At 43.5% G+C, this 144179-nt stretch overlaps 1 protein-coding gene across 1 annotated transcript; it reads left to right on the top strand.

Moving 5' to 3' along the window:
- The first annotated feature begins 35459 nt into the window (after positions 1–35459).
- zap70 (zeta chain of T cell receptor associated protein kinase 70) lies at positions 35460–127662 on the top strand. The gene is made up of 13 exons (XM_080212573.1): positions 35460–35695; positions 63261–63724; positions 95190–95350; positions 100480–100618; positions 101269–101350; positions 106842–106873; positions 107540–107600; positions 110523–110694; positions 111120–111326; positions 114201–114393; positions 116857–116997; positions 118722–118834; positions 127047–127662. The coding sequence occupies exons 2-13, from the start codon at positions 63323–63325 to the stop codon at positions 127141–127143; spliced, it is 1800 nt and encodes a 599-aa protein (XP_080068699.1). The 5' UTR covers positions 35460–35695; positions 63261–63322; the 3' UTR covers positions 127144–127662.
- Positions 127663–144179: the final 16517 nt, after the last annotated feature.

The following is a 144179-nucleotide window of genomic DNA, read 5'->3' as shown; positions in this document are numbered from 1 at the left end:
AATAGACTGTGGACACAGTGGTAGCACCTCTTATAAATGCTTTAATTGCTGTGAATAATAAACACAAACATTCTGGTCATTTTCAACTGATTGACGAAGGTGAATTGCTAAAAGCAAATAAATGGCCACTGTTCCACGGTCACACAGAGATATCCTCCAGCAATGACCATTCATCACAAACCACAAGGACAGCTAAGTGGAACTCATGTCAGTCACAGTTTGCTTCTAACATATGGTTCTGTCCTAGCATTGAACCTCCAATGTCAATATGGGACAAAACAGACCACTAAAATATTTATTGAGCTTGATTTTCTGAGTCTCCAATCACTACCAGGACTTGATTGTTTGATTTATAAGGAGAGATAGATAGACTGGGACTTTTTTCTCTGGAGTGTAGGAGGCTTAGGGGTGATCTTATAGAGGTCTATAAAATAATGTGGGGCATAGATCAGCGAGATAGTCAATATCTTTTCCCAAACATAAGGGGGTCTAAAACTTGAGAGCATAGGTTTAAGGTAAGAGGGGAAAAATACAAAAGGGTCCAAAGGGGGAATTTTTTAACTCAGAGGCAGGTGACTATCTGGAACGAGCTGCCAGAGGTAATAGTAGAGGCAGATACAATTTTGTCTTTTAAAAAGCTTTTAGACAGTTACATGGGTAGGATGGCTAAAACGGGATATGGGCCAAATGCGGGCAATTGGGACTGGCTCAGTGGTTAGATAAAAGGGACTGCATGAACAAGTCGGTCTGAGGGGACTGTTTCCATACTGTAAACCTCTATGACTCTAGTACCACTACAGCAACAGGAGTGGATTCTGTATACAACACGCTCGCATGTACAAACACCATTAGAGTGGACAAGTTAAATATGCATGTATAGCATATCAAATACACAGACTCCCATTGTTGTTCAAGTGAATAAAACTAATTCAGCTAGGATTTTTTCATCGTCCAGAACAAAATAATTCCTTGCTTATTAGGCAAAGATAACAGTGACATTATGCTATGATTGGTGACTTGATCAGCTAATAGTGACATTAAAGTCGAGGGTACCTTCACTGGCACATTACAGATTGCTAACTGTACCTGCAGTTCTTTGTCGACCAAGCCACACATTTCAGTCATAGAAATACAGAATTCCCTACAGTGCAGAAGAGGCTGTTTGGCCCATTGACTCTTCACCAACTCTCTAATAGAGGAACTCTACACCACTCTATCCCCATAGCCCCATACATTTTCCAGGGCTAGTCCATCTAACCTAAACATCTTGGACACTAAGGGGCAGTTTAGCATGGCCAGTTCACCTAACCTGCACATCTTTGGACGGGTGGAAGGAAACAGCAGCACCCCAGAGGAAACCCACACAGACGCCGGAAGAATGTGCAAACCCCACATAGTCACCCACAGTCGAAACTGAACCCAGGTCCCTGGTGCTATGAAGCAGCAGTGTTAACCACTGTGCCACCATGCTGCCCTATAATAGCCATATTCTCTCTTGTCAAGCTGAATCTGAACCTTAGCCCCAAGCCCAGCTATCTGACACTGTTGTGCTAAGTCTTCTACTGAAGGAAATGCCTGCTGCATGTCTGGCATCCTCCGTTCTCCCAGGTCTTTTTCTCCTTCCACTTTGCTATAAGTCAAAGGTCACTGCACTCATGGATTCTGATATTAAAAAAAAACCTTTTCTGAGTGCTGGTCACTTAAGTTACTGCTATGTTATTGCTACAAATTCTATTCCCTTGCTGAACTCATTAATTACAGTTCTGATGTGAGTGTTTTTTATTTGGCTGCAGTTTCCAGAATGCTGCTTACGTTCATAATTCTTGGTCCTGTGGACAAAATCTGCTTTGCCTCTCACTTATTTTTTTGCTAATATTCATTAGCCCATTCTTGGAGGAGTCGGAAGTCCCAGAGCAGCACCAAACATGCAGGAACAGTCCAATTGAGCTTTTTTCCCTCCCCCCAACCAAAGTTACATGCCATTTTACTCACGTCTTCTCTTGATAAAGTTGACAAATTATAGCCCTGCTATCTTCAAACTCAAGCTAATTACATCTGGGGGAAACGAACGAGCTTGCATTTACATGGGACAAGGAATTTTGTGTAGACTTAAAATCATTTCTTCATCCAAGAAATCTGGCAGATAGATATAATTCATAGAAATCAAATACTCCACAATGAAATCCAAATGATGTGCCATATCCAACATTCTAAAACACACTTCATTGTGGGCAAGCTTAAAACTACGTTTGTGAAGAATTAATCTTCACCATTAAGTGAGCAATTAAAGGGTAAACCTTTGCAGTGGTGATGATCTGGACAAAGGTTTAAAGATCGCTTAACGTGACCCAAGCTAATTGAATATTCCCTTTTCAAGTGGAATTGTGGACGTACTGTAGTGTATTTAGACTTGGCTGCATTTGAAGACTGACACCTTGAGTAACCTTTTGTTATGAGCATTTTTCCACAAAGTCAGAAGCATAGACCCCCCCTGGACATCTCCTTTCCAGAACTGCTGGTAACTGTTACAGGCCGTCAAAGATGAACTTGCCATTGCTAATGTATCTCATCTCCATAAAAACAAGCTTTCAAAAAAAAAGAATTTAGTCAAGCGTATTCCTGAATTATATTCAGAAATCGTGTTTATGTAGCTGAAAAGAGAGAGAAAAAAGAAAGCAGACGTTGAAAGGACCTGAAGAAAAATTATCATAATGGTAAATAACTTGAAACAACACATTTACAGACACAACTGTGTTAAGTCTCAGCTGGTGGCTGGCAGCCAGCTATATCTGAAGGTAATGGGGAGCAGATGGAGAAATAATTTGTCTGAAAAGTCAAGTTCCAAGAGGCCTCCTAGAGAATGAAGTGGAAATTGGGCATTTTTTTTAGTATTTTTATAAAGATGTGCAGTGATTTTCATATATAATAAATTGCTTTAACATTCAGTCTTGAATACATAGCTCCCCATTATGTTATAAAAGTCAACTAAAAGATATTTATTTGTGAAATCTGTTGCATTTTCATTCTTTGTTTTTTTTACATTTATTGGAATTATATATAAATATTTGTAAATATTGGATAGAGAAAGCATTCAATAATTGAAACACTATGCTTTATGTATACCTAAACACAATCTCAATAAAAAAAATTACACTAATGGGGTTGACTAAATTTGGGATTAAGGTTTGTAAATCATCACTAATTCGATCCAATACAACTCCAGGACAGTAAGTCAAAAGTCTAAATTGTAACACCAGCACCTGAGGAATGTTTCGGTAGTTGTTTCAGGTTATAATGTATATAGAATAAAATAAAAAAGTACTCTCCAACCTATTCCCAGACAGAAGTTTGAAACGTTTGGCACAAGTTAAACGTGACCCAGACTACCTGGCCTTCTGCCACTGCAGTACTTGCCGGTTCCCTGAACGCATTTGCAGAATTACAAACAAAAAGTGAATACTGGTCTATTTAGTTTTTTTGCTCTCTCTCCCTTTCCCTCTTTCTCAAGAGCTTAACGAGCTCCGATTGACTTTTGAGAATTCGTGAAAAGAACTATTGTACAATGCTGGCCATAAACGCAATAGGTACAATCAGCAGGAACAGGCAGATGTGCCACAAAATCTTCAGTATTAAAATTCACCTGAATTCCTCCTTTGGAAGAGAAATTATTCTCTATTTACCTGGCAGCATCTCATCTTCACACACACATATATAAATAATGTGCAAAACTACAGAAATTAAGTGTCCGACGCCCAGTTTCGCAGGAATAGCGAAGTTAACTGCAGTTCACAGAAAGGTATGAACTGACACTGTAATATTCTGACAGGAATATATGTTTAAGAGGGTTTAATTGGATAGCGCGACATACTCCACCTTTTTGGCCTCTCTTGCTTCTTCCAGTCCAAGTATTGTCTGAGGTTTCTGCACAGGTTTGTCAAGTTTCAAAAGGTTGAGCCGGTCTCACTGCTGAAGCACTCACTCTGCTAGGAGGCTAGCATGGAACACGCCACTTGAAGCAGTCAGCAGCAATGAAGGGGTCCGCCTAGTGTGGAAATGCTTCACTCACATCCCTATCCTGACAACTTTAAATAAACCACATTTAACGTCATGACATCACCAGACCAACACTCAAATCCTCCATAGGCGACTTTTTTCTTCTGCCCCCTTGATGGTTGACTGTTCCAAGCTGGGAATATCTTACCAATAACTTCAACAGTTTCACTGATACCTGACGTAGGTGAGACATTTAGTGGAACCCAGGATGTTCCTTAAATATTAAGTCTTCCTCAGCATGGCCTCTAGTATAATGTAGGAAATCTGACACCCAATTTGTGCACAGCAAGATCCCAGGGAGCAGCACTGATATCATGACCAGACATTCTGGCTGGGATTTTACCAGCACGGAGAATTTTACAGAATCGTAGAACAGCATTCTCCGTTGGTGGCGTGCGGGATCTTATGAACCTTGGGCGGGCGAAGCAGTAAAATTCTGTTATCTGTTTTGGTTTTAGGATAAGTGTGGGGGAGGAGATGGGGGGACTGTGGTGGTGGTGGGGGGGAGGTGGATTGACAGGACATTCTGGTGTTAACCTGCCCTCAAAATTGTCCAGTGGGATTTTTCATATCCACCTAAAATGCCAGAAATAGGACAAAATAAGGTGTTGATGGCAATCTGTCCTTTTCAGTCCAGTAAACCTGTAGCAGGAGTTTTAAAATGTTGTATTAGTGTCACAAATAGGCTTATATTAACACTGCAATGAAGTATCTGTGAAAATCCCCTAGTCACAGCACTCTGGCGTTTGTTCGGGAACACTGAGGGAGAATTTAGCATGGCCAACGCACCTTACCAGCATGTCTTTCAAACTGTGGGAGGAAACTGGAGCTCCCGGAGGAAACCCAGGCAGACACATGGGGAGAATGTGCAGACTCCACAAGGACAATGACCCATGCTGGGTCCCTGATACTGTGAGACAGCTGTGCTAACTAATGTTCCATCACTGGATGACACGGTGGCACAGTGATTAGCACTTCTGCCTCACAGTGCCAGGGACCCTGTATCGATTCCCAGCTTGGGTCGCTGTCTGTTTAGAGTTTGCACCTTCTCCCCATGTCTGCGTGGGTTTCCTCTGAGTGCTCCGGTTTCCTCAGACAGCCCAAAGATGTGCGGGTTAGGTGGATTGGCCATGCTAAATTGCCCCTAGTGTCAGGGGCACTCTCAAGGATAAAACATAGGGTTATGGGGATGAGGCCTGGGTGGGGTTTGGTTGACGCAGTAAAAAGTCTGACAACACCAGGTTTTAGTCCAACCGATTTAGTCCAAGTTCCACACACATGAGGACGGTCTTGGTGCAGACTTGATGGGTCGAATGGGCTCTTTCTGCATTGTAGAATCTATGATTCTAAGGGGAATACCTGACATAGAGTAATCTTTCAGACTGCCCCTGTGTAAGAGCTTTGGTAACCTTTTTGGATAAATCAAATGAACTAAATTAAACAAACTCAAGGACAAAGCAAGAAGGGAACCACCTGAAACAAAAGACAAAGTGGAAAGGAAACTCAAAACATCAAATCAAAATGTGATTAAGGGGGTTGATAAGACACCCCAGTCTGGGGGTGGGGTGGGGGTGGTGGGGCGCGAGGGTAGGTGGCGGGTGCTAAAGGGCATGGAAAACATCAAATTCCTCTGAAGCATGGCCATCGTTGTATGGCAGGTAATGTGGAGACTAATTAGCCCACAGCAAGATCCCAAAGAGCAATACCGATATCATGACCAATCTGTGTTAGTTACCTTGGTAAAGGAAGATTGACAGGACACCCTGGTTGCCCTCAAAATTGTCCCATGGGATTTTTCACATCCACCTCGGGGGCCAAATGAGGCAGAGCAAGGTGTTGACGGCAATCTGTACTTTTCAGTCCAGTTAGCCTGTAGCAGGAATTTTACAATGTTTATACTTTTCATAAGCATTATATTGAATGAAGAAAGAGACAATAATTTATCATTTTGGGCTCTTCCCATTTTTAACAAAATCTTTGCACCTAGCATAGAATTCCTACAGTGCAGAAGGAATTTGGCCCATCGAGTCTGTGCCAACAAAATCCCACCCAAGCCCTATTCCTGTAACCCACCATATTTATCCTGCAACTGCCCCCCCCACCCTGCACCGACACCAGGGTTAATTTAGCATGGCTAATCAACCTAACCCGCATATCTTTGGACTGTGGGGGAAACTGGAGCACCCAGAGGAAATCCAAGCAGACATGGAGAGAATGTGCAAACTCCACACAGACAGTGAGCTGGTCCCTGCCTGAACTCTGGTCCCTGGCGCTGTGAGGCAGCAGTGTTAACCACTGTTTCAGCATGCCACCCCATGTTTAATATGCATAGAAATGCTGAAAATAGAAGCAGGAGTAGGCCATTCAGCCCTTCAAGGCTGCTCTGCCATTCATTTTGATAATGGCTGATAGTCAGATTCAATATCCTGATCCCACCTTCCCCCCATATCTATTGAGCCCTTTAGCTGCAAGAGCAATATCTAAACTATCGTACATGCTCCATTAGAACTTTGTAATGATTGCCTGTAAGAATTACAGTGTCAATGCCAGTTATTTGCTCCATTTCCTTGATGGTGATTGAGTGGGTCTGCCAGTATTAATCTGACCTGTAATGGTTCACAGTAGTACCACCACATGGTACTGTATTAGCCAATTAATTACTCAAAATGTTTCCTCTGTCATTTTTCTCAGTAACTGAAATTGCTTACCTCCAAAGTAAGGTTTCAAACAGAATTAGAGATTTACATAGTTCAGCATTGCACAATTTGAGTGTATTAATTGGATAGGTTTTTGCACCATTTAATCCTTCAGCAATATTTTTACCTGAAAAGCTCAACCGGTCCCTAAAGCTTGGATACAACTGGATTTTTGTTTTGCCCTGGAATAATTATTTTGTTCTGGAACAGTTGAAGATGGTTTTTGTTGTGACAATACTGTGCCTTTAAGAAATGTATTTGTGTCATGTTTCTTGTGAAGGATTTTGTTTATAAGCCTATTTACCTGGTGCCACTTTGTCTGGAACAAGCTGACCACACGCAGAAGCATTATTGATCCTAATTGTTGGATTGTGTATCTTAAGCTGGGCTAATGCAGTTTTGTTATTTTAATGTTTTCCCCTGGGTTTTTCAGAGTATAGTCTGACAGGAAAATCATCGGACTGGAGGAGTTTGGCTTACAGAGAGAAACAAGCAGCCTTTCTAACTTTTCCCCATAAGACCTGAACAATAATTTCTTCAAAAGCTACCTCAAGTACGCTCTCCTATCCAACTGCCCAACTTCAGCTTGAATAGGTTAAGGTATAACTGGCGCATGATATGAGATTACTGATGGCCTGAGCTACAGGGTATTTTAGAGTATGTGTGATTGTCTTACGAAGAAGGGGGAGTCTACAACTAGGGGTCATAGTTTGAGAATAAAGGGTAAACCTTTGAGGTAGAGAGAATAGTGAATCTGTGGAACTTACTGCAACAGAAAGTACTTGAGGACAAAATGTGTGATTTCAAGAAGAAACTAGATATAGCTTTGGGGCTATAAAGAGATCAAGGGGTATGGGGGGAAGGTGGGAGCAGCATATTGAGTTCGCTGATCAGCCATGGCCAAAATGAATGGTGGAGCAAGCTTGAAGGGCTGAATGCCAACTCCTGCTTCTAGTTGCTATGTTTATGTAAATAATTAATCACAGAAGATGACTTTTGTCAACACAACCTCTGCTGATTGAAGGCTGTTTGAAACACTCATCAGGCTCAGATTGTTGCATTACACTTGCTCTGCTTGGTCTGGGTGGCTGGTGACTATTAGTAGTTTAATTAAATTGCAGATAGAATGGACAACACAGGTCTCCACCATGAGCGCTGTGCCTTCCATTAGTGAGGTCATTGAGTGGGATCTTGAAATCTGCATTGTCTCAGAGAACTCATTCAAGGCATATACATTCAATTAATTAACTAAATCTGGGATAAAAAGAAACATTAGCATCATTATTGATGGCCATAAAACTACTGGATTGCTGCAAAAACACATTTGGTTGTCTAATATTCTTTAGCAAAGGCATTCTGCCGTCCTTACCAGACTTGGTCAGTATGTAATTCCAGATATACAGCAATGTGGCTGACTCTTAACTGCCCTCTGAAATTACCTCTCAGGTTATATAGAAATGACAGTGAATATTGGCTTTCGAATGATACAGTTTTGCAGCAAAAAAGGTCCTTGACCCATTGTGTCTGCATTGGCCATCAAGCACCTATCTATTCTAATCCCATTTCCCAGCACTTGGTCTGTGCCATCAAATTTCAAGCAGCATATACTTGATTACATCACTGGCATGATTTCCGTGCAAGCTATGGCACTTCAAGTGCTGATCTAAATACTTTTAAGGGTACCCGCCTCTACCACCCTTTTGCTTTGTCAATTATGTCTGCATCCCATGAATGAATGAAAAAAAACACATTTGATATTGTTGTGGGCTTTGCACGATTTGTCCTATAAAAATGATGGAAGACAGAGTGATAGCCTCCAGAGGAAAAGACAACTTATTTCCTGGACTGGTGCAGTCGGTATTACTTTGAAATGAATCAGGAGCAGCCAGTGTTTGTCCCAGTTGTGGCCTTGGTACAAAATATAATTTTGATATGAACAACTTTGGGAGACATGTCAACATGGTGTGACTTGAGTCCTCTGTAGTGAAGACTGATGCAAAATGCCTGTTCAATTAGTCTGTCTTTTCTCTTTGTTGCGTGTGGTCTATCTGTTGCACGGCACATTCCCTTTAAGATTGTTGTGTGGCTGATTTAAAATGCATACATCCGAAAGGGAATGGTGGTTGCATGCAGTCTGTTTGTTCCCTGTGTTTATTTATTTACTAGTGTCACAAGAAGGCTTACACGAAGTTACCGTGAAAATCCCCCAGTCCGGTGCCTGTTCGGGTACACTGAGGGAGAACTTAGAATGGCCAATGCACCTAACCAGCACGTCTTTTGGACCATGGGAGGAAACCGGACTATCCAAAGGAAACCCATGCAGTCATGGGGAGAATGTGCAGACTCTACACGGACAGTGACCCCAACTGGGAATCGAACCTAGGTCCCAGGAATTGTGAGGCAGAAGTGCTAACCACTGAGCCACTGAGCTGTATGTGGGATATGCTGGACCGTGGAGTGCATGCGCACCTACACTGTTCAGGGAAATCTTGAAAGTCAATTCCCATTTCACTCCGGTTTCTCTTTGCGTTGCGGGTGTACACTGTGGTTCATATGCAGATCCTTTTGTGTTCCTGATACTGATCCTTTGGTGGTGGATTGGGTCCTTGGGTATTGGTGCTTGTAGTGACCTCTTAATTGTTTGATGGCCTTGAGAAAGTGAGTGGTAATATAGCTTGAAGTCATAGGGTGTATCTTGTGTGATTTTCCCCTTCCTAAGTGAGGGCAGGCCACACCTAGCTCGAGGGTTGGCTTCGATTTGGTTATTTAGAAGGGAATAGCTTGCACCAGGAGTCTAAAAGTTGTCCATTTGCTGTGAGTATTTTCAGTTTGACAGGACAAAAATGCTAGTGTCAATCTTTAGTTTCAAAAGGACTTTCAGATAAAAGCAAATTACTACTGATGCTGGAATCTGAAACCAAAATAAAAAATGCTGGAAAATCTCAGCAGGCCTGACAGCATCTGTGGAGAGAGAATAGAGCCAATGTTTCGAGTCTCGTTGACCCTTCATTAGAACGAAAGAATATAGCTCTGGTGGAGAATCACCCAGATTCGAAATGCTATCCCTATTCTCTCTACACAGGTGCTGTCAGACTTGCTGAGATTTTCCAGCATTTCCTTCTTTAGTTTCAAAAGAATCTTGTTCTCTGGGAGTGAGAAAAGGAAAGTCTGCAAAAAAGTCTTGGGACGCAGGTATCATTTGGTATGTTATCGTCTCCTTCAACTGGAAGTAAGGGATATATATCATAAAGGAATCATGTGAGAATGTGCACAGAGGATCCAGTGGGTGGAATTTTCCAGTCCTGACAGCAGCAGGTTCTGTGACGGGAGGGAGTGGAAAACCTGGAGAGAGGGCAAAAATCAGATTCCTCTTGGCAGGAAATCAAGTTGGAATTTTCCCCTCAGCAGTTTCATTGCGGGATGATGGCAGGTGGGGTTTCCCGCTGATCCATGCAGGGAATGCGATTTGCATGCATTACCATGTCATGAATATTCATTAAACCACCACTCGCTGGATTTACATTCCCCATCACAATCTTAGATTTTGTGAGCAGGAATTTGGACTAGTCTAAATCACTTTCAGAAATGAGGGGCATGCAGCTGTTGGTCCTCACCCTGCTTGTGATTAAAGTTTAAAGTTTATTTATTAGTGTCACAAGTAGGCTTACCTTAACACAGCAATGAAGTTACTGTGAAAACGTCCTAGTCATCAGACTCTGGCACCTGTTTGGGTACACTGATGGAGAATTTAGCATGGCCAATGCAGCTAACCAGCATGACTTTCAGAGTGTGGGAGGAAACAGGAACACCCAGCTGAAACTTACACAGAGACGAGGAGAATTTGCAGACTCGGCACATATCGTGACCCAAACCGGGAATCGAACCCATGACCCTGGTGCTGTGAGGCAGCAATGCTAACCACTATGCCACCGTGAGTGTGACGTTCGAAGGGGACCTGCAGTAGCAGCCCTCCAGGTTCTTGTCTATGCCAGCGAAACCATCCCCTGGTGAGGGTGAAAGATTGGTTTGCTTACACGCTGCCTCCAGTCTCCAGGAGGGTTTCTTCTATATTGTGACTGAGGGAGGGGAAGGCAGGAGGAAGGACACCTAGCGAACAATGGGTGATGGTGGGGTTGGAGATGGAGAAGACAACACAGGCAGGGAGGAGACCAAGGGTGGGGAAGTTGGAACCCAAATAGAATGTGGACACAGAGGAGAGTGGATGGGAATCGAACTGTATGGACATTCAAATAATTTTGTAGCTTTGTCAGTGCCCGTTGAGCGTTGACACAGCTCAAAGCTTGTGAAACTGTGGGCAGAATTTTCTGGCCCTGGTATGGTGGTGGACAGGGGTGTAAAACTTGGAGAGAGACCAGAAATCAGATATGTGTAAACATACTCCAGAATACAAGGGGGTGATTATGTTAGTGTGGCACAAGGAGAATGAGTTGCACAGAGTCTCATGGGAGGGCGGGCGTGGGTGGTGCTGGGGGGGGGATACTGTGCTGTCATCAGTAAAGGACGAATGGGAGAACTCATTGAAAGACAGTTGTAGTCCCTTGTTGGGGACCAAGAGATGAGGGTGAGAGGTTAAAGGCAGCACTGGAGTTTTTTGAGGACCATGTCACAAGGCTACGCATGGCACGAACATCCTACATCCACTGCAAGGACAGAATCATAGAATTTCTACACTGCACAAAGAGGCCATTCAGCCCATCAAGCCGGCACTGATAACAATTCCACACAGGCCTTATCCCTGTAACCTCATGTATTTATCCTGCTAATTCCCCTGACACTAAGTATCAATTTATCATGGCCAATCCACGTATCCCATATATCTTTGGAGTGTGGGGGGAAACGGAGCATCTGGAGGAAAGTGACGCAGGTGAGCAAGACCTGTGTGCTGAATTGGAATAAAGCACAGCTTGTTTTGGTCATTGTCTTACATTCAGTGGTCATGGACTTGTCTGGCTTGCAGACTGGGATGGGCATGGTTATGTTTAAAGTTTACTCATTAGTCACAAGTCGGTTCACGTCAAGACTGCAATGAAGTTACTGTGAAAGTCCCCTAGTCGCCACAGACTGGCGCCTGCTTGGGTACACTGAGGGAGAATTTAGTATGGCCAGTGTACCGAACCTGCATGTCTTTCGGACTGTGGGAGGAAACCGAAGGAAACCCACGCAGGCACAGGGAGAACATGCAGACTCCACACAGACAGTGACCCAAGCTGGGAATTGAACCCATGTCCCTGGCACTGCAGTGCTACCCACTGTGCCACCAAGCTGCCTGAGACACGTACAGCCTGCAAATGGGATAAACATAATAAAGAGTCGGAGGGTATTGAAAACTCTTCTTGGCGGGGGGGAGGGGGGGGACAATGGGGGGGTTTCCTCTGTATGTAGCTGTGCACAAAATGTCAAGGTGGGGAGGGGAGAGGCCTACAGTGGGCATGGAGACAACAACAGTGACTGGTTCAGGTGGGAGGGTTGGAATGTTCACTACGTGAATGATGGGATCCAGGAATATTGAGGGAGGGTACAGAATAAGCAGAAGGAGCTCCATTTGCATATGGTGAGGTTTTAGAAAGAGATGAGGGACTGAAACACTGGCAGTGGGAGGACCGAAGCTGATCTCAAAATGAAAATGCCCAAACTCATCTTCAAAGCCCAAAGTTGTTGCACAGTTGGAATATAACTGGAAAGGAATCTGCATGGAGTGGTCTGAGTCAGTGTGTGAGGAGTCAGGGCTAAACTCAGGAGATACCCTCTAGCTGGTTGGAGTCTCAACATTGAAATGGAGTCAGAGCTGAGCAAAAAGACAAATGGCGCGATCTTACCTGCATTCATGCCACGCTCCCGCTGCAGTGAGCTTGGACAATTAGGCGGCCAGCCAAACCTCCGTTCCCTGCAGCGGGATGGGAAAATCCAGCGTGAATGGTAATAAGATTCTGGCCTAAGCCTTCCTTGAGAAGATGCAGTTAGAACCTTTGCCTTTTGGTGTGCTTTAACAAGAGACTGCAGGAATCAATACAGTTGTTCCATCTGAGCTTTGACAGGGAGGATGTGAGAATGCAAAATGCAGGCAACAAATAAGGAGACATAGCTGCTGCATATCTGCCAGATCATTAATGATTTGATTTGATTTATTATTGTTGCATGTATTAACATGCAGTAAAAAGTATTGTTTCTTACATCTATACAAAATGCTGCTCGTAGTGTACGTAGGGGAGAAGGAAAGGAGAGGTTGTAGAATGTCATGTTACAGTCATAGCTAGGGTGTAGCGAAAGGTCAACTTAATATAAGGTAGATCCATTCAAAAGTCTGATGGCAGCAGGGAAGAAGTTGTTCTTGAGTCGGTTGGTACGTGACCTCGGGCCTTTGCATCTTTTCTCTGTCAGAAGAAGGTGGAAGAAAGTATGTCCAGGGTGCGTAGGCTCCTTGATTATGCTGGATGCCTTGCCGAGGCAGCAGGCAGTGTAGACCGAGATATTGGACGGGAGGCTGGTTTGAGTGATGAACTCGGCTTCATTTGCAACCCTTTGTAGTTTCTTGCGGTCTTGGGCAGAGCAGGAGCCAAACCAAGCTGTGAAACAAGATGCTTTCTATGATGCATCTGTAAACATTGGTGAGAGTTATAGCTGGCATGCCAAATTTCCTTAGCCTCTGAGAAAGTAAAGGTGTTGGTGAGATTTCTTAACTATCACGCGATGTGGAGGGAGCAGGACAGGTTGTCTGGTCACCTAAAAACCTGAAGCTCTCGACCATTTCTACTTCATCGCCGTTGATGTAGACAGGAGCATTTCCTCCACTATGCTTCCTGAAGTCGATGACTATCTCCTTCGTTTTACTGACTTTGTTTTAATGAAGTCTCTATGTGCTTTCCCCATTGGACGTTGATCATAGGTCAAAAGGTATCCAACCACTGTTGAACTGAAGCTGGGCTTGATCAGCACACAGAATCATAGATTGCAGGGGTGCCTTTGATAAGGTAACACATTTCATCAATGTGTTCAAACTTCCCCTGACCTCTTTGGGATTCAGATCTTAAGTATCAGGGTTGGCATTGTGGTCACTTAGGTCTGTGAGCATCTGCCTCAGCTGCAAGGCTACATCAGTGAAATGTTAGTAGCACAGACACAATTCAAGGGCTTTCTGAGTGGGAGGTCTACTATATTTTCCTGGTGTTCATTAATCAGTTGCATCTATTAGTCCCCAGGGAGAAGGAGGATTGAATATTGGAACCTGTCTCAATTCTACCATACTGGTTGCAATGATCCAACTGAAGAGGAGAAAGATTCGGCCCTGTCTAGCCCAGCTTCAAGAGGAGGCCTGGTCTGAGGTACATGGTCCAAGGGCGACCCAGCAAGACCCAGAGGATGAGGAACTTAGACCCATCCCACAGACACAACTTGCACGAGCACAGGTCTACTGAAGAAGACTTTACTGTCTGGAGATGAGTGACAGACAATGCCTGGAATTCTCTGGCTGTTCATAACCTGCTACCCCTGTCAGCCAAATCTCCATTCGCGGCAGCAGGTTGGGAGAATCCTGCTGGTGTGAACGGCTGGAGAATGCCACCCAATGTTGCGCATGTATATCCTTATCATGAGATGTGATGGCTCATGCCTGCTACATTCTGCGGCAGAATCTAACTCCCCAAGGACTGCAAAGGCTTCCCTAGAAAATGTCCCTGAGGTCAGGATTGCACTCAATTTATTTGTCTGTAGATCATTTCAGGAACCCACAGGAGACCTATATGACATCTCACAGTCTCTGTCACAAAGGGTACCTGGACTTGAAACGTTGGTTCTATGTTCTATGTTCACCAGGGACTTGGGTTCGATTCCCATCTTGGGTCACAGTCTATACGGAGTCCGCACATTCCCTCCTTGTCCGCATGGGTTTTCTCTGGGTGCTCCAGTTCCCTCCCACAAAGATGTGCTGGTTCGGTGCATTGGGCATGCTAAATTCTCTCTCAGTGTACCCGAACAGGCACTGGAGTGTGGTGACTAGGGGCTTTTCACAGTAACTTCATTACAGTGTTACTGTATGTCTATTTGTGGCACGAATGAATCAACTTTATAAACACTGGAGTCTGTTTCCCAGGCAGACGAGTTGTCCTTCTTTGCAACCACCTCCCAAGTCGGTGAGATGTGGCTGGAGGTGGGGAGGGTGGTGCGGCTTCTGTTGGAGCCATTCATTGGGGTTGTAGACAGCTTGGTGCTGGCGGTCTCCACAGATGGGGGCCCTCAAGGAAGACATTGCTGAACCTTTGTGCAACATTCATCCTGGAAGCAGCCATGTTGAGACATTTCTCTCCCTTCCTCCCAGAACTGGACCGAAGAGAGTGAATGTGTGTGTTCGGGTGGTGGTTGAGTACGGTGCTCAGACTTTCAAAACAATTGAGTAATGGTGGGGCAGGGGAGGGCAGGTAGGGGAGAGGGGAGGGGGGAGGGGAGGGAGTAAGGGGAGGGGAGGGAGTAGGGGAGGGGAGGAGGGAGGGGAGGGGATAGAGGGGAGGGGAGGGGGAAGGGGGAGGGAGGGGGAGAGGACAGAGTAGGGGAGGGGGAGGGGTTGAGAGGGGCAGTGGGAGGAGGGGTGAGGGTAGGTGAGGGGAAGGGAGGAGAAGGGGAGGGGGAGGAGAGAGAGGAGGGAAGGGGAGGGGAGGGGGAGATGAGATAGAGGGGGGAGTTCTGTGGATTTCCTCCAGGTGTTCTGATTTTTCTCCTATAGCTCAAAGATATATGGGTTAGGTTGATTGGCTATGCTAAATTACCCCTTAGCGTCAGGGGGACTAGCAGGATAAATTTATGGGGTTACGGAAATAGGGCCTGGGTGGGATTGTTGTTGGCGCAGGCCCAATGGGCTGAATGGCCTCTTTCCGCGCTGTAGGGATTCTATGATTCCTTTGGGATTCGAAGATTTGTCGCAGTACAGTTTTCTTTATATCTGTATTAAACCAAGAGTGAGATTGATTGAAGTAATATCAATTTGCCATAAACAGTCTTTGTTTTCTTTTCTAACGTTTGGTGAAGACTCCATGATGCCAGCTGTTGCTGTTCCTGCTGTTTGTCATACTACTACAGCTGTTGCTGCTGTTAGGTGGCTTGTTTTTTGTGAAAAGGTCACAGAAGAGCATGATGATAATATCTTTACATAAATGTCATCACTCCTCTGACAGTTTTGAGACTTGAACTGACTCCCCCCTCCCCCACTATGCCCCCAACCCCCTCAAAGTCTTCTGAAAAACAAAATGAAGAAAATCTCAAATTCTCACAGGATGAGGTGACCCACCCTGCTCCCTTTCAACTCCTGGTGATGACCAGTTTACACACTGCCAGATTTTCTAGACAGCACGGGCTCAGATTGCACAGATATGGTTGATAAGTCTCTCTGAAATGTTGTGAGTGAAGAAAATCTGACCCAAGCTCTGGAGACAGCCCGAGCCCTCGAAATATAAACTTAACTTGAAGGCTGAAATAATTCCAGGAGTCGGCTGTAAAGGAATAGAGCTTTATTGCACAAAAGAAAGCAAAGCAAAACCACAACCTACGGCGAACACAAATAGGACCCAACTGGAACAATAATGGACCCACTCAAGGGCTTGCTTTATACAGGGTTCGGTATACCAGCTCCACCTGGTGAGTTAATTACCAATCCCCAGGGAGCTCATATTCTACAAGTCTTACCCAGAGATCAATCAGTGATTCCCCATGCAAGTCGTATCACAAAGACGTTAAAAGACATATTCAACAGATAAACAATCGTGTTTTTGTGATATAACGGCAAATTGCTTGAAGTGCTTAACCCTGACAATACTGAGAAAATGGTGGTGTAAAATGTTCAGAAAGCATTTGGAACAATTTGTGGAGGAAAGAAGAGTATGGGGACTCGAATCAGTTTTTCACTATTAGTGACAAGTTTGGCATGGCATATTGTTGAGTAATGTTGGAAAGGCTTTTGCATGCCATCTACTGGCAGCAAGAGGAATGGTTACAGGTGTCAGCAGCAAACAGCTGTTGAGATTTTGAACGAGTATATGCAGAGGGATAGGTTGATTGAAAGGCACCACAAAGGTACTAATTCTAATATGATATAGATATGAGTTAACCTCCCTCGACATTAAAGCCCAGAAATTTGTTGGTACTGCATCTGTTTTTTGTTTCCCTCCAACATAGCGGGCAAAACTTATTCTGCTCATTACAAGCCATTTTAATTTCCAGAGTCCACATGCTCGAGACAATATGTAAACAAAGAGCTCAAGATGTCTTTGGGGCCTACTCTGTTTGACTCATCTGTCTGATACATAGCCAGTGCTTCCACCAAAGGCATTCGCTGAAACATCTGACCTTAAAAGTAGTCTGCTACATATTGCCATTAGAAAAACGATGCTTGAAGCTGAATATGGATGGAATAACAAATATACACCCCACTGACTTTACTCCTCATTGATTTCATTTAAATCGCCTGTCGAACCCTAACCCTACACCATTATTTTTGAGGTTAAAATTGGGCAACATGCAGGAATCTTATGGCATTTTGCAATCATTACCTGGAAACACCTTTATGTTCATGATTTGAATGATGTTATGCTAGCTGATCATTTGAGAAGAATTACAGTATGATTTCAAACACTTTATATTTCTGGTATCACTCCCCACCCCCATCCTAACAGCACACCCTGTCTCTCTTCCCACCAAAATAAGTCTTCAGAGGCAGAAGTTCCTTCACCAGTTATAATTTACAATTCCAATAGCAGTACACAGAATACTATCTGTCAGCAGGCTACCTTCACGAGTACCAGAGAAACTGCAACTCCCAGTTAAATACAAGGAAAAGATTCCCTGATTGGACCATCAGTTGATTCCTTAATCAGGGAGTTTATATTCCAATAGGTCAACCTCAATAGCTTGACTGAAGTCATTAAACCCACCTCACAGAACAAACCATTCAACTTAAGAGCAAACCCCTCTCCCTTCAGCTACAGTTGTAGCAATGGCCTTTCAGGCACATAAATCCCACACTCAGGAATTCCCCCTAAACCACTGTGCTTGTCTACCTTGTTCTTCACCTTTCTTTACCCCCTTTAAATATCCATGAAGAAAGCCAATTGCTTTTCCATTATCTTTACAGATAAACATTAAACACAAAAATACATCTTTTACAATGTACAATTTTTACTGTCAAAGCCTCAACATTCAGTGTGGCAGCATTAGTTTATAAATACAAATCTAACAGATATTAACAATATAGCACACGTTGAACAGAAAATTAAATCATTTACTAACATCATTAGACTTTGAGAAATCCTGTAAAACTTTGCTTATTGATGGTGATAATTAAATGGTTAGAAGCATTGACCTTTAGGCAATTAATATTGGTTAGTGTTGCTTTGTATTGTCCCTAGTAAATGATTAATCTAATCTTCAGCCCTATAATTTGGGATATAATATATAGGAACAAATGTGTCAGGAAACTGGATGTTTCCATTCCTGTACCTGTCTCGCATTGAATTATTCAGAAACATAAAGTGATCTTTAAATGTCACAAAAATATTAGACTTCATCAACAAGTTTGCCTTAAGTGTGTATTTAAATTTAAGTATTAGAATAAATCAAAGAAGCAAATCACGTGTAACGTTGTGAAACAGAACACAATTTGATATTCAGTATTCAAATAGTTGTGTCTTAAAGTTAAACATTCAAATAAATAAACTTTTTCACTGAAAATATATTTTCTTAAACCTCCTGGCACTAATGGCCCTGGAATTTTATGATGCAGTTGCTTAAATGATTTAGAAATATGAAATTATTAAAATCATTTTTAAACATTTCTTCGTTGTTATTTTTGACCTTGTCATCAAGTTCCACAATATAAGACTCTTTGCCTTATTCTGAGCCGTGCTTCTCAAGATTGATGTCTTGTATGAATTTGTTTTTTTCACCGAAGTAGTTTGATTAAATATAAAACTCCATGTACTTACCAAAAGGTTCTCTGATAATTTAAACACTCTCTGAAAGTGGAATTAGATGTTATTCTTGCCAAATCTTTTTTAATTAGCAGAAAATAAAATGGCACAAAAATGTGAAAAGATTATTTTTGAAGCAATAATTAGCTGCAGAATCTGTTATGATCGATTTGTATCCTAATAATTCTTTTTTTATATAAATGTGAGGCTTTAACCTCACAAAAAGAGGGTGTAGATCATCTCACAGAATGGCCCAAGTTTCGTCAATTGCCGTCACCTCTCCTTAGAGTGAATAGGAGAATTGGATATACGCTCAAAATGTATTTGCTCTAATCTGCCGGTTACGGGAAAGTAAATGTATAACATTTTATATCAACATAAAACAACTGATATTAGAAAACATAAAAATCTGACCATTGTTCCTTATTTGAAGAAAATGGTAAAAAATGTAGGAGTGAAATCTAATGACCCTATTTACCATTACTACAGATCGTTATGATAACTTTCAACAAATTAATGCCCCAAATCTAAGTGAGAAATTAGCAATGGAAATATGGTATTGCCGTGTTAATCTTTCATGTTGTAACGTTATCAATAGCACTTTCTGCGGCAAAGAATGATTTTAGATAGCAGCTTGATCCTGGATTCAAATGAAAGTGCTACACTTGCCGAGTACATTTTTAGAAATAAGTTGAAATTTGATATCTGATAAAGGACATGGGTGAACTGCCTAAGGAACATAATGAAAATAAATACATTTATACTCCTAACGTCGGATAATGAGAAAACCCTCAACTCACTTAGAATCTAAATAAATAGAGGAATATAATTCAAAAGCAAAGGGAAAAATTAATGAAACTAAAACATAACTAGTATGGGTGCATTAAGTGTGCGCTTAAAAACTGTGCAATATCCAAAATAAATGATAGAAGTCTGAATTTCATACCGTCAAAGTGTTTGTATTATAAATCTATGATTGACCCAGAAATATTCAAATAAAACATTAGTCTTTTTTTGAGTTGAGAAAATAGTTTTATTTTGTAGTGGCGTCAGGTCATTTTAAAAATGCTATTACCTCCTTGAAGGAAGTAAGAACTATATTCATGTAAAGTATTATACTTACATAGCCAATAGACCGCTGAAGCAACAGACAGAAAAATGTCAAATAGGACTGAATTCTTGTGATCCTAATCACCATTTATTACGCTATTGCTAAGTTGTTCACGTAGCTGAGTTTTACTTTAACAGCATTTTATAACACCGTAGCTAATTCTTAAGATTTTCAAGCAAGAGTCTATCAATAAATAATTATCCATTGTAAAAAATTTAGAACTAATGCACCGAATGAAATTACACTTGAGTAATGGCAGTTCTTGTAGACAACATTATTTAACTGCTTCCTTTTTGGATGCTTCTAACTGACATTTTTTTCAAGATGACATCTACTGATTGCTGCCAGTTTGTGCATATTTGTACATTTTGTTTATGCCACAGTTCCTCTGAAGTTGCAGTTAAGTTGATAAAACCACAGTGCATGTAATATGGTAAAAATGGTGGGAAGTGTCAAGATGTATCTTCATGGTTAAGGAGGCGCTTAAAGTCAGAGAATGTAACTGACTCATCTCAAATACTGCCACTAAGGGATTTTATTTTGGCAAAATCATCTTCTTTTAACTTACTTTGCCCACTATTATGTGTACAACTGTCAATACAATTTCATTCAGTGGTAACAAGTGATTTTCACCATGGTTTTAATATTTTCGGAATCTGGAATGAAGTTAAGCTTGGTATATGCTTTTAAAATTACCCTTGCCACAGAAACATGAAATTGTATGTAAGATATTTGCTTCATAGAAGGGCATGTGTGGGAAAACCACCGACATTTTAGGAGCACACATTCATCTTACAAAATAGCAGAGAATCTGAGTGAATCCGTGACATTTTTCTTTCGATGTCAAATCGTCGCTTAAGCGATGAAATTGATGGTGGGGTGTCAGCTGAGCTGTTGAAAGAAAAAATAATTTGAAGGAAAACTGTGGATCCTGTTGTTCCAATAATTAATTTGAGTTAAATGAATGTATTTGTCGACTTTGCCAATTTTGATTTTTTTTTTGTTGTCAGTTTTGTGGCAGTAGTATTGTGACTTGTGTGACCTTTAATATGATACTGAATGGTTGGCTAAGTTCTGATTTAAATGAAACATCACTCCCGCCCTGAGTTGTGTTGTTTCAAGGGTGCCTTTATTTTAATGTTGCACCTATTCCATTTAAGGAAAGTAATATTTTTTCCTGTAATGCGCAGTAGAGAACTTTAGTCGATTCTTTTATCTATTCCAAAAGACATCTTTATATAAAGACTCAAATTTTCCATTTATTTGACCTACTCAGAAACAAGGCAGTGACAGAATGTTTTAGTCATTAATTAGTGGTTGAGTTCTCATATTTAGGAAACATGATTTTCACTGCAAAATATATAAATTGCAAATGTGTGAAAGTTACTGTGCCGAGGGGAAGAATGAGTAACGGCTCTTGCTGTGCTAGTTTGGCAAAAAAAAATGCTTTCATTTAATGGAGATTTGCAACTTAGTGAAGATTGATTAGAACAACTTTGCTGTCTAGTCCAGTTCACTTGTGTGATGCCTTACAGTGGCACAGTGGTTAGCACTGCTCACAGTGCCAGGGGCTGGAGCTCAATTCCCAGCTTGGGTCATTGTCAGTGTGGAGTTTGCACATTCTCCCTGTGCTTGCCTGGGTTTCCTCTGGGTGCTCCGGTTTCCTCCCACACTCCAAAGACATGCTGTTAGGCGCATTGGTCATGCTAAATTCTCCCTCAGTGTACCCGAACAGGTGCCAGAAAGTGGCAACTAGGGAATTTTCACAGTAACTTCATTGCAGTGCGAATGTAAGCCTACTTGTGACTAATAAATAAATTGCAACTTTTTTCAATGTTTTTGTAAAGTCCATCACTTCAACATTACAGTAACTGAATTTTAAAATGTGCAAATTAGTCAATTTTGAAGAATGACCTCCACGGGAAATGTTAAAAACCTTTTCTCTCTCCAAATGCCGATGGGCCTGTACTCTCAGTTATTGTTTCAACATCTGGCAGTTCTTATATGCCAATGAATTAATGCAATGGTGGTGATTAGAAAAAGAAACTTCCTAATTTGAATTACAGAGCAGCGGTTTGCTAAATAATAACTCGAGAAATTGATTTTGTTTAAACATCTATTTCTTAATAGATGTTTTAAAATTTTATGTAAAAATGGGCAAGAACCTGAGCAGCATGGAAAATTATTCATAGTTCTTCAAGTCTGGTGTAGTCTGAGCTGTGTTCCATCTGCATTTGTCAACAAGCCATTAAAAAATCTTAACCAGCTGTGATTTTTAATGAAGAAGTTTACGATTTTGGATCCTCACTAAATGTTATGTTGTATTTAAAAAAGAAATAGCTAATTGGCGCATATGATCCACGGTAGTCAGGAAAAGATCATTTTGTTCTTTTGGAACACCATAACATTCAAGGATATGGGATAAGTGCAGGAAAATGGGATTAGCGCACCTTTAGTGGTAGTTATTGTCAGTACAGACTCGACGGACTGAAGGCCCTTTTCTGTGCTGAATGACTCTATAGAACATAGAACAGTACAGCACAGTACAGGCCCTTCGGCCCTCGATGTTGTGCTGAGCTTTGTCCGAAACCAAGATCAAGCTATCCCATTCCCTATCATTCTGGTGTGCTCCATGTGCCTATCCAATAACCGCTTGAAAATCCCTAAAGTGTCCGACTCCAGTTTCACAGCAGGCAGTGCATTCCACACCCTAACCACTCTCTGAGTAAAGACCACTCTCTGAGTAAAGACTCTATGGGGGCAAACTATGGAAAGATCCATTGGCCTCGGGTGGGATTTTCCGGTTTCGGGATGAGTACAGCTGGAAAATCCTGCCCAAGATTCTATGACTATGACCCTCTCACCAGTTCAATGTATTGTGATACCTTATCCACCACAATATACATACTCCTTTCCTACCCAAAACCATGTAATCGCTTAAGAGAGGTGAAAACCCAAGAAATTTGGGGAAGAAAATTGGAAAGCGTCTCTCCCATCACCTTAGATGATCAAAACTAGTCCAGCTAATCATTCAGACCCTGATAATGCTATGTCCCACCTGCTTTTGGTATGAGATGAATACTGCCTCAACCAGGTCCAGTTCCCACTTGAAGGAATTTGGTGAATTATTCTTGGATCGGTACGTTTCAGTTGAGATTCGTTGGTGTAGTGTAGCTTGGCAAAATGATACAAAGCTGCGGGTTCAGGACTTTATTTGCACAAAACACAGGAAAGGAATATATATGCAAGCTCGTTTGCTGCGTTTCTGGCAAATGGTTTCAATAAAACATCAAGAATTTTTAAAACCATGTTTAAGCAATTGCAATTAATTTTTCACTTTGGCACATGATTGTGGTCGATGGAAATGTATACCAAATCTTAGAATTGGGTACACACACGTGTACCAAAGATGTGTTCCAGAGTTCAGTTCATGTGTCATGCATGTCAATCGTCTTATAAACAGTGTCGCTGCCGAATGCCTCGCATTTCTGACTGTCTGCGAATTGCAGATGTGGCATTCTGACAGCATATAATGAATGATGTATATAATAGTGCCAGTTGGCTAATATGTGTAACTTGCTAGAAATTGATATGAAGAGATTCTCAGGCCAAAGCAAGAGGGGTAAGTGTTTTAATGCTTTGGAAGATGCATTTATAGAGGCTGCTTAGCTTGTCCACTCTGGATAAATGTAAGCTTCGCGACAGTGTAAAATGTCAATCAGGAATCAAGAACCTGTAAAGATCCAAACATCAAGGCTGATATAAAAATAGGAGGCTTTTCTCAATGAAATAATGAGAAAAATATATATATATATTTGCAGCAAGAATCTAAACAAATTATTTAAGTGCTCTTGTGGTCATGTATGACTCAATTATACTGTAACTTCAGTAGCATTGCTAAGTGGTTTCTGCTTTGCCTTGGAACTAAAGTGATAACATTTCTCCAGGTTTTGGGTAGGAGTCTTCTGTTTTGTCTGTTGTGAGCGAGAGCCAAGAATTTGGCATTCCAGCCTGAACTCCATTCACCTTCAGCGGCACCGAAAACTCCCAACCGTGAATGAGGATGAGAGATTTAGGACCTGGATCCTTGACCTGAGGTGGATGGGGAGAGATGGGAGGTCCACTTGACATGTCAATTTCACATCACTGGGGATTGACATTACCTGAAATATAACCATAGTGCAACACTAAATCCAATTAGCAAAGTGCTAAGAGGCTCCACTGGGCCTCCTGGACACTTAATAAGCTAACATGGAATGGATTTGAATATATATATTGAAGAAAAAGTAAAACACTGCAATTGCCAGAAATTTTAAACAAAAACACAAAATTCTGGAAGTTTTGATGGGCCGAATGGTCTAATTCTGCTCCCATCTTATGTCTTATGAAAATATGCTGGACCAGCCTGTATTTGCGGAGAGAGAACGCCAGGTTAAAGTCCAACAGTTTATTTCGAATCACAAGCTTTCAGAGCACTGTTTCCTCAGGCTCACCTGGTGAAGGAGAAGGGCTCCGAAAGCTCGTGATTCCAGATAAACCTGTTGAACTTTAAGCTGGTGCTGTGAGACTTCTTACTGTGTCCACCCCAGTCCAATGCCAGCATCTGTACATTGCTCCTTTTCAATGTACGCTATGCTTTGTCTGTATAGCTCAGAAGAAACAATACTTTTCACTGTATACATTCTGCAACATATTCAGACCACAGTAATGCATTGCAAAAATTAAGTGAATATTTTAAAATTGGATTGCAGTAAAGCCACAATGATGACCATGTCATAAACCCTTAACACCTTTTACAGTCAAATATTGCTGAAGCAAATCTAAAACTGACCAAAAGAGGGGAAACAAAAGTTGCCTTAGGGCAGAATTGGAATCATTGAATCAATCATAGAATTCCTCCAGCTCAGAAGAGGCTATTTGGCCCATCAAATCGACACCGACTCTCTGGCAGAATCTTATCCAGCCCCTCATCCCCATCCCATCGCTGTAACTATGCACATTTCCCATGGCTAATCCATCTATGCTACACATCTTTGGGCACTAAGGGGCAATTCAGTGTGGCCAATCCACTGACGTGCGCATCTTTGGGCTGTGGGAGGGAACTGGAGCATCCGGGTGAAACCCATACAGACAAAGGGAGAAAATGTATACTTTGCATACAGAGCAAGCTGGAATTGAGCCCAGGTCACTGACACTGTGAGGCAGCAGTGCTAACCACTGTGCTACCGTGCCACCTAAATGAAAGGGATTACTTCGCAGGGTCAAAGTGGTCAGCGTGGTGTTACTGTTTATAATGTGCACAAATCACATGATCCTGAGAAATAAACAAAAACGTCTCCAAGGTTACAAATAACAGCAACACCGAGAGATTGTCAACAGGATGCAGGTTTATCAGTCACAGTAAAACTAGTTGCAAAGCTGATGTGATTTAATGCAGACAAATACAAAGTTGTGAGACTGGGAAAGCATAATGGATATTGGGAAAATCAGGGAAATATGACTCCACAGAACACTACAGAGGAGAGGGTTACTGGCTGATGGGTCATTGAAGCCACAGTGTCTGGCTGCTGCAAAAGTGTCATGAGGAGTGGAGGTCAAAGGTGAGGAAATGGGGGCAGAAACTTTTCCATGGGAGGATAATGAGGAAAGTGCAATTGGAATAAGGTCAGAGGCAGTGCTCGGGAAAGCAGGAAACTGACCAGACATTGCTTTTCCTGTGTTTATAATTTTAGATATAGAGAGAGACCACAAAAGAATATAGGATTAGAGAGGAGGCCAATGATATGATATTTGAGTCTAATCTGATTTCTAGGTGTTTTGGAGAATTCTCACTGAAGCTAGTGAGTGTATGTTCAAATAACTTATGGGCCCATAATGTCATAGAGACGTAGAAAATAGAAACAGGAGTAGGCCATTTGGCCCTTCGAGTCTGTTCCACCATTCATTACGATCATGGCTGAGGATCTATTTCAATATCCTGATTCTGTCTTCCTCCATATCCCCTGATCCCTTTAATTTCAAGAGCTGCTGAATATTGCTGAGATATATGTAAACAGGATGCGGTGACACAAAATATATAGTAATGTGGATTTCACACTAACTAAAAGAATAATTTACCGAATTATAGTGTCATTAATGTAAAAACATCCTGAGCCAGTGAGGCTGAAGGAAAACAAATGAAAAGGAAAAGAGATATTCTGGAGGAGTGGCCAAAAGGTTGGCTAAAGATTTGAAGGTATTCAATGGATCAGAAAGATGGAGGCAAAGTGGTTTTGAGAAATAATACCAGAGATTAGATCCAAGCAATACAATTTACTAACTGTACCGACTGAGTTTTATGCATTGAGGGATGGGGAATCAGTGGAGGTCCCTGAGAAATGGGATGATGGCAGAATCGGGCTGAACGTGCAATAGTATATATGCATCCAAGTTTGGACATGTTTAAGTTAATAGTCTAGGAAAAGAGGCCAGCAGAAACATTGTTAAAGTTGCCGACTTGGAGGATGAAAATGGCAGGAAAGGAAGGTATTTCCGTAGCTAAGCTTGAGCTCAGCAGAGATATATTCTAGTAATGTTCTAGTGGTGGGCAATGCTCTATAGGAGAGCAATGTTTTATAGGTGAGTGATATTCTAGAAGTGGACAGTGTTTTAGAGAGAGCAATACTCTAGAGGTGAGCAATGTTTTAGAGGCAGACAATGTTCTAGAGATGAACAATGTTCTAGAGGTGAACAATGCTCTAGAGGTGAGCAATGTTCTACAGGTGAGCAATGTTCTACAGGTGAGCAATGTTCTAGAGGTGAACAATGCTCTAGAGGTGAGCAGTGTTCTAGAGGTGAGCAATGCTCTAGAGGTGAGCAGTGTTCTAGAGGTGAGCAGTGTTCTAGGGGTGAGCAATGCTCTGGAGGTGAGCAGTGTTCTAGAGGTGAGCGATGCTCTAAAGGTGAGCGATGCTCTGGAGGTAAACCATGTTCTAAAGGTGAGCTATGTTCTAGAGGTGAAACAATGTACTGGAGGTGAACAATGCTCTAGAGGTGAACAATGTTCTAGAGGTGAGCAGTGGTCTAAAGGTGAGCAATGTTCTGGAGGTAAACAATGTTCTAAAGGTGAGCAATGTTCCAGAAGTGAGCAATGTTCTAGAGGTGAGACATGCTCTAGAGGTGAGCAATGTTCTAGAGGTGGGCAAAGGTCTAGAGGTGAGCAATGTTTTAGAGGTGAACAATGTTCTAGAGATGAACAATGTCCAGAGCTGAGAAATGCTCTAGACGTGAACAATGTTCTAGAGGTGAACAATGTTCTAGAGGTGGACAATTTTCTAGAGGATAACAAAGTTCTAGAGATTAGCAATGTTCTAGAGATGAACAATGTTCTAGAGATGAGCAATATTCTAGAGGTGGACAATGTTCTTGAGGTGGACAATGTTATGAAAAATGGGCAATGTTCTATAGGTGAGCAATGTTCTACAGGTGAGCAAGGTTCTAGAGATGGACAATGTTCTAGAGATGAGCAATGTTCTGGAGGTGAGCAATGTTCTAGAGGTGACAAATGTTCTAGAAGTGGGCAATGTTCTAGAGATGAATAATGTTCTAGAGGTGAGCAATGCTCTGGAGGTGGGCAATATTCTAGAGGTGAGCAATTTCTACAGGTGAGCAATGTTCTACAGGTGAACAATTTTCTTGAGGTGAGCAATGTTCTAGAGGTGAACAATGCTCTAGAGGTGAACAATCTTTTAGAGATGAGCAATGTTCTAGAGGTGAGCAATGTTCGAGAGATGAGCAATGCTCTAGAGGTGAACAATGTTTTAGAGATGAACAATGTTCTAGAGGTGAGCAATGGTCTGGAGGTGAACAATGTTCTCGAGGTGAACAATGTTCTAGAGATGGGAAATGTTCTAGAAGTGATTAATATTCTAGAGGTGAGCAATGTTCTACAGGTGAACAATGCTCTAGAGGTGAACAATATTCTAGGGGTGAGCAATGTTCCAGAGGTGTACAATGTTCTAGAGGTGGACAATGTCCTAGAGGTGATCAATGTTCTTGAGGTGGGCATGTTCTAGAGGTGAACAATGATCTAGAGATGAACAATGTTCTAGAGGTGAGCAATGTTGTAGAGGTGAGCAATGCTCTAGAGGTGAACAATGCTCTAGAGGATACAGTCTTCTAGAGGTGAACAATGTTCTAGAGATGAGCAATGTACTAGAAGTGAGCAATGTTCTACAGGTGAACAATGTTCTAGAGGTGATCAATGTTCTTGAGGTGGGCAATGTTCTGGAGGTGGGCATGTTCTAGAGGTGAACAATGATCTAGAGATGAACAATGTTCTAGAGGTGAGCAATGTTCTAGAGGTGAGCAATGCTCTAGAGGTGAACAATGCTCTAGAGGATACAGTCTTCTAGAGGTGAACAATGTTCTAGGGATGAGCAATGTACTAGAAGTGAGCAATGTTCTACAGGTGAACAATGTTCTAGAGATAAACAAATTTTTAGAGGTGAACAACATTCTAGAGGTGAGCAATGTTCTAGAGATGAACAATGTTCTAGAGGCAAGCAATGTTCTAGAGGCGAACAAAGTTCTAGAGGTGAACAATGTTCTAGAGGTGGGCAATTTTCTAGAGGTGAGCAATGTTCTAGAGGTGAATAATGTTCTAGATTTGACCAATGTTCTAGAGGTGGGCATTGTTCTGCTGGTGTGTCATCTCAACCTGTACAGTTAAAGCTCCTTCATTTACATTCTTCTATGCCTGAAACATTTTATCTGTCAGGGTTAAATACTTCATAATTTAATCTTTCAGCAGACCGTACACTATCTGAAAATGCTGGAAACAGTCAGCAACTCTGGTAGCATCATAGGAATGGGAGAAACAGAATTAATGGATGGGATTTTCCTTCCGTGCTTGCCCTAAAACCTGAAAATCCCACTCCCCCTGAGGTCATTGAATATTTGCATGGTCCGCCCGCCAGTTGCTGGCTACAATTCCTGCGGCTGGCAGGCTGAGAACGTTCCCTACCCGCCCCCTGCCCCTCCGATATTTTAGGCTCAGGACCTTTCTTTAGAACTGGAGGCGGAGGAGAGAAATGAAATTGGCCTTACAGTGCAAACGATCTGCTTTTGACTTGTCTGTCTGATAAAGTCAATTTTCTTTCCTTTACTCATATCAAAATAATATGAGATGTCTGACTGGAAAGATTGATGTTCAATGCGATCAGGGACATCTATTTACCAATTCTGCGTTTCCAAGTTTCAGACAATTGCAGCGCTGGCACTACCTTATTTGATAATGACCTCCTGACATCACTGACTTCTGACCAGTATGCAAATTCGATGGGCCAAATGGCATTCTTCTGCACTGTAGGGATTCTATGATTCAGTTCTCTTCATTACAGCAGCAAAATACCGTAGATGCTTGAAATCTGAAGGTAAAGCAAAAAATGTAAGAAATTCTCAGCCGTTCATGCAGCATCCGTGGAGAGAAATAACTGCTTAAGTTGAAGACGTTCAGAGAATAGAATCCCTATGGTGCAGAAGGAGGCCATTCGACCCATCGGATCTGCACTGACTCTCCAACAGAGCATCCTATCCAGACCCTATTCTCATAAACCCACACATTTCCCATGGCTAATCCACCTACTCTACACATCTATGGAGAATGGGAGGAAGCAGGAGCCCCCAGAGACAACCCACGCAGGCACAGAGAGAATGTGCAAACTCCACACAGACAATCACTCAAGGCTGGAATCGAACCCAAGTTTCTGGCGCTGTGAGGCAGCAGTGCTAACCACTGTGCCACCGTGCCACCCATTGAAGGATCATCAACCTTTCCTTCTCCAGCAATGCTATCTGACCTGCTGAGTATTTCCAGCGTTTTCTGTTTTCATTTCTTTTTTCTGTCTTAACATATCAACAGATGTTTTTAGGTTCAAATTAACCATGGATGGTATGAAGTTACTGATGTTTTCAAGGATACAGTTAAGGCTATGGACTCTCTTCACATCCCAGCAACAGTATTGAAGGCTCATGCTCCAGGTTTAGCCATGCCAGCTGAGCTCTTTGAATAAAGCTACAACACAAATATCTCACTCCCCAACACTATAGAAAATTTCCCAGGTATATCCTGTGTGTAAAAAGCATGACAACTCCAAGCCAGACAATTACTGCCCATTAGTTTACTCTCAATCATCAGCAAAGGTGTTGTTCAGCAGCGCTATTGAACAGCAGTTACTCAGCAACAAACTGTTCACAAATGTTGAGTTTGTGTTCTGCCAGAGCTCCTCAGCTCCAGACTTCATTCCAGGCCTGGTCTAAACATGGAGAAGAATTGTCTTCCAGAGTTGAAGTGAGAGTGATTGCTCTTGACTTCATGGCAGTATCTGACCGAGTGTGGTATCAAGGAATTCTAGGAAAATTGAAGTCAATAGGAATCAGAGAGAAAGCTTTCCACTGGTTGGAGTCATACCTAACATAAAAGGAAATGGTTGTGGTTGTTAGAGGTTTCAGCCCCTGGATAGGCATCTTCAGTTAGTGTCTGTCACAGGGAGTTTAGAATAACTTGAAACTAAAAAAGACTAACAATCAGAATGAATATAGTGACGAGAAGTCACAAAATACCTGGAATATATTTTACAAAGTTACTCTTTGCATAGAGACACATGTAACCACTGTTAGAGAATTTAAACATGTATTTTGAAGACATATTATATTGAAGCATACACCTTGGCTATATGCACCTTATGGGTACAGAACATTTATGCTCTTCCATTACTTAATCAAAGATGCAAATTCATTGTTATTTATTTGCCATAACAATCACTGCATCAGATATTTCAGCCAAGAGGTCATTAGTAATAAACTTGGACCATAACTTCTGAGCACCCTGGTGTCAGATTAGTGGTGGGTATCCCAAAGGTGCACTGGGAAATACTTCTCAGAACTTCACAGATAAGCTGTCCTTTCTAAAATATAGCTACTGTAGCTCAGAACTGAAAATGAAACGGTTCCTGTCACCTAACCGGCAGTCATTCTTCCTCCTGACAATGCAGTCATAAACATCCCAGTAAAAGTGAGAAATCTGCGTTTAGCAGCACTAAAAGAGCGTTTCCAGACAAGCCAACAACCATAACATCAGAGGAAGCCGTGAGCATGATTTGAAAGCACATCTCTTAAAGATACACTAATGTCACACATCGTAATTACCCTTACTTGAATAAGTTCACGTTGCCTCCCTTCAATGATTGGTTGCCCAGGCCGTACATTCTCCCATGGCAGGTCTTTATGGTGATGTACTTCCTTGGAGCTTATCACAACAGCAAGCCCATGGCCTAGCCACCAGTTGGCAACAGGATAAGTGGATGGCATTCCATTCTCTGTTGTGCCCCTTTGTTAAATGTTGAAAGTAGACTCAAATTCCTTAAGGTCTGGCCTTCTAGCATCTCAGTGACATCACTGTACACACTTCCATAGGTTTTCAATGAATATGGAGTTGAGTCAATAATAAGAGAGGGCCAATCTTTCCATTTGTGAAACTATAAGGTTTCCTGAAGAGATAGGGACTCCCTTAGCCCCGCGCAGTACAGTATTAATCATACCCTTTCAATTGAGGTATTGTGGACGATTGACATTTCATCAAGTGTTTCTTGTTCTGTTGGAAATTCCGGTAAGGAAGATTTTGGGGGTTAAATTGGTCAGCCCCTGAAAATGAATGCTGAGATTGCAATTAACTCGTGTCTGTTCAGTGGAATGCTGACATCATGCCAACTTTGTGTTACCTACTCATTATAGATTGCCAATTTCACTGTTTGTTGGTTACACGCGGGTGTTTCCATCTTAGCACTATTCATAATTAATCAGCATGACCTTAAAGCTAGCCTGCATTTCTTTTGGCTGCTAGAAGTGCTGAGATCATTGGAAATAATGTGATGCAACAATAAACAGCAGTCGACCATACAGGAGAGTGGGCATCAAGGTTTTCAGGCATGACATTGCCGTGTTGTGGAGCAGATGGGTGCAGAAGTGATATTTTGTCCCTTCAGGGTTGAATGGATAGAGGGGGAGTTGGGGGGAGGGCAGGGGTGCAGGAAATGGAGGGGCAGAAACCTAGCAGGTATGTATTCAGAAGGCAGTGGCAAGAGATAATGGAAGAATGGGGGATGTTAGTGGCAGGAACATACTCCAAGAACCTGGATGCATTGTAGGAGGTTTAATGATGTTACATAAATGTGTTTTCAAATGCCATATTGTACCAAGCTCGCCACTAGTTTCACACATTACTCAAATCATTGCAGCTCCAGCACTCAGGTGTCAACAGTCTCCAATCAGGACTCATACTTAAGGTTCTTAGCCTCACTTTGCCCTCACAGGCCTCTTAACATTACCTCAAGCTTCATATTGATATCTCACAGCTTGAGTACACTATTCAACCATGACAGACACATCACCCAGCCAGCTTGCACCACGTTCCCTGAAACACCAGTTCTGTCCCTTTCAGAACAAGATGGTGCAAAACCAAAGGGAACGGGAACTGACTGGAAGGGAAGAGATTAGCTCACATGTTCTAAACCCCACTATAGTGCTGGACATTACAGGAAAGGAATTGAAGCAAAATACCGCAGATGCTGGAAATCTGAAATTAAAAGAGAAGAGGCTGAAAAATCTCAGCATGTCCAGCAGCATCCATGCGCAGAGAATAGAAAAGGAGGAAATCTTGAGCCCACTCTCTCCGTACATGGGAACGACAGCACTGGTACAAAATACAGCAAGTTTGGGAAAACGTGATTCTCACCAGCGAAATCGCATTTTCCAATTTTGAACCCAAATTTAACATTTCAATTCATACGGACTCAAAACCTTAACTTTGTTTTCTCCCCACACGGATGCTGCCAGGCCTGCTGAGATTTTCTGCATTTCCCTTTTTATTATGGGAAAGGATATTGCTGAGGTCGTAGCCATCAAAGGGCCTGAAGCCACTGAAGATGAAGACATCCACATACCCAATCTTCCTTCTCTCATTCCAATTTTCCCTCATTCCACAATCTCTTCTAACAGAGAAACTGCTGATGGCATAAGCACACACTATTTACTTTCTCCCCTTCCTTCGTCATCACCCAACCGGTGCCCATGTTTCCTTCCACATGTCTAAGGAGTGCAACCTGTTCAGGCAGTGGAGGAAGAGCAAGAGGACAGTGAAGATGAAGACTCAATTCCCCACTGGCAGCGTCTACCTCAGATATCGGCACGGCATGTAATTTAAAGGATAGCACAGAGGCAGAATCTGCATGTGAAGAGACACTAGGCAAAGGAACACTGCAGTCACGGCAGAGGGAAAGGACAGTGCAGGGACCAACTCACCAGAGGACAAGATCACATACTGGTTCTGCTACAGAGGACTCAAACAATAACATTGATGGGCCAGGCTACAGAAGAAGGTTGATGGTTCACACATCCAAATACTTGATGCATTGGAAGACATGCCCTCAACATCAAACAACATGGAGGAAGGCAGGACCAACTTGACACAAAGTTTCGCACAGAACCCGAGGCCGATTCTTGTGAACAAGAAATGGTTGGGCACCTCCGTCAATGCATGTATCAAGTCAACCACAATGTGACATCTCAACTTTCATTACAGCACTGCAGCATCCAGTGGGAGTTCAGATTGCCACCATCAATGGCTCTGAATACCAGAGTGCTCAGAGATTTCCAGGCATCACAGCACACCAGCAATTTATTCTCGATAAATCAAGGCCTCATCATTCACCGAGAAATTACATGAAGTCATTGGCCGTTGGATACATGCAGGAGCTCAGATCTTCAGAGCTCACCTCAGCTTTTACTCGACCTCAGTAAAAGCCTTTAGTTCTAGGCCTGACACCCCTTTTCCTCTTCCCCCTTCTGGAAAGGCATAATCTTTAATGAATGGGGCAACACGGTGACACAGTGGTTAGCACTGCTGCCTCACAACGCTAGGGACCCGGGTTCAATTCCAGCCTCGGGTCACTGCCTGTGTGGAGTTTGCACATCCTCCCCATGTCTGTGTGGCTTTCCTCCAGGTGCTCCGGTTTCCTCCCACATTTCAAAGATGTGCGAGTTAGGTTGAATGACCACGCTAAATTGCCCCTTAGTGTCAAGGGACTAGTAAGATAAATACATGAGGTTACAGGATAGGGCTCGAGTGAGATTGTTGTCAGCGCCTTGGTGTCAGGGGACTAGCTAGGGTAAATATGTGGAGTTATGGGAATAGAGCCTGGGTGGGATTGTGTTCGATGTGGACTCGATGTGCCAAATGGCCTCCTTTTGCACTGTATGATTCTATGAATTGTAATCATTGATTTACATCAACAGCAAATAAAAAATAAACTAGAAGCCTTTAGGTAGTTGATGATCCCTTTAACGAGCACTGCATCTCATAATGCCAAGGGATCAAGCACCACTGAACCCAAGTTTGTGACCAGAGAATTTATAGTAATTTAGAATGAATGGATTGTAGTATACACTACATATGAATGGATTGTGGTCTGATCACTGAATTATTAACCTAGAGACCCGGGTAATGCTCCAAGGATGTGGGTATGAATCCCATCACGGCAGATAGTGAAGTTTGAACTCAATAAAAATCTGGAATTACAAGTCTAATGGTGACCATGAAACTATTAATTGTCGTAAAAACCCATCTAGTTCACTAATGTCCTTTAGGGAAGGAAATCTGTTGTCCTTGCCCAGAGTAGGCTACACGTGACTCCAGACCCACAGCAATGTGGTTGACTCTGAAATTGAGGGCAATGAGGAATGTGCAATAAATGCTGGTGGTGACAGCGATGCCCACATCCCATGATTGAATAAAAAAGAACACAAGGGTAGCATTTACAGCAATAAAATTGTATAGAGTATATACAAAATATACATCAATAATACAAATTGGACAGCATGATGGCACAGTGTTTAGCACTGCTGCTGCACAGCACTGGTGACCCGGGTTCAATTCTGGTCCTGACTGTCTGTCTGCATTCTTCCTGTGGGTTTCCTTCGGGTGCTCCAGTTTCCTCCCACAGTTCAAACATTTGCAGGTTAGATTGATTGGCCATGCTAAATTGCCCCTTAGTGTGAGGGGGATCAGCAGGATAAATATGTGGGATTAAAGGGATAGCACCTGGGGTGATTGCTGTTGGTGCAGGCCTGATGGGCCAAATGGCCTCCTTCTGCACTGTGGGGATTCTATGATTCTATGAAATTATACAGATCTGCAGTAGGAATGTTAAAATTGGACACTTATGGAGCATTCACAGTATAACTGTTATGTAATTATGTTAATGTATTCTGAATCCACACTCAAGATTCAATGTGGCTCTGAGCAAAGGAGAGAGATTCAGTAGGAGGGTCTCACTTTTTCTCATTTGAAGTTATGTTTTAACATCTGTTTTACACTAATGGTGCAAAACTGAAATGATTTCGCACTGGTATTAAATTTGTAGTGTAAATGCACTCTCAGCCAAGAAAAGTGCATATTGTTGATAATATGCAAATAAAATTGTGATATTTTGAAATCTTACATAATAAAGAAAATGCTTAGCACACTTGGCACAACTACCATAAGGAAGTAGGTCACAGTTCCGAGAAATTGATACTCCTTGAATCTGCCTACAAGTTCCGTCTTCTAACTTCTACGCTTGCATATTACAAACAGATTTTACTGATTATGTCTGAATAAAGCTACTTTAGTCAATGAGTGCTCTTTCTCATCACAGCTGAAGGACTATTTTGTTGTAATATTTATCAGTTTTGGAAAGATTATCATTTCTTTGACTAAGAAACAAAGTGGGCAACATTCGGAGAAGATATTTTTACTTCATAAATGACGTAGGATCTAAACGATACAGGAGGTAAGCTTTATTGTATGTTCATTAATGGCGTGCATTTATATGAACAGCACTTGTGATGATAAAAAAGTTACTTATATCATTTCACATTATACTGTGCTGTATAATGACAGAAAAGACTCTGTGTGCCTGTTGTGAAAACACGATTTTTAAATATTTCTGGAGTTTTAGCAGATGCAGGTCAACAATTTTAAAACACAATGTGAGATTATTGTAGCATTCAACTACTTTGAGTATGTGTTTTAAGACATGAACAGTTAGAAAAGTTCATAAGATTTAGTCCCATTAAGAGTGATTTAATTGTGGGCAAAAATGCAATCTATAAATTAAATTAGTTTGATTTTACAATTGGAAGAATTGCCAATGTTATGGTGAAATCATAAAATTCACACATGCAAGATCTGAAAACCTTCAAAAAGATTGATTTTACTCAATAAAAAACAATCAATTTTGTGGGCGGGATGACCACACATTATGTATCAGGTCCATTTGATCATCTTTTAACATATCTCAGAGAGTTCTTCACCTACCACCTCAGTTATTTGGGTTTCTTCCCGCTTCATTACACTGCAATTGTGGATCATTGTTTGACTAGATTTCTAGAATAATCCCGTGTAATTTTATCAGTTAAACTAAGGTGACGATTGCTCAAGTTATGTATGAAGAATCCCTTTTTCTTAATCAAAGGTGGTTGGAAGTTTATCAGATAAATTAACGGTGCTTGTAAGGTGACAGATAAATTGGAAAGGAAATAGAACAAAGAAAAAGAACAAAGAAAAATACAGCACAGGAACAGGCCCTTCGGCCCTCCAAGCCCGCACCGACGATGTTGCCTGACTTAACTAAAACCCTCTACTCTTCTGGGGACCATATCGCCCTATTCCCATTCTATTCATGTACTTGTCAAGACACCCCTTAAAAGTCACTACCATATTCGCTTCCACAACCTCCCCAGACAACGAGTGCTAGGCACCCACTACTCTCTGTATAAAAAATCTGCCTCGTACATCTCCTTTAAACCTTGCCCCTCGCAACTCAAACCTATGTCTATGCGTTACCTATGTGTGACACATTTTGTTGAAAACGCAAGTGTAATTTCAAGTTGCCTTTTCCGTGAGTATTTAATGTGAAGTAAAGGGCCCAAATGGATTTGCAAACTGTAACAGACAGCATGGCTTTAATATTATGGACCTTCACACCAGACTCCACTTTTGCATTACGCATTGTTTGGCACCTGCAAAAACTGTCTTACTGCTGTACATGAATATGAGAACAAGAGAAATAACAATCTCGGGATATTAATTTACTTGCTTTTGAACGTACTGATGACGAAACTATCTCACTTCCTACAGTAATTAGTGCAACTGTATAGCAACAGTCTGTGATGGTATAATTCCAGTCTAGTCTGGAGCCAATTTTAAATAAGTGCCAAGATAATTTTAAGAATTCCTGACTAATGGATATGCGTGCCTTTTCAATGTTGGAAGCCAGTTAAACTTTCCCATGTGCTCTCTCAAAATGTTTCAAAATGGTCTAGCACTAGCTGGAAGGTAAAGAACTGTTTGGACCAATGCTGGTGTTTGTGAACCTTCCTCTCCATTCACCTGATGAAGGAACAGCGCTCCGAAAGCTCGTGATTCTAAATAAACCTGTTAGACTTTAACCTGGTGCTGTGAGACCTCTTACTGTGCCCACCCCAGTCCAATGCTGACACTGCCACATCATTTTAAAGTATACGTGACCAGTTGAGGCTAGTATTCTTATTTCCCCATTTCACTGGTGTCCCATTTTAAAGTATACGTGACCAGTTGAGAGCTTGGTTGAAAATTTCTTGCCTTGCCCACTGTGGGAATTGTAGTGGGCGAGACAAAAAATTTGGCAGACCATTGAGAGGTGTGTTGAGCTCGGGTGGGAATTTCTGGTCTTGGGCTGTGCACAGTCAGAAAATCCCACCCCAGTATCCTCATTTCCCTGTTTTTTTTTCCTCCTGGGAAGGCTTCATGTAGATCCTTGTGATCGACAATCTAGTTTGGGCTCCTGGCTCTGCGTCACGGATTCCAGTATCTGTGATGGAGCTTATTGGCCCTGAAACTTTACACCAGTTGTCCCGATTTCCTTGTGCAGCTTTGATGGGGGGGGGGGTGCAGAGCGGTCAGCTGAGGCCCTGGAGAACCATCAGAAACAGCCCTTTCAAACATTGACACCAGCTTTCCAGGGATTCCATTGATGCTGTATCAAAGTTACAGGGAAAATCTGGGAAATCCCCAGTGGTAGTTATAATTGCAATTAGTTCCAAGTGATGAGTTACAGTTGGTTGACTGCTTGCTACTTCTTAACCTTTTAAATGTTCTTCAGTAAAATTGTGTACCGCACTTGGAACAGTGACAAAATAAAATCTGAAATAGAGACAACAAATTCTGGAAATGCTCAGCAGTTCTGGAAGGATTTTTGGGGAGAGATTTAAATTTAAAATTCAACTAACATCAATTTATAGGTTATATTTTTGGGTACATTTCAGCATCCACAGTATCTTGCTTCTGTTAAACTATAATCTGACTTGGCACTGACTAGTGTTAACAGTTTGAATACATTTACTAAACTTGTCTGCAACTATTTTTATATATACATGAGGCATAGGTCTTTAGGTACTGACTCAATACTCGATAGGTATCAGCCATGATCTGACTGAATGGCAGAGCATGCTTGAATGGTTAAATTGCCTACTTCTGTCCCCAGTGCCTCTGTACTCACTGTGACCATCTTTTGAAACTGCAAAGCAGAGAAGTATCCATGTTAGAAATAGAAAGAATTGGTGTACATTCATATTGCAGCATTCCTGGCACAGTGGCACAGTGGTTAGCACTGCTGCCTCCCAGCACCAGGGACCTGGGTTCAAATCCAGCCTCGGGTGACTATGTGGAGTTTGCATGTTCTCCCCGTGTCTGCATGGGTTTCCTCCGGGTGCTCCGGTTTCCTCCTACAGTCTGAAGATATGCAAGTTAGATGGATTGGCCATTCTAAATTGCCCCATAGTGTCAGAGGGAGTAGCAAGCTAAATACTTGGGGGTTAATGGAATAGAGCCTGTGTGAGCTTATTGTCAGTGCAGGCTTGATGGGCCAAATGGCCTCCTTCTGCGGTTGGAGTTTCTATGATTCCAGGATATCCCAACATTGCTAATAGCCAAAGACTTATTTTTTAAGAGCAGGGTCTGTTCTTTGTGGGCACACTTGGCAGACAATAAACATTCAGCAAATTGTTGGTCAGGATTCTAGGAGAAATCTTATTTTAATAGTTCCATGGATTAAATTCAGAAGATAGCCTGAGCTTGGCCTGATTTCCCAGAAGCTAGCATTCCCTCTGTGGTGCAGTGAAGTATTAGCCTAGATTATGGACCTGACTTTCATTCTAGCAATGAATGAGCTTTCAGTGAGTTAAAATTTCACCCAATATCTTTAAGTGTTCATAGATCATAGAATCCTACTGTGCAGAAGGAGGCTATTTGGCCTCAATCCCACCCAAGCCTTATCCCCATAACCCCATATATTTACCCTAGCTACTCCCCCGACACTAAGGGGCAATTTAGTATTGCCAATCCACCTAACCTCATACATCTTTGGACTATAGGAGGAAACCGGAGCACCCGGAAGAAACCCATGCAGATATCAGAAGAATGTGCAGACTCCGCACAGACAGGGAATCGAACCCGGGTCCCTGGCGCTGTGAAGCAGCAGTGCTAATCACTGTACCACCGTGCCACCCAATTTTTACCCTGTGTTCTCAGGGCCAAAATTGATCTTTACTATTAATTAAATTAGATTAATACAGGCATTACTTAACTGTTAGTTTTCTTGTAATCTTATTTTATCTGAGTGGCAATCAGTTGCTGTTCTTAAATCGTAATTAATTTACGCAACCTGACAAATCCATTTCAGTTCCACACAGTGTCACAGAGTCAATAATATTTTAGTTGATAAAGGGAGCGGGGAGAAGAAAATTAGATGCTTTTTATGAACATTAAAGAAGATGAGAAAATAATTTTGCTCTAATCTGCTATTTGTATAAGTTTGCACCGATAGATTTTGAAGTGGGTTCATTTTTGGTCTCAGGTTTGGGCCGGAATTTTTTGTCTGTCACTCAGAGGGCTGGAAGCGAGAGCAAAATATGATTTTGGCCGTGGTTGGCGCTGGAATATGATTTCACCCTCGCTGGTGAATTAACCAGCAGCCAGGACGAAACATGCACTGGGAAAAGCTCACTGCTGCCAGGGAGGACAGGTAAAGAGTGGGCGCAGAGAAAAGGGATGCTGCAAGCTGGCACTCCTAATGGGCTCCCTCAGCGAGATTGCCACTATGGAGCTGTCTCAGGGAGCTGCAGATCTGTGAAAAATAAATAGCAATGGAAAAACTCTGCAAAACGTGTCGACGCAGCACGTTCAAACACAAGCGTTAGTCCCCAGACACATTTGTGAATTTTATTTCAGCCCTGACACATCATCCTGTCCTGGATCGAGGTTGAAACTAAAATGTTAAGGCTACCTGGCCAATCGGGCCAATCTGTGCCAAATAAAATTGCATTCAATTGTCACCTTAGTGGGCAAAATTGCCTGCTTGATTGTTGGCGGTGTGCTTCTGACTCTCACACGCCCGCCGACCAAAATATTGTGGTGACATTCAGATGCATGCCTGATGTTTATTCACACAATTTTAAGTATTAATGTTTCAAGTAGGCTTACATTAACACTGCAATGAAGTTACTGTGAAAATCCCCCAGTCGCCACACTCTGGCACCTGTTCGGGTACACTGAAGGAGAATTTAGCACTACCAATGCTCGTAACCAGCATGTTTTTCAGACTGTGGGAGAAAACTGGGGCACCCGGAAGAAACCACGCAGACACTAGGAGAACGTGCAAACTCCGTACAGGCAGTGACCCAAGCTGGGAACCCAGGACTCTGGCACGATGTGACAGCAGCGCTAACCATGATTTCATGTGTTTCCAGGTTGGGCAAATGCTGGCCCGAGCAACATGAAATCCTGGCTTTGGAGTTGTGCAGCGTATGCACAGACCAAACCCAGAGATCTGCACCAGTAATTGGTCTTCATTTTTCTGATGAGCTACTGGCAAATGTTGCAACTCCAGAGTTAATTTGCCCCATGTAAAAAATGAATTTAGGACAATGTTCCAGGCTGGCAGTGGCCCTCAGGTATTGGGAGCTAGTGGCTGAAGCAGGCAGCAGGAATCAATGATTTCCAGGGTTATTGATGAGGGGGGAGCTCTCCTGATCTTGGAGCTTCACATAAAAGTTGCGTCTTCACAAAAGAACAAATTACGTCTTCGCCCTTGGTGCTTGAAGGGGGTCACTGAAACCATGCAAGTGAGGTAGGCCTGAAGTCTGCCCCAATAATTGGCTCAAATTTTATGCAGGTATCCTCCAGTGTGTTTTAGGCCATTATTGAAACTTCAGGGCCTGATAATTGCTTTATGCATACGCTCTGGAAATCTATGAAACAGACCAAGAGACTGTGCACCCTCTCCCATTTTGCTTCTGGACAATACACACCAATGTTTATCCTGCTGCCTTTTTACTTGTCACCTCATCAAGCACTGGACAGACAAAGATATAAAAGTAAGGCAGAATGGAGAAACTATAATAGGCGGGATTTTCCGGCTGCGCTCGCTCCAAATCTGGAAAATTCTATCCGAGGTCAACGGACCTTTGCATGGGCAGTGTCCCGTCCATTATGATTCCTGCGGCAAGTGGGATGGGAAAACCTCACTCCATATCACTGCAGCTGAAAACAATATCAACTTCTGGTGACACCATCAGAGGGCTTAATGACAGTACGCTCGGACCCATTATCGATGTTCCAGTAATAAACATGTCAGGCAGGTAAGGGAAATAGAGACAGAACCAGGGGGCAAGCAAGTCAGAAGATTACAGAAGAAAAGGGTAAGAGGAAGGCCACAAATGTCTGAGAAATCCATGATGACTGAAAAACAAAAGGAAGGAAAAGGTGAGGAGCAGGAGGGAGATACAGTAGGAATGTACTGAAAGGTGGTAATTCATTTTTGTTAAGCAGTCGTTCCAGCTGATATTTGATCCAGGCCACTTTCCAAAGATGACCATTGAATAAGATAAATTGAAGCAGAAAATCTATCGAGTTTAGATTCAGATTATTATTAGATCACGTAAGACAAGGCTGCTGAATTATGCTAGTTGCTGAAATAATATTACACCAAGACAAAGGACAGTCATCTGAATGTGATGAATGAAGGGAAAGCTACAGAAGGGTGAATTTTCCCACTCCACAGGCAAGGGATAAACCATGGAAAGGTCTGTTAACCTCAGACAGCATTTTCTGGTTCTGGGGCAAGCATGGCCAGAAAATCCCACCCAAAGTTGATTATCCTTGCTTTTAAAAAGTAATGGGGTGGCACGGTGGCACAGTAGTTAGCACTACTCTCTCACAGTGCCAGGGACCCGGGTTCAGTTCCCAGCTTGGGTCACTGTGTGTGCAGAGTTTGCACATTTTTCCCTTGTGGGTTTCCTCCAAGTGCTCTGGTTTCCTCCCACAGTCTAAAGATGTGTAGGTTAGGCAGAATGGACATGATAAACTGCCCCTTAGCCTTTAAATATGCGTAGGTTGGGTGGATTAGCCATGGTAAATGTGCAGGGTTGTGGGGATAGGGCAGAGAGGGCGGCCTGGCTGGGATTTTATTTCGGAGAGTTGGTAGAGACTCAATGGGCCACATGGCCCTGTCGGGATTCAGTGGATTCTATGGTTCTACCAATTCAGAATAAATCCAGAAGAAATCAAATCCGGCCAATTACTTCCTCATTGGTTGACTTGCCATCAGCAAAGAGATGGCAAGTGTCATTGACAGTGCTATTAAATGGTACTTACTCAGCAATAACCTGCTCGCTGATGTTCAGTTTGTGTTCTGAGAGGGCCACTGGCTTCGACCTCATTATAATCTTGTTCAAACATGGACAAAAAAGCTGAATTCCGGAGGTAAGGTGAGACTGACTGCCCTTGACATCAAGGCAGCATCTGACTGGGTGTGGTATCAAGACACTGCTAGTAAAATTGAATGGAAATCAGTGGCAAAACTCTCCATTGACTAGAGTCATGCCTAGCACCAAAGACGATGGTTATGATTAATGGAAGCCGACCATCCCAGCCCTTGGACCTTGCCGCAGGAGTTCCTAAGAGTAGTGTCCTAGGCTCAACAACCTTTAGCTGCTTCATTGTAAGGTCAGAGTGGAGATGTTCACTGGTGATCGCTCAGTGTTCAATACCATTCAGAATACCACAGATACTGAAGCAGTCTGTGCCCCCATGTAGCAAGGGCTGGACAATGTCCAAGCCTCTGGGCCATCAGGGATAAGTAACTTTCACACCACACTGCTATCAGCCAACAACCATCTCCAACAAGGGAGAATCTAACATGGCCCTTGATTGATGGCATTATGATCCTAGAAACTGAACAGGGCCAACCATATTTTCCACACCGTCCACACTGGGTTTCGTGGTGGTGAAGGCAGCCTGCTATTGGCTGGCAGTGGGATCTTCTGGTCCTGCCGCTGTCAGGTGGAAATCCATAGAGAGGTTCACCGTTGGTAGGCTTGGAAGATCCCACCAGCAGGAATGGCAGAAATTTCCAGTCAACGTGGTTACAAGAGCAGATCAGAGGCTGGGAATTCATTGGTAAGTAACTTGCCTTCTGACTCCCCAATGCCTGTCCACCATCTACAAGGCACAAGTCAGGATTGTGATGGAATACTCTTTATTGTTTGGATGAGTGCAGATTCAAGCAACACCCATGAAGCTGGCCCCTGTCCAGGAGAAAGCAGCCTGCTTCACTGGCGCCCCAACCTTAAACGTTGGCGCTCTCCACCACCAATGTAGATTGGCAGCAGTCTGTACCATACACAAGTTGCACTGCAGCAAGTCTCCAAGGCTTCTTTGACAACACCTTCCATACTTGTGACCACTGTTTCCTAGCAGGAGAAGAGCAGCAGGTGAATAGAAACACCCCATCCGCATGTTCCCCTCCAAGTCGCTCACCATCCTGAACCGTATTTCCGTATTTTCTCTCAGCAAGTCAAAATCCTGGAACTCCCTCACTAACAACACTGTGGGTGAAGCTGCAGGTGAATTATTTCACAATATACAGCAGTCTCTCAACTGTGCTACTTATACTTTGTACTTTTTGTATACAGTGTACCCAAGTAAATGCACAGTCTGCAGGAAATGACTTCTCAGTCAGGCCTCAGAACACTCTGCTTAATTACTTTTGAACCTTAAAGTAAAGAATACGGCGATGCATGCCATTCTTAGCTCACCAGAGAATATGGGACTGAAACACTGAATATTGTATATGCTGCAGGCAAAGTAGCTGAATAATAATGCGGGTTAGGTGCATTGGCCATGCTAAATTACCCCTTAGTATCCCGGGATGCGTAGGTTAGAAGGGTTAGCGGGGTAAATATATGGGGTTGTGAGGATAGGGTCTGGGTGGGATTGTTGTTGGTGCAGACTCAATGGGCCAAATGGCCTCCTTTTGCACTGTAGGGATTCTATGATTCTATGAAAGCATCAACACATAATTGTGAAACTTAAATTGAAAATAACTATTTCAAAATGGGTGTAAAATGAAAATACAAGACTACTAATCTCAAACAGGCTATGTTATTGGTGTATGATACAAACTATCATTGTTAATGACCATTTTCATGTTACCGAAATATTGGGAACTCGTGTTTGACTTCCCATCAATTTGATACAGCAAGTAAGTGTCCTGATAGTTGTGATCACAATCTAGATATCTTTTCATTAGAAATTTCAGCTTATTGCATAAAAATTTGCTGGTTTTATAAAACAATTATGAACTAATCCTTTCAGGCTGAAACACCCAAATGTTTAATCACCGTGTGGTCACGGTAAACATATTGCAACCTAAGTATCAAGTAAAATAACGGATGAAGTGCCTGCAATTTATTCCCTCGAGATGTTCAAATGTGTTAAAGAAATGATTTTTTTAAACATTATTTACGATTTTAATTTCCATCCATGCAGGGCATCCTTTTCTCATTTCGAACAGGGAGTATGTAGCATGAGTCATAGTTTGGATATCTTAATTCATATTGCTATGCTTTATAGTTTATAGGTCGGAGTATATGTCTTAAAATTCTTTAAGAAAGTTTTAGCCTTAAACAGGTGCCATGGCCTAGACTATCACTATTACGGTTGGGGAAAAACATTTTCCATTCAACAACATCCTACTTGTGACCACAAACTATCATAAGTAGGTATCTGCACACCAGATTCATAAGAGTTTGTGACATTTGCCTCCAAGTATGCAATTGCAGATTATTTATTCAGCATGTGATTGCCAGGTTTATTCTTAGTATTTAGGTTGTCAGTTTAACCAGTAAATTCTACATTTCTTTGTGGCTTCCTACTCTACTTTGTTTTAATTCATTCATAGGATATGGGTGTCACTAGTTGCCAGCATTTATTGCCCATCTCTAGTCGCTATTGGAGGGCAGTTGTGGATCAACCACATTGCTGTGGCTCTGGAGTCACATGTAGACCAGACTGCGTAAAAATGGCAGATTTCCTTCCCTAAAGGACATTAGCAAACCAGATGGTTTTTCCGAAATCGACAATGGGTCATCATTAGAATCTTAATTCCATATATTTTTTATTGAATTCAAATTTCACCATCTGCTGTGGTGGGATTTGATCCCGGGTCCCCAGAATATTAGCTGAGTTGCTGGCTTAATAGTCCAGCGATAACACCACTTGACTATCACCTCCCCCTTAATCCTCATAACACCAGTCACTTGCACTTCACACTTTGGTACTTGTCTAAAAGCATTTGGACCAAAGGCATTTAAGGGTAACTTGATTGAGCAAATTCTTTGAAAGTATACAGGCAGATTTCCTCTACTGTTCTTCTCTTCATCCTCTCCTTGATCTTCTGATATTTCTTTGGGTCAGCAAGTGGGTATTCACAAAATGAACCAGATAGCGACTTCCACCTTGATTTTCTTTCCTTTATTACGGTGGCGCGGTCAAATCATTATTCATCAGACGTAAAAGTACTCAACTTTCAGTCGGAAACTTTCGCTGAATGTTATAATTGCGTGGGCTCTCAAAGAATAAATGTTACAGAACGGGAAGATTAAATTAATCACTTGCTTTGAATGTGCCGTTCTAAATTTTCCTCAAGAAAAATATTAAATGTCACTCAAGGTGTCCCTAAAGGCAGCCCACTTGCAATTAATTTTCATAATTCCACTCACCAGACTGTGTAGATTCTTGTTGATAAGGAAAGCTGAATTTCCGGATCCTTTCAAGGGCGGGAACAGAGGCCGACAAGGCCTACATGTACCAACATGCCAATTTCCTGACCCCTTGCCTGACCCTGACTATTTTGGGCAGGCTGGACTTGGATTTGGAAAGTAATTAGATTTGTTAAGAGCCTGTTAAGCACACTGAAATGAGGCCAACTGGGCTTTTACAATTGGCTTCCACTCTCCCGACCTGACAGCGTTTAATCATCTGCAGGCAGACATCTCACGTCAGGCCAGGTGTTGCAGGCAGGCTACAGGCCCTCTCTGCCTGCTTAGGGTGTGGGTGCAGCTAAAAGATTGGAGAGCGGGTGTCTGTTGTTTTCGTTTATTTAAACTTTTAATAAAAGGGGACAGGAGATTGTTTTGGCAGATAAAGCAAAGGAGAATCCAAAGAGCTCCTTCAAATACATAAAGGTAAATACATAAATACATAACGAGTAACAAGGGAGAGAGTAGGGCCTCTTAAGGATCAACACGGTCATCTATGTGGGGGTCCACAAGAGATGGAGTGAGACCTTAAATGAATATTTCTCATCAGTATTTACTATTGAAGAAAGCATGGACGTTAGGGAACTTGAAGAATTAAATAGTGATGTGTTGAGGAGTATACACATTACAGAGAAGGGGGTGCTGGAAGTCTTAAAGTGCATCAAGATAGAGAAATCCCTGGGACCTGATGAAGTGTATCCCAGGACATTGTGGAAGGCTAGGGAGGAAATTGTGGGTCCCCTAACTGAGATATTTGAATAACTGATAGCCACGAGTGAGGTGCCTGAAGATTGGAGAGTGGCAAATGTTGTGCCTTTGTTTAAAAAGGGCTGCAGGGAAAAGCCTGGGAACTACAGGCCAGTGAGCCTTACATTTGTGGTGGGTAAGTTGTTGGAAGGTATTTTGAGAGACAGGATCTGTAGGCATTTAGAAACATAAGGACTGACTAGGAACAGTCAGCATGGCTTTGTGAGTGAAAAGTCATGACTCATAAATTTGACTGAGTGTTTTGAAGGGGTAACCAAGAAGGTAGATGAGGGCAGCTCAGTTGATGTTGTCTTATGGACTTTAGCAAGGCCTTTGACAAGGTATGGCATGGTTGGTTGTTGCATAAGGTTAAATCTCACTGGATCCAGGATGAGGTATTTATATGGATACAAAATTGGTTTCTTGACAGAAGCCAGAGGGTGGTTGTAGAGAGTTGTTTTTCAAACTGGAGGCCTGTGACCAGCAGTGTGTCTCAAGGATCAGAGCTGGATCCACTGTTATTTGGCATTTATATTAATGATTTGGATGAGAATATAGGAGGTATGGTTAAAAGTTTGCAGATGACCCCAGGATTGGTGGCATAGTGGACAGTGAAAAAAGTTATCTCCAATTGCAACGGGATCTTAGTCAATTGGGTCATGGGGCTGACAAATGGCAGATAGAATTTAGTTTAGACAAATGCGAGGTGATGCATTTTGTTAGATTGAACCAAGGCAGGACTTACTTAATGGTAGGGCATTGGGGAGAATTACAAAACAAAGAGATTTAGAGGTATATGTTCATAGCTCCTTGAAAGTGGAGTCACAGGTGGACAGAATGGTGAAGAAGGCATTTGGCGTGCTTGGTTTCATTGGTCAGAACATTGAACACAGGGAGTTGGAATGTCTTGTTGAAGTTGTACAAGACATTGGTAAGGCCACACTTGGAATACTGTGTGCAATTCTCCTTCCCCAATTATAGAAAGGATGCTATTAAACTCAAAAGAGTGCAGAAAAGATTTACTAGGATGCTACCAGAACATGATGGATTGAGTTATAAGGAGAGGCTGGATAGACTGGGACTTCTTTCTCTGAAGCATAGGAGGCTGAGAGGTAATCTTATAGAGGTCTATAAAATAATCAGGGGCACAGATCAGCTAGATAGTCAATATCTTTTCCCAAAGGTAGGGGAATCTAAAACTAGATGGTGTAGATTTAAGGTGGGAGGGGAGAGATACAAAAGTGTCCAGAGGGGCAATTTTTTTCATGCAGAAGGTGATGAGTGTCTGGAACAAGCTGCCAGAGGCGGGTACAATCTCATCTTTTAAAAAGCAGTTAAATAGTTACATGGGTATGATGGTTACAGAGGGTTATGGGCCAAATGCGAGCAGTTGGGACTGGTTTAGGGGTGTAAAAAAAAGGGCGGTATACACAAGTTGGGCCGAAGGGCCTGATTCCACGATGTAAACATCTATGACTCAACGACCGCTATGACTCTAAATGTTGGTGTGATGGCACCTCTGTGTTGAAGCACCCTCTCAGTTACTTATCCTGCACTGCAACTATTGCTTCTCTACAGCTGGAAGGGCTTTGACTGACCCTGCAGCTTCACAACCCTGCCTGCCATCTTTATTTAGACGGGGAAGCTTTCACCATTCCAATTAAAGGGATTCTCATGTCAAATTCTGAAAGGGTGACTTTCTCCCTGGGACGGGCTGGGGGGCTCAGCATCTGGGAAACAGCCCTGACTGCGCTTCCCACTCCGATGTGCAAATTCAGTCCCCATAATTCTAATTAAAGTTAAAGTTTATTTATTAGTGTCACAAGTAGGCTTGCATTAATGCTTCAATTCAGTTGCTGTGAAAATCCTCTAGTTGCCACACTCTGGCGCCTATTTGGGTGTACTGGGGGAGAATTTAGCGCGGCCAATGCCTCTAACCAGCACGTTGTTTAGACTGTGGGAGGAAACTGGAGCATCCGGAGGAAACCCACACAGACGTGAGGAGAATATATAGACTCCGCACAGACAGTGACCCAAGCCGAGAATTGGATCTTGATCCAGATGCAATGAGGCAGCAGTGCTAACCACTATGCCCCCAAGACGTGTAATACAGCATTAGCATCAATCTTAGAAACAGACAGAACAATCCACATTAAATCTAGTTGTTAATATAAATTAAACAATTGACAGTCTGTAATATTTTCACCGTTACTCATTCTGCAAAATTAAGTAATAAACCCAAATAAGTATGAATAGAGTATTCTAGAGTTTTGCTTTGTTTGTGGAATTGAATCAAAATTACTCTGAGTTGTTAACTTGGGTGCTCATATTTTTACTACTTGTCATTCCTGTAGTGACACTTAAGTGTTATCCATCTGTTCAAGGCATGAGGGCTGGATTGCATCATTGTCCACTCTATCCAGTGATAAGCAACCTTGGCTAGTGAGTGAGCTGCATGAGTGTCTCTCCTCCAAGACTGAAGTCAGCGTTATTCACTAACCATGACCCCATGAATAAGATTAAATCCGTTTAATACATGACAAATATTTAATGACAGGTTATAGAAAATGCTTAATCGTTTATATATTAATAGAACTATCAACCACATGGTAAGAACAAAATAAGTATTTATGCTTTGGATGCAGAGGGAGCTTTCACAGTCAATGTTGTGTGCAATCAGCACGCACCTCACTTCACTTACCCGTGTTTAATGTGCGCATCACTGCAGTCATGCAGGTAGGAAAAGAAACTACACAGATGGAAATCAGCGGAATGGGGCAATGGCCAACAAAATTACCTGTGGGCCATACTCAGATGGTCGCATGTAGCCCCTGAGCCACATGTTTACCATTATGTCTCTATCCCATTGTGGTCAAGTGATAAACAAAGGACAGAATTCTTAAGAAGCAAACATGACCAGGAGGCAGACTTTGATTCAGTACAGTGTTGTAAGACATATTTAATTACAAAGGGAATCTCTGTCAAGTTGTACTGATATCAGGTGGTTTTTGGGACACCTTGCAGCTACAGGATGACAGACACATTCGGTGCTGCTGCTTTTGGTTATGCATCTCCTTGACCCTCAAGGGAAAGGAAGTTTATCAGTAAAGATGGTGCAATGGAGTTTGGGTCTTATGCTTGTCATGGTTGAGTAGCTGGAAGTACAGGCTGAGTGATGTGGCATTGAGATTGTGTTATCTGTAAGAGATTGAGGTAGAGCTGTGAATGTAAATATTGGTGTGCTGGTAGAGGTTGTTGGTCGGTGAACGATGGCTGTGTGGTGAATGGAGCTGGGTATGAGGCTCGTGGTTCATTTGTATGAGGTCATTAAACTTCTTCCGGCATTGTATCTAGGTCAGTGTAGCTGGGCTTCATACACTGAAGCGATGGCTGGCTGCTTCCACTGCCTCCCCATTGTTTGTCTGGAATAATCTGGTACCCTGTCAGTAAGGATGTTTTTCCCCTATCCACCTTCAGTACAAGGCCTCCAGAACTATGTCAGGGAATGTTTCCCATTTTCACTCTTCTTCCTTCCCTGGGATTCTTTCCCAGCCAGTTCCAGCCTCTGGTGCAATCAGAATGCATGTCCCCCTTAAGACAAACAGACTGGCTTTAAGTGGGTTTAGCATCACATGAACTTAACCCTTGCTGAGGCATAGAGCCACTCAGCAGTGTGTTTAACACACCAATGTTATTTAAAATATGCAGCCAACACAAACAAAGGTGTACAGGTTAATGTGAATCATAATCTCCCTGTCCGTTTATGGATCTTATCCAATTTTCTCCTCCTCCCTTCCCCATGGTTTAGAATTGTCTTCAAGTCTGAAGTAGTTGGAAATAAATAGCAATGAGTTTTCTTACCCACGTACTGGGACTGGGCATAATAAAACAAAATGATTTGCACGTTGTGCTGCACAACTTTGGAGAAAACCCTTTTAATATGTGCAAATGTTGGTCCTTTTCAATTTCAGATGAAATTCCAAAGGCAAAGCTGGAGAATTCTGATTAGTTGTAAATGATAATCACATTATGTCACTGAGCTGCCGTAGATACTGACATAGCAATGACCTTTGCAGCTTTAAGTTTAGCAATGTCACAATGGTTAGCACTGCTGCCTCATAGCTCTACTGATCTGGGTTAAATTCTGGCCTCAGGTCACTGTCTGAATGGAATTTGTACATTCTCCCTGTGTCTATGTGGGTTTCCCCAGATACTCCGGTTTCCTTCCACACTCCAAAAATGTGAAGGTTATGTAGATTGGCCATGCTAAAGTGACAATTAATGGGGTTGCAGGGATAGGGCCTAGGTGGGATTGTTGTCGGTGCAGGCTCAATGGGCCGAATGGCCTCGTTGTGCACTGTGGGGATTCTATGATTCTAAGCGAAACTTATTAAACATTTGAAGGCAAATTAGATGAAGGGTTAAGATTTAAAAAAGCAAGGCACTGGGTTTGGGTTTCAGATGTTAGAGGCAATCCACTCTGTAAAGTTCTGTAATGCTAAGCCATGATGTGTTTTAGATGCAAATAGATAAGAATGCTCTTTTTTTGACACTAATCTTAAGCTTGTGACTCCTTCAGCCTTAGTATTTGTGTGCGCCAAATTCAAATGAAAGTTAATTTGCTCTTGCCACTTTGACCCTAAGTTTGGATTCAAGGTTTTAAACTTTCCTGTACTGAGCTTGAATTGGAAATTTTGAAAAATAAAATATATCATTGAGTCGGCGTTTTATTTTGTGAACATGGAACATTTAACTGATCTCGCACATGGAAGTCTCTAGAATCTCTAACAGGTAGATTGCAACAGACTGATGTTCAGGGATAAATTGTAAAGATACAAATTTCAGCTCACCAAACCCTTGTACTGAGTTCTCACATTTGAAAAATAGTAGAGTGGTTTGGTCTACTAATATTGTCACCACATGTTTCTGGCAGTAAAACCAAAAACTCTAGATCGTAAAAGCACACAGGAAGCTCAGATGAGGGCAATTATTTGGGTCTAATGTTATTTAAAATAACATTGATGGTTTGAGTTATAAGGAGATGCTGAATAGGCTGGGACATTTTGCTTTGGACCGTAGAAGGCTGAGGGGAGATCCTACAGTGGTCTATAAAATAAGGAGGGGCATAGATCAGCTAGACAGTCAATATTTTTTCCCAGCGGCAGAGGAGTCTAAAACTAGACGGCATAGGTTTAAGGTGAGATGGGAGAGATACAAAGGGTCCAGAGGGACAATTTTTTCACATAGAGGGTGGTGAGTGTCTGGAACGAGCTGCCAGAGGTAGTAGTAGACGCGGGTACAATTTTGTCTTTTAAAAAGCGTTTAGATAGTTACATGGGTAAGATGGGTATAGAGGGATATGGGCCAAATGCAGACAATTGGGACTAGTTTAGGGGTTTAAAAAAAAGACAAATTGGGCCAAAGGGCCTGTTCCATGCTGTAAACTCCTATGACTCTATGACTCTAATTTGGCTTGTCCATTGGGGAAAGACAATTTCCTACCACATTGTCGCCTTATATTTGACATATAAGTCAAAGGTTTTGTTCCCAGCTAGTTTCTCCAGGATTAAGATTAAAGTGGTGAATGGATAATCTAGAAGCATTATCAGGAAGAAGGTCTATTCATCAAATGTGACCAACAGTTCCTCATACTGATTGTTGAATTTGTCTTCCACATACATCAGTCCCAAGTTGTCCTTTTGTTAGTTTTGGTGTAATCCTTCTTATTCTATTGAGTGGGAAAAGCTCCCTATGCCACATTCTCTGGAATTGCATCCATTGGGATCTTTCTTACAATGTTAATAGGAAGATTTAAAAAGCTGTAACAAAAACAAAAAGTGCTGGGAAATCTCAACAGTTCTGACAGTAGCTGTGGAGAGAGAATGGGGCTAATGTTTTGAGTCTGGATGACCCTTTATCAGAGCTCTATCTAGTTCAGGAAGTGCACGTGGAAAATGAAATTGTTGAAACTCAAGTTCTTGTTACTTTCAGTAATGAAACTCGACTGCCACAGCTATTTCAATACTGCAATGGAATCTTGTCACAAGCAAAGAAGCATTAAGTGAGCGATACAGTGAGAAGGTGTTGTTGATTCTTGAATAAAGGGCATACTTACTGGTCGGGCTTCCTACTGGTGTGCCCATGAAGTATTTCATTAAATTTTATAAGTATTTAAACATACTGCTTTGGAAAACATAATCGTTTGCTAAGCACATATGAAGAAAAAGTAAGCAACATGCTTAAAAAGATTTGTCTTTAAGATCACAGAACACAGATAGGGCATGCATCCCATCTTGTCCTCCTGGCTTCTTGTTGACTCCAAACTTAATCTCACTGTCTTGGTTTTCCTCTAGCCTTGTAACTTTTATGGCTTTGAATATTTATAGAATAGAAAAGGATCACATCAGTCCAGAAGGAGGCATTTTGGCCCATCAAATTTGCACCAACTCTCTGAAACAGCATCTTACCCAGGCCCTCCCCCTGTAACCCTATGTCGTTACACTGATAATCCCCCTAACCTGCACACATTGGGACACTAAGAGGCAATTTACCCTGGCCAATCCATCTAACCTGCACATCTTTGGATTGTGGGAGGAAACCAGAGCACCCAGAGTAAACCCACGCAGACATGGGGTGAATGTGCAAATGCCACACGGTTACCCATGGTCGGAATCAAATCCAGGTCCCTGGTGCTGTGAGGCAGCAGTGCTAATCATTGTGCCACTGTACCTTTCCTTAATCGATGCAATTTAAATCCAGGTCTTCTTCCACAACCTCTATTGATCCACGCTCCCATTCCTTAAGGCCAGTCTTGACTCAAAGATTTTGGCAGTATTGGAGGGCTGGAAGAAGCCTACTGGCCTCCAGAGCTTCAGTAGATTCATTACCCTATTAGTACTAATCATGGAGGTCACGTAGCTCAGTAGGTAATGTCCAGCTTCTGTGTCAGAAGTGCTGTGTTCAAATCCCAGTCCAGGACTTGGTCATGGAAGAAACATTCCTGAAATGATTCTGCAAGTTGTTAGTTAACCCTGAGCATTTCTTGCATCCACAGTATTGGTCACAAATCAGAACATTTGTTGTTTGATTAAAGTGGGAGTTTTTGTGCTATGTGGAACAAAGGTTATTAATTTACTATGAAGGCATGTGAAATAAAACTTTTATTAGATAACATTTTGTGCATTTTCTTGGTGCTTTGGGTATGCATTTTTTCCCTTTTTCATTCTTAAAGCTGGGGTACATGTAACAAAATGATGTGCAAGTTGCCCTGATTGGAAATACAGGTTAAAATGGCTCACCGGTGTAAATGTGTCAGATCAGAATTACAATCTTTAAATCATTGCCCTTGCATTTCTGCCTTGATTAGAACTTGGTTGTTTCAGCTTGCTCTGCCCCATTACCTTTGTCTGATCTGGATTGACTCTCATTGTATGCGTATCGCTGTTTGCTGTGAAGATGGATACAAGGCGCAAATTTTGCTCTTGGCCTGAACTGTGCTTGGCTGGACGGACTGAGGCAAGTGCCTGTGTTCACTCACAAAGAGATAAAATATGGCCCTTTTATTTCATTAATCTCGTCGAGATGATGTTCCTTTCTGGGTTTAATGAGTAGTTAACGGAGGATTAATTATTTCATGACAATCCTTTTCAATGTGACTGTCAATGTTAATGGACATGTGTCAGAAAATATGGATATTGAATTTTGATTCGTTCTGAGAGTTGTTTACCTTTGATCTTGTTTGGGGTGGCACAGTGGCACAGTGGTTAGCACTGCTGCCTCACAGCGCCAGGGCTCCGGTTTCAATTCCGGCCACGGGACACTGTCTGTGTGGAGTTTGCACATTCTTGCCGTGTCTGCGTGGATTTCCTTCTGATGCTCTGGTTTCCTCCTACAGTCCAAAGGTATGTGGGGTAAGATGGATTGGCCATGCTAAGTTAACCCTAGTCTCAGGAGGATTAGTAGGGTAAATATGAGGGGTTATGGGAATTGGGCCTGGGTTGGATTGTGGTCGGTGCAGACTCGATGGGCTGAATGGCTTCCTCCTGCACCGTAGGAATTCTATGTGTCTCAATAATCTATGATAATAATTCAATTATTATTGTCACTGCATTATGATGCAGTGAAAAGAATTGTATCTTGTGCGCTATACAGACCAAACCTATCATTTGTAGAGTACGTAGCAGAGAAGGGAAGGAGAGAGTGCAGAATATAGTGTTGTAGAGAAAGATTAACTCAACACAATGTTCGATGACATCAGGGAAGAAGCTGTTCTTGAATCAGTTGGTAGGAACAGACTTTTGAATCTTTTTCCTCTTTGTATTTCAATATGTTTAAATGTAGCTCAAACCCTGAATCTTGTGGTTCTGGTGTATTTCCAGTAGCTATTTCTGTCGGTTGCTTAATCAAGTCCCAAATAAAATATCTTTGTAAACTTCCAGCCGAGGGATGAAAAATCTTTGATATGTAAGATACCAAATGTTACCAGCAATTTTCAGCAGTGTGGTGAGTGACGGAGTTTCTTCTCCTCTAGATTTTTCATGCAGTTGATCATCTCAAAGAAATATTGTTAGCCATTCAGTTTTCCACAGTCACGTACCAGAGTTCAGTGTGTCTGTTAGGTTATACACTGCCCTCCCTAAACCCCTGTGCCTCCTCACCTTTGATAGCTCATGAAACCCCTTTATAACAAAACCATTGATTGCCACCCAAATCCCTGCATGGCTCTTCTGCCCTTTTTCCATTTATAAGGCGTCTTGTAGTTTTTATACTAAAGGCTCCATATAAATGAAAGTCCTTAAAACCTTGAGTATTTGGAAAGACCAATCCATCATAGTCAGTGTGGTTTTATGAAGAGTGGGTCATGCTTGCTTGAGTTCTTTGAGGACATAACCAGCAAGGTGGATAATAGGGAACTCCGTGGATGTGGTATATATCTTGACTTCCAGAAGACGACTAACATGGTGCTGCATAAAAGACTGATCCAGAAGGTGAGATCGCAGGGGACTCGGGGTAGAGTGCCAGATTAGATTGAGGATTGGCTGACTGACAGGAATCAAAAGCTCAGGATAAATGCGTCCTTCCCTGGCTGGCAAAGTATAACTAGCAGGGTGCCGCAGGGGTCACTCCTCGGACCTCAACTGTTTAAAGTCTATATAAATGATCTGAAAGCTGGGACGGTGTGTAACATAGCAACAATTACCGATGATACTAAAATAGTGAGAAAGCAGGAAGTGAAGAGGAGATAAAGATTTTACAGACGAATATAGGTAGACTAGGAGAACGGGCCAAAATTTGGCAGATGAAATTTAATGTAGTTAAGTGTGCAGATATCCATTTTGGCTGAAAAAAATAGAAAGGCAAATTATTATGTAAATGGAAAGCAGATTCAAAATGTGCCAGGGCAGAGGGAACGGGGTGTAAATGTTCATGAATCAAAGAAAGTTGGTATGCAGGTGCAGCATGTAATAAAAAAGGCAAATGGAATGTTCGCATTTATTGTAAAAGGATTGGAATATGAAAGTCAAGAAGTGTTGTTGCAATTGTATAGGGTGTTGATGAGACCACATCAGGAGTATTGTGTCCAGTTTTGATCTCCTTATTTAAGGAAGGATGTGATGGCATTGGAGGAATTTCAGATGAAGTTGACTAGATTGATTGTGGGGATGAAGGGGTTTACGTATGAGGAGAGATTAAACAGTTTGGGCTTATACTTGCTGGAGTTTAGAAGGATGAGAGGGGATCTGATCAAGGTACATAAACTACTAAAAGGGATTGATAAGATAAACATAGACCAATGTTTTCCCTGGTGGGGCGATCTAGAACAAAAGGTCACAGGTCCAGAGGTGGTAGATTTAAAATTGAAATGAGGAGCAACCACCTCTCGCAGAGGGTGGTGAATTTTTAAAACTCGCTGTCCCGTAGCACGGTGGAGTCTGAATCATTGAATGGTTTCAAGAAGGAGATAGAAATATTTCTGATTTTTAAAATGGGTTAAAGGGATATGGGGAACAAGTGGGGAGATGGATGTGAAACCGAGGAGAGATCAGCCATGATCTGATTGAATGGCGGAGCCGGCGCGAAGGGTTAAATTGCCTACTTCTGCTCCTAATTCCTATGTTCCTGTGTTGAATGTACCTCATTTGACCCTGATAAAAGGAACATTTTTGACAATGTATTTAATTATGGTACTTTAAAACAATATTTTAATTAGTTGAAGCCACGTGATCGGAATATTTTCATAATCTGGTTTCTAATAAAGCCAGTGGCAAAAAATCTGCATCACCTCTCACACTATGAAAATATGTTTATCTTCATTCATTGCTTGCAGTATGAGCCCATATCACCCATTAAGTTCACACAATTTTAACAGCACTGAATTCACTCAGTCGGAGTAAATAAGTTCGGTCTGGCCACTGTTATTCAGGTGAATAAATGTGGAATTCAGCCCTTTGACTTTGGTTTGAGTCTCCGTTGAAATTCAGAAGAATTAAGATGCAAACCAAAGGCAAAGGGTGTGAATGAAGAGTGATGTAGCGTTTCTGTTCCTTAAAGCCAAGAAATAGCAGGATTATCATTGCAATGTGATATGCCCTGTCAAAACACGAGATGTTGCTGCATGTATAATCACTGGATTATGTTAAGGTTGTTAGTGGTTCAAACATCTTTTATTTGTATTTATCTCTCTTCAGCACTTTCAAAGACGTACAATCCTGAGATAGCACTTTTCCTTTAAATAGGAAATAGCACCTAACAATTCCATGAATGGGGATCAAGTTTCAAATGGAAACTTTGCTGTACTTTTTTGGGACAGGTTATTTGTTACTAGTTACTGAGAAACATAGGAGAAAATTAAATTTTAAAAAATTGTCCTGGAGCTAATTTCTTCTATGCAGTTGATTGTGTTGATGTCAAATAGTTTGCATTCCATTGATGGGAGGTCTGGGATGGTGGTATTGTCACTGGGCTAGCAAATCCAGAGACCCAGGATAATGCTCTGGGGACCAGGGTTCGAATCCCAACCCAGCAGATTGGTAAAATCTGAATCTGGAGAAACCTGGAATTAATAATCTAATGATGACCATGAAACCATTATTGATTGTCGTAAAAGCCCATCTGGTTCATTAATGTTCTTGAGGCAAGGGGATCTGCCATTCTGATCTGGCCCACATGTGACCCCATGGTCTTAAAAAATTCTCTCTGAAATGTGCTAACAAGCCACTCAGTACGAGGAAATTGGGGATGGGCTACAAATGCCCAGATCCCACAAATGAATAAAAAAGAGGCAATTTGGATGTGAAGCCACCCGACTTGCAGTTAGACATGAAAGAGCGCAGGAGTTTGTTGCTGTGAATGTGGGATTTAAAATATTCTTTTATGAGTTTGTTAGGACTTGGGTTACTTCTTCCCTTTCGGTGGGCCTCACATTTCACACACTAGTTGTGGCAGAGTAGGTAGATGGGTGACCTACTTTTAGTGTTTGTTGGTACATCTGTGAACTGCCCATTTGGAGTTGTGCAATAGATTGTTGGAAATAATTTTCTTGCATGTTTCTGATTGATTAGATATACTGACAGTTGTAGGTACCTCTCAACTTGCTCCATGATGCCACAGAGCAGAGGACTGGTGGTGCTGTGTTATCAATTTTAATTTTAACAGTGCTGATATTGCTTTTGTTTGAGAATCATCTACAGAAAGTTAAAGGAAAACAGAAAATAATCACAGAGCACTGACTGTAGCTTAACAATCTCCGGGGTTAGAGATGGTGAAGTCAGATTTGCCCTTGGAGAGGCAGGGATATATCTGCCCCCTCCCCGTCATCCCATCCCAAACTCCCTCTCCCATGTCCGGTCCCTGCAAGAACTTAGCCGTTGGACTATTTACGATCCAAACAAGAGTTATTAATTGCAAAAGGAATCATTTAAATTCCAGCCAAGGGTATAATTCCTCTCTGAGACTGATTACTTTAATCAGGTAAAGATTTGGAGCCTTTCTGGACATCTCAAAGGGAGTCAGACCCGCTGCAAATTGGTGTGGGTTACATTCATGTCTTTCAAGAACGTAAAGAGCGGAATTCCCTTGGGAAACCTGGAAACTCCTTTGACATTGGCTCTCGGTAAAAGAGATCGGCGTAATATCACCCTTCTTTTTCATTCTTCAGTCATATTCTTCTTTCAAAGTATTTTTCTTTAGAATAGAGGTTGATATCCTCACCTGTCACACAGGAGACTGGGATTCATTTCTCCGACAGGGAGAAACTTACTTTGGGGCAGCATGGTGACACAGTGGTTAGGGCTGCTGCCTCATAACGCCAAGGTTATGGGTTGCCGAATTGGGTCACTGAATGTACAGAGCCTGCATCTTCTCCCTGTGTCTGCGTGGATTTCCTCCTCCGCAGTCCAAAAGACGCTCTGGTTAGGCATATTGGCCATGATGAATTCTCCCTCAGTGTACCTGAACAGGCATCAGACTGTGGCGACTAGGGGATTTTCAGAATAACTTCATTGCAGTGTTAATGTAAGCCTACTTGTGACACTAATAAATAAGCTTTAAATTTTAAACTCTCAGTAGAATTTAAAGCATCCAGGTGGACTCTGTGAAAGAAGAAGTCAGCTTTTCTGTCCACTTCAACCTCCACAAGCTGTATCTCCATTGCTCTCTCTCAACAAGAATCTGGAACTCAAACAAGCACAAGATTGAAACCCAAGCTGCAATTGATAAAAGTTGGCGTTGGGCTACAACCTTATTAAAACTACCTTTCAAGAAGTGTATTGAATTAACTGGGGGCACATAAATTGGCCACAATGATTCTGCCAAAGAAACCTCTCAACTATAACGTATGGTCTTTGGTATCTCATTATGAATGGGAAAGGTTTAATGATGTTGAGGTGCTCATTTCCCTGAATTAAACAGAGGCTAATGTGTTATAGCATATCCAAAATGTACAAAACTTTAATTTGGGTGAATAGATCGAAGCTGTAACTCGTGCTAAGATCAAGGAAGTTGACCTCTAAGGGATTTTCACAGTAACTTCATTGCAATGTTAATTGTGACATTAACCAATAAGCCTAAGAATGTATAAATAAAGTCAAAATTGCTCAAAATTATTAGATTGTGTGCAAAGAAAAATTCAAGTGCATTTGGTAGTGGAGCATGTGATGTTAGGTAAACAACCAGCCTTTTAGCAATCTGCAGGAAACCAAAATGCAGGAAGTGACAAGAGGCTTCCCTGCCTCGTTCACATGTGGTTGATCTAACATGGTATATGAGATGCAGGTGCAGGACAAGTAGTTATGTTTTTAACAGAAGCTTTCACATGCAAGCAAATGTTCACATATTGTAATAAAACTTTGAAAGAACTTGGTTTTAAGGCAAGTTTCGATGTTTTAATATTTATTAGGAACCAAAAGGGATAATATTTCAATTGCCTTTGAAATTGTGTGCAAGAATCGCAATGGGAGACTAACGAAACCATGACTGTTCAAAAAGACCTTCATGCAACCTGCTAATTATAATGATAGGAATGTACTGAATGTGTTGTTCCGTGGCTATGTCTTAACTTGGGACCTAGGTTTGTGTGTAGCTACCCCAAATAAAACAACCTTGCACTATTTAGAGTCAGCTTGCACTTACAGGGGATGTGGCTGTAGAAATTAGAAGTGATGAAAGAGGGGATGATTCACAGGAAGAAGTCTCAAGAATGGTACAAAGGCCAGAAACTCTACACCAAGCTTCTCCAATTAGCACTGGAGGCCTTGGTGCAGGACATGTACCAGAATCCAAGAAAACAATACTTTTCACTGTCTCCCAATACACGTGACAATAACAAGTTAAATCAAAGAAAGGGGGAGGCCCATTTCCTTCACGGGGTCAGGAAGTCTGCCAGGCAGATACTGAGAAGGCATTGACTGCAGGTGGCCCTCATGGTCAGTGTCAACAGTCTAATTACAAGGATGCAGAGCCAGAAGGAGGTCAATGATTTCACAGGACTGGCCAAAATGAGTCAAGGTACTGTCAAATACCGCACTAACTGCTCCACTGGTCTCCCATGTAGCTCCATTTATCATGCATCCTTCTCTCACCTACCCAAAACCTCTATTAAGCACCACTCATACCTTACATTTATACCCTCACACTTAGCATGACTGCTAGCCATGCACTCACACCTCACCGCTTGCACTCTCGCTGCTATACATCATCCATATACTATCACACTCATTGACACACTTGCCTGTCTCATGTCAGACATGGTGATCTATAATTTGAAGCAGCATCACTTGCCTGACAGGGCAAGGTAAGGCTGCATATCCTCATTCTCCTGGAAGCACTGCCGGCTGCCATTATTAAGGTCAAAGTGAAGCCTGAGCTCTTGGCAGGGCTGAAACCACTGGAAATGGTTTGTTCTCACATCCAAACTTCACCCTCATTCTGCAACCTGTTATGATTTACAAGATGCAGAAGCTGTGGCCATGCACCTTGTTCTTCCTCCATCTACCCTCACCTCAATTTTCTGAGTGCACTCAGATCCCAAGAATTGCAAAGGAGTGGTGTGGGAGTCTCCAGCATTAGAGGAATAAGAAATTAATGAATAAGAAAGACCATCAACGAGTGAACCCGATGCTTGCAGCCTGTAGCTCAGAAATTGTGTGAACATTAGAGTGTAGCACGGAAGCTAGAAATAGAAAGATCATAGAAACCCTACAGTAACAGAAAGAGGCCATTTGGCCCATTGCGTCTGCACCGACCACAATCCCATCCACGCTCTAACCCCATATCTCTACATATTTACTTACTAATCCCTCTAACCTGCACATCTCAAGACACTAAAGGGCAATTTTTTAGCATGTCCAATTAACCTAACCCGCACATCTTTGGACTGTGGGAGGAAACCAGAGCACCTGGAGGAAACCCATGCAGACATGAGGAGAATGTGCAAACTCCACACAGACAGTGACCCAAGCCAGGAATTGAACCCAGGTCCCTGGAGCTATGAAGCAGCAGTGCTAACAACTGTGCTAGCATGCCGCCCTGACTTAGTGAGTCACCAGTGAGTGCATGGCTAGCTCTTCACCTAGTGAGTCACTAGGTATGGAACACTATAAGCAGGAAGGAGGAAAGGGTAGTGCTGGTGCCAGCTCTCCAGAGAGTGAGATTGCACACAGTTTTGCTGCAGAGGACTCAGATGAGGATATTGATTGAGTGGCTTCAGAAAAAAGCTGGTGGGCATGGACATACTTGCAGAAATACTTGGTGCATTGGTAGACTTACCAGAAAGTCTGCTGTCAATTTCAAGTGGTATGCAAAAGCCCAACTCCAACTTGACACATGGATTGATGCAGAGTTTGGTGGCCAACTTCATGTGGGTAACCCTGGATCCAACCACGCTGCAACATCCTATGGCCAATATCTCAGCTTCATGCACAGCAAGGATAAGTCACTCAATGTCTGACTGCTGCCATGGAAGTGAAAGCTGCCTGTCATCACGGGCATTCAGCCTCTGATCTTCGGGTAAGCGTTCTCCAAGGTGGCCTTCATGACACACGACAGTACAGAGTCGCTGAGCGGAGACTGATAGCCAAGTTCCGCACACATGAGGACGGCCTCAACGGCATCTTGGGTTCATGTCACACTTTCTGCAACTCCCATGACTTGCCTGGGCATGCAAAATCTCACTAACTGTCCTGACTGGAGACAGTACATATCTCTTTAACATGTGTTTAGCCCTCTTTCCACTCACATTTTTTGTACCTTTAAGACTTGATTACCTGCAAAGACTCACAGTCCAACCATTATTTTGTAAATTGAGTTTGTGTTTTTATAGCGCCTGTTTGTGAACAGAACACCCACTTACCTGATGAAGGGGCAGCGCTCCAAAAGCTAGTGGTTTGTGCTACCAAATAAACCTGTTGGACTTTAACCTGGTGTTGTGAGACTTCTTATTCTCATAGAATGACAGTATTTGTCCTTTCACCAGTGGCACTCTGCCAGTCTCCTTGCTCATGCCTGGCAGTAATCCAGCCCAGACTGCTGCCATTAGCACCAAGGCGGTGTTGTCCGAAGACAGGCCATCTACCCCCAGATCAGCTCAAGGGTATCATGCAAGTTTATTGACAGTCTGGTGTCCCTCACTGAACTTCATCAGCCTCCCATAGTCAATTAACAGTCCCTGGGATGAGGCACTAGGCGAGGCAAAAGCAGCAGACATCAGGAGAATGCACAAGGGGGATGAGTTGAGTTTTGTAAGGGAGAGAAAAGAAATCAGTCCTTTAATTGTATTATATATAAGCGTCCAATGGCAATGCATTAACCACTTTTGACAACTTTTCATGTCTGCTTTTGCCTTCTCATTACTTGAAAATTATTCTTGTTGTCCAACTATTTATAATATGATACAATGCAATGTCAAAAGCTTTCAAATGGAAATCCTACTTGTGTTTACTTGCTCTGTATATTGATCCTTCTGTTTTTTTTTAGATACAAGAGGACCATAAACAATTCCAAAGTGACGATCTAAAGCAGGAAAACTTCAAGTCACCATGCGTGATGTTGCTTACAACTTGCCATTTTTTTATGGCAGCATATCCCGTTCTGAAGCCGATGAATTCCTAAAGCTGGGAGGATTGTCAAATGGTCTCTTCCTGTTGCGCCTATGTCTGCGTAACCTCGGGGGTTACGTTCTATCAGTTGTCCATGACCTGAAGATCTATCATTACCCTATTGAACGTCAGCTGAATGGAACTTATGCCATCGCCGGTGGCAAGCCTCACTGTGGCCCCGAAGAGCTCTGTGAATATTACTCTCGAGATCCTGACGGATTGTGCTGTGTACTTGTGAAACCCTGCCTTCGACCATCTGGTATCGAACCCAAACCTGGAGTGTTTGACAGCATTAGGGAACACATGTTACGAGAGTATGCTCGCCAGACGTGGAACCTTGAGGTAATTGTTAATTACGAATCACTACGCAGCTTAATGAAGTCACTCCAACCACAATTAGACTTGAGCTGTTCTTCATCTCAGGGTGAAAACTGATCAGTGACAGAAATGTGTAATGTAATAAATAATTTAAATACTCCAGAGGAAAGCGCCAAAAGTTAGTCTGTGAAAATTCACAAATTAATCGAAATGACAATTGGATTCTGGTAGTGGATTTCAGCTATGATTAATATCAAAATTCTCAGTAAAACATTCATAGAATCGTAGAATCCGTATAGTACAGAAGGAGGCCATTAGGCCCATTGAGCCTGCACCAACAGCAATCCCACCCAGATCCTATCCCTGTAACCCTACACACTTAACTTCCTAATTCTCCTGACACTAAGGAGCAATTTAGCATGGCCAACCCACCTAATCAGCACGTATTTAGAGTGTGGGAGGAAACCAGAGCACCCAGAAGAATCCCACGCAGACACGGGAGAATGTGCAAACTCCACACAGACAATGACCTGGAGGCCGGAATTGAACCCACATCCCTGGTGCTGTGAGGCAGCAGTGCCACCCCGTGCCACCCCCATTCATAGTATTTCTGAAATTTCAACAAATGGAGTTTAAAAAGTGTGTGGAAATTCAGTTTTAATTCCCTATTTTAACAGTGCATGGGTGGGATTCTCTGGTCTCATCCGTGGCAGGACCCATTGCGATCAAAAACAATTTGGCATTCATGCCAAAACTCCATTCACTCTCAGCAGCACTAGAAAATCCCAGCCACAGTGGGTGGCACAGTGGTTAGCACTGCTGCCTCACAGCGCCAGGGACCTGGGTTTAATTCTGGCCTTGGGTGACTGTGTGGAGTTGGCATTTTCTCCCCAAGTGTACATGAGTCTCCTCTGGGTTTCCTTTCACATGCCAAAGATGTGTAGGTTAGGTGGATTCGCCTTGCTGAATTGTCCCTTGGTGTCCAAAGATGTGTAGATTAGAGAGATTAGACATGGTAAGTATGTGTGGTCATGTGGGTGGGGAGAAAATCTGGGTCAGGAAGTCGGTGCAGACTTGATGGGCCAAATGGCCTCCTTCTGCACTGTATGGATTCTATGATATGATACGAATGAGGACAGAAGATTTTGGCCTATGAGTGCACCAAGGAAGGTGGTGGGAGTAGCATTAAATTCTCACAACTGCATAAAAGTGATTACAATACCTCAGGACTGACTCCTGCCAGGAGGAATTGACAGGAAGGCCAGTTGACAAATGGGAGTTGGAGGTTTCCAGCATTCAGACAAGTGAATTCATAAAGGACAAGGTGAGGATCCCCAGCTATTTGTAGTTTAAGGGGGAGTGGGAGCTTTAATCTCACAGTCAGGAGAGAGAGGAGAAGGCGAGGCAAGGTAGGTTCCAAAATTTGCCAGCGGTTCCAGGAAGTTGCCTGCTGCTCCTGGCTAAGAAGGTAAAAAAGTCAATTTATTGATCCTCTCAGACTTCTTCTGGGCCCCGTCCTGCAGGTTACCCGGGCAAAGCCAACGTGGCTGTGTGAGGTTTTCGCATATTAATTAGTCTCTTTCCTTCAAGGCCTTGTACACTGGCCAAAATTCACCTGTAGAAAATGATGAATAGTGTGCTGTTCAAAAGGTAACATTATGATGCTCCAATTTTAACCCCCCTCATGCCCTATTCTGCTTTGGTGAGGGTTATTAAAATCAGGCCTTCAACAATTATCACACTTCCAAAACTTATTAACCATACTTCTTAAATATTCATCTGTGAGTGGTTTCTTTGCAATCATTATCCATTTTCTCAGTCTCTGCAAAGAAGAATGTGAAATACCGCAAACTATTTTTTTCACGGTTTAATGTGTACTCGTAAGCTGCTCTGCCGAGTGTTGCATAGTGTTTAACTTTTTGCGTTATTGCAGCAACTGCAGATTTATGTGTCTACTGTTGCACGCAAACACACAGCCTTTTAAACCAAGGATCAAGGTGAAAAAGGAAGACAACTCATGGCGGGGTGGGGGTAAGAGGGGGAGAAGATGATTATCCTTTCATTCCCTCATTGCAGTGTAAGTCCAGCACTGCAGCTGTCACTCACTCAGTTTCATCCCAAGTAAATGGGGATAGCTTTCAGGATTCAGCTATTTGTTGTAATTATTGAATGAATCCCAGCCAGAATAAGCATGTATTTTAAATGAGAAAGGGAGAGAAGCAGCACGCTGCTGTGAAGAAAATATAACACTTTTCATGAGCTCAAAAGGCTTTATGGCCAATGAGTATCCTGCGGTAAATTGTCAGAAATACAATGGCCAGAACTCTACCATCTCGCCTGCCCAGATTCAGAGCGGGCGAAAGCGCAACAACAGAAATCTCCATTCACCTCCGGCAGGAATCTCCGGTCTCGCCTGTCCCAATGGGTGGGACTCTCCAGTCACACTGGGCCCCAAAACCTGAGAATCCTGCCTAAGGCCAGTGGAGCTTTGTGTGGTCTCCCCCCCTCCCACCCACTGCAATGGGCAGGACAGGAGAATTCCCCTCAATATGATAACCAGAAAATCTGTTTCTTGTGATGCTGATTGAGGGACTACTATCGATCAGGACACTGAGGATAATTCCTCTGCTCGTCCACAAAATAACAGCATGGAATCTTTTTCCATCCGCCCAATGATGACAGACGGGCTCAGATTAACAACTCCTCTGAAACACAGCGCCTCTGACAGTGCAGTACTCTCTCAGTACTGTATGGGAGTGTAGGCCATGATTTCTCGTTCAAGTCCTGATGTTAGACTAAAACCCAAAGCATTTTGATGCAGAGGCAAGGCCTAAGAGGGTATCACTCAGCCAGAGTGATCGCAATGATTTGGAAGGCCCTTCACTAATGATGGGAGCTCAGGCAGGATGAAGGGGAAATCAAGAGCTATTGTAGACGGGTGAGGTTGAGAGAATTGGGTGTAACCAAAGGCAGGTCAAAGGTGATAGGGAGAGGATGACATACGTCAGCTCCATGGTGATTCACTTCTCGGCCTTTTGGCTAAGATCAAGTGTCAGATCAGGCACAAGATGGAGCGCAATGCCTCATCTTGTCAGCTTGGATCTTGTTTGTCTCTCTATTGGGGACATTGAATTGGATTTAATTGGAATTTGAATTTGGTTTTGGAGCTAGCATGGAATAGATTTGGATTAACCCAATGTACCCTGAGCATTGGCTTTGTAAATTTAAGAATGGAGTAAAAAAATGTAAAAAATAAGATGCAGAGACAAGGGTGCTAGCCACTGAACTATGGCTAACACAACATATTAAGTAAGGCTTTAAATGCCTGGTAACAATGGAAATTTAGGCCTTAGTAACAGACAGAAGCTAAAGTCTTCCAATGCATCTCACAATGTGGTCCTGCTGAGAGAATACTTCGACGTTCCGACCAAGGGTTCATGACTCAACACGAACTGTGTTTCTCTCCTGATAGATGCTGAGTTTGTCCAGGTCCTCTGTTCTTGTGACTACAATGTACTTACCTGACCTGACATTTCACATTCCTCCCTCCTCCAAAATGTTGACTTTTAAAACTGAATTTAATTGACCAAAGTAAATATATTATACCCAAATCTTAATTAAAATACAGGTTCCAACAGAGCAAGTAACACAAGTAGGATTTCCAATTGAAAGTTTTTGATATGATATTGTATCACGTTATAAATAGTAGAAAAGCAATAATAATTTTCAGATAATCAAAAAGCAAAAGCTGGCATGAAAAATTGTCACAAGTGGTTAATGCGTTGCCATTGCAGGCTTATATATAATACAATTAAAGGACTGATTTCTTTTCTCTCCCTTACAAAACTCAACTCATCACCTTTGCGCATTCCCTTGATGTCTGGTGCTTTTGCCTGGCCTAGTGGCCCCCCTCCCCAACCAAATGTTGTGAGCCAGTCAACCAGCACCATGGTTCCGTGTGAAGGGTGTAGCCTCATCCTTTTCCTTGAGTTACATTTCCAGCATTTATGGCCAGAATTCTCCCACTTCACCCGCGGCTGGGATTTTCCAGTCCCGCTGCTGTGAATGGAGATTTGGCTGAGCACCACATTTTCCATTCTCGCTGGCAGCGCGAGTGAAATTGGAGAATCCTGGCCTATATTTGTTATTTCAGACTTCCAGCTTCTGCTGGTCTCAGCTATCGTGAACCATAGGCAGGCAACGTTTGAGCCTATTGTACATTAATGAATGCTTTCTTGACATCAAGTGCTTGATTGAGGGAGGTGCTTAAGATATGTATTTATTTATTAGTGACACATATAGGCTTACATTAACACTGCAATGAAGTTACTGTGAAAATCCCCTAGTTGTCACACTCCAGTGCTTGTTTGGGTACACTGAGGGAGAATTTAGCCTGGCCAATGCACCTAACTAGTACATCTTTCGGACTATGGGAGGAAACCAGAGTACCCAGAGGAAACCCACACAGATGCAGGGAGAACGTGCAAACTCTGCACGTTACCCAAGCCGGGATTCAAACCTGGATCTCTGGCACTGTGAGGCAGCAGTGCTAACCACTGTGCCACCATGCCACCCGCGTGATAGTAGATAATATTGGAGAAAGCATTGAAATGGTGATAAAGCTGTTCAATATTAATAGAATATTTGAATTGAGTTCCTCCATACTGACAGCAGTGAAGTGGAATTTTAATCTGTAATACACGAGGTAAGATTGAATCTATGTCAGAAACATTCAGGAAGATTTTGAACTCATTAAGAACATAAGAACATAAGAAATAGGAGCAGGAGTAGGCCATCTAGCCCTTCGAGCCTGCCCTGCCATTCAATAAGATCATGGCTGATCTGAAGTGGATCAGTTCCACTTTCCCACTTTCTCCCCATAACCCTTAATTTCCTTGTCTGTCAAAAACCTATCTACCCGTGATTTAAATATATTTAGCGAAGTAGCCTCCACCACTTCAACAGGCAGAGAATTCCAGAGATTCACCACCCTTTGAGTGAAGAAGTTCCTCCTCAACTCCGTTCTAAACTGTTCCCCTCCCTTATCTTGAGGCTGTGCCCTCTAGTCCTGCTGTCCTTTCTGAGCGGGAAGAATCTCTCTACCTCTACCTTATCCATCCCCTTCATTATCTTATACGTCTCTATAAGATCCCCCCTCATCCTTCTAAACTCCAACAAGTACAGACCCAGTCTACCCAACAAGTACAGACCCAATCTATTCAGTCTCTCTTCATAGTCCAACCCCCTCATTTCCGGTATCAGCCTAGTGAACCTCCTCTGCACTCCCTCCAAGGCCAAAATATCCTTGCGCAAGTGCAGTGACCAAAACTGCGCACAGTACTCCAGTCGCGGCCTCACCAGTGCCCTGTACAGTTGCAGCAAGACCTCCCTGCTTTTATATTCTATCCCCCTCGCTATAAAGGTCAGCATCCCATTTGCCTTCTTGATCACCTGCTGCACCTGCAGACTGGGTTTTTGCGACTCATGCACAAGGACCTCCAGGTCCCTCTGCACCGTAGCATGTTTCAGCTTTTCGCCCTTTAAATAGTAATCCCTCCTACCATTATTTCTGCCAAAGTGGATAACCTCACACTTGCTAACATTATACTCCATCTGCCAGGTCCTCACCCACTCGTTCAGCCTATCCAGATCCCTCTGCAGACTTTCCACACCCTCCGCACAATTTGCTTTTCCACTCATCTTTGTGTCATCAGCAAATTTCGTTACCCTACACTCAGCCCCCTCCTCCAGATCATCTATATAAACTGTAAATAGCTGAGGCCCCAGCACCGATCCCTGCGTCACTCCACTCGTCACCGTCCGCCAATCAGAATAGTACCCATTGATACCAACTCTCTGCCTCCTATTAGACAACCAATCCTCTACCCATGCTAACGCCTCACCCCCAACTCCATGCCCCCTAACCTTCTGAAGCAACCTTTTGTGCGGCACCTTACCAAACGCCTTTTGAAAATCGAGAAACACCACATCCACCGGTTCCCCTCTGTCTACCGCTGTTGTTGTCATGATGTGGAAATGCTGGTGTTGGACTTGGGTGGGCACTGTAAGGAGTCTCACAACACCAGATTAAAGTCCAACAGATTTGTTTGGTATCACGAGCTTTCCAAGCACTGCTCCTTCATCAGGTGACTCACGTAATGAAAGAGCAGTGCCCTGAAATCTCTTGATACTAAACAAACCTGTTGGACTTTAACCTGGTGTTATGAGGCTTCTTATTCATCTCATGGCTATTTGTTTTTCATCTGAAGCAGCAGCTGGAACCCTCAGCCATTGGAATGGTATTCAGGACTCATTTGATGCATATTTAGAAGTTGCCAATCACGATCATTCCCTCATTGCTGTGGATTAGCATCTTCTTGTGCATCATTCACACGAGCAGCCTCTGTGCTTTCTTTCCCTCTTCATTAGTGGGATCCCTTCGGGCGCTCTGGTTTCCTCCCACACTCCAAAGATGTGTGGGTTAGATGGATTGACCATGCTAAATTGCCCCTTAGTTTTAGGGGGACTAGCTAGGGTAAACGCATGGGGTTATGGGCTTGGGTGGGATTGTGATCAGTGTGCACTTGATGGGCCGAATGGCTGCCTTCTGCACTGTGGGTTTCAATGATTCTATGAACAATTCACCCCTAATATTGAATTTGTCGTCACTGCCCTGACAAAAATAATTTAATTCAGCTGGCTCATTTTAATTGATATGCTATTATTGCTGAAGATATATTTTTAAGAGCCCCTTTTGCTCTCTGTTACTTTTCATTTTGTTCTTATAAACTCACAAATTATTCCTGAGCAGCATTTTGTTGACTGATTTAGCCATTGAGATCTAAAGGTAAAGTTGCCAGAGTCTCCGAAGGTTGGCGGGTTAGGTAGATTGTGGCCATGCTAAATTGCCCCTTAGAGTAGAGGGATTTGCAGAGGGTAAATATGGGGATAGGACCTGGGGGGCTCTGCTGTCAGTACAGGCTCGATGGGCCAAATGGGATTCTATAGTCCCAAATGGCCATAAACTGATCTCCCCTTTGAGGGAGAGTGCTGACTGATGGTGATTTAACCTGAGGATCACCACATCTCAGGCAAGGGGAAAGGTTGAGGAGGTAGGGCCTTAATGAATTGAACCTGCACTGTTCAGGTCACTCCGGATCACAAACCGGCTGTCTGAACTTAACCAACCCCGACGCTGAAAACTACCATGAAGAAGGCAGGATCTTTTAATTATCTTACATTGGGGCGCCCCCTGGAGAATTACACTTGAAACAATTTCAAAATAAAAGACATGGCAGAACAAAGCTTACTCAAGGAATCTTAGCTGCTTTAACAGTTATGGTGCTGTTCTTCAAAGCTTAACAAAGGAGCCAAGCCACATTGAAATAAATACAGAGAGAATTATTTGCACAGTAAGTGTGAGGCCTGGAGGTATTTTTTACTTTTTCAAATTTGACAGGCTGTGAAAGCAGTTAAGGTTTATTTAAATGGGTTCCGTAGGTTAAATCTTCAGGTTAAGTAAGATGAAATCTTCACAAAGAGTTGTTAGTCTAGTTAGCTCCAATCAGCGGGAAGAGGCTGTATGAATAAAAGAGTACACCAAGTATGCTGGTTGTGACTACATACTATTTTAATTTGATCTTGGATACCTTTTTCAAGTTTGTTTGTGGGTTCTGGGTAAGATTGGCAAGTCTGCTCCTGACAGTGGTGAGTCCTGACCGTGAATCATTGCTGACCAGTAGTGATGCTATTCAATACCATCAATGTCCAGCAATTTCCTATCCAGAGGTAGGAGATTCCTGGATATTGATCAATGACAATTGCTATGGACAGAATTTATCTGGCCCCTTCCAGTCTGTAACCAGGATGTTTGGTGTACGCAATTCTTTACCCTCAGAGTGATATTTCTTCACTTAAAGTAAATTCCAGCTACAGACCTTTTGGTGATTTTAAAAGGAAAGAAAGTTATTTATTATCACACAAGCTGGCTCAGATGTTTAAGCCACAACGTCTCAATAAGACGGCTCACTCACACGATCACACACGTAGATTTGTTAGGGATGAAGTTAACGCCATAATTATAAACAAAATCATAGAATTACAAATACAATTTATAATTCAGCCTGCTGTCTTCTTAGTTGAGTTCATACTTTAGTTGGAGTGAAGATCTTTTTGAAACAAAGAGTTCTCATAAATCTGCAATGCCTCTTGGAGATGAATAGCCCAGAGACTGGTTCTCAGCAGACTTGGAAGCTGGAACAATCCAGTCATTTGGCTGTAGTAAAAGACGTTCTGCTGTGATGGTGCAGATGTTTCTGACATTTTGGATGTTTCTCTGTTGAAGTTAGAAGTGGTTTTATTTCTTCTAACTCTTTCAGAGTATCTATGAGGGTAAAACTGGCAGAATTATCTGGAGCGAAGCAATTTGAGTCACTTTGTCAGATTGTTGGCCGCCCAACGCAATTGTCCAGGGGAATGTTAGAGTTGCTGGACAATTGCCAGCTAAATTCTTACATAGGGGTTCCCCAGCTCACCTTTGGGGCCCTCCCAGAATCTGATGCAGGACAGCCCGGAGGCTGTGATTCAGCTGTGGAATTTGATGCATGATATCTAGTGTTAGGGTACCTGAGCAGAAACCCCAATTTTTTTTTTATTTTGACATTAATGTTGGGATAAGATGTTTCACTCCAGGTTTCAGTCACATGACAGCAGGATCAACAGCTCTGGGATCTTGACTACCATGATATAATGGCAGTTGATAATGGCCATTCACTTCTTATATTTGCCCCAACTTGAGCTCAATTATTCTCCCTTATTCAATATGATGCTATAGTCTAGAGATTTCGTATACCTCAAACGGTGATTCAAACTTAAACAATGCAATGTGTAATATATGAGCAGGAGTCGACCATTCAACCCTTTGAGACTGTTCCACCATTCGTTGTGATCTTAATTCCACTTTCCTCTCTGTTTCCCATAACTCTTGACTCTAAATCATGTTGCTTTTTCAGTGGGAGTTCAGAGAACAATCTCCCCCAGTCTGTGCACTATAGAGGCCAGCAGCGTAAATATCATTAAATTTCAGGGACGGGGTCTGTTCCCGCTGGAGAGGCTGAAATCAGCGGGCCTCTGGGCATGTGCAGTAGCCCCGAACTGTCAGCCGCCCTGTTTGCTGGTCAGCTTAATCACTGGCCAACCTGGAACCCTCGCGGCACTGCCCCTCCCATGGCTTGACCCATTTCCAGGCCAGCCTTGACCCCTCTCCCCTCAGTCCCAGACAGCCCCGATCTCCAGCACCACTTCCCCCAGAAGTGATGACCCCCCCAGCCCCTTCCTCCAGCAGACCCCATTCCCAGCAGGCACGCCACCCTCTCCAGCCTACCCCAATCTCCAGCCTCCCTAAAACAGATAAACTCCCCCCTCACAGTCCCTTCTCTCCAGCCCGTCCTGATCGCTGGTCTCACTCCTGCCCTCATCGATACCCTTGCAGACCAAGAGCTTTCACAATACCCATGCAGAGTGGCAGCTGGACTCCCCGCTCCCACTCCGAAGCTTTGCCCCCACCCAAGCCCTGCCCCCTATAGGCCCCACCCCCTTGGCACTTTTGAGGCTCGGTGGGCAGTGCCAAGGTGAAGCCTGGGCATGGGCACTTTGCCCCTTGGGTAGTGCCAGAGGGCACAGACTGGCATTGCCAGTGTGCACCAACCTCCTGGCACCCAATCCCCTGCAGGGCCTCAATTGCCCTCCCTTTTGCTACAGCAGCGATAGGCAGCTAGCTCCTTGAAAGTGGGGAGCTAGTCTGAACCCCGCTGGAGTGAAATACTCTTGGTGCGTGGGAGATCACGTTAAAATAACATTAAAATTAAAATAAATTAAAATAAGATGAGAAGTACTTACCTGGTATTCCTGTCGATTTCTAGCACAAATCAAAAGATGCTGGAAATCCAGCACTGGGAGATGCCAGCACAGTGGGAATGCATGTGTGAATCCCACGCATGCCTGGACGCGCGATTCTCCCACCACATTGTGCTAGAAAACTAGTGCGACGGGGTGGGAGAATCATCCCCCACATTGCTCCTCATCTCTGTCATTTAAGGGAAGCCCCATATTCTTAAACTGTGTCTCGTGTTTCTAATCTCTCCCACAAATAGAAACATCTGCCCTATCGATTCACATCTGGGAACTTACAAAATAAAGGCAAATTGTTCAGGATCGGAGATGTTTCAATAACATCATCTCCCATTCCTCTAAAGCCCAATCATTAAAGGCCTCTGAGTTGAGTGACCCTTCTCTGTATTGTTTTTAACACATATTATTTCCAAGGGACACCAAATCTGTAAACAGTATTCCAGATGTTGTCTCACCAATGCCCTGCACAGCTGCAGTCAAACATCTGTACTTTTATATTCCATTCCCTTGCAATAAACGCTAACATTCCATTTGCCTTCCTAATCACTTGCTGTAACTACAAACCAGCTTTTCCCGATTCATGTACTAAGACACCCAGATTCCTCTGTACCACTTATTTTGACAATCTCACTATATGTAAATAGTATACTGCTTTTTCATTCTTCCTGCCAAAGTAGACAAGTTCACATTTTCCAAAATATACTCCATCTGCCAAATCTGTGCCCATCCTACGAGAGGCATAGATAAGGGTGGATAGTCAGACGCCTTTTCCCAGTGTGGAAAGGTCAACTACAAGAGGGCACAGGTTTAAAGTGAGGGGGGAAAGTTTAAGGAAGATGTGTGGGGAAAATGTTTCACATAGAGGGAACATGCTGCTAGAGGAGGTGGTTGAAGCTGGCATGTTAGCAACATTCAAGATGTATCTTGATAGACTCATGAATAGGAGGCAAATAGAGGGATAGAAACTGCATATCAGCGCAGGCTTGCCGTATTGCTCTTTGTTTTCTTTGTTCATTTAACCCATCCATGTCCACATCCTTTTGACAATTTACTTTGCCACCTATCTTGGTATCATTGGCAAATTTAGTTACCATTCTTTCAGTCCCCACATCCAAATCATTGATGTAGACTGTAAATACTGGAGACCTCAGCGCTAATCCCTGTGGCACTTGTTCTGACCATGTGAGCAGGGGTAAAAAAATGAATCCCCTAATTTACAACTCCACATCTGGCTGTAAATAAGGCTTTGTGAAAGATTTCGAAGAGTTCCCAATATCTGTGTTTAACCATTTATGTATAGATTGCAAGAAAATAAGTCGGGCAGTTTTTCTTGGAAATGTTAAAACAAGAGGGGTTTTTATTGAGTTAAAAACCCATCCAGGTATAAAAAGCAAAATATATTTTTAAATAAGGTAAACTCACCGCACTTCTCAAACTTTTACGACCTACATTCACACATACATAAGCATGCAAAAGTTTACAAGTTATACTGGAGATCGTTACTTTCTTAGATGAATTCAAAGTTCAGTATTAAAACATAGAAGAGAGTTCACAGTTTGAGCTCTTTTCTGTAGCAGAGATTTTTCTTTCTTCCTTTAAATATCAGAAGTTGAGGTGAAGTCCATGTAATGGCAATTGCCGGAGGAGATTTCCTTCTTATCTATTATTTGTCTTCTCCATAAATTGATGAGTTTTTCTCCTGAGTTTGCTTTTGATGGAAATTCATTATCTCTGGGCTGGATTTTAAAACTGTAAGAAATAGGGCTTTAACTCGAGGAATATGGGAGAAGAGAACTTCTTTACTGTTCCATTTGCAGTTTCTACAGGCTACTATTTGCTCCTGTGTTTAGTAGCTGCATTAAAGAGAATTCAAAAATGGTTACTGATCACGCGACCTTCTTGCCCCACAATAATTTTAGAAAGGGTTTGTTTATCTGATGTCTGCATTGGCTTTTGTTCTATGGCTTATAATGCCCCAGTCATTACCTTCTGAGGGATTCATTATCCATTTTGATGATCCCTTTCCAGGTAGATATTGTACGGTAGATTTTCAGTCTCCATTGGTATAGTGTCTTGTAAAGGTACAAATGCGATGTCCCTTTGCTTTCAATGGCTGATTTTTCAAGTGGATCTTTACACCTTTGTTTGTGAAATTCTATAAACAACATGTCAGGCCCTGCCAGCAATGTAATCCATGAAAAACTTTTCAGAAAAGTGATCAATTTACAATATCAGACATTAGGTGACTTGTGGTAGCCATCGTTAGCCAATGTGTTTTATTGTTTTCTAAAAAGTACCAGTTAAACTGTTCAGTATATCTTTTCTTAGCTGGTGAAATTACAGGTTGATATTGCTCAGTCGCAATTTATGTCATCATAATACAATCCACATTTTGCCAACCTGGAAAAAAACAATTTAACCCTACTCTCCATTAGCTGTTAGCTAATCAATCCTTTATCCATGCTAATATCTTCTCCTTTCTTTTGTAGTAAGCTTTGATGTGACACCTTATCAAGTGCCTGTAGCTTAGCAGCCCCAGACACTTAGCTACAAAGATCAAAGTTACTGCTCTCACCAACCCCTAATTACGTCAATGGCCGGATCAGACAGCTAAAGTTCTCATGTTTGAGACGAACTGCCTTATCAGGGCAACCTGAACAGCCCTATTCCTAAAGTGGCTTTGGGAACCATATTGTTTGGAACTTTTGCTGATAAGACTATGCACATTCTGTGTATTCATTGTTCTGAAGATTGTGGCTTGTCTCAAACTGCCTTTATCCCATCATGCTGTTGGGCAGCTTGCTTTTGGCTAAAGTGAACACTGTTTTAAAAATACATCTGAAATACATTTTAAAACCCAAACTACATGCTTAAATCAGAAATAGTCATTCAAATCTCACGCTTATTAAAGCCTCTTACTGTGGGTATGTGTGTTTTTGTACAGGCAATACCTCTGTTAGTCTATTAAGTCTAATCTAAGTCAATTCTCTTGGTGCTGTTGCTTTATTAGTGTCTTAAATCCCTGATTGTTTGAAATTTCTCTCACCTATTAGGAATTTCTCCAACAGCCACCTTCTGCACTGAAGGGATTCAATGGGTGTGATCTGACCTGCCAGTCACACCACACTCCCACTGGAGCCAAGGCTGAGAGTTTGGCACCAAGCCAAATCTCTGTTTGCTTCAATGGGATGGGAAAATCCTGCCAACATGAACAGTCAGAAAATTCCGGCCTATGACTCTATGATTAGTATCAATGTGTCTGCAACAACTGGATCCTCCCCCTTCCATAATAAATTACACTCCAGACCTGATCAGGTAACTTGATACTGGCAGGGTCACCTAGACTCACACTCTCAGCTACAGAGATTTGTGACAATCCCCTTGACTATAATCTCCCCTACTATCACAATATTCCTATTAATTCACCTACTTGAATAGCTTCCACGGTGCCATAGTCAGTTTACTCATCCCATCCTGCAGCCCCCCCCACTTTCATCTCTACAACCTTTTGTAGTTCCTTGTGGTCTTGGGCAGAGCAGGAGCTATACCAAGATTTGATACAACCAGAAAGAATGACTGCTGCATGGGTGAATGTGTTCATTGATTGGCAATGGCAGTTACAATTTTCAGTACTTGCTTCCAACATCAGAAGTGAACTGTTGGAAGAATACTCATTAACGTTTGCACATTCTTCCCGTATCTGTGTGGGTTTCCTCTCGGTGCTCTGGTTTCCTCCCACAATCCGAAAGATGTGCTGGTTGGGTGCATTGGCCATGCTAAATTCTCCCTCAGCGTACCCGAACAGGCGCCAGAGTGTGTCGAATACGGGATTTTCACAGTAACTTCATTGTAGTGTGTCATGTACGTGTGTCACATCAAGGCTTACTACAAGAGATGAGAAAAGATATTAACATGGATAAAGCTTAGAGCCCCACCAATGACGTTAATGAGTATTTTTCCAACAGTTCACTTCTGATGTTGGAAGCAAGTATTGAAAATTGTAAGTGCCATTGCCAATAAATGAACACATTCACCCATGCAGCAGTTATTTCTACTGTTTTTTCTACTGTTAAATAAAATTAAACAGATACTTACGCTAAGGTGCTTAGGTAAAGTTATTTTAATAGGGTGAATAGAAGCGACAATTTCCTTTAGCTAAGCAATCAGTAATAATGCTTCATGAATAAAAAAAAGGCAATAAATGTGGTTCAGCAATTTTCTTTTGAATATTTAGCCACACGGCTAATTGAGGTGGAAACCATTGGGTCTTTTAAGAGAAAACTGAATAAACTCTTGAAGCTGAGGAAGATACAGAGCTACGAGAAGAGTGTGGGCCAATGGATTAGGTTTGGATTGCTGTAGGAAATAATGGGTAGATTTACAAAGAACTGCACTAGTTCTTTCTGAGCTAATTGTATCACCTTAACCATCTCAATTTCCAACCATTAGAGGGAGACATTGTTTTTTCTGAGAGTTTGTAGGAAGTCACTTTTAATAAGGTGGAGCCTTTATTATTTCTGTATTGAACCCCATGGGGGTGTTCTCAATCCAGAAAGAAAGACATTCCTGAAAGAGAAAAGTAAAGCCTAATGGGCAGGATTTTACAGCCTAGCTTGTCCCGAAACTGTAAAATCCCATCTGAGGTCAACGGACCGTTCCATGGTCCAGCCTTCACACGCAGATGGGGTGATAAAATTCCGGCAATGTCTGTTTTGAGCCACAGATCTAAAAACAGTAGTGGTAAATGTTAATTGAATCAATTTCCTGTGAAGGTAAAAGATAAAGTCACCGTAGTCACAGATGACCATAGGCTGCTTTCCTCTTCAGGGGGAGAGCTGACTGGCGGTGACTTAACTTGACAGTCACAGCACCTCAGACAAGATGAGCGACATAGTGGCACAGTGATTAGCACTGCTGCCTCACAGCGCCAGGGGCCTGGTTCGATTCCAAGCTTGGGTCACTGTCTGTGCGAAGTCTGCACGTTCTCCCCATGTCTGTATGGGTTTCCTCCGGGTGCTCTGGTTTCCTCCCACGGTCCGAAAGATGTGCGGGTTAGGTGCATTGGTCATGCTAAATTCTCCCTCAGTGTCCCCGAACAGGCGTCGGAGTGTGACAACTATGTGATTTTCTCAGTAACTTCATTGCAGTGTTAATGTAAGCCTGTGTGTGACACTAATAAATAAACTTAAAAAAAACTGAAGGCGGGGTCTTCATGAGTAACCTCAGCTGGTATGGAAATTGAACGCGTGCTGTTGGCATCACTCTGCATCACCAACCAACTCTCCAGCTAACTGATGTTCAAAGGTAGCGACTGTAGGATTAAATAGGCTGTTATGTTCAAAGGTGCTTATTTCACACTCTATTCCCCATGTTGATTTCTTACAATTGTTCGGTTTGAAATTTTGTTGTATAACTATTCAAATCCATACAGAAAATTTGCAATGGGTATCACAGAATCAGAGAAACGTTTGGTTCCAAATGGAATATCAATGAACACACTTGGAGATATCCTGTTCTCAACAGGTTATGGTGCCCAGTGTGAGGTTATTTGGTGCACACCAGTTCCCTCTTGACTTGCAGAAAATAAAATAAATCTTCCAGCTTTCAGTCCCACGTCTTGTAGTCAGCCTCCTAGTTTGTCTGTATCCTAGCCCTTGAAAAATCTCTGGGTGCTCTGGTTTCCTCCCACACTCCAAAGATGTGAGGATTAGGTCGATTAGCCCTGTCAAATTGCCCCTTAGTGTCAGGGGGACTAACTAGTGTAAGTGTATGGGGTGATGGGGATAGGGCCTGGGTGGGATTGTGGTCGGTGCAGACTCGATGGGCCAAATGTCCTCCTTCTGCACTGTAGACTTCTGTGATCTATGATCTAACTAGGAAATAATTTACCTATTGCCCAAGCTTAGTAGCCCTAGTTTGACATTTGAACAACTGACTGACAGAACGTGTTAGTTGGTTGACTATTTCAGTGATAACAGCCCCCATGATTCTGAAGCCCCAGCCTTATTTAAGCCTGTTGTGTGGGGCTGCAAGAGGAACCAAATAGATTTTCCAATCCAGCTTCTTAAAATTGGGTTTGTAAAATCACTCATGAGGGGGACTATGGGGTCCACCGGTACCAACTTAAAGACCATTACTATGTTGTTAGCACCTGACAAAGACAATTAGAATCAACCTGCTTATTCTTTCTGGGTTGGCAGGGATTTCCCACACAGGAAACTAAAAGAAGATGTGCGATACAACGGGCGATATTTTATCATTTCTTGTCTAAGTGCTGGGTGGACACAAAACTGGGAGAGTTTCAGATCCTTCTTTTGGGCATGGTTTTAGGCCCCCACCCCATAAACACTCTGCCTGCAAAATTCTGAGTGAGCCTGTTGTTCACGGCAGAAACCTGTGGCTGGGGCTTAAAGCACCCAAAAGCCTGCAGAGGGAGGTAGTGTGCACGTGTGGGCCTCTGATGTTGCACATGCGCATTAGCGGTAACAGGGGTCTGACAGACAAAGAGAGAGCTGTCAGGCCCTCGCTCATGCAAGCAGTCTGAAGCAGGTCCCCCCTTGTAGTCGCGGGGGCCCGCGGCTATAGATGCAGCCCTGCCAACCACCCCCCCATCCAGATTGATCGCGGCTCCCCTTCCCCCATCGATCGCGGTCCCGCTGCCCTCCCCCCACCGATGACTGCAGAGTGGCAGTGGACTCCCTCCCCACTATTCGTCCTGGACAATTGAACGCCGGGTTCGCTAACGACATGTAAATGCTCCTTTAAATAAATTTCAATAAATTAACCTGCCTCTCGCCCATTTCCAGTGAGAGGCTGACCGCGCTGGAAATCTGGCATTCGTAAAATGGCACCAGTCACCACTTCACGACTGCGTTGCGTCCGAAAACGGGCGCAATGCAATGGTAAAATCCCGGCGAACAAGTTTGCAACAGATCAAAACATCAGAGCTGGTTTGTCGGCTGTCGACTTGCAATCTTTTCTCCAATCCATCCTTTAACGTGTTAAAGATATAGCAGAACAAATTCGCCAATAGCAGAATTACTGCTGCCGCTCGATTTAAAGAAATGGGGAATCTTTGGTGTTTAAAAAAAAAATTCGAGGTAATCTAATCGGAATCATCTAATTTGACCAAGCTTTCTATAAATCAGGGTGTACAGTAAACCCTGAAAGCAGAAGCACATTAGGTTATTCTGTGGTCGGACAGAAATTTTCCATTAGTTTCCAATAATGTCAGCTTTTGAATTTCCACTTCTAGCTTCACCATGTGGTTGATCCCATCATTGTTGCAGACCTCAGTTCCATCAACTTGCTTATTTACCTAAACTAGTTCTTGCTCTGAAGTAAATTGCTGCCGTTTTGAAGTATCTATAAGTGAAGAATGTTGGTAGGAGGTTGAAAATTGCAGCTATGAGGAGAGACTGGATAAGCTAAGATTGTTTTACTCAAACAGAGGAGGCTAAGAGGTGGCCTAACTGACGTGTACTAAATTCCGAAAGACCTAGAGAGGGTAGACAGGAAAGATGCCTCCCCTTAGCTGAAGGGATAATTACCAGAGGACATAGACTTAAGGTGATTAGTGGAAGGATTAGAGGGAACATGAGGAAAAGCTTTATCATCCAGAGGGTGGTGGGCATCTGGAATTCACTGGCTATGTTGGTGATTGAGGCTGAAATGTTCAACTTGTTTAAAAGGTATCTGGATCTGTATCTGAAAGGTTGTAACCTGCAAAGTTATGGACCAAATGCTGGACAGTGGGATCAAAATGAATGGCAAGCTTATTTTTTCCTTTACTGGCTGGTGCAGATTCCGGAGTTGAGAGGGTTAGCTAACAGGGGGAGATTGAATAGCCTGGGACTATACTCACTGGAATTCAGAGCAAAGAGGAGAGATCTTATAGAAACATGTAAGATTATGAAGGGAATAGATAAGATAGAAGCAGAGAGGTTGTTTTCAATGGCAGGTGAAACTAGAACTAGGGGGACGTAGCCTCAAAATAAGGGGGAGCAGATTTAGGACTGCGTTGAGGAGGAACTTCTTTACCCAAAGGATTGTGACTCTGTGGAAATCCCTGCCCAGTGAACAGTTCAGGCTACCTCACTGAATGTCTTTAAGGCAAGGATAAATACATTTTTGAACAGTAAAGGAATTAAGGGTTATGGTGAGCGGGCGGATAAGTAGAGCTGAGGCCACAAAAAGATCAGCCATGATCTTATTGAACGGTGGAGCAGGCTCGGGGGTGGGGGGTGGAGGGGTGGTGGGGCAGATGGCCTACTCCTGCTCCTAGTTCTCAATGTTCTCATGTTCTTAGACACGATGAGCTGAATACCTCTTTCTGCACTGTGATCTTTCTACGGTTCTACGGATCAAAGAAGTCTATCAAGCAGAATTAATGCTCTGTGTCTGGTGGGAGCATCTGCAGATAATTTGCTGCACAAGGAAGTGGTAAAGAGGAAGATGGTGATTCCCCTGTTCAAACCAGTCCTGTGGGCTGGATTGAGCATAGGAGAAATTTATGGGGAAATCTCAAGAGGTGGTCAATTGTGTCTTAAACTAAGACAATTCAAAACTCGCAAGGCAATTATCCCTGTGCAAAAGATGTAACAAATTTATTTAACATAAAATATAAGACAACACAATATAAACGTATTGGAATCTCTGGATTGAGAAACAGAACCTCTCCAAAAGAACTAGATTACAGAGTCAAATGCAGATCAATTATACTTTTTTCTAGTGAATAATTCTGCTTTTCATTAGTTTAAAATCAATTCCACTGAACAGCTATACAGCAAGACAAATCTCTGCCAAGTACCTCAGCCAATCATTAGATACTCAATAGCATGGTGATATTTTATTCGCCAACTGATTCCGGACGCAGTCTCCCCTCTCAGCACTATCTATCTCCCTGTTACCTGGTAATGGCAGATTGGAATAATCAAAATGGATGTTCCCACCAGCTCATTGCCAATTTAAATAGACATGTGTTCCTGTGTCCAGGTTTATATCTATCCTGTGTCTGGGCAATGAATGCATCTATTTATTAATGTTGCGTAATACTTAGGAATGCCACTTGATAAGACTTGCTGACTAACCTGTTTCCAGACCTTTGGCTTTAAACTACTGACTTCATTTGCCAGGCCTTTCGGTAACTTTGTTTGACTAAAGCATACAATACATTGCAATACATTAAAAATAACAGCAGATATGTTTAAATCATTATTACTTGTTTTGATTCACTTACTGCATTCACAAACACGCAAACGGTCTGTGTTAGCTTGCCCAATAATCATTTAACTCTTTACTGATTTCTTGTCCTCTAAAAGACTGCATTCTGCCTTTACATCTTATGGGTTGGTTAGAGATCCTCTTCCACAAGAGAATACAATACTAGTTCATGGGTAAGATACTAGGATTTAAAGCTTAGAGCAGCATTAGCACAAAAGCAAACTACTGCGACTGCTGGAAATCTGAAGTAAAAACAGAAAATGCTGCAAACACTTGGGTGGGTCAGGCAGCATCTGAGAGAAACAGTTAATTTCAGTTCTGATGAAAGGTAATTGATCTGAAACTTTGCCCTGCACCCTCCCCGCTCCAGCTACAGTGTGTTTTCCATTGGTCGCCACTGCGACCTTCAGTCTCACAAAAGTCAATGCTATTTGCATTGCTCGCTTACCCTGCCACCAGGGGAACCACCATGGGGGCTGCTTTTGGCAGGGCTGGAACATCCCACCGGAAAGTTCGGTCTGTTAACTCTGTTTCTTTCTCCACTGGTGCCGCCTGAGCAGCTGGGTATTTCCAACATTGTTTATGTTTAAGATTATAAATGTTACTTGCATGTCCCTTGATTTAGAAGGCAATGGGGAATTCATGGTATAATGGGATTCGATAGATTGGGTTCAGTTCCTCTCCTGGGGGAATCCAGAACAAGTAGACATGATCTAAAATTTTAGAATCAAAATCAGGAAATATGGCCAGGATTTTCCAGTCTCGCACGCCCCACTGCCACTGCCAGCCAGATGAGAGAATTAAGCGCTCTGCCAATTCTCCGTTCATAGCAACAGGACTGGAGGATCCTAGCTGTGGGCAACATTGGAGAATTCCAGCCCACATTTTCACACACAGTGTAGTGGAAACATGGAACTTTCTCCCTCAAAAGGTTGTGGATATTGGCTGAACTTTTAAGACATGGAGGCTCTCTTTTCCAATATAACTTCTAGTCCGCAGAGGAACATTGCCCCTCTATTCACTTCTATTTGCAGATGCACTCTCTCACCTTACAATTCACAGAAGCCATCTACTACCCAGTTGAGAGGTACTTTTGTTCTATCTCATAGCTTACTCAGAGCAGACTTCAGCCGAAATTTGCTCAGTTGTTCCACTGGCATCTCATTAAAACTCCTCAAGGTGTCTAGCTTAAAGCTCAGACCGTACGCTGGTCGGGTTATAGAATCCCAGATAATGCAGAAGAGGTTGTTGGACCCATCGAGTCTGCACCGACTCTCCAACAGAATATCTCACCCAGGCTTTCTTCCCCACTCTATCTCCGTAACTTTGCACATTTCCCATAGCCAATCTGTCTAACCTACACATCTTTGGACCGTGGGAGGATACTGGACCACTCGCAGGAAACCCATGGAAACATGGGGAGAACGTGCAAACTCCTCACAGGCAGTGACCCAAGGCTGGAATTGAACCGGGTCCCTGGAACTGCGAGGCAGCAGTGCTAATCACCGTGCCACCGTTCTGCCCAATTGATCATTGGTCTGACTCAGGGAATTCCCAGTTAGCTACAACCTGGATGTTTATTGGTTGTCTACATTCATATATTTTAAGCTTTAGCATCAGCTTCATTACACAAGAAGTTGAATGGGGTTGTAAATGGCTGCGAGGGGTAACGTGTGGACCTTACTGCAGTTTGGGAGTGGTGGATGTCCAAATGTGCCTGTCAGCATCATGTTCATTCCTTACCCTGTCCATCTGGTGGGAACAATAATGACCCACTACTGGGATTGTGACTCATGAACTTTCAGTTCACAGATGTTTTGCAGTGAACTTATTTTTGGCTTTATGAAACACCATGCATCTTTCACCACCAAACACAGAGATTCTCTAGGATTCTACATTTTGGTAACACTCAGAAAAACACATCTTTAATCGATAATGAAATCGGTTTCAAGGATTTTAATAAAGGAAGTGGGGCTAACCATTTTATTCAGCACAGAGGTGATACACTGTAACAATTAAAATATTAGGAGTTATATTTAAGGTGCGGCACGGTGGCGTCGTGGTTAACACCGCTACCTCACAGTACCAGGAAGCCGGGTTCAATTCTAATCTTGGGGTGGCTCTCTATGTGGAGTTCTCCCAGTACATGCGTGGGTTTTCTGTGGGTGCTCTGGTCTCCTCTCACACTCCAAAGATGCATGGATTAGGTCGATTGGCCATGGTAAATTGACCCTTAGTGTCAGCAGGATTAGCAGGGTGAATACGTGGAGTTACAGGGATAGGGCCTGGTTGGGATTGTTGTTGGAGCAGGCTCGATGGGCTGAATGGCCTCCTTCTGCACTATAGGGATTGTATGTACATATGATTTGATTAAATCCCATGTTACCTTTGCTTGTTTAATCCTAACATAGGCTCCAATTTTAACTGAGGGCAAGTTTTATTTTGTGAGGTTTGATGTCTGATTCGAACTCACCTCTGCAGCATTAATGGGGCAGAGTTTTTCTAAATTCCTGTGCCTCAGTTAAATGTCACCGCAGTCAAACTGCCCACCTGCTCAGGGCAGGGAGCCATTGGAAGTGATGTGAATTCACGTAACCCGAGTTCACCCACAAAGGATGGGTAAGTCAGAAGGTGCTGCTGACTTCATAGAATCATAGAATCCTGCAGTGCAGATTGAGGCCATTCATCCCATCGAATCTGCATTGACCACAATCCTACCCAGGCCCTATCCCCATATACCCATGCATTTACCCTAGCTAGTCCCCCTGATACTACTGTGCAATTTAGCATGGCCAATTCAGCTACCCCGTACATCTTTGGAGCGTGGGAGGAAACCCACACAAACATGGGGAGAACGTACAGACTCCTCACAGACAGTGATCCAAGCCAGGGATCGAACCTGAGTCCCTCGCACAGTGAGGCAGCAGTGCCAACCACTATGCCACCGTGCCACCCCATTCAGCTCACTTAAGCTTAAATTCAGTCACTGAGCCGCAGTGTGTTCTTGGTGCCAGTGTTATTGATCCATTGGTGAAGGTTTAATGCAGTGACAATTGCTGGCACTCAGAGTGTGGACGAGTTGTAGGATCAGTTGGTATACAGCATAAAAATAACCAGAATAGATGCCTGAAGCCTCAGTCATCAAACAGAGCTTGAGAATGGTGGTGGTGGGTGGGGAAGAGAGGGAAGTGTTTGGGAGCTGTGGTCAGCATTGGGAGGAGAGTAGAGTGAGTGTGGACAGAGGGGAGTCAATGGAATGGATAGGGTGGCCAGCAAGCTGCCCGTTCATAAGTTGATTGCAGAGTAGCTAATTATTGTCTCCTGGTCGCTGTTAGTTGCCAGGAGGAAATGACTTCAGGAAGAAATGCAAAAAACTAAATGAATCTTTTGGGATAAAATTACTGTGGATGCTGGAAATCTGAAATAAAAACAAAAAATGGTGGAAAAACTCAGCTGGCCTGGCGACACCTCTGCAGAAAAACACAAAGTTGATGTTTTGAGTCTGTATACTCCTTCAGCGTTAACAACAGGAAGAGGCAATAGCTAAAAACAAATTGCTGCAGATGCTGAAATCTGAAACCAAAAGGGAAAATGCTGGAGAATCTCAGCAGGTCTGGCAGCATCTGTAAGGAGGGAAAAGAACTGACTTTCAAGTCTAGGTTACTCTTTGTGACCCTTTGGTCAGAAGCAATGGCTTAATGGCATTGTCACTAGACTATTAATCCAGAAACTCAGCTACTGTTCTGGGGACCCAGGTTCGAATGTTGCCCTGGCAGATGGTGGAATTATTTTTCAAAACAAAATCTGGAATTAAGGACTTACTGATGACCACGAAACCATTGTGGATACTCGTAAACACCCATCTGGTTCACTAATGTCCTTTAAGGAAGGAAATCTGCTGTCCTTACCCAGTCTGGCCTATATGTGGATCCAGTGCCACAGCAATGTGGTTGACTCTCAACTGCCCTCCAAGGGCAGTTGGGAAGGGCAATAAATGCTGGCCAGCCAGCGAATGAATGAAAAAAATAGATGTGTTGAATGGTTACACTCTGTAAGAATGGGTGGGGGAAAGTGGAAGGTCTAGGGTAGGTGTGAACTATGAGAGTTTGGAAAAAAGAAAGGGTTAAGGACCAAAAAGGGCACTGATAGTGGCATAAAGTAAATCTAGCTGAATTTGTATAGCAGAGCAAAGATCGCTGCTCTACGAAAGCAGAAGGGTGACTGATAGTTTTGTGCTGTGTAATTTTGGGCCCATTCCGGTTTCTGTGTTGACGGGTCTGATGGGACTTTTAACTGTTACTTTCTCAATTCTGGCTGCTGGATTAAATGGCGATAATATTTTCAGAAACCAACATGCAAAGCCAGCAGTGGGTCCAGGGCAAGAACGTGAACTGGAGGATTTTAATTGCCTACCTGCAAGTAAAGGGGTGAATGCCTTCTAGTGCAGGTTCGATGGGCTGAATGGTCTCCTTCTGCAGTGTAGGTATTCTTCTGCAATAAATGAATTCTAAAGTCGCAGATTATCATGATTGTGATCTACAGCTGATCAAATGTGAAGCTTTAATGTTTCACTACACCTATCTTTCTTATCTTTACTCAATTCTGCCACTACTTATCTTAAAATTAATCACACGATTGTACAAATCACTCCCATGAAAGAACTCTAATCAAGAACAAACACATGGCTTGTACAGAAGATTTTACGTTATTATCATTGAATTCTTGAACTTACATTTAACAAAAAAACTCATTATTTCATAGGTGACTGTTATTTTATTTCTTGAGTACATCCATCACTTGTAAAGTTAATATCCTGGACTTATCCTTTAAGTCAGGGTAGACTAAAATCGGGATTTATACCTTTCTGGTTAAAGTAAGCTTTACGCTTGAGTGCCACACTCTGCCTTTTCAACACAGTTTTAACCCAGAGACGAGTTTGGGCCAGAGTTGCTGGTAGAGAGTTGTGACTGTTGCGAAATTGGAAAACCAGGAAAAATGTGTTCCTGAAATATTTTTAATGGTAGCAGTTCTTTAAAAAAAGTATAAAGTAAAAGTTGTAAAGTTTATTTATTAATTACAAGTAGGCTTACATTAAGACTGCCCATCGAGCCCCTAGTTGCCACACTCCGGCGCCTGTTTGGGTACGCTGTGGGGTAATTTAGCACGGCCAATTCACCTAACCAGCACATCTTTCTGATCACAATCGTATTGTTACAGAAAATGGTGTGCTGGCGTTAGGAGAATTCATATCAGTTCATGGAAATGGCTGAGAGAGATTGCCACTATAGTTTGTGCAGGTAACTCATCCCAATTGTGTATAATGGTGAGAGGAAATCGGAGTAATCAGAGGAAACTTGCACAGATACAGGGAGAATGTGCAGACTCCGTACAGACAGTGGCCCAAACAGGGAATCGAACCTGGGACCAGCGCTGTGACTAAGACTAGCTTTCAATTCCAGATTTATTTCCCACTTTTTATTAATTGATCTTAAATTCCACCAACTGCCATGGTGGGATTTGAACTTGCATCCCAAGAACATTAGCCTGAGACTCTAGATTATAATTCCAGTGACATTACCACGATGCCACCGACTCCCACTCACAGCAAGGAATGTGGCAGAGAGGGGTGGAGAAGGAGGATTCATGGAACCTCTGCAGAAGGAGGCCATTCAGCCTATTGAGCCTGCTCTAACTCTCTTACAGAGCATCTTACCTAGGCTCTATTCCTGTAACTGCACGTATTTACTTGCTAATCCCCTTTCTACACATCCTGGGATACCAAGGGACAATTTAGCAGAGCCAATCCACCTAACTTGCACATCTTTGTACTGTGGGAGGAAACCAGAGCACCCGAAGGAAACTCATACAGATACAGGGAGAACGCGCAAACTCCATACAGACAGTCACTCAAGGCTGGAATTAAAGCTGGGCCCCTGGCCCTGTAAGGCAGCGGTGCTAAGCACTGTGCCACCGATTGACCTGATGGGAAGAGGATTGAAAGGTAATGCCACTGGTGGTGGGTTCATCAGATAGTGGATGGGGCAAAGGCCCCAACCTTGTGAGGAAAGGAATTGTGAGTTGGTGGGGAAATGATGGTGATTGAGAAGGGTGGCCCCAGTGGTGGTCAGGCATGGTGGTGTGTATTAGATAGCATCATAGAATTACTACAGTGCAGAAGGAGGCCAATTGGTCCATCGAGCCTGCAGTGACAACAATCCCACCCAGGCCCCATATCTGCAATCCCATGCATTTACTCTGCCAGTCACCCTGACACTAAGGAACAATTTAGCATGGCCAGTCAACCTAACTCACACACCTTTGGACTGTGAGAGGAATCCAGAGGAAACCCATGCAGACACGTGCAAACTCCACAGAGACAGTGACCCGAAGCCAGAATTGAACGCAGGTCCCCGGTGCTTTGAGGCAGCAGTGCTAACCACCGTGCCATCATGCTGCCCCAATGATGGTTGGGAGTTTGAATGGTGGCCATGGGGATTTACTGGGCAGCCTGCTTGGAGGAGGAAACAACCCTACTCTTCTTGTCCCACAAGCTGTGCTATAATGGCACAGTTTTCAAATTTTACATATGTGCCTGGCTTGTCCCAAAACCCCTGTGAGGCTCCAGTGGAACCCTGCATTAAGTGGTAATGTAAGTACAAATTAAAATTAGCTCGCCCACAGATTAAGTATTGGGTTCCCATTTTAATTCTCAGTACAAATGTAAATCACCTCGTGTAAACACCTCGTTTAATGTGTGAGTGAGCCATACATTTTAGAGTATCACCAAAATATCTTCTTTAAATAGCAGTGAATAATAAACTTCAATGAAAAGTCCCAGTGTGTTCGATCAGAGATCAACTGATTTTGTTTTCTGACAAAAGTTTTATCCGTTTACCTCATCACTTCCACTTTTCACAGCGCCGACTGAAAAACATTCTTCCCTGAGTCAAAATTTAACTGCGTCTTGACAAATACGTGAATAGGATGGGAATGGAGAGGTATGATCCCCGGAAGGGTACAGCGGGGGTGGTGAGAGGTTTAGTTCAGTCGGTCGGTGCAGACTTGGAGGGCCGTTGCTGTTCTTGTGGTATAACTTTTATTGTTCTTTGAAAAGTTTGATACCTGGAGAAGTTTACAATTACACCACTTCAGTTTATTTTCAGAAAGCTTCCCTGCTAATGTGAAAAACTGCATATTCTTCCAAAACTACCGATACTCCCACTTATTTTGCACTCATTTGGGACAGAGGCTTGTGGGAGGGGAAATCACAGGTATAATGAGACTGTGCAAGTAACTATTTGGAGGGTAAATAAAAGACAGTCTCAAATTACATGGTGCTTAAGAATAGACCAATTTTGATAAAAACTTAGTGGGGAATTTTAATATTTCAAGGTGGGTGAGATTATGTGGAGGTGTCAGGTTAAAACAGCTAAAACTGAGAGCATGTTGGGAAGCATGCATGTATACAATGTATCATTATACATCAGGGTTTCCAGAGTGATAGTTCTCAATTGAAGCTTGCACAACTACCGTCGGAAGCTACACCCCTTATTTCTGAAAACATGGCCTTTCAACTTTCAACTGACTGGAAATTTTGCAGTTTGAAATGAGACAGGACAAAGAGCTTAAAAATACAAGGCCACCTTCTGAGGTGTAGGTGGAAAAACAAACAAGACTTCCTTAGGGGAATTTGAAGAGAGGGACGTTTCCTGTGATTCAAAGACCCATCAAAACCCATTGCGGTCTAAGGAAGAGACATTAAAATGCAAAGTGCTGAATATTGAAATAATTGCTGCCACAGACAGAATCACTCAAAACCTGGTAGAAAACATACAATGCAGAGAGATTGCAAGTGGCACAGTGAGTGTCAAGGAATTTTTTCAGCCAAGGAAACAGGTAAAGCTGCTATCTCTCTTTCTCTCTCTCTCTTGGAACAAGTGTATTAGTTGGTTCAGAAGTCAATTTTATGAGAAATTTATCTGCGAACTTAGATTTCCATGAAACCAATTAATCCAAATTGCTGTAGCGTTTAAAATCTACACCTCAAGAACAACCAAAGGACATTTAACCATATATTGGCTGTGACTTTCTGGCTACATTGAGCCGGGCACAGATCCTGCTAATCCAGGAAAATTGCACATGGGCCCAAAGATGGGTTTTGTGCCTGGTGCCAAACAGTTTGTGATCTTCCCGATTCCTTCTGTTGTCACAAACTGGATCTCACCCAGAAAGGGCACGAGGCTGATTAGCATGAGATTGAGTTGATTTCAGTCTCATTCGCGAGTTTGGCACGCGATCATCACCCCCTCCCGGAATGTTCCCACCTCCCCAGTGGGATGTCCCACAGGTACAAATCCTTACTCATCCCTTGAAATGTGGTTCTGGTGTCATGGATTGTGAGGGCGAGTGAGGAGGTGAGCACCTCTTAGCACTAACCACTCGGGTGAAAAAGGGCAAGTCAGCCGTTGCCACGGCGTGGGGCGGGTGGGGTGTCTTCGAGAGTGCAGGGGCTTGGGATAGCTTGACGGGGCTGGAGGTCCACAGGTCAGGGCCCACCGCTGAGTTGAGGTTCCTGTTGTGGGTATTCTCACTGGTTGCTGAGAGGCCCTTGAGGAACTGCCTATGATGCCAATTGTAATGCCCACTTATGTTGCACTGGTTACCCTGCTTGAATGGCTCTGCGGTTTATTTTTGACATTCCAGCACAGGCCCCGCTAACAGTTACAAAGAGCAGGTCTGGCAGCTGTTGTCTCAGTCAAGGGAGCTTGTCAGATATTGAGAAAGGGCTTCACACTTTAATGTCTAATTGCTTGCAAGTTAGGAGGATTTTCTCTTCTGTCTGAACTGCAGGCCATTCCTGGAAGCTCGCTTGCACCAGACGTCCAGGCGGCTACACCCAGAAATCATACTGCAAGCATTCCCCAGTGAGGGCTTTCTCACAGCCACCCTGATTGTCTACATGAGTGCCACAGCGTTCAGCCCAATCTGCCACCTGCTGCTGCCAATGGCCAGGGGTGCCAAGGGCACCAGGGGCCATTATCTGGATGACAGGAACACCCACAACTGAGACCCATTACCACTACCATCTCGAAGGACAGGAGTAGCAGATAACCTGGGAGCACTACCGCCTGAAGGTTCCCCTCCAAGACACGCACCATCCTGACTTGAAAATACATCACCGTTCCTTCACTGTCACTGGGTCAAAATCCTGGAATTCCCTCCCTAACAGTGCAGTGGGTGTACCTACACCACATGGACCGCAGCTGTTCAAGAAGGCAGCACATCACCACCTTCTGAAGGGCAACTGGGATGAGTAATAAATGTTAGTCCAGCCAGCGAAACCCATGTCCCATAAATGAATTAGAAAACAGATTCTGACTGGGGATGGGCAATGCAAGGAGTTGAAGTGCTTTGAGCAAATTTGCTAATTCCACTTTGTAGTGGTATCATTTGCACTCAAAACATTAACTCTGTTTTTCTCCACAGATGCTACCAGACCTGCTGAGTTTATCCAATTTTTTTTGTTTTTGTCGACAATTCCATGTTAACTTTCTCCATTTTCAGTGGGTCACCTGCACTTTCTTACTAGCCAAGAGTTGGAGGTCACGTTACTGCATTTCTCTGGGGTTCTGAACATCTGAGGCAAGGTTTTCCTCAATAAGCTACATGGGCAGACCATTGCTGAGGATCAACATGTACTCAGTTAGCTGTCACATCTGATGCTCCATGCAGCCGACCACTCTCTCCATGGAGGTAGACATCAGAATGGTCGACACGTAAACCCCCAATCTCTCTTGCCAATCGTACACAATGCCTCCAAAAAGGTTAACAGAACCCCACACATTTTCCGCTGCCGCTTCTCAATGGCTGTCTTCATCAACAATCTTTGAACCTCCGCACCTATGTCCAGCTGAGCAGAGCATGGAGGATCCTGTACCCTCTAACAGGAACCTTTCCTGCTGTTCTTGGCTTGCTTATTATTGGGGCCAGGCTCCTCATAATCCAGCATAAATTTCAGAGGGGAGCCTGCAACCATTTAGCTGGCTCACAACACTCCCCACCCCCACTACTTTTAAATACTTTTGGGCGATGGGGGCTCTTTAAATGAATATGACAAGGGACTTCTGGCCGTGTCCCAGAGATTGGCCATTCGGAGGCCAGGGACTCTGCACACCAGTAGCTCCACGCAGGAGTGCTGGCCACTGCTGGTACTGCAGGTAGGTCGAGCAGGGTGTTCAGATATGGATCCAGACATTCAGACATGTCTTCCTGAGACCAGGCTGACAGACCCCAGCTAGCAATGGGGGGATGCATGTTGATCAGGGTAGGAGGTAAGGGTGGGTGTGAGACATGCTGTGGAGGGGAGAAGATGGGCAGGGTGGGTGCTTATGATTGATAGATGGGATGTTGGAGGTACCAGCCCCTTTCACTGACCAGCAGTCCACAGGGTTAAACCTGTTAGGCTTCATGTTAAGCATAGGACTCTCCTGCCACCAGTTAAATTGGAATAGTGGCTGGATGAGTCCATTTAAATGAGCAGCGCAGTGCCTTAAATGGGCACTGCTGCCTCACTGCGCCAGGGATCCGGGTTCAATTCTGCTAATTCCTGTGTGCAGTTTGCACGTTCTCCTCGTGACTGCGTGGGTTTCCTCAGGGGGCTTTGGTTTCCTCCCACAGTCCAAAGGTTACATTGATTGGCCATGTTCAATTGCCCTCAGTTCTGAATTTTCCCACCCCACAGGAATCATAGCGGGCGGGACACAGACCATGCAGAGGTCCACTGACCTCAGGCTGGATTTTCTGATGTTGGGGCAAGCACAGCCGGAAAATCCAGCCCTTAGTGTTGAAAGATGTCGAGGTTAGATGGTTTAGCCATGGTAATTATGTGGGGTGCAGGGCCTGGGAGAGGGCCTGGGTTAGACACTCTGTCAGAGAGACGGTGCAGACTCGATTGGCCAAATGGCTCCTTCTGCACTGCAGGGATTCTATGATTAATTACCTCTTAAAAGCCTCAGTTGGTCCATGGATGGACAATCCACCCAATGTCTCCCCCGCCACCTGCAAAACTGTGGCACAATGGGAGGATTGGTGATGGAAATGCCACTGATGGCATGTCACTCTAACTTACAGGTTCACCCGCTAGATTTCCTGCCCACAGATGGCCTGCAAAATTCAGCCCATGCTATCTACTTCACTAAGTTAATGAAGCAGCTACCTGTCTCGGCAGCCCCTCTGAGGTGTGTGTATATGGCTGGTGTGCATGAGTCTTGTGATGGTGCTTTCTCAGACAGAGTGAGAGCAACTCCTATGTGGAGTTGTTGTCCTCCTCCGGCACACAAATATATAGAATAGGAGCAGGAGTAGGCCATGGCTAATCTTATTGTAACCTCCAACCCACCCCCGATAATCTTTCACTTCCTCCCCCTTGCATATTAAGATTCTGTCCATCTCAGCCTTAAAAATATTCAAAGACTCTGTTTCCACTGCCTTTTGAGAAAGAGTTTCAAAGCCCCGAGAGAGAAAACGTCTCTATTTTAAATGAACGATCCTTTATTTTTGAACAGTTTATCCTTAGAATCTCCAACAAGAGGAAGCATGCTTTCCACATCCAGCCTGTCAATGCCCCACCGGGTCTTGATGGTTTCAATCAAGTCACCTCTTATTCTTCTAAACTCCAGTGGATACAAGACTAGTCTGTCCAAACTTTCCTCATTAAAAGGACCCACTAATTCCTGTATTGGTCTAGGAGCTTGAATGTTGTGTGTGGGATCTGTAAGAGATAAAGTTTATTAATTAGTCACAAGTAATTCTGACATTAACACTGCAATGAAGTTACTGTGAAATTTCCCTGGTCGCCACACTCTGGCACCTGTTCAGGTCAATGCACTGACCAGCACGTGTAGCGGACTATGGGAGGAAACCGGAGCACCCAGAAGAAACCCCACACAGACACAAGGAGAATGTGCAAACTCCACACAGACAAGTGACCCAAGCTGGGAATTGAACTTGGGTCCCTGGCGCTGTGAGGCAGCAGTGCTAACCACTGCACCACCATGCCGTGAAAGACATGAATTAAAACTGATTCCAAGCTCTCATTTTGAATGTAATCATTTCTTGTTGCCTGCCCACATCAAATCACATTCAAGTGAATGCTGCATGACATTTTATTCTCTCGCCAGGTAGCTGGGAGACTGCCACCTTTCTATTTGTGAAGCCCAGACACTCTAAAGCCCAGCTTATTTCCGACACATGCTTCCAATGGATTTAACAATCTTTATCCATTAATTAACATCTTGAAGTATTTGTTGTTTATGTGGGATTGAATTTTAATGCAGTTGAATTTTGCGTTCCTTTGCAGGGTGATGCGTTGGAGCAAGCGATTATCAGTCAAGCTCCACAGTTACAGAAGCTGATTGCAAGCACTGCACATGAGAAGATGCCCTGGTACCACGGTCCCATACAACGGCAGGAAGCAGAGCGCCGACTATACTCTGGTGCGCAGCCAGATGGGAAATATCTGTAAGCTTTGCCTTTTCTTCCTTATGAGAAAGAGAAACGTATATCTGTGTAATAAGTCCTTGGAGGCAGAAACCCCTTCACCAAAATCCCTTTATTTACAAGTTTGACAACAGTATCCAGAGTGCTTTTAGTTAGCAGTCTACACTCGGAGTCCCAGAGGAACTGACACGCCTGATTAAGTACAAAGCAAGAAGCTCCTCAGCTTGGCCCATCAATTTGGCCCTTAATCAGGGAGTTCATTTTTTAACAGGCCCACCTCAATTGCCTAATTAAAGCCCATAGAACCCTACAGTGCAGAAAAAGGCCCTTCGGCCCATCGAGTCTGCACTGAACACAATCCCACCCAGGCCCTACCCCCATATCCCTACATATTACACCCACTAATCCCCCTAACCTACACATCCCTGGACACTAAGGGGCAATTTCTTAGCATGGCCAATCAACCTAACTGGCATATCTTTGGACTGTGGGAGGAAACTGGAGTACCCGGAGGACGTGGAGAATGTGCAAACTCCACACAGACAATGACCCGAGCCGGGAATCAAATCCAGGACCTTGGAGCTGTGAAGCAGCAGTGCTAACCGCTGTGCTACCGTGCCGCCATTACAATTTGCTTTAAATGATAGTCGATTCAGGGGTGCGCAGAGGTCGGGGGTGCGTGGATGCATGATAACAGTGCTATCCTGCTGTTGCTGTTGCTTAAGATTCTTCTACTCTCCCCCCAGCCCCCCAACTGAAACATCAGAGTAGAGAAAGCATATGCTTCCATCAAATGTACAATTGGATTAGAACAGCACTTCTGATGTCTGGACAGCAGCAGAACATGCAAGGCTATGGACCAAATGCTTAAAAATGGGATTAAAATAGACAGGTGCTTGATGGTCGGTGCAGACATGATGGTCTGAAGGGCCTCTTTCCGTGCTGTAAAACCCCACGGGTGGAATTTTCCCATCCAGCCCTCCATGGGAATTATAGCGGGTTGGGGCAGACCATGCAAAGGGCCATTGGCCTCTGGTGGGAATTTCTGGTTTTGGGGTAAGTGTGGCCGGAAAATCCCACTCTTTGCCTCTGTGGACATAATAGATAGAATTACACCCTCACAATGTACCAGAATCCCTTGTATTGTCACGTGCCGCATGTTGGAGCAACATCAGCAAGGGTTTTCCGATGACAAAGTGGAGGAGAGCTATGAAAAGGCAGCCCAGCTGCCACCCCTTGCAATTTCCCTGATACTGTCAATGTACCACCTCCATTGCTGCCAATGTCTAAACTTTAAGCTCATTTAACAGTTCAGTGGCACTTAACACCAACGTACGTGAGTCTCTTCTCTTCTTAAAGAGGTATGTATCTAGTCGGAAATGATGTGGAGATGCCGGCGTTGGACTGGGGTAAACACAGTAAGAAGTCTCACAACACCAGGTTAAAGTCCAAATGGTTTATTCGGTAGTAAACAGGTGGTAGTAAAAGGTTTATTTGGTAGTAAAGCTAGTGGCATTTACTACCAAATAAACCTGTTGGCCTTAAATCTGTGAGACTTCTAGTTGGAGATAGAAGCCATGTTCAGTGCATAGCCACTGTGTTCAAATGTGGTTGCAAATGAAGAGCAGATGGACTTTTTGGCACATAGCACGACCTGTGTGCATGGACCCTAACATGCAGAATATGGGGGCTAGTATTTCCTCAGGTCAGATAGCAAAATAAGAAGGAACCAGGAGGGAACTTAGTGGCATGTAGTTTAAAGAATGGGGAAGATTGCAGTAAATATTCCAACATTCTTCCTCATTTGCTGAATTTCCAAAAACAGAACTATATTGAGATGTGAACACTGCCAGTAAGGTCATTAGCTTTGGTTTATAATGGTGAATCAAGACAGAGTCTGCAGAAGTGCAATATCAGGAGAAGTCTCGAGATGGTAGTTCTCCAAAGAGCAGCTACGGCCGGCAAGGAAGAAGCTTGAATGAAAATCCCCTGAACGTGTTCGGCACAGGAATGAAGGATGTCTTTGTGGACTGTGTGTAAACAAAAAGGAAAAGGGGAAGGAAGTTATAAAAGGGAGAACAAACAAAAGAGAGAAATTGAGAAAACCACCCAAGAAAGAAAGATTGCAAGTAGGGTGGGGCTGAAGAATAGAGTAACCAATGCGGTTTCCATTGACCAGAAGCTGGCCACATAAACACAATGGCTACAAGAGCAGGTCAGAGGCTAGGAATACTGCAGTGAGTAACTCACCTCCTGGCTCCCCTAAGCCTATTTACCATCTACAAGGCACAAGTCAGGAGTGTGGTGAAATACTCCCCACTTGCCTAGAGCTCACTAATGACTGTTCCAGTTCCCATTACAGATGCTCGGAGCCGGACCTGTCAGATGTAAAGACACCTGTCTTTACCTCCTCTCACCTCCCTGGGTCAGGCCTGGGCGCTGTACCTCACCTCAAACAGCAGCAGGATCAGACAGCTGACTGCCAAGCTGGGCCTGGGGCTCGGAGCATGGCGGCTTCCTTCCACAGCACAGTGGCTCACTGGCTCCTATCTTTGTGGGGGCAGCTCTAATAACACTCAAGAAGCTTGACTCCATCCAGGATAAAGAGGGCTGCTTTATTGGCACCACATCTACAAACATTCAATTCTTCCACTACTGACACTCAGTAGCAGCAGTGTCTATCAGTGTCTATCTACAAACATTCAATCCTTCCACTACTGACACGCAGTAGCAGCACTATCTATAAAATACACTGCAGCAATTCACCAAAGATTCTTTGACGGTACCTTCCAAACCGATGCCCACTTCCATCTAGAAGGACAAGGACAGAAGGTAAATGGGAGGACCAAGTTCCCCTCCAAGCCACTCAACACCCTGACTTGGAAATATATCACCGTTACTCCACAGTTGCTGAGTCAAAATCCTGGAATTGCCTCCCTAATGGTGTTGTGGATCAACTTACAGAACACGGACTGCAGTATTCAAGAAGGCTGCTCACCACCACCTCGTCAGGGGCAACTAGGGGATGGGCTAATAAATGCTGACCGATGTCCCACGAGTGAATGAAAAAAAGAAATGTTTGAGAGAAGAAATTCAAGAGTTTCAAACTAAAACATTGAGAACCTGAATGAGACTGAGTACACCATTAGCCAGATATTGTAAGACCCTGGCTAGGTTGATGTAACTTAGTGTACACTCTTCTATACTTTTATGAGAGACTGGTGGTGCCTTACACACATCACCTGGACACCCCGCTTTGATAGCTATGATCCTAGGAAGATTGAGAGAAGTCAGAGAGAAAATAGCAGCGATTCGGAGCATAATATTTGAATCATCTTCAGTTACAGAAATTGGCTTCTAGAACTAGCCTGTTTCCAATGTAGCAGCTCTGCTCAAAAAGTGAGCAAGTTTACGGTGCAGAGACACAGTGGTTAGTATCGCTGTCTCACAGCGCCAGGGACCCAGGTTCAATTCTGGCCTTGGGTCACTGTCTGTGTGGAGTTTGCACGCTCTCCCAGTGTCCGTGTGGGTTTCCTCCAGGTGTTGCGGTTTCCTCCCACACTCTTAAATGTTTAGGTGGATTGGCCATGTTAGATTGCCCCTTTGAGTCCAAAGGTGTGGAGGTTAGGTGGATTAGCCATGGTAAATGTATGGGGTTACAGGGATATGGTGGGGGATTGGGCCAGAGTAAGATGCTCTTTCTGAGGGCTGGTGCAGACCTGATGGGTCCTTCTGCACTGTAGGGATTTTATGGTTCTAAAGTGATAAGCCAGGTGACTAGAGCCTAGTGAGCCTTACATCAGTTTCAAGGAGTAAAACGAGTTAAAATTAATACTTCCACAGACAGAGACAAGGAATGGACACCCATTAAAAATTTGTGAAAGGTTTAACAGCAAAAATTAAGTTCCCTGGTAAAAGAAATTATGTGGGAATTGCCTTGAAAGGGTTAATAATTGCACAAGTTTAAAAACCGCCAAAGCTGCAAGCAGCCAAACTCAGTCACACAGGGTAAACTATGAGAAACCACAGATCTCAATTAAAGCAGATGCAAATATGAGTCAAGGACCATAAAACTCCTAGTTATAAGGAAGGCCTCAGCAGAGCATTCACACAAGACCTCCCTTGAATTATGCACAGTTGCAGTTTGTTAGTATCAGTTCTAACAAGAGGCAATAGGTCAGAGGAGGACATGAGGGGTTGATATACCCCACTGATTAGAAATATAGCTATCATAACCATCTCTGGAAGTTAATACATAAATAGAACAAAATACATGCTTGGTAATGTTATAATTAGGTAGACGTGCACAAGTTGTAATTGGACAACTACATCCTTATATTATACACTATGTAAGCCCAATTGTTAATTGTGAGTGGATATAGATATTTCCTGTTCAAATGTAACATATGGGAATCATAGCGGGCGGGATCGGACTGTGCAAAGGTCCATTGACTTCAGATGGGAATTTCCAGGTTTGGGGCAAATGCGGCTGGAAAATCTCACTCTAGGAGCCTTTGGTTTCCTCCAGAGTGAGACAGTGAAGTACACTGTAGCTGAATAGCTGCATTCTTCTCTGTTACATGCCTGTACAGAGTTTCATAAAGCATTTAATGAGGTTATGCATTTTAGATTTGTTAATAAAATTAAGGCACATGGTATTAAAGGGAATAACCCCTAATTCCAAAATATAAACCTGACAAGCATTGGCCTGGGTTAAAAACAAATAGAGTGTAAGAACTGGTGCAATATTAAGGCTTTGAGATGTCTGCCAGGAAACAGGGTAAGACCTACATTACTTGTCAACAGTGGTCACGGTTCAGTTGATCATTCAGGGACTGAGGACTCTCCCATTATAAGACATGGCAGGTTCTTGAAGGAGATGAAGCAACATGCATACCATCAGTTGCACTAACATAAATCCAATGATATGGGTAAGTCTGGGAATTTTCTGTCCTCATGAACAGCAGCTTGCATTGAGGATGGGGATGTCATTCAGAAGGTAAGGAATGATGTCAGGGTCCATTAAGTTCCAACACCAGATGGTGCACCCAGACTTCTAATGTATATCTTTGGCCAGATGGTCTTGCCCATTCAAATTGATGTCACATTATTTTCGAATAACTGCTTTGTGATGTTTTCTTACGTTCTAGGCTCAGGCAGCGTAACGAAGCCGGAGGGTACGCTCTCTCAGTCTTGTATGGAAAATCAGCCTACCATTACAGAATAGATTTAGACAAATCTGGAAAGTTCTCCATCCCTGAAGGATCAAAGTTTGACACTCTTTGGCAGGTACATAATGATTGTTCTGAATTATGTGGCCCTTTTTCTCATTCATTCATGGGACATGGGTGTCTCCGGCTAGCCAGCATTTATTGCCCATCCCTAGGGGACAGTCGAAAGTCAACCACATTGCTGTGGCTTTGGATTCACCTGTCGGCCAGACCAGGTAAGGACAGCGGATTTCCTTCACCAAAGGGCACTAGTGAACCAGACAGATTTTTCTAACAATAGGCAATGGTTTCATGGTCATCAATAGATTCTTAATTCCAGATATTTTTATTGGATTCAAATTCCACCAGCTGCTGTGGTGAGATTCAAACCTGGGTCCCAGAACATTAGCTGAGTTTCTGGATTAATAGTCTAATGATAATACCACTAGGCCACCACCTTCCTTAAAGTTCCCTTGCCTGGCATTGAGTCTGTGAGGTACCCTGCACTGCTAACTACTGGGTCAAAATCCTGGAACTTCCTTCCGAACAGCACTGTGGGTGTACCTACACTGTATTGTGTAGCAGCCTCAAGAAGACAGTTCACCACCAGCTGGTGAAGGCCATCTGAGGGTGGGCACTAAATGGTAGCCTGAATAACATTTTAAAAATCAATTTGTGACTTTGATTTGCTTGTTCAGTGCTGCCCTGACGTGTGTTTTTGTTTCAAAGCTGGTTGAATACTTGAAGCTGAAGTCTGATGGGGTGATACATGTACTACGCGAAGCCTGCAATAATCCTAGCCAACCAGCTGGTAGGTCAACTTCTGCATTATGTATTGTAGCAAGTGTGTGTGTGTGTGTTGAGCAAGCAACTTCATTTTCTCCAATTAATAAAATTCCTATTAAGTAAATGTGGTAGGAGTGAGACGCAAATGACTCAAAACTAAATGCAACATTTTGTTCTGAGCCATTGAAGAAAATCATAGAAATCCTACAGTACAGAAGGAGGCCATTCAACCCTTTGAGTCTGCACCGACCACAATCCCACCCAGGCCCTACCCCCATATCCTTACATATTTACCCACTAACCTATGCATCTCAGGACACTAAGGGCAATTTTTAGCACGGCCAATCAACCTAATCTGCACATCCTTGGACTGTGGGAGGAAACCGGGGTACCCAGAGGAAACCCACACAGACACGAGGAGAATGTGCAAACTCCACACAGACAGTGACCCAAGCTGGAAATTGAACCCAGGTTCCTGGAGCTGTGAAGCAGCAGTGCTAACCACTGTGCTACCGTGCCATCCAAAAAGAAAAGAAAGGCCTCAGATTTGATCCTTGTTCGTTGCTGAGTTAATCAGTCTGAGCTGGGACAGCGATGGTCTGTCTCAGTTGGTTCTCTGTGATGGGAGGAAGAACATTTGTGAGAGAATGAGGGGATGAATAATGGGGTTACGTATGGCGGAGACTGCTGCCTTGGATATTGTCCTGCCTGTTACTCTTTGAAAGACTTTCTTACAGAAAATAATTGGAGACTTGTCCAATAATATGCTTTCAATTTGATATAAGCTGAGGAACGTTATGGTTATTTATCTTTTCTTTAGAATTGCAAGGTTTTTTCTGCTAATGTAGGATAATTAAATTATAATGTTCAGTTTAGTTTATTCATTAGTGTTACAAGTAGGCTTACATTAACACTGCAATGAAGTTACTGTGAAAATCTCCAGTCCCCACACTCCGGTATCTGTTTGGGTACACTGAGGGAGAATTTAGCATGGCCAATGCACCTAACCAGCACATCCTTTGGACTGTGGGAGGAAACTGGAGCACCCAGAGGAAATCCACACAGACAGGAGAATGTGCAGACTCTACACAGACAGTGGTGACCCCATTCAGGAATTGAATCTGGGTTCCCTAGCACTGTGAGCTGAGCCACCATGCTGCTGTTATTTACCTGTTTTGTGACAATAGAATACGTGGAAAGTATTATGCATGATAAGACTATAGCTGTAATTAAATTGCGGTATTCCAGTAATTTATTCATTCCACGCTCAGGGTAATTTTTGACTTCACCCCGAGGGTGATAATATGGCAAAGCCAATTGCTTGCCCATTCTAGAACTCATCAGTTTTCATTTCGTTTGAAAAATATGTAACCATCAAGCTAGTCCATAACTTAATCCATAATTTCTACAGTTGTTAATAATTGGAAAATAAATGCACAGTGAAGTGTCATAAAGGTGAATGTCATGTGCTGTCAAACTGACCCAATGGACTGGATTTTTGTATGAATGCTGACTTTTTGTCAGACAGTTCAATACAACGAATTCATTGAAAGTGCAATTGCTTTCTGTAACCCTTTCCAAACCAGCAAACTCATTAAACATCATCCTGTGTAGAAAGACTGTGCCTGGAATGGTTGTGTTGCTACCTACTGCCCTGAACTTCTCCTTCACTGAACTCTCAGGGCTTCTCACATCCTCACCCAAGCAAAGTCTTCCTCCACATGAGGGAGCACTTCCATTTCAAGATCTGCAAAGTGGGAAGACAAGAGACCTTTTGTACATAGTTATAGGAAAAGATTACGCTAGTGCATCTGAAAATACCTGCCTGAGTGAGGTTTAGAGGTATCAAATCCTTTTCATTAAAAACTCCTAGTTCCAAATTCTTAATTTATAACAGTGGTGTCCCCTGTTATTCCTGAGCTAACAAGGTGTCAAGTCATAGAGGTTTACAGCATGGAAACAGGCCCTTTGGCCCAACTTGTCCATGCTGCCCTTATGCTGCCCATGAATGTGAATTAAGCAAAACTTATTATATAAGATGTTGGATATACTTAAGAAAAAACAGCGTGACAGTGGAGACGTTTCTTGTCCTTCATGGGCTAGAGTTCCTTGAATGCTGACAGGCATTCAAGAAAGAAGGCGGCTACGAGGGGACCTTATTGAAACATATAAGATGATTAGAGGTTTGGATAGGGTGGACAGTGATAGCCTTTTTCCTCGGATGGAGAAAGCTAGCACGAGGGGGCATAGCTTTAAATTAAGGGGTGGTAGTTATAGGACGGATGTCAGGGGTGGGTTCTTTACCCAGAGGGTGGTGAGGGATTGGAATGCCCTGCCTGCTGCAGTTGTAAATGCGCCTAGTTTGGGGGCGTTTAAGAGATCCATGGATAGGTTTATGGATGGTAAGGGTTTGGTTTAGGTTAGAGGGTCATTGTTTTTTAACTGGTCGACGCAACATTGTGGGCCGAAGGGCCTGTTCTGCGCTGTAATGTTCTATGTTCTATGTTCTAGGACAGCAGAAATTTTTTTCTTTTGCTTAGGAATTGATGTCAAACTGTGTCTCAGAAGCATTAGACCATTAAAGCAATGGTAAAGCCAAGTCCAAAGATGTGATGCTTAGGTTGATTGGTCATGCTGAACTGACCCTTAGTGCCAGGGGGATTAGCAGGGTAAATAAGTGTGGTTACGGGGATAGAGCCCGGGTAGGATTGTGGTTGGTGCAGGCTCGATGGCCTCATTCTGCACTCTAGGGGTTCTACGAATTCTAAAACTGTATCAAGGAAGACTCTGAGTTTCCAACTGTGATTCCTGATTCTGGCTCTTTCTTGTCCCTTAATAGGAAATAGATTACATTAACCATTTTATTGGCTACGGGTCAGGGCTATTGAGTGTCACCCCAGCTTCGTAGCTCCTACCATGTGGGCTGTAGGTTGAGACAAGAGTCTATTTCTTATTTCCTTTAGTCCCAGAGATCTATATTTCATTGCGGACGAGTGAAACGTTTTCTTTAGATACAGAATGGAGGTGTTCAAATAACTTACACCCTCTTATCAATAATACAAACTATCTTAACCCAATGCTAACCCATTCTCATGGATACTGAGACGATTAAAGACAGGCAGCACAATGGCACAGTGGTCATCACTGCTGTCTCACAGCTCCAGGGACCTGGGTTCAATTCTGGCCTCAGGTGACTATTTGTCTAGAGTAATAACTCCTACCATAATGTCAAGAAAATATGTCTTTTTATAACATAGGAGTTTTGCCTGACAGATACAGTTCACAGGCAAAAGCAGTTAGTGAGCTAAAATCTGATTTAAAAACATGGTTGAGGATTATGGGTGTAATTTTCTCTTAAAAGTGCTGGCGAGAAGGACAGCGTGCAGCTTGCCAGTTGCACTGCCAGCTTTTCCCACCGTTTTGTCCAGCACTTAGAAAGAAAATATCCCGAGGCATATCCCATGTCATCATGCTGGCAGGGGTGGGATGTAGAATCCCAATAAATTGGGGAAACGATACAGCAGGAAAGCCTGCAAGTGAGATGAGAATGTACTTGAATGAGGTTGTCAACTTTATTGTGTGGGAACCTTGTTACGTCAATGGCAAACGGCGGGGACAATCTGCGTCCTGAGATCACCCATGCAAAATGGCCCCTTAGTGTCAAGGGGACTAGTAGGGTAAATTCATGGGGTTATGGGGATGAGGCTTGGGTGGGATTGTGGCTGATGCAGATTCAATAGGCTGAATGGCCTCCTTCTGCACTGTTGGGATTCCATGATTCTATGAAAATGCTGGAAAAATTCTGCAGTTCAGGAAAGGAAATCATGTCCATTAACTCTGCTTCAGTTCATTGCCACTTCTCTTCCAGGAACGCCTACCTTGAAGAAGTACTCCTCTTCAACAGGAGTTCCATTTGTCACTTTTATCACGTTCACCTTCATTGCTTTCTAATTCCCTCCTGGGGTTTGACAACAGTCAAATGTATCTAGTTTTACATATCCCATTGCCAATTTTCCAACAGAGCATTAACTCAGTTCTAATCTTTTTTACTGAGGCATATTTTCTTTAAGTCATCACTGTATCTACCTTATTACTCTCTCCTCAAGGAAGATGTAACTCATTGGTTATTGAATAATTTACTTCTCTACAATCACGTTTCAGACAAACAACCCTGAGTATAAATACCTACTTATCCCCGGAGGTCTTCCCAGAGTTGACATCCTCAGTTGCAGAACTTTCTCATGAGCTATGTAAAGCACATTTACCTTTGTTGTGTTAGGAAGATGCATGCAGGACAGGTAATGATCTATAACAGGCCTCCGTGTTAGAAAGACCTCTTTGCATAGTCAAATATTCAAGAAGTTAAAGCAGCATCTCTAGCTTATAAAAGTTTAATATTAAAAAGGATTTGTAGAACATCCTTGGTGGCTCAGGCTAGAGGGTCTACGGAGTCAAAAAGCCTTTTAATATAAACTACCAAGGGTCAGTTGTGAACAATGTTCACTTGATGAGGCTTCAGAGAATTCCGTTGAGTTATATCCCATTAAGGGGTTGAAGTCTTTGAGGAGAAACATAGAACATAAGAAATAGGAGCAGGAGTAGGCCATCTAGCCCCTTGAGCCTGCCCCGCCATTCAATAAGATCATGGCTGATCTGATAGTGGTTCAGTCCCACTTACCCACCTGCTCCCCATAACCCTTAATTCCCTTACTGGTCAAAAATCTATCTACCTGTGACTTAAACACATTTAACGTGATAGTCTCTGCTGTTTCAAAGGGCAGAGAATTGCAAAGATTCACTACCCCCTGGGAAAAGAAGTTCCTCCTCAACTCTGTTCTAAATTGACTCTCCCTTATTTTGAGGCTGTGCTCTCTAGTTCTTGTTTCCTTTCTAGGTGGAAATAATCTCTCTGCTTCTACCCTGTCTAGCTCCTTCATTATCTTATATGTCTCTATAAGATCTCCTCTCAGCCTTCTGAACTCGAACGAATACAGGCCCAATCTACTCAATCTCTCCTCATAAGTTAACCCGCTCACCTTCGGAATCAACCTGGCGAACCTTCTCTGTACTCCCTCCAAAGCCAATATATCCTTTTGCAAATAAGGGGACCAAAATTGCACACAGTACTCTAGGTGCGGCCTCACCAGTGCCTTGTACAATTGCAGCAAGACCTCCCTGCTTTTATACTCCATCCCCCTCGTGATAAAGGCCAACATTCCATTCACCTTCTTGATCACCTGCTGCACCTGCAGACTGAGGTTTTGCGATTCATGTACAAGGACCCCCAGGTCCCTCTGCACAGTAGCATGTTGTAATTTTTCACCAGTTAAATAATAGTCCATTTTACTATTATTTCTCCCATAGGAAGGGACGGGGAGAAAGGAAGAAAAGGGAATTTTGTTCACTTAGATTTTAGAATAGGAATTTACTCAGGTTTGCTAAAGTCTATTTGATTAGACATTCAGCATCTCATGGAAGAAGTCAGAATTAACGATTTTAACCTTTTTATTTCATAGAACCTGCAAGACCACCTTCACTTCCTCCCAATGTAAGTATACCTTTTGTATTTTCTGTTCTTTTAAAAGACTCTACCGAAATGGTGACTCATTGTGCAAATGTTGGCTCACTGGAAGAACCCTTCACAGGTAGTCTGTCCGCCAGACCACAGATTGCTTGTGAAAAAGGCCACAGGAGCTCTCCTAGCCTTTCGAACGTAATATTGATGTCTTTGCATCAAAGAACAAAGAAAAGTATAGCACAGGAAGAGGCCCTTTGGTCCTCCGAGCCTGCGCTAATCATGATGCCTGCTTGAACTAAAACTGTATGCACTTACAGAGCATGTATCCTTCCATTCCTAAACTATTCATGTAAATGTCTAGATGCCCCTTAAATGCCGCTATCGTACCTGCTCCCACCAACCCTCCAGGCAACGTATTCCAGGCATTTACCACCCTCTGTGTAAAAGATTTGCCTTACACACCTCCTCTAAACTTTTCCCCCAGCACCTTAAACCTATGTCCCCCAGTACTTGACTTTTCCACCCTAGGAAAGAGCATCTGACAATCCACTTTGTCCATGCCACTCATAATCTAATACAGTGTCCTTCATTGGCAAGTTATGTGCGAATAACCAATATGTAAGCACTGGGCTTTACACATGCTTGTTTTTAGATTGTTGGTTAAGCTTGCTAACAATATCAGTCTTTGATTCTCAGAGACAAAGTGCTATCGGTCTTGCTTACAATCCTGATGGATATACACCGGAACCAATGGGAGGTGAGTTTGTATTGGAACACTGTTGAGTTGGATGTTACTGAGATTATGACGTTAACATGGTTGCCAGATCTTTCTCAGGTACTGCTGTTTGTGGTCACACCCAGGAAATGAGCAATGAGAGGGTAGGCACTGGCAAAGTGTGACTTTCAGCATGAGTGAGTAGCCTTATAAGGCTAGGTATTATTAAATTAGCCCCTTTGCTCAAACAAGGAACTTTCAGTATTTGGTGGTGAATGACTTGTACCTCTGTGCACATTCTTTTTTTTAAACCAGTATTAAGTGTTAACCACAATGGATATAGAAGCAAGATGCTGCTACATTTTTAAAACATCATTTTTTTGCCAGTTATCTTCCCTTCTTTCCTCTTATGGTTGTGTTGGGTTCTTCTTCCCTGGGGAATGGTATGGATTATAGAAACATAGAAACATAGATACTAGAAGCAGCAATAGGCCATTTGTCCCTTTGAGCCTGCCCCCTTCATTTTGATCACAGCTGATCATCAAATTCAATATCCTGATTCCCCCTTCCCCCCTGTGTCTCTTGATCCCTTTAGCCCCTAATTTCTTCTTGAAATCACACGACGTTTTGACTTCAACTACTTTCTGCGGTAGTGAATTCTGCACATTCACCACTCTCTTGGTGAAGAAATTTCTCTTCACCTCAGTTCTAAAAGATTTATCTTTATGCTCAGACTATGACCGCTAATTCTGTACTCCCGTATCATCAGGAACATTCTTTCTAAATTTACTCTGTTAATCCTGTTAGAATCAAACCAACAGTATGCCAGCAGCCTACTTGACTACAGTGAACAGCAGAACCAAGCTCAATCTTGCACTCATCTAATACTTAATTATGTAATTAGTTGAAAGCGGGAGAATGCCTGTGGGAACTAACAAAGGAAAAGTGATGCAAAATCTAAATTCACAAAAAAAATTCTTTCTGTGAGGTTGTTCAGGGATTACTCCAGAAGCTAGCATAGGAAACTGATTCACATGAAGGAATCAGGTATAGTTCTACATAAGAGGTATTAACTCATTGATCTTTCACCTCAGGGAGTTAGGTTTTGATTTGGTCCCAGAAGACTTTCTTTATTTTGTAGTTAGAAAGCAATGATATCCAACCTGGAGTCTTGTGGCTTAGTAGTTTTCTGTCTCTTAGTCATTCGCTTTCTGAATTTTCTTAAAATACTTTGTTGCCTGCCCGCTGTGCATCCACAAAAAAGGGAACTATCTTTTTCTTTTCAGTTCGGTTTCTGCCTTTCAGAAGTTATTAAGCGCTTCTCAATATTTGCAGGAAGTCTTTGGAATAGTCATAAGATCATAAGAAGCAGGATCAGGGGAGGCCATTCAGCCCATCATGCCTGCTCTGCCATTCAATAAGATCATGACTGATCTGATTGTGGTCTTGCCTCCACTTTTCTGCCTGTCCTCTGTAACCCTTCACTTTCCTGTAGACCACATACTTGTCAAACAGCCTTGAATATTTTCAAATACTCTTCGCTCCTCTCTGTGGAAGAAAATTCCAAAGGCTAATGACTTTTGAGAGAAGAAACTCCTCTTCAATTCCAACTTCAATAGAAGACCTATTATTTTTAGATTGTGCATCCTAGTTGCAGGTTTTCTTATCCTCTTAGCATCTACCCTGTCAAGACCCCTCAGTATTGCATTTGTTTCAATAAGATCAGTTCTTATTCGTCTAAACTCCAATGAATAAAGACAGAACCTGCTCAAATCTTTCCTCATAAAACAACCATTTCATCCCAATAAATGGCCTAGTGTCACCCCATTTAAGTAATATACACATGATTAAGTACTAGATGAGTGCAGGATCGGGTTCGGTCCTGCTGCTTACTGTAGGCTGCTGGCATACTCCAGATTTGATTCTAACAGGATTAACAAGGTAAATCCAGAAAGAATGTTTTCTATGGTGGGGGTGTACAGAACTAGGGGTCATAGTTTTTGGCTTGTCATGGGTTACTGGCCATAAATGAGATTAGTGCCCATAGCAAACGGGCCAGAAAATCACTGCCTTTGTTTTCTTCTTGCAACTGGCCTCCCTGCTTGATTTTGTATTATCAGTAAATCTAGCTACAATACAGTCAATCCTTCATCTAAGTCATTAATATAGATCATAAATAGGTGAGGACCTGCACTATTCCATGTGGCACTCTATCCCTTATTGCTTGCCAACTTGAACGTGATCCATTTAACCTCATTACCCAGTCCTCTATCCATGTTAATGTATCACCCCAAACACCATGAGCCTTAACATTTCATGTGATACCACATTGAATATCTTTTAGAGATTCAAATACATGCCACCTACTAGTTCCCCTTTATCCACCCTGCTTGTTGTGTCTTCAAAGAGCCCTAATAAATTTGTCAACCATGATATTCCTTTTACAAAACCATATTGACTCTGCCATGATTTTCTCAATGTCCTGCTACTACCTCCTTTGTAACGGACCTTAGCATTCTCCCAGTGACAGCTGTTAGGCTAACTGGCCTACTGTTTCCTGCTTTTGGTGTCCTTGGTTTCTTGAATGGTGTTCATTTGTAGTTTTGCAATCTGCTGGGGCCTCTCTCCAATCTAGGGAATTTTGGAAGATTACAACCAATGCATCCACTACCTCTGCAAATCATAAATGGGTATTTGGCCAAACTTTTTATTTCAATCGTCCAACAACTTGGGGAGAATATAGTCCTCTGCCAATCCCACTAGTCAGAGACAGCTTGCCAATCAATCAGCGCCCTTCGCCCCTATTGTTGTGGTCATTTGAAATTTGGCAATCTTGCCGTTATCCTGAGGAGTGAAAGCTGAAAATCTTTGGCAACATGTCTCTCTTTCCAACAATATTCAAGTTTTTGTACGACCAATCGACTGCTCAAGCATTTAACTAATCTGCAAATTCTTTATGTGTAGGGCGCCGGATACTTCCTATGGATGCAGATTCTTATGTAAGCCCCTACAGTGACCCCGAAGAGTTAAAGGACAAGACGTTGTATCTGAAGCGAGAATGCCTGCTGATAGATGAAATGGAGCTTGGATCTGGCAACTTTGGCTGCGTGAAAAAGGGGGTATATAGGATGAGAAAGTAAGTAATTTAAGTGCAGAATTGTCATATTTCATAGTGTCACCCTGGAAAAGCTCCCTCAGTATTCAGTAAGTGTGGCCATTCAGAGCATGGTCTTCAAGACAGATGAAGCAATCGGCAGAAAAATAAATGATCAAAGAGGTGAAAGGCTGTTCAATAACAGATCAATGTAGACATGAAGTAAATTATGATGAGAAATGTGAAAGTAGAATGATAATTGGACATTGCAAAAATTCAGTTGACCAGTAATAAATGAAACAGAAAACATATTAGAAAAGACAAATTGTAAAAGTTGATACAGTTAAAACAACAGAAAAATGATTAGAAGTGACTGCCTGAGACAATAAAAGACTAAGAATTTTGTATACATGTTCATTGCTGTGAGATAAAGCAACTCCTATTTTGTGTCTTCACTTTTTATCCAGGAAACAGATTGATGTGGCTATCAAGGTACTGAAAAATGATAATGAAAAGTCATTAAAGGATGAACTAATGAAAGAGGCTGAATTTATGCAGAAACTGGACAATCCCTACATAGTCCGAATGATCGGAGTGTGCCAAGCAGAAAATCTGATGTTGGTGATGGAGATGGCTTCTGGAGGTCCACTCAACAAATTTCTGTCTTCCAAAAAGTGAGTGTTTGAGCAAATAGTGTATTCCTAGTTATAAATATGCACCCTTCTCAATGCAGCACATCCCACTTACCAAAGAATGGATAGCGTAATAGCCAAGGCTGGCAAGAATCAAAAAACTCCTCCAAAGTTGCGTTGCAGGAGAAGTTGAACAGGCACGAATGATCTTCCCATTGCTTATCCCTGTAGGACACGGTCGGTGTTTACCAGATAGGTCTGTGTGCACATTCTACCTGTGTCTGCCTGGGTTTCTTCTGGGTGCTCTGGTTTGCTCCCACAGTCCAAAGATGTGCGGGTTAGATGCATTGGCCATGCTAAATTGCCCCTTAGTGTCCCGTAATGCATGGGTTAGAGCGATTAGCAGGGTGAATATATGGGGTTACGGGGATAGGACCTAGATTGTTGTCAGTGCAGACTTAATGGGCTAAATAGCCTCCTTCTGCACTGTGGGGATTCTATGATTCTGTAGGGATTCTAAGTAAAATCACAATTGAGACTGGGAGGCGTAAACTTCTGGGAATTGATACTCAGGTCACTTGATTCCAGATATCTCAATGAGCTAAGCTGCCCAGAAAAAACATCAACCACAAGGAATATGGCAGAGCGCCCAAGGCGGGTCATCCAATCTGCATTTAGCCTCCTGCTGTAGAGCACTGCGAGTAATCAAATGATAAACTATGCTGGAGGAAATTCAGTTTCAAGAACTTACAGTGTTAAAGATATTTTGTTTGAAAATGTAAAATTTCTGCAGTATTCCTTTATTCTTGGGGAGATGGTGGCACAGTGGTATTGTCACTGGACTGATAATCCAGGGACCCAAGTTCAAATCCCACCAGGCAAATGGTGAAATTTGAATTCATTAAAAATCTGGAATTAAAAGTCTCATGGTGACCATGAAGGTATTGCAAATTATTGGGAAAAAGAACCATCTGGTTCACTAATGCCCATTAGGGTAAGGAAATCTGCCATTCAGACCTGTTCTGGCCTACTTACAATCCAGATCCACAGCAACGTGGTTGACTCTTAAAAATTGCCCTCTGAATTGACCTAGAAAACCACTCAGTTCAAGGGCAATTAGGGATGGGTAATAAATGCTGGCCTGTCTAATTATGTGCAATTCACTGAACAAATAAAAAAAATATATTTTGCTTAAAAAATGCAAAACTTCCACAGCATTCTTTTAAAGTGATATTATAGTAAAAGTTTATTTATTAGTCACAAGTAGACCTACATTGACACTGCAATGGAGTTCTCGTGAAAATCTCCTAGTCGCCATATTCCGGCACCTGTTTGGGTAATATCCTTCCTCAGAGGGGGGAGAATATTAGCATGGCCAATGCTCCTAATGTGCACATCTTTGGATCTTTTTATGCAACACAAGACGGTCCAGTGATTAGCACTGTTGTCTCAAAGTGCCAGGGCTCAATTCCGGGCTTGGGCGTCTGTGTGGAGTTTGCACATTCTCCCCGTGTCTGCGTAGATTTCCTCTGGGTGCTCTGATTTCCTTCCGCAGTCCAAGGATGTGCAGGTTAGGTGGATTGGCCGTGCTAAATTGTTCTTTAGTGCCAACAAGATGTGTAGGCTAGGGGGATTAGTGGGGTGATATTTATGGGGTTATGGAGATGGGGTAAGATGCTCTGTCAGAGCGTCACTGCAGACTCGATAGGTCGAAGGGCCTCACTTTGCACTGTAGGGATTCTCTGACTCTATGATTCTATGAAAGCAGCCATTTATGATCAGTCTTAGCCTTGTCCAATACACCAGAATCAGTTGACCAATATTGTTCAGTACTGGAGAATGACCACACATTTTGGAAAGACCCTTTACAGAAAGATGAGTGTTTCTGAGTAGAATTCGAATCTTAAACCAAAATTGGATGTACATTTGTTGCTGATCAGTAAACCAACTTTCAATTCAAGTAGTAAGACTAACAAATGAGTCAGTTTCAGTGGTTTACTGAAAATTAAACCACATGTGATCTGTGTAACAACCAGCTTGCCATTTTCGTTCACAGGTTATACATGTCATTTTAACAAGGTACTACTTTAAACAATTTACGTACTTTCAACATTGAAGCTAGACTAACTATTTATTGGCTGCTGATACTTTATTGTTTGTCCTGAAAACATACAAAATACAATTTACTAATGTCTCCACATTGCTCTAGCCAGGTACCTGTTAGAAGTGTTGCAATTCAAGATGAAAGTTTTTAATGTGAGGCCAACTTATCATGACACTATGTTACGACAAACCACAGATCAACATAAAAATTGAAATAATTGGAAGAGTTAATTTTTTTGAGGAACAGCGTTTTCCAATTAAAAATAATTGGTGCAAATGTTAGATAGGTGTCTTTATTTGGTTATGTCTTTTCATGACTTAAGTTTAAAGTTTATTTACCAGTCACAAGTAGGCTTACATTAACAGTGCAATGAAGTTACTGTGAAAATCCCCTAGATGCCATACTCTTGTACCCTGAGGGAGAATTTAGCATGGCCAATGCACCTAACGAGCACATCTTTCAGACTGTGGGGAGGAAACCCACACGGGGAGAACGTACAGACTCTGCAAAGGCAGTGACCCAAGCCGGAAATTGAGCTGGGATCCCTGGAGCTGTGAGGCAGCAGTGCTAACCACTGTGCCACCATGCCACCCTGACTTTGCAATAGACTTTGACTTTGATAGACTTCATATCGACTTTGTAATAGACCTTTGTTTTCATCCATGGTTCCATTCTTGATTTTGTATCACTATTGGATAAAAAGAAATATATATTGTTTAGTCTAAGATACACTTGAAGTATCTATATTGATGGAAAATATCTCCAGCAAATTAGCTAAAAATAAATCTCTCCTGATGCATTTTTCTTGCCAGAGATCAGATAACCATAGAAAATGTTATTGAATTGCTCCACCAAGTTTCTATGGGGATGAAGTACCTGGAGGAAAATCACTTTGTGCACAGGGATCTTGCTGCCAGGAATGTACTGCTGGTCAATCAGCATTATGCCAAGATCAGCGATTTTGGATTGTCCAAAGCAATAGGCGCTGATGACAGCTACTACAAGGTAAACCTCATGGCAATCCAGTTAAAATATTCAGAGTGCCTGGAGCTGAATAATCAGAGAATATTCTGTGGGATTTAACTCGGAAAATGTCACTGTAGGGGGTCCCTTCATAATTGGTAGTCAGGGCATATAATGGACTCCAATGTGGGAACACGCACAAAAGTAAAATGGTTAATTATGCACACTGTACCATATTAGCTGAGGATGATTTAATCTGTTTGATCAAAAGTCATAGAATCTTCTCTCTGTGTGCAGTGTGCGCAAGTTAAAAGCCAACAATTGTTGACTGAGAATTTTTTGACCCGTTTTCTCTGCTCCTCTCTCAAAGCTTTTCATTCCCCTCCTAACAGCACTGTGGGTGCACCACAGGGGGAAGCGATGGCCTAATGGTATTATTGCCGGACTATTAATCCAGCAACTCAGCTAATGTCCTGGGGACACAGATTCAAATCCTGTTATGGCAGATGGTGGAGTTTGAATTCAATAAAAAAGTCTGGAATTAAGAATCTACCGATGACCATTGTCGATTGTCAGAAAAACCCACCTGGTTCACTGATGGCCTTTGGGGAAGGAAATCTGCCATCCTTACCTGGTCTGGCCTTCGTGTGACTCCAGAGCCACAGCAATATGGCTGATTTTCAACTGGTCTTTGAAGTGGCTTGGTTAACCACTCAGTTCCAAGGGCAACTAGGGATCGGCAATAAATGCTGGTGAGCCAGTGATGCTTATGTCCCAAGAATGAATTTAGAAAAAAACCCTACAGCTCATGGGCTGCAGCGGTTCAAGAATGGGGCTCGCCAGCACCCTTCTCAAGGGTAATTCGGGATGAATACATCTTGTGAAATGATTTTAAAAAGTATCTTTTCAGAGAGTATAGTTCCTTGGACTTTGGTTATGTTTAAATGCCAGTATAACTATTTATTCATATGTGAATATAACATTAAGCGTCGGCACTAGTTAACCATAAAAGCATAGCAACTGAGCCAAGTGCTATCCTCATCTGCTATTAGCGCACATGCAGACAAGCTGGGGTTGAGTGACTGCCTGCCCCAGTCATAGTTCCTTAATGTGGCAGCTTGTAGATATATAATGCCTTTCATACCAGAAAAAGGTCCCCTGTCGAGGATGGGAGGAATAAATGTTGGGCCTTTAATGAGGGGCTCAGGGGGCTGCAGCTCTGTCAAAGAATCAAATTTTCAGGAGACTTTTAAAACAAAAAGATAATTAAGCAAAAGGGGGGAATGTGATATAGGGAAGGAGTATCAGTGAAGATGTCCAAGGCATCTGAAAGCTTTTTAACTGATGGGTTTAAGCACAGAAGGTTAGTGTCAGAATATATAGGAGATGATGTAAGATTTGAGGGAGTGCATATCAGCATAGAGTGGTTTATACAAATGATGGACTGAAACACTGGAAATATTCGGCAGCATCTGTGGCGAGTGTTTAGGGCCAGAATTTAAGCCTTTGGAGAGAAGCTGGGAGATAAGTAGAGTGGCAAAACGGCATGGCAAGGCATCATCTAGCATGCCCGTTGTCTTCCTGCTGCTATGCTAGCAGAAAAGCCGCCCACCTGGAGTTCAAACGAGTCACTACTGAGTCACTAAGGACTACTTCCACATCATCAGGCTTTTCATCCATGTTGGGGGCATGGATGTGTGACTGGACTCCAGGATGGAGGAGGGGATTTCCTTTTGGGCATTCCACAGAACTCAGGGCACCCCCCCACCTCCCCTCTCCCCCAGCTCAATCTACACACCCCCACCATAGCTGTCCCCATGGCAACAGCGCTGCCAGTCTGCTGAGATTCCTCCCTCACCAAAGACCTGCATGGCCCCAGCATTCCCAGATTCCACTTCGCCACTCTCCTTGCAGCTGCATCCTCTTCATCAGCCACTGCTTTGGTGGCGCTGCTGTGATGTTGATCCTCTGTAGGATTCCCTCATGCTTCAGCCCTGGCGATGGGACCTTAACCCTCTGGGTAAAATTCAGTAAGTAGTCTCACAACACCAGGTTAAAGTCCAACAGGTTTATTTAGCTTTCGGAACACAGTGTTCAGCCCAGTGTTTCAGGTCCATGACCTTTCATTTGTTCTGTTGCCTCCACAGATGCTGCCAGAATTGCTGATTGTTTCCAATATTTTTTGCTTTTATTTCAATTTTTCAGCATTCCCGGTATTTTGTTTGTGGATGGTGGGGGGGCGGGGGGGGGGGGGGGGGGGGGGTGGATTTTTTCACAACAACATTTAAGTGTGAGGAATGGGGAAGGAATAGGGCAAGAGAAGCTCAGGTGATGAGTCAATGATGGGCATTACAGCTGAATTACCCACTCTTATTCATCATCATTTGAACATCTTAGGCTTGGCGTAACTCATAGCATCACATAATGTACTGAAATGACACTGAGTTATAGAGGTAGCATTTGCAAAATAATGTTTAAGTGAAATTTTATCTTGCTTGTTTTCAGGCTCGAACTGCTGGCAAATGGCCAGTCAAGTGGTATGCACCAGAGTGTATAAACTTCCGGAAATTTTCCAGCAAGGCTGATGTCTGGAGCTTTGGTGTTACCATGTGGGAAGCTTTGACCTATGGACAAAAGCCGTATAAGGTAAGCTCATTTCATGTTTGTGTGCTACTGTGGGCAGCAGTGACCACAAACACTTTACTTCACCTTAGATCATGTCTCATAGAATCATAGGGCGGCATGGTGGCACAATGGTTAGCACTGCTGCCTCACAATGGTTAGCACCAGGGACTGAGGGTTTGATTCTTGGCGTAGGTCACCGTCTGGAGTTTGCATGTTCTCCCTGTGTCTGCATAGGTTTCTTCCGGATGCTCCGGTTTCCTCCCACAATCCAAAAGACGTGCTGGTTAGGTGCACTGGCCATGCTAAATTCTCTCTCAATGTACCCAGACGCTGGAGTGTGGCGACGAGGGGATTTTCACAGTAATGTCATTGCAATGTTAGTGTAAGCTATTTGTGACTAACAAATAAATAAACTTGATAAATAATAAAAAAAGAATCCTATTGTGCAGGAGCAGGCCACTTGGCCCATTGAGTCTGCACTGAGCATTATCCCATCCAAACCCTATCCCCATATATTCACACTAGCTACTCCCCTGACCCTAAGGGGCAATTTAGCATGGCCAATCAACTTAACCCGCACATCTTTGGACTGTGGGAAGCAACCAGAGTACTTGGAGGCAGCCCACACAGACACAGGGAGAACGTGCAGACTCTGCACAGACAGTGACCTAAGTCGGGAATTGAACCTGAGTCCCTGGAGCTGTGACGCAGCAGTGCTAACCACTGTGCCAGCGTGCCGGCCACTCAACCCAGTCTTCGGGGTAATTTAGTGCCTTTCCCGTGAAGGACTTTTAAGATTAATATAGTTTGGACAAACTGAAGAGGATTTATTTTTAAAGGCAAAACTAGAAAATGATTATCTGATTTTGATTAGAGGATGATAGAAATCTGTCTAGAATGCTGTGATCACAGTCTGCTGGTGTTATCACATATCCCCCCTCGATCATCGTTCTTCCTTTCCTGTTAGCAGTTGTTTAGTCGGGGATGTGGGTTATGTAGGTGTCAAAGTCTTAGTGCCTTTCCAAATTTGCCATTCAGCCCCTGTGAGTCTGCTGAGCAAAGGCCAGCTACCTGCTGGCTGCAATTCTGTGGGTGGCTGTTCACATGAATTATATATCTTCAGAAAGAAAAGAGGAAGGCTGGCAATTATATAGCACTTTTCATGAATATTTTCAAGGCTCAGATTGATAGGATTTTAATCAGTAGGGGAATTAAGCATTGTGGAGAGAAGGCAGGAAAATGGATTTAATGCCTGGAATTTTCCGGCTGTTCACTCCCCCGGGATTCTCCAATCCCATCGGCAATGCCTCCCCCCTCGTGGGTTTCCCATGCTTGAGATGACATCAGTGGGAATTCCCATTGATCCCGGGGAGACCAGAGTATCCTGCTCCTTGCAAACAACATGCCACCTCTCACTAGTGGGAAACATGCAACTAGGAGACTGTGGAATCTCACCTAATGAGCGTTAGATCAACCATGATCTTAGTAAATGATGGAGCAGACTCAAAGGGCTGAATGGTCTGTTCCTGTTCCTCTTTCTTATGGCCTTAACAGCTGTTTCAAAGCGCTCTACAGCCCATACAATATTTTTAGAGTGTAGCTGCTATTGTAATGTCGGATCAAGAATATCAATGGGGTAGTTAATGACCAAACCAGACTACTTCTGAAAATCATCTGAAATGTACTGTTAATCTCCCAGCTGCCTTTTAAGTCAGTTCTGTAAGTGAATCTGTTTTCTTTTACAGAAAATGAAAGGGCCAGAAGTTGTAAGTTTTATTGAGCAAGGCGGTCGATTGGATCGCCCTGCTGAATGTCCAGATGAGATGCATGAACTGATGCAAAAGTGCTGGACTTACAAGTAAGTACAAATGGATTTCTAGATATCCATCAACAAATGAATGATGTTTTATAGAGAGTCCATTCCCTGAGATTCAGTATTCAGCCTTTGATCAACAAAATACCCTTCCTGTCTAAACTCAGACTACAATCATGGGAATATTGAAAATACACCATTATCTGTTACTATCTGAAGCACTGCTCTTGGTATATAGCTGACTGTCATCTTGATTACACTGGCTAAAGGTATCAGCAACAAATCTCCTTTAACTGAGCACGAGATATGCAAGTTGCAAAATGCACGGCAGGAGCATAGCCTTCTGCTCATACTCCACAGATGTAAACAATGCTGCACGGTGGTGCAGTGGTTAGCACTATTGCCTCACAGCGCTGGGGACCTGGGTTCCACTCACGGTTTGTGCCACTGTCTGTGCGGAGTCTGCATGTTCTTCCCATGTCTGCATAGGTTTCCTCCGGTTGCTCCGGTTTCGTCCCACGGTCTGAAAAACATGCTGGTTAAGTGCATTAGCCGTGCTAAAATCTCCCTTAGTGTATCCAAACAGGCACCAGAGTGTGGCGACTAAGGGATTTTCACAGTAACTTCATCACAGGGTTAATGTGAGCCTACTTGTGACTTCTTTACTCAGAGGGTAGTAAGGGTGTGGAATGCCCTGTCTGCAGCAATTGTGGACTTGCCAACTTTAAGGGCATTCAAATGGTCAGTGGATAGGCATTATGGATAACATTGGAATAGTTTAGGTTAGAGGGTCATTAGATTGGTTCCACTAGTCGGCGCAACATCGAGGGCCGAAGGGCCTGTACTGCGCTGTAATGTTCTATGTTCTAAATTGCCCCTTAGTGTCGGGGGATTAGCATTGTAAATACTTGGTGTTACAGGGATAGACCTAGGTGGGATGGTTATCAGTGCAGGATTGATGGATCAGAAGACCCCCTTCTACACGGTACGGATTCTATGATTCAAAATAACTTCTCATACTAACAAAAGTGTCCAGAGTTTCCAGTTCCTAACTGGATTCAGCTGGAACTGGAGCATGAGGAACCATGACATTGGAAGACATTTACAACAGTTTCATGAAACCCAAAGTTTTTCTTAGACTTTGAACAATCCACAACCATATTAGAGAGTATCAACAGAGGAAATGAGAGAAAAGATAATTTTTTAGCCTTATACAACTCACTAAACCGTCAGATCCCGCTCAAGCCCTGACTTAGCTTCATTATTAAAGGAAATAAATCCTTACATTTCTACACGTGATTACTTATGTGCTCACATTCAAGATCGCTGTTAGACTTTTTCAATGTTTTTCATATGAATGAGGTGTTAGTAAATGTGTGACAGTGGAGTGTGTTGGTGTAGAATGTGGCTAAATGCATGCATACACATTCAAGAATCACATGGCAGTGCTACGCATGACAGTAAGTGTTGCTTGATGATTATTTTTAGAAGTGGTTTTGTGGTGGCAGAAATACTAAGCTCGTAATATCTTAAGTTTTCACAAGGGAAGTTTCAACAAAGTAGATTTAAATTCTGCATCAAACTTTATAACCTTCTAGCATAAGTTGCTTGATTATCAAATATTCTTATACTTGTCCAAAGCAGATATAAAATGTCAGTTAGTATGGAAATTGGTTTCTCTGTGCCCCTTTTGCACTGCTTGACACCATCATCGCAGCAAACAGGAAACAACACAATCTTTAATAACTTGATAAGTTAACTGCTTTGACTGTTCATGTCAATTCAAATGGGGCCTAAGCAGAAAAATCCTAAGTGTGGTTCCTTAAAATATTCAAATGCTCCCATTTATAAACTCTACTTAGCTAAATTTGTGTTTTTAGCAATCAATAACTCAGCTCTCTATCCATTTCTAATGGGATCATTGATAAGTTCCACCGAAGTAGTTTATTCATTGATTTCCTTGTCATGCAATCTTCATAGAATCTCTACATTGCAGAAGGAGGCCATTCAGCCCACCAAGGCTGCACCGACCGGAATTGAACCCGGGTCCCTGGTGCTATGAGGTAGTAGTTCTAACCACTGTGATGCCCCTTGTAGGAATGGTCATTAGGAATTATTTCAGTCCTGCCATTGGGAGACACAGTTAGCTGAGTTGGCTAAACGGCTAGGCATGTGGTGCAGAATAGTGCCAACAACACAAGTTTGATTCACTGAGGTGGACTTGTGGACCTGCTTTCTTGCCTTGTCCCTGAGATTGGAAAGCATTGGCAAACCACACCTGTCACAAACAGCTCAGGATGAAACATTCGCAGACAATGAGCCATGGACTTGCAGGGGAGATCTCATTGAGACGTATAAGATGATGAATGGGATGGATAGGATAGAGGTGGAAAGACTCTTCCCGCTCAGAAAAGACAGTAGGACTAGGGGGCACAGCCTCAAGATAAAAGGGGGGCGGTTTAAAACGGAATTGAGGAGGAACTTCTTCACTCAAAGGGTGGTGAATCTCTGGAATTCTCTGCCCGTTGAAGTGGTGGAGGCTGCCTCGCTAAATATTTTTAAGACGCGGGTTGATGGGTTTTTGATAAGAGAGGGGATTAAGGGTTATGGGGAGAGGGCGGGAAAGTGGAACTGAGCAGCGACAGATCAGCCATGATCTTATTGAATGGCGGGGCAGGCTCGAAGGGCTAGATGGCCTACTCCTGCTCATATTTCTTATGTTCTTATGTTCTTTAGACAGAGCACACAAGGATGAACAAGCAACTCTGCCCATTCATAGTCCTGCATGGTCACCATTTCTATTCACAGTCAAATGTAAATGGGGGCTGTAGAGCTGCTGGTGATTCTCTGCTGATGGTGCCACATGTGTGTAAAACAAATCCAAAGGAACTCACCCTTTATTTTTTCTCTTCACCCTGAGCGGAAGCCCTGGGTGTCCATCTTCATAATTCAGCTTTCTGTACTCTGCCCGAAGACAAAACTCTCAACTGCCCTTGGGCAAGACCATGGCTCATTGTCTGTGGCTCCTTCGTTCTGAGCTATTTGTGCCAGCCGTGGTTTGCCATTGCCTTCCAATCTCAGGGGATAGGGTGGGATTGTTACGGATGCAGGCTCGATGGGCCGAGTGGCTGCCTTCAGCATCGAAGGAAATCTATGGTCTGAACAAAGAACTTATTGAGTGGCTATTCATCATAAGGGTGAAGCTAACACTAAAGGTGCTGTATACCAAAAACACATTCACATTTCAGACTCCTGAGTGTTCACTGAGCAGCACAATCTCCTCTATAAGCTCCAAATGTGCACAGCTTCACCCTGTCCCTGTTACAGATCCAATTTTACAATGAATTCTGCCCCTTAGTATCAGAGTATCAGCAAGCTAAATGAGGTAAGATGCAACTCTGCTCATGCATAATCCTACATGGTCTCCATTTCCATTCATAGTCAAATATATTTACCCTGCTTATCCCCCGACTCCAAGGGACAATTTAGCATGGCCAGTCAACCTAACCTGCACATCTTTGGATTGTGGGAGGAAACCGGAGGACCCAGAGAAAACCCACGCAGACACAGGGAGAACATGCAAGCTCCACACAGACCAGGTTCAATTTCAAGCCCAAATTGAACCCAGTCCCTGGTGTTGTGAAGCGGCCACCAAGCTGACCAACTGCATTAAGATTGTTAAGTCAAGCTGACTGTTACAGAATTTAATTGCAAACTTCTTTTACTTTTGCAGTAATATTTGGCAACACTTTGCTCTTTATATTAGCTTCATTAAAAATGTCACACTCTCTGGCTTTCCCTATATTATGCTTATTTGCTACTACAATTAAATTGTGGTAAGTAAAGTGATGAGGGTGGGACTCTCTTTTGGTTTACTGAACATGCTAAAAGAAAGGCTTGAATTCATATAGTGCTTTTCACAGGCTCCGGATGTCTCAAGATGTTTTATGGCCAGTGAAGTACTGTTGTAGTGTAGGGATTGTGGTGCAACAGAACACAGATAAGCTGGACCACACCAGAAGCTATGTTTTCACGCAGGACTACACTTCTCTGAACATGTCAGAGGAGACCTGCCTCTGCTTCATCAGTCCATCACAGAGTTACACCATCTGCTACACGCCAACTTGAATGCTCAATGTCTAGGTAGCAGCCAAAATGCTTTCATTGAGTGGCAGTCCTTCGCTGTACTAAAGCCTGTAATGAAGAGGGGGACAGCTGACTGGCAAAAAATTGCCCTTTACTACCAGGACTGCTGTCAGGTCATACAACCGAACACAACAATGACAGAATAGACAAGATTTTTTTGCCTTTGTGCAGCCTTTCACGAACCCCTCTGAGTATTAGTTTCCTTTTTTAAAATCGATTCTTTCATGGGACGTGATGGTCACCGGCAAGACTGATGTTTGTTGCCCATCCCAAATTGCCTTCAAACCAAATGACTTGACAAGCCATTTCAGAGGACTGTTCAGAGTTAATTGTTGTGGGTCTGGATTCACATGTAGGCCAGGCCAGGTAAGGATGGCAGAGCCCGGGTGAGGGGTTCCTTGACACACAGGGCAAGACTACCTGAACAGGTGTTAACATGGTCCAGATGTTAAAGGCTACCTAAAGATGTTAGAGACCTTAGGAACCATCTATGTGGCTGCATGTGGGAACTCAATACAACATGTTTATTTCTGGTTATGGTGCTTGCTAGAAGCACATCTTTGAGGTGTATACAATGCTATTATTGGCTACTATTAAAAATGTGTTTGCAGTTTTGCCAGAATGAAAGGTTACTTAAGAAAGGGGAATTGTTTTGAGTCATGGTTTGAATGACCCTTGTTGAATATATTGTCTTTTATGCCTTGCGTGGTTGTATACAATACCCATGTGAGGGATAAATAAAATCCAAGTTGACAAGCTGAGATATTGTACCCCATCTTGGGCTCGATCAAACTAGATCCAAGTTGACAGGATAAGGCATTACACCCCATCCTGAACTCCTGCTGTCAGAACTGGAAACTCATAGAATCATAGAATCCCTACAGTGCCATCTGGCTCATTGAGTCTACACCAACAACTATCCCACCCAGGTTCTATCCCTGTAACCCCATGTACTTACCCTGCTAGTCAACCTGACATTAAGGGGCAATTTTGCATGGCCAATCAACCTAACCCACGCATCTTTGGACTGTGGGGGAAAACCAGAGCACCCGGAGGAAACCCAAGCAGACTCCACACAGTAGGTGATCCAAGGCCGGAATTGAACCTGCGTCCAGTGTTAATCACTGTGCCACCGTGCTGCGCACAAATTCTTCTCATGGGATGCGGGCATCCCTAACTGCCCTCAAAGGGACCGTTAAGAGTCAATCACAGTGCTGTGGATCTGGAATCACATATAGGCCAGACCAGGTAAGAATGGCAGATTTCCTTCCTTAAGTTACAGGACATTGCTAATTTCACAAGCAACAATTTTATGAGAATCACCTGAAGCAGACAGGTTGAAGATGAAAAGGGACTGCAGGGATGTTTGTGAAGAATAGCATGTGAAACACAGCTTTCCAACTGCTGTGATCCACATGAAATGATATAATTTTTATCTAGCAGCAATCACTATTTAACATGCATGAGTATTTATGCCCACACTACAGTTAAGAAAGCCCACCAACGCCTCTACTTTCTCAGAAGACTAACGAAATTTGGCATGTCAGCTATGACTCTCACCAACTTTTACAGATGCACCATAGAAAGCATTCTTTCTGGTTGCATCGCAGCTTGGTATGTCTCCTGCTCTGCCCAAGACCGCAAAGAACTACAAAAGGTTGAGAATGTAGCACAATCCATCATGCAAACCAACTTCCCATCCATTGATTCTACTTACACGTCCCACTGCCTTGGCAAAGCAGCCAGCATAATTAAGGACCCCACGCCCCCCTGACGTTCTCTCTTCCACCTTCTTCCACTGGGTAAAAGACAAAAGTCTGAGGTTACATATCAACCAACTCAAGAATAGCTTCTTCCCTGCTGCTGTCAGACTTTTGAATGGACTTACCTTGTAATAAGTTGATCTTTCTCTACACCTTAACTATGACTGTAACACTACATCCTGCACCCTTTTGTTTCCTTCTCTATGAACGGTATGCTTTTTCTATATAGCTAGCAAGAAACAATACTTTTCAATGTATGTTAACTCATGTGACATTAATAAATCAAATCAAATCAAATTTTAACAAGATAAATCAAGAGTTTAACAGCAAAAAATGCTCTCAAAAACAATTGTGAATCTTTGAAAATCCACAGCAATATTCAAATTTATATTGGCGGCTGTTGGGCTGTTATTTAAGATGCAGAAGCTAATGGAATCCTTTGTCTTCTCTGTGGGTAAAAGGTTCACCAATGCTGATGTTTAATTTATCTTCTGGCTATCAAAGTCTTGGTTGAAAATAAACAATTGCACAAATTCCTGAATGGCTAATACTTGTTTAAAGTTTTAAGTCTATTTATTAATGCCACAAGTAGGCTTATATTAACATTGCAACAAGATTACTGTGAAAATCCCTGAGTCGCCACACACCAGTGCCTGTTTGGGTACACTGAGGGAGAATTTAACGTGGGCAATGTACCTAACTAGCACATCTTTCAGACTGTGAGAAAAAACCGGAGCACCATGAGGAAACCCACACAGACATGGTGAGAATGTGCAGTCTCTGCACAGACAGTGACCTGAGCCAGGGATCGAACCCAGGTCCCTGGCACTGTGAGGCAGCAGTGCTAATTACTGTGCCACCACTCCACTGGTGCTGTCAGGCAGGACTGACAAGGGCATTTATTTTTCTCTACTCGGAATTATAGATATGGAATAGTTCGGTACGTCTCCAGATTCTTGTTTTGGGAAACTATTATGCTGTTCCATCGCTCTTGGGAAGGTTTTACCTCAGCTGTCAAGTTCAGCAAACATTTTCATTTGATTGCCCCCTCTGCGGCTCCTGGCAATGGCAAAGCAAAGCTAGGAAGTAAATCCTACGTCTACCTTGGCATGCCTGCTGCAGGCAATGAGAACAAGATGCATTGTAAAATCTGTGAATTCCTGCTCTGGTTTCTGTCAATACGATTCCCCAGCATGTTGAAGCCAGACAAGTCAGTTTTGTATCGCGTGGAGGCCAATGTTTCCAGTATGCACTTTCATGAGCAATACTCCAGCCATGCTGGAGAGGTGGTTGGAGGGGGGGAGGTATGTCACAGGGGACTCCCTGTGAGTTGCTCTTGGAATTGCTATGCATCACATGGTGGACTGTAAGCTGGCAAAGCCATTCTTGCATTTATTACAGAGCAGTGACGAGTAGACTCTTTCATGTTCCTTCTTCATACAATATCTACAGTCTGGAAGGAGGCCATTCAGCCTACTGTGTCTGCACCAAACCTCTGACAGAGCAACTTACCCACGCCCACCCTGCAACCTATCCCCATAATATCACGCAGTTACCATGGTTAATACCCTAATGTACGCATCTTGGGACTGTATGGGATAATTTAGCGCAGCCGGTCTACTTAACCTGCATATCTTTGGAGTGTGGGAGGAAACCAGAGCACCTGGAGAAAACCCATGCCAACTCAGAAAGAATGTGCAAATTACATACAGTCAACCGAAACCGGTATCAAACACGTGTCCCTGGCGACGTGAGGCAGCAGCGCTAACCATTGTGCCAGCGTGGCTCCCCCCCACCCCACCGCTGTTCCACCCATCCCTTCCACCCTGAGATGGCCAAATCCCTAAGCAACACATCTGAGAAAGGAATGTTGCTCCTCTAGTCACAGATTCCTGCTGCTTCACTGCCAATTCCTCTTTGTAATTCCGCACTATCAATTACTCAGTACCTGAATATATGCCAATGAGTGCTTGAGTGATTGAATGAATCGGAGAATGAGTAGGAGGAGATGATGTTAATAAACTCTGTCATATAACTGTTTGCAGATAGGCAATAACTGCTTGAATCAGGATCTAGACTTATGTTATTTTATGGGCCCCACCAAAGATGTGTAACAAAGTACTAGCCCTCAGCTTGGTGGAAATCACCTTTCGTCTTACACTCTATACTACTACAGCTAATCAGATGTCAATATATCCTCTTTAAGGGTTTGACAATTCTGGGATCTCCTCCAGTTTGCATCTGTTCCCTCGACGATTCCCAGCTTTGGAATAGCTATGTGCACATTGGACTATTGACCGCTGCAATTGAAAAATCCACTATCTTTTCCACTGTGTTTGCTTCTGCAGGTGGGAAGATCGACCTGGATTTGAGGAGGTTGAGACTGCCATGCGGGATTACCACTATCAAATAACACAGAAGGTGTCGACCGATGAAAAAGTTTGACAAAACACCCAGGATTATAATATATCAGACAAGCAATTACATGACATTTTTCAGCTAATATACTACTGTTTCTGCTATCCTTGAGGGCAGTGGCTATGAATGCTTTCAGTAACTATAAACCTTGATTTTCAGCATAAATGTTTTGGTTAATCACGTAATACAACTTAGAAGAAAATTGTTTCGCTTTTTAAATGGTTGATCTAATTTTAAACCGTTATCAAACTGGAACGATAAAAGCTGCTTACGTGAGGTTTTTGATTTTAGTGAGATTCAGGAAGGAGTGCTGCAAAATGTCACATTTTAAAGTGGTAAATGCGTAACGTGTTGTGCTGATACATTTATTTGACAATATTGTATATTAAATTAGAAATGATACAAATAAATGATGTGCAACATCAAACGTACAGTTTGACCCCTTTACAAAATTGCAAACATTGTGCCTTATGATGGAATGTTCCTAATCTTCCAATGGCAATAATTTTAATACAGAATTAAAAATAAAGGATTGCTAAAATCTTTGAAAAGAAAATGGTGAACCAGAGTCTTCAAAAGTGTATTGTCTCAAACAATTCCTGTCTTAAAGTGTAATGATACACTTTTGTCTATACTGCATCATGGAAACATATCTTTAGCACAACAGGTAGTGCAGTGGTTAGCACTGCTGCTTCACAGCACCAAGGACCTGGGTTTGATTCCAGTAACTGTCTATGTGGAGTTTGCACATTCTGCCCGTGTCTCGGTAGGTTTCCTCCGGGTGCTTTGGTTTCCTCCTGCAATCCAAATATATGCGGGTTAGGTTGATTGGCTGTGCTAAATTGCCCCTTAGTGTCAGGAGATTAGCAGGGTAAATACGTGGGGTTATGGGGATAGGATCTGGGTGGGATTGTGGTCAGCGCAGATGGGCCGAATGGCCTCCATAGGGATTCTATAACTGCTGTGAATAAATGTGACTATGACATATGGGTTATGACCAGATAGTAAATTGTCAGCTAGACCTGGTTATTTTGCACTTTGCCCACCTGGTAGATGGAAGGAAGTTTCCTAGGGATTGCATTCCAGTCATCCCTTTCCCTGAATGGTTGATTACAAAAAGCTGCGGATGGATTCAGTCCTGACAGGCTGTCCTCCAGGTTGCCCTGAGCAACCCAGTGTTCTTAGTCTGCGTCCAATTTTCAAAGGTTGCTGAGGGAAAAAATAAGGAGCAATTCCTGAATAAAGTCCATTGATGTGTCCCTGTTCCAGGTGGAGCCCCAGCAGGGGTCACCGCTCAGTGTGGTGTTGCTGAGGCTGCAATGTTGCCAGCCCTTCAAATTGGCCAGTAGCTCTTGGGCTGGGTAGCCATCATTGAAAGGGGTGGGCAATCTTGGGGGGCGGGGACAGATACTTGGTTGTTTGTCACTGATATGTGGGGCCTTAGTGTCCCATTGACTATTGAAGCAGGAACACCTCACCGGAAGGTTGAAACTTCCCAGGCATTTCCCATGGAGGTTGGCGTGTCAGCCCCTGCACAATGCTGTGACATGCTCCTTGGCTGATACGTCCTGGTTCCAAAGATCCAAACACCAGAAAATCTGGATTATTGAATTAAGAAGAGATATTCATATATTTGGCTGTACACAGTCCTGGTAGTGGGTATCCTGCTGATGGGATTAATATCTGTTTGTAATTTAATGGCCCAGATTTTCCAGTCTCCAGGCTGTCCCAAACCAGGTTTACAACACAAAATGCGCATCTGGACCCTACGGCAGCCCTGAGTGGCCATCCTCAATGGTAATTAACTGGGGAAGTTTCAAACTCTGCACCCCGGGGCCCTCTGTGAATGTCTCCATTCTGAGCCAGAGGCAGAGATTTTAGACAGCTCCGTGGTACTCAATAGAATTGCCACCCAGGAAATGTTAGACAAGTGAGAACCTAGTCTAACATCAGGGCAATTGCAAAACTGACTCTCCAGTCACTCACACTAATCCCTCACTGACTCCCCTTGACACCCCAGCTACCCCACCGACTCCTTGAGTATCCCAGTGGCCCCCAAATACTCACCTGGGTACACCTGACAACCAGATCTTCCAGCACCGTGAGTACAGGCCTGACACAACGCTAACTTCCCCTCTTGACAACGCTATTCCTCAAATCACCGAATAACCCCTCTACCAGACTTGACTACCCCGACCACTGAACTACTTCCTGACCCAAGCTGACAAGGCGCAATCTAACTGCACCTCCACCCTGATCTAACTTCACCCACCAGCCACCCCAACCATCCACCACCATACTTACTAACCTCACCCAGCATACCTACTTACACACTTAGTTCACCCATCCTACCCACTTACTTTACCCACCTCACCCTTCCTACCACCCTACCCATTCACTCACTCATTCACTCAGCCATTTATTGATTCTACAGCATCTTCCAAACCCGTGACCTCTTACATCTAGAAGGACAAGGGCAGCAGATGCAAAGGAACACCACCCCCCTGCAAATTCCCCTCCAAACCGCTCACCATCCTGAGTTGGAAACATATCACAGAATCCCTACAAGAAGGAGGCCATTCAGCCCATTGAATCTACACTGACAACAATCCCACACAGGCCCTGTCCTTGTAATCCCTATAGTCCTTCTAAGGGGCAATTCCACCCAGACCTTTTCCCTGCAGCCTCAAGTATTTATCTCAATAATCCCCCTAACCTACACATCTTGAGACACAAATGGGCAGTTTAGCATGGCCATTCTACCTAACCTGCACATCTTTGGAGTGTTGGAGGAGACTGGAGCACTGAGAGGCAACCCATGCAGACATGGGGAGAACGTGCAAACTCCACACGGACCCAAGGCTGGAATTGAACATAGAACATTGAACAGTACAGCACAGTAAGGCCCTTCGGCCCTCAATGTTGTGCCAAGCTATGTCCAAACCCAAGATCAAGCTATCCCATACCCTATCATTCTGGTGTGTTCCATGTGCCTATCCTTGAAAGTTCCTAAAGTTTCCAACTCCCTAAAACAGCAGGCAGTGCATTCCACATCCCAACCACTCTCCGAGTAAAGAATCTACCTCAGACATCCCTCCCATATCTCCCACCATGAACCTTATAGTTATGCCCCTAGTAACAGCTACATCCACCCGAGGAAATAGTCTCTGAACGTCCACTCTATCTATCCTCCTCATCATCTTATAAACCTCTATTAAGTCACCTCTCATCCTCCTCTGTTCTCAAGAGAAAAGCCCCAGCTCCCTCAACCTTTCCTCATAAGACCTACCCTCCAAACCAGGCAGCACCTTGGTAAATCTCCTCTGCACTCTCTCCAATGCTTCCACACCCTTCTTATAGTGAGGTGACCGGAACTGCACACAATATTCCAAATGTGGTCTCACCAAGATCCTGTACAGTTGCAGCATAGCCCCACGACTCTTAAGCTCAAACCCCCTGAATTGAATCCAGATCCTTTGCGTTGTGAGGCAGCAGTGCTAACCACTATCGTCATTCCTTCACAGGGTGAAAATCCTAGAGCTCTCTTCCTCACATCACAGTGGATGTATCTACACTGGATCGACCACAGCGGTTCATGAAAGGGGTATCATCATCATCTTTTCAAGGGTCATTCGGAATTAACAACAAATATTGGCCTTGCCAGTAATTTGCAAATCCCAAGGAGGAATAAAAAATATCTCCCGGTCCTCCTTAAATACCTTACTTACAGCATTCTCTTTGACCAAGATTTTGGTCACCACCGCCGCCCCCGCTCCTAACATATCCATCTTGACTGGGTGTCCATTATTTGATGCATTCGCTGACAAAGAGTTGGACTCCACTGGGACTGGGATCAGAGGGAAGTGAGCGCCAAGAAGAAAAGTGAAGCATACACAACACAACTGGTCATTGAGGAATGTCAGCCTCAGCAGCGCTTAGGAACTGATAATGAATTAGAACACATACAAATATTCAGAAAGAGCTATGAGATTGAAAGAGATAATAAAGGGGAGAATTGTAGAGACTTAGTTTTAAATAACAGAGGTTCCTTTATTCAAATTGGTTTGGCTTAAAAAAAATACTTATTCCACTAAAGTGAGTCATATGCTGGAACTCCACCATCGCGCCTGTCATGAAATCAGAGCAGCCGAGGATCTGACAATGGAAATCCCTCTCGACCTTGGGCGGGGATTTCCGGTCTCGCCCGAGCGAGGCTGTAAAATCCCGTCCATTATATTTAGGAGTAATAGATTAATCATTTGGTCTCTAAATTCTTGTTATGTAAATGAAGCTGCTATATAATACAACATTTACAAAATACCTAATTCCCCCCAAAAAGTGACATTCTGAAATGAACCAAAATAAAAGGGGAAGAAAAAATAATCATATCAAGCAGCTTGCAAAAAACTAGAAATATATGATATGCAGCTGGGACAGAAGAAAAATCAGTAGGAAGTCTCACAGCACCAGGTTAAAGTCCAACAGGTTTATTTGGTAGCTCAAGCCATAAGCCACAAACTTTCAGAGTGCTGTTCCTTCATCAGGTGAGTCCTGATAAGGAGCAGCACCCTGAAAGCTTGTGGCTCGTGGCTCGTGCTACCAAATAAACCTGTTGGACTTTAACCTGGTGCAGTGAGACTTTTTATTGTGCTTACCCCAGTCCGACGCTGGCATCATGACAAAAAAAATCATCAGTTCTGTAACTTATTGTCCCTGCTCTTCCCCACACCTCAACATCTAGGAGAGACTGAAATCTCAGTAACCTGTAGCTTATTCAGGAACCTTGTCAATAGTTTTTTTCTGGCCTTTTAAAAGCAATGAAACAAGACCCAAGAGAGGTTTTCTCCCCCATTGTAACCTGTGATCTGACCTTAGTTTGGCTTGCAGCCAGGGACATCTGATACATTCCTTAGTCATACAAAGAATGATATGAATCACCTATTCACCATCAAGTCTGTGACATTAAATTTTTAATAGAAAGACAGACTGCATTTCAAGTTTTTTTAATGCTATAAAAGGCTGTAATCTCTAACTTACATGAATTAGATTAATCTTGTTATGGCCAGGCATGTACTCATCAAGTCTCTTGTGCACATTGATTGTCACGTATTTACAGGAGGATTCGTCCAGTTCAAGCTGAAGATAGGCGTGACTCATGTTCAACCTGGAGAATGTCTAGCCAACTGCTATCTTAGCATAAAGGTCTTTGATTCAGGGCATGGGGTGCCTATTGTGTTTGGAATCCTATTTAATTGTTAGTTTATAGTTTCCACGACCACCTTGATTCGTCAGACTTAAGGACTGAGACTAAAGACACAACTCATTCTGCAAACTTCATGGGCCTTATTATATCTAAACTTTCAAGGTGCCCTGGTTCCATTTCCATCTTCTCCAGCAGGGACTGATCTTGCTCTGAAATACCTAGGTCTAGCATTGGAATCAACATAGATCTTGACCTTGGCCCCTTTTATTTCTGATGTGGAGATGCCGGCCTTGGACTGGGGTAAACACAGTAAGAAGTCTGACAACACCAGGTTGGACTTAAACCTGGAGTTGTCAGACTTCTTACTGTGACTACCCTTTTATTTCTCCCAGGCCTTTTTGGAGAGCTCCAAGGTACCTACTGATATCTTCCGACAGCACCCCATGTCTAGGCTGATGATCTCCAACCAGTTCAGTGGTACCTGCTGGAGCCAATATCTCCCCATAAAGCTTGTACCTGGCCCCATACAACAATGAGTGGGAGGCTGCTTGTAATTCACTTGGGCCATTGTGGTGCCTTTTATTTGTAAAGGTTGTCCTGTACAGGTGACTAGTCTGGCCTTTGTGTCTTCCAAACTTAGGAGTTGGATGTGAGGTGGGGGCGGTGCCTATATGTCTCTTGTCTGATAACGAAGACTACAGCCCTCATGTCCACCTCCACCTTCAAAGGATGGCCATTCACCAGTAATTTTACCATTGTAGGGGTGATTTTGTTGCAATAGTGTGATTCAGTTGTAATGTCCCAGTCTCTGGAAGAGGGGATACCTGCATGGTATGGTCAAGTACAGGCCTTCCTCACTAGGGAAATGTGTTTTGCTTGTTTCTAAAACTTCACCTTGGCTGTGTCCTTTGATAATCCTTGCAATAATCTATCGCCTGGCACCTTCCTGGAGTATGTTCTCTAATAATCCAGGGGTTGTCACGGCCTTTCCTTGACTGTCTGGTGGTGTATGAGAGCTCCAATATTGTGAGGGGCTCTTTAACACGTGGTTTACACAAGGACTCTCCATCGGGGACTGATTAAATGTGGCCCCTCCCCCTTGTTGGAGAATGTTTCTGCCTGCTGCCCCTGTAATTCCTGAGTCCCTTTTCTGATATTCTCCAGACTAAGAATATCTTAATGGCTTTTTAAAATTGGGTTTTGCCAACATTGTCTTTTGTGTAGTTATGACATTTATACCACATACCGGCCTGTCTTGCAATATTTCGTTAAGAGGTGGTCCAACTTCGTAAGTTCTTGCTAATTTTCATAACCTAGCCAAGAACTCAGTGACAGGTTCCCCAGGGATCTCCTAGCCATGTTGAAGCGATACCTCTGGAGGGTTATAGAGGGCTTCCGGTCACAGTGATTTTTCACCATTTCCACCAGCTCGTTGAGAGTTTTCGAATCGGGGCATCTGGATAGGTCAGACTTTTTATCACGCTGAAGGTTGGGACCCCGCACGCTGTCAACAATATCACCTTTTGTTTTTTGCCTCCTTTGATGCTGTTAGCACTGAAAAAGTAATGCATGTTCTCTGTATATTAGGCTCAGTCTTCCCCACTGTTATCATTGGGTTCAAGTTTCCCAAAAAGCAGCATAATAACTGTTTTTTCTTACTGGAGAAGATTCCTTAGATTATGGAGACTGTCGGGAGACAGAGAGAAAAGATTTATCTTTATCACCAATGTAGTAATTCAGCCATTCCAGTTTCCTGTCACCCAGAAACGCTTTTTTGTAAAGGAAGGTTGCACCCTTACAGGTTAGCTTAAAGCTTGCTTACAATTAGCAAGTGAATACCCCGGGACCTACAACAACAGCTCAGGTTGAAACAACAGGTCTTTAAGCTTCCATTGCTCACTTCTCAGCAAGGTGGCATTATGGTTAGTGCTGTTGCCTCACAGCTTCAGGGGCCTGGGTTCAATTCCATCCTTGGGTAACTGTCTTTGTGGAGTTTGCACGTTCTTCCTGCATCTGCATGGGTTTCTGCTGGGTGCTCTGGTTTCCTCCCACAGTCCAAAGATGTGCAGGGTAGATGGATTTGCCATGCTCAACTGCCCCTTAGTGTCCCAAGGTTAGTGGGGATTACTGGGTAAATGTGTGAGTCTACAGGGAAAAGGCAGGGGAATGGGCCTGAGAAGATGCTCAGTTGGAGGCAGAGTTGGTGCAGACCCGATGGGCTGAATGGCCTCTTCTGCACTGGAGTGATTCTATGATTCTCATTGGATGGACCACAGCTTGCTCAATAAGGAAATTTGCATTCCACAAAGCCCACGAGAACATCTATTGATGATTCTCCCCACACCCTTTGCAGCCCTCACAATACCTCCCACCCCCAGTACTTAATTGGCCTCTCAAGGACCTTAAAAGGGTGGGTGGGCTGCCTGAAGCCTCTCAGACTCCCAGTAAAATTTCAGGCAGACAGGGGGTGGATGAGTAGGTGGCAGGGAGGCCACAAACTGTTTCTTCCATTTAGAAAGTCTGGGTGCAGTTCTTTGTGTCACTTCCTCTGCAGAATCAACAGTACTGCTGTGTCACTGCAGACACTGGCTGCTACAACCAATCACTACTCAAAATAAATTCAGGCTCCCAGTTATTAACTGAAAATCATCACATTACTTCACATTTTGCAGAGAAACACTCGTACTGACAAAAGAAAAAGTACAGATTAACACTATGGGCAGGATTTTACAGACTGGCTTGGGCGAGACTGGAATTTCCTACCCAAGGTCAACGAGAATTCCGTTGTCGGAACCTCGCCCACTCCAATTCCAATTCCGGGGCCTATGTCTTATAAGCAATTATACCTTAAATCAAAACTGAGTGGAACACTCCTTGTCCTCCTTTTAATATCAACTGGGAACTCCTTTTGACATGACAGTTTCTCAAGTGAGCTCTCCTGGAACCAAACAATTATGGGCTTCATTTCTCAGGGATTCTCCTGAGTTTCCCACTCTGGCTTTCAGATTTCTAGAGCTTTCTCCCTCAGAGAGGATTCTAGGTCTCTTCCATTTGCTTTGCTCCACACTTTTAGTGATCCTTCTTTTCCCACAAGTTTGGACTTAACATCCTGCTTAGCAATTGCCCCCAGCGTCTGTTACTCTTGTCCCTAGATTCTGGTGAACACAGGCTGCTTTCTCATGGACTGTTGCCAGGCTGGCTGCCTCACTGACCGTGAGATAACTTAAAGCAGAGACATATAAAGTTAAAGAAAACTTTGGCCGGAATGCTCCGGCCATTCTCGGCCCACCGTCACTGCCAGTGAGGACGGAGCATTTGATGCTCTGCCAAATCTCCATTCACTTCAGTGGGACTGGAGAATCCCTGCTGCAGGCGAGGTCGGAGAATCCGACCTTCAACCCATCTTGATAACATGGGCGGGATTTTCCGCCCAGGCTCAACCCAAGGGTGGAATATCCTACCTGAGGTCAATGAACCTTTGCATGATCTGTGTCCCATCCTCTACGATTCCCGTGGTGAGCGGGATGAGAAAATTCCGCCCTAGGACACGTCTTCAGAAAAAAATGCAAATTATGCATCTTTAGCTTTAAACCTTTCCTTTGATCAGAAAAGGGTAGAATCCTTTTAGTGCAGGAGGAAGCCATTCAGCCCATCAAGTCTGCATCGACCACAATCCCACTCAGGCCTCATTCCCGTACCCCTCATAGTTAGCCTAGGGTTAATTTACCATGGCCAATCAATCTAACCCACACATCTTTGGACTGTGGGAGGAAACCGGAGCTCCCGGAGGAAACTCACATAGACACAGGGAGAATGTGCAAAACTCCACACAGACAGTGACCAAGGCCAGAATTGAACCCAAGCCCCTGGCGCTGTGAGGCAGCAGTGCTAACCATTGTGCTACCATGCCCAAACCAACATGTATACCTTAAAATCTTCCCTTGTTTACCAGTGGCCTTCTCTGGTTTGGCAAAATTGCGTGGAGAATTTAAGTTCCCCTGGTTTACTTTAACTTCAAACGAATGCTCTCCCGAGATCACAGGTAGACCATCTCAAGTGATAGTCAGAGAGGCCGCTGTGACTCTTATTGTGAATACTGCTCTCCACTATCCCATTCATGCTGGTTGTTCTTTCATGTATCCAACATTTAAAAATAACAATTTCCAAACTAAAGGAAGTGCACATTTGTAATTTGGCGTCTTCTTTATTATTTAAATTGCCCTCATTTGCAGGATCTGTAGGAAGTTAGTGGCAGGCAGTAACTTCACTGGAGCATTCCCTAGCAGTGCATTACTACTGAAGGCTCAGCAGGTTATAATTTCTACAATGAATGCAAATGCTCTCTGATGCAGAAATTATTATTTGTATTTTAGAGACTTCATAGAATCATAAAATCCCTACAGTGCAGAAAGAGGCCATTCAGCCCATCGTGCCAGCACCAACTGCAATCCCTTTCAGGCCCTATTCCTATAGACTCACATATTTACCCTGGCACTAAGGGGCAATTTAGCATGGCCAATTAATCTAACCCGCACATCTTTGGACTGTGGGAGGAAACCAGAGCACTCAGCAGAACCCGGAAGAATGTGCAAACTCCACACATACAGTGACCCGAGGCTGGAATTGAACTCGGGTCCCTGGCGCTGTGAGGCAGCAGTGTTAACCACTCTGCCAATGTGCTGCCCTTTGCCTTTGCAATGTACTTTGCCACCATTGTTTCTTCTTAATTTTGCCAACTGTGCTATCAAAAAAACGGTGAAGTCAATACAATTCTAGAGGTAGGATCTTTAGATTGTAACTTCTGTATGCTGTGAGGTAATTCTGTGATAATTGACAGTTCAGATTCTGAATTTTAAAAAGGCCGTTGAATTATAGAATTTAACAGCAGAAGAACGGGATTATTGGCCTCGGGTAGTTAGGCTAGCTTTCTGAAAGAATTATGAGCAGAAAATGCTGGAAATGCTCAGCAGGTCTGGCAGAGTCTGTGGAGAGAGAAACCGAGTTAATGGAATAGATTTTCTGACCCCCACCCACCATGGGAATCATCGTGGGCTGAATGGACAATTTAACGAACCGTTGACTTGGAGCCTAAATTTCCAGCCCTCCAGGCAGGCCTGGAAAATCCTACCGAACATTTCAAGACCTTCTTCAGTGTTCTGGAAAAAATTATCCCTTGAGTAACAGTCCCTCACTATTCCGAAAACTTTCTCTTTCTGAAGTATCCTTTTAATAGTTTTCACGACAGATTCTGAAATATAAAAAAAAAATTTCTGCCTTCACCCCATTGATGATAATCTTACATTTGTGCATCATTACTGACTCAGTCGTTTCCCCATATTTAATGCATTAAAAGCACTCAGAATTTTGAGTTTTTCTATCAGATCTTTTTTAATTCCCCTTGTTCGACTTACATAATGAATGGTATGACTGAAATGCAGAGAACAACACTTGACAACCGTATTCTGTAGGACATGTGATCCTACAAAACTTATTTTTAAAAGTTTGTAATGGGAACTTTAAGATTGAAATGTTAACTCTTATCTGTGATACATACTCTTTAAGTCAGCGAAGACATCATGCCACTAGATGGTGCTGGAAATGAACATTCCAGTATTAAGTGGCAACATCAGTTTGTCTTGGGTGGTTTGATTTACACAGATGATTTGGAGTTGGGACCAAGTGTAGTTAGTGTGTCAAAATTCACAGATGACACTAAGATGAGTGGCGGAGCAAGGTCTGCAAAGGGATATAGATAGTCTAAGTGAATGGGCAAGGACCTGGCAGGTGGAATACAATGAGGCCATCCATTTTGGTAGGAATAACAGCAAAATGGACTATTATTTAAATGGTAAAAAATTGCAGCATGCTGCTGTGCAGCGGGACCTGGGTGTCCTTGTGCAGGAATCTCAAGGAGTTGGGTTTGCAGGTGCAGCAGGTAATTAAGAAAGCAAATGAATTTTGTCCTTCGTTGCTAGAGGGATGGAATTTAAAAACAGCGAGATTATGTTGCAGCTGTATAATATGCTTGTGAGGATACACCTGAAGTACTGTGTAGAGTTTTGGCCTCCTTACTTGAGAAAGGATGTACTGGCACTGTAGGAGGTGCAGAGGAGATTCACTAGGTTGATTCCAGAGTTGAGAGTTGACTTATGAGGAGAGACTGAATAGACTGGGGCTATACTCAATAAAATTCAGAAGAATGAGGGGAGATTTTATAGAAACATATAAGATTATGAAGGGAATAGATAAGATCGAAGCAGGGAAGTTGGTTCTACTGGCAGGTGAAACTAAAACTAGGGGGCATGGCTTCAAAATAAGGGGGAGGAGATTTAGGACTGAGTTGAGGAGGAACTTCTTCACACAAAGGGTTGTGAATCTGTGGAATTCCCTGCCCTGTGAGGCAGGCTATCTCATTGAATGTTTTTAAGGCAAGGATAGATATATTTTTGAACAGTAAAGGAATTAGGGATTATGGTGAGCAGGTGGGTGAGTGGAGCTGAGTCCACAAAAAGATCAACCATGATCTTATTGAATGGTGGAGCCAGCTCGAGAGGCCAGATGGCCTAGTCCTGCTCCTAGTTCTTTTGTTCTTACATTCAGGCAATGCTGTCTGATTGTCTACTCATTCAAAACAAAACTATCAAAAGGCCAGTCACTGATCAGCACAGCTCAGGGAAAACTATCGCCCTGAGGAACGAGCACCACTGACAAGGAGGGACCAAATCCACAATATTTGGCACAGCCAAGTGTCTACGGAAGGCACAATTCACACAGAGAGATAAAAGATAGTGACACAGATGCTTTCACTTCTCTAGGGGTGTGGTATTTTCCACATTCTCCATGAGGAAATCATGCCACAAGGACTTGGAGTAACCTAATGCTGGTTGCTCTGATGTTAACTGCCATATGAAGCTTTTCTTTTTGCCAGCAAATCCTTCCAGAACTCGAAAGAACAAAGAAAATTACAGCACAGGATCAGGCCCTTTGGCCCTCCAAGCCTGCACCGACCATGCTGCCCGACTGAACTAAAACCCCCTATCCTTCTGGGGACTATATCCCTCTATTCTCATCCTATTCATGTATTTGTTAACATGGCCCTTAAAAGTCACTATTGTATCTGCTTCCACTACCTCCCCTGGCAGCGAGTTCCAGGCACCCACTACCGTCTGTGTAAAAATCTTGTCTCGTACATCTCCTTTAAACCTCTGCCCCCTGTTAATTGACCCTTCCACCTGGGAAAAAGCTTCTGACTATCCAGTCTGTCCATGTCCCTTATAATCCTGTAGACTTCTATCAGGTCGCTCGGCAATCTCCGTCATTCCAGTGAAAGCAAACCAAGTTTCTTCAACCTCTCCTCATAGCTAATGCCCTCTATACCAGGCAACATCATGGTAAATCTTTTCCGCACCTCCTCCAAAGCCTCCACATCCTTCTGGTAGAGTGGCCACCAGAATTGAACATTATGAGCCCGATTTTACCATTTTCATTCTAAGTGCTGAATCTGGGCGTAATGCAGATATGGCTTAGAAATCTGCTTTCAGGCACCCCCATACACACTCAGCCTGAAAAAATCATCCCCGGTCCCATTCGCGCTGTGGACAGGGCTTAGCAACTGGAAAACATTTTGAAAAAGTGCACCCATGTCAGATCACTCCCAAGTCGCAGAAAGTGGAGAAGGCGGCCTGGGAGCGAGAAACGGGAGCGATGGTCCCCACACGCATCATTGTTCCTGTTATCAACCCCCCCGTTCCCCACACACATCACTGTCCCCCTTATCAACCCCCCCCATTACCCACACACATCACTGTCCCCCTTATCAACCCCCCCATTACCCACACAATCACTGTCCCCCTTATCGACCCCCCCGTTCCCCACACACATCACTGTCCCCCTTATCAACCCCCCCATTACCCACACACATCACTGTCCCCCTCATCAACCCCCCCGTTACCCGCACACATCACTGTCCCCCTTATCAACCCCCCCGTTACCCACACACATCACTGTCCCCCTTATCAACGCCCCCGTTCCCCACATACATCACTGTCCCCCTTATCAACCCCCCTGTTACCCACACACATCACTGTCCCCCTTATCAACCCCCCGTTACCCACAGACATCACTGTCCCCCTTATCAACCCCCCCCGTTCCCCACACACATCACTGTCCCCCTTATCAATCCCCCCCTGTTCCCCACATACATCACTGTCCCCCTTATCAACCCCCGCCGTTCCCCACATACATCACTGTGCCCCTTATCAACCCCCCCATTACCCACACACATCACTGTCCCCCTTATCAACCCCCCCATTACCCACACACATCACTGTCCCCCTTATCAACCCCCCCCGTTCCCACATACATCACTGTCCCCCTTATCAACCCCCCGTTACCCACAGACATCACTGTCCCCCTTATCAAACCCCCCCCGTTCCCCACATACATCACTGTCCCCCTTATCAACCCCCCCCATTACCCACACACATCACTGTCCCCCTTATCAACCCCCCCGTTACCCACAGACATCACTGTCCCCCTTATCAACCCCCCCGTTACCCACAGACATCACTGTCCCCCTTATCAACCCCCCCCCGTTCCCCACACACATCACTGTCCCCCTTATCAACCCCCCCGTTACCCACACACATCACTGTACCCCTTATCAATCCCCCCGTTCCCCACACACATCACTGTCCCCCTTATCAACCCCCCCGTTACCCACACACATCACTGTCCCCCTTATCAATCCCCCCGTTACCCACATACATCACTGTCCCCCTTATCAACCCCCCCGTTACCCACAGACATCACTGTCCCCCTTATCAACCCCCCCGTTACCCACAGACATCACTGTCCCCCTTATCAACCCCCCCCGTTCCCCACACACATCACTGTCCCCCTTATCAACCCCCCCCGTTACCCACACACATCACTGTACCCCTTATCAATCCCCCCGTTCCCCACACACATCACTGTCCCCCTTATCAACCCCCCCGTTACCCACACACATCACTGTCCCCCTTATCAATCCCCCCGTTCCCCACACACATCACTGTCCCCCTTATCAACCCCCCCGTTACCCACACACATCACTGTTCCGCTTATCAACCCCCCCCCGTTACCCACACACATCACTGTCCCCCTTATCAACCCCCCCGTTCCCCACACACATCACTGTCCCCCTTATCAACGCCCCCATTACCCACACACATCACTGTCCCCCTTATCAACCCCCCGTTACCCACACACATCACTGTTCCGCTTATCAACCCCCCCCCGTTCCCCACACACATCACTGTCCCCCTTATCAACCCCCCGTTACCCACACACATCACTGTCCCCCTTATCAACCCCCCGTTACCCACACACATCACTGTCCCCCTTATCAACCCCCCGTTCCCCACACACATCACTGTCCCCCTTATCAACCCCCCCGTTCCCCACACACATCACTGTCCCCCTTATCAACCCCCCGTTACCCACACACATCACTGTCCCCCTTATCAACCCCCCCATTCCCCACACACATCACTGTCCCCCTTATCAACCCCCCCGTTACCCACACACATCACTGTCCCCCTTATCAACCCCCCGTTACCCACACACATCACTGTCCCCCTTATCAACCCCCCCGTTACCCACAGACATCACTGTCCCCCTTATCAACCCCCCGTTACCCACACACATCACTGTCCCCCTTATCAACCCCCCCGTTACCCACACACATCACTGTCCCCCTTATCAACCCCCCCGTTACCCACAGACATCACTGTCCCCCTTATCAACCTCCCCATTACCCACACACATCACTGTCCCCCTTATCAACCCCCCGTTCCCCACATACATCACTGTCCCCCTTATCAACCCCCCGTCCCCCACACACATCACTGTACCCCTTATCAATCCCCCCGTTCCCCACACACATCACTGTCCCCCTTATCAACCCCCCTGTTACCCACACACATCACTGTCCCCCTTATCAACCCCCCCGTTACCCACACACATCACTGTCCCCCTTATCAATCCCCCCGTTCCCCACACACATCACTGTCCCCCTTATCAACCCCCCCCCGTTCCCCACACACATCACTGTCCCCCTTATCAACCCCCCCCGTTACCCACACACATCACTGTTCCGCTTATCAACCCCCCCCCGTTCCCCACACACATCACTGTCCCCCTTATCAACCCCCCCGTTTCCCACACACATCACTGTCCCCCTTATCAACCCCCCCCCGTTCCCCACACACATCACTGTCCCCCTTTTCAACCCCCCCCGTTACCCACACACATCACTGTTCCGCTTATCAACCCCCCCCCGTTCCCCACACACATCACTGTCCCCCTTATCAACCCCCCGTTACCCACACACATCACTGTCCCCCTTATCAACCCCCCCGTTCCCCACACACATCACTGTCCCCCTTATCAACCCCCCCCCGTTCCCCACACACATCACTGTCCCCCTTTTCAACCCCCCCCGTTACCCACACACATCACTGTCCCCCTTATCAACCCCCCCGTTCCCCACACACATCACTGTCCCCCTTATCAACCCCCCCCCGTTCCCCACACACATCACTGTCCCCCTTTTCAACCCCCCCCGTTACCCACACACATCACTGTCCCCCTTTTCAACCCCCCCCGTTACCCACACACATCACTGTTCCGCTTATCAACCCCCCCCGGTTCCCCACACACATCACTGTCCCCCTTATCAACCCCCCGTTACCCACACACATCACTGTCCCCCTTATCAACCCCCCGTTACCCACACACATCACTGTCCCCCTTATCAACCCCCCCGTTCCCCACACACATCACTGTCCCCCTTATCAACTCCCCCCCGTTACCCACGCACATCACTGTCCCCCTTATCAACCCCCCCCCGTTCCCCACACACATCACTGTCCCCCTTATCAACCCCCCGTTACCCACACACATCACTGTCCCCCTTATCAACCCCCCCGTTCCCCACACAATCACTGTCCCCCTTATCGACCCCCCCGTTACCCACAGACATCACTGTCCCCCTTATCAACCCCCCCCCGTTCCCCACACACATCACTGTCCCCCTTAGCAACCCCCCCGTTCCCCACACACATCACTGTCCCCCTTATCAACCCCCCCCCGTTACCCACACACATCACTGTCCCCCTTATCAACCCCCCCCGTTACCCACACACATCACTGTCCCCCTTAGCAACCCCCCCCCGTTACCCACACACATCACTGTCCCCCTTATCAACCCCCCCCGTTACCCACACACATCACTGTCCCCCTTAGCAACCCCCCCGTTCCCCACACACATCACTGTCCCCCTTATCAACCCCCCCCGTTACCCACGCACATCACTGTCCCCCTTATCAACCCCCCCCCGTTACCCACACACATCACTGTCCCCCTTATCAACCCCCCCGTTACCCACACACATCACTGTCCCCCTTATCAACCCCCCCGTTACCCACATACATCACTGTCCCCCTTATCAACCCCCCCGTTACCCACATACATCACTGTCCCCCTTATCAACCCCCCCCCGTTACCCACACACATCACTGTCCCCCTTATCAACCCCCCCGTTACCCACACACATCACTGTCCCCCTTATCAACCCCCCCGTTACCCACACACATCACTGTCCCCCTTATCAACCCCCCCCCGTTACCCACACACATCACTGTTCCGCTTATCAACTCCTCCCACACACATCACTGCCCCCTTTACTCACCCCTCCACTACCCACACACATCACGGTCCCCCTTATCCACCCTCCCACTATCCAGATCGATTGCCACCTCTGTCCCCCTCCCCCACACCAATCGTCCGCAGGGTGACAGCGGACCCCCCTAATCCCCCG

Source organism: Carcharhinus amblyrhynchos, chromosome 26 (genome assembly GCF_965287045.1).
Source record: "Carcharhinus amblyrhynchos chromosome 26, sCarAmb.v2.hapA, whole genome shotgun sequence".
Taxonomy (NCBI): domain Eukaryota; kingdom Metazoa; phylum Chordata; class Chondrichthyes; order Carcharhiniformes; family Carcharhinidae; genus Carcharhinus; species Carcharhinus amblyrhynchos.
The sequence above is the reverse complement of the archived record's forward strand: the minus strand, read 5'-3'. Positions and strand labels throughout refer to the sequence as shown.

Excerpts from the sequence above, each read along its gene's own strand:
- zap70 (XM_080212573.1), top strand. The coding sequence starts at position 63,323 with ATGCGTGATGTTGCTTACAACTTGCCATTTTTTTATGGCAGCATATCC. Across the intron at positions 107,601-110,522 it reads TACACCGGAACCAATGGGAG|GGCGCCGGATACTTCCTATG; the intron begins GTGAGTTTGTAT and ends CTTTATGTGTAG. Across the intron at positions 110,695-111,119 it reads GGGGTATATAGGATGAGAAA|GAAACAGATTGATGTGGCTA; the intron begins GTAAGTAATTTA and ends CTTTTTATCCAG.